Here is a 116576-nt window from a genome sequence, read left to right on the forward strand (position 1 = left end):
TAATTTTAAAGAAAGTTTTTGTCAGAATAAAATTAAAATATGTTGAAAGATCGACAACATGGGCCTCACACAGTGTTGATTATGAAAAAAATATACAGATTCAATTAATTTTCACAAAACTATAGTGGATCACAGGTTAGTTATGATAAAGGACTTTGATAAAGTGAGTAACTTAAGAAAGGTGTACTCCATTTTCATTTTATGAACAATTATTGTCATGTCACACCAGATGACGGTTTTAGGCACAAGTACAACAAACTGCTCAATAAAGTCTGATTCCAATAAAATATCTAAAAACAAAATGTGTTTCCATAAAGTTGAGAGTGAGTAGAACAAAAGTAAATAATTTTTATGCCTGCTATTTAAAGTTTTTTAAAAAACATGTTTTTTGGGGCGTCACGTCACTGACCCTTATATATGTGTGTGTGTGTGTGTGTGTGTGTGTAGAGCAGGTGTTTTCAAAGTGGGTGACGGGGCACCCTGGGGTGTCGCGATGGCAGTCCAGGGGTGCCACTTAAACAAATATTTGGTATCATTTTAAACTTGAAGTACAAGAGTTATTTTCAGTAAGTTTTAACCAAATGGTAATTATCTCATCCCATGAATATAAGGTACTGGGAGTGAAAATTATGAATGTCATGTAGGTAATATTATAATATAATGTAGGGGTGCCTCGGATGAAAGATATTTATAAGGTTTGGGAACCCCTGGTTTAGAGAGAGAGAGAGAGAGAGAGAGAGAGAGAGAGAGAGAGATGCATTTTCAAAGATCTTCACCAATAACCACAAGTTTGGCTCTGCACCTAATGCTTTTATTTATTAAAATACAAAATTAAAAAAAAGTTTCCATAGGAAAGCGATACAAATGTGCAATCCAATCCTCTTTCATATCCATTTTTAAGTGTATCGTTAATATACTTTCCCATTATTAATATCATAAACAGGCTTACCGCGTACTACAACAAGTTTCATAAGATATAAAATACAGAAAAGTAGAGAAGAGGAGAGGGACAGTTTGCTTGTTGAGTCCCTATCTTTCATGTTTTAAGGGGTTCTGCACAGAAGTGGAGGTCATGGAACAAGATATAAATATACATGTAGCAGCCATTCCTGAGGACATAAATCACCACTCTAACCATCTCATAGTGAGTTGTGAGATAGGGTTATGGAATCAGCTGTAACAGGGCGGTGGCGATGAAGTTCGTAACACATGTTCGATTAGTTAATGCTGCAAAGAGTATTGTGGCTGTCACTGTTGTACATACACACACACACACAAAAGACTAACACGTTCACTGGATTTCTGTTGAAGAAACACTGTAGTTGCTTTAACACTTTTGTGGACGTAAAAGTAATGTAAGGCTTAATGCTGCAAGGTATAGCAGCACGTGCTTCTTTCTTTCACGCCGTTTCGCAAAGGAGATTCAACATCGAACGGTGCTCCGGTGCCAAGAACTCCGAATCAGCAGAGAATTGGACAACGACGACATTAAATTAATAGCTGCCCTGTAAACAGTCTGGCTCTAGCCCACAGAGATGTTCAGAGAGTGATTCAGCCTCATTTCAGTGAGGGGAGGGTCAAGCTCCAGCTTCTATACAGAACATTGAGATTTGTGCGCTAACACGTCCCTCCCATTCTCTCGTCAAGTAACTGGCCTTTCAATGTTGCGTTTACATTAAAACAAAACACATACACACAAAAAAAACAATTATTATTGACAAAGAATGATGTATCTGGAAAGCGGTGCTAGTGTGTTTAGATTTAAACCACACGGGTCTGGCATGGCTTGGCAGGGATCTCCAAACCGCTCTCTCGGCCACAGCAGGCTGGCACTCCGGCCGGGAGAGAGTCTCCCACGGGCGTGGGCATGCCCTGTGCACTGATCTGCTGAACGCGTTGCCTGGAGAAAAGTAACACAGAAGGATTTAGATAGATATAGAAAGATGTGGTACAGAGCAAACATGCAAGCTCCACTAATATTATAATATGACATGCGTTATTCAAAATAACATAATGGATATCAATAAATCCCTTATTGTCTTTACCAAGAAGAAAAATAATACAGAGGAGTCAAACTGACGATGTGTTGTACTCACCAGGCAGGTCGGGACATGACATAGTGAATGTCAGGCTTCTGGAAGCCATTGAAGGTAGAGGAAGCGGCCACAGTGTAGGCACCCATGTTCTCGAACAGGAGCCAGTCACCCACCTGCATGTCAGGCAGGCTGCACTGCTCTGCAATGCGGTCCAGACCGTCACATGTTGGGCCCCAGATGCTGCAGGGGTACATAACCTCATCCGGCTTTGGCTTCTGTTGAAAATCATAAAAGGTTCAGTCAGCGTTAGCTTGTATTGTAGCGTGCTATGAGACACTCATAAGAATTAATCTGTTCACGTTGATCCGGTTCATTTGAACTTGCCTTGTGCAAGGTTGGCAGACAGTGGGCATGATCATAGAGGATACAGTTGAAGGAGCCGTACACTCCGTCGTTGACGTAGTACATCAGGGTCCTGTCACTGGTCCAATCGTCTTCCTCTGTGGAGAAGACATCAATAACCCCCGTTACAACCAGGAATGTCACCAATAACTTAATTGCAGTTTCAGAGGGAATGAGAGGAATCTTTCTTATAATAAAACACTCTTACCATCAGAGCCAGGTTCATTCATGATGACTTTCTTGGCAATGATGTTGACTGCCAGTGTGTAAGCAGAGGCCACATAGTAGCGACCTGGCTCAGCAATGACCCTCACGCCACTGTCAGCTGGGAAATACTTGTCCACAGCAGGGTTGATCACAGCTGTGATCTGGCAATGACAAAAGAGAAGGGAAAAAAAGGCTTAATAAAACACGACAAATCTTTAAACAAGTGAAACAATTTTAGCATATCTGATGCTCATGATGAAATGCATAGAAAATGTACCTCTTCAAACTTTAGCTTGGTGTCTTCTGAACCAGGGAATCCACCACCGATGTCCAGGAGGGTCATGTTGTATCCCAGCTCCGCCTAGAGGTGACAGAGGATTCATATAAGTTCACTAACTGCTCTATTCACAATAGCTCTATCACAGGACAGTTCCCACTTCCCATATGTATCGTGATCACCAATAGCACTCATCCCCTTACTCACCCCCATGTCGAAGACACAGCGGGCATCAGAGATGGCCTGGGTGTAGGTCTCTGGGTCAGTGCAGCCACTGCCAACGTGGAAGCTGACGCCGATCACATCCAGTCCCAGCTCCTTGGCTCGCTCCAGCAGACCCCGGCACGACTTGAGCTGGGCTCCAAACTTCACACTCAGACGGCACACAGCCTTGGAATCATCCGTGGCAATACGCAGCACCAGCCTGAACACCAAGACAAATGCAAATTAGAGCACAGAAGCCAAAAATCGTAAGTTTCATAATGTTAGTCAATAATGAATAATGTGCTTTAAAAGGAGCTCTTACTTGGCATTGTCGTGATAGCGGGCCACTTTCATGAGCTCCACTTCACTGTCAAAGGTCATCATCTGGACCCCGTGAGCAGAGGCATACTTGATCTGAGAGACCTGCTTGCAGGGGTTGGCATAGATGATCCTACTTGGATCCACTCCCAGAGACTGGACCAGATGTATCTCCGTCTGCGTGGTTACAAAGTCAACATCAATGACATGAGCATTTTAGATCCTTGCGTGTGCTGCCTCAGTGGTTCAAACAAGCACATTAAAGGAATATCTACAGTAAAACACAAAAGTGTCATCCACACACACCTTGCTGGCACAGTCAAAGCCGGCCCCCAGGGCGGCCAGCGTCATAACCACCGTCCGGCTGTCGTTGCACTTGACGGCGTAGAACGGGGTGATCCGAGGCATGGCCCTCGCCCAGCGCAGGTGCTTCTTCAGCACGTCCCCCAAGTCGCAGACGTAGAAGGCATCTCTGTCATCCTGGAGGAAAAAGCATATCGTTGTTGTCAGGTGAAAACTGTTTCTTTTTGTGTTTATCATTTTAAAAGATATTTAAAATTGTGAAAATAGCCGACCTACAAGGCGTTGTGTGCTTGTACATCTGCTATTTTTCATTAGTTCTGTGCAACAGTATTGTACGATGAAGCAGGGATTTACTTTACAAAAAAACATTTGAAACTTAAGAGATTTCTGCCCGAGAGTGACGATATATTGATTTAATGCTCATATTTCCGGACAACCAGGTATAACAATCGGAAAACCACAGCGGAGAAGTTTTTGAGCTTACCGACATGGATGACTCGTTGATCTTCTGCTCGACGATGTCCCGGGCAGAGAAGCCCTCCTCCAGGAATGCAAAGTCAGTGAGTGTGTTCATGGTCACAGTACAACCTTTTGATTGGTCTCTAAAAGGAAACTGCAACAGAGAAACAATATGCATGTTGAGATAACATTGACTTCTGAGAATTACTGTATTTTGCACTTTGTGAAGTACTCCCGATTCTTACTAGTAGCTATACCACAATGAAGAAATACTTTGTGACAAGTAAAAGTGCTTGCTATGTATCTGTCTTTCCATTTTCACTATATTTGAAATAGGACTTTTTCCACCTCCTTGTCAGAAATACACGGTCTATCTTTGAGATGTAGTGGAGTGAAAGTCTTTGATATCCAGTGATGCACACACTCAAATATAGTACTAAAACTATGTTTTACTTAATGTACTTTGTTACTGTCCAACACCGCATGCTACTCACTTTGATAGTAAAGAGATGAAATTCACTTCAGCTCTTATCAGGTGCAGAGCAGCCAAGGCGGTTCACCAGTAAAGTTGAATCCTTTCAGATAAGACTCGAGGCCAGGGCCTGAAGAGTAGCCAGTGTGTGCTTTCCTAAAGTGATTATTCTGAAAGCAAAAGCACAAGTGGTCATTGTTTAGACTCATAAGCTACATTACCACAAAAACGGGTTAGGGTTAAGGTTAAAGTGATTAAACAACACATCTGAGCACTTTCTTTACTTGAACATGTTCTGAGCTTGTGACTAAAATCTGAATATTGAGTGATGCACGCCTGTTCTGATACATTGATTCAGGTCAGACTTTGACAAGCCAACTAAGTCTGGTTAGAATTACTTCATAATCAGATAATAGGCCTATAGTATTTTTTATGTGTACCTATGTAACTACTATAACTCTACGAAATATACAATTAAAAACAAATAGCTTCTCTAAATCATTGACAGAATATACAGCTTTTCAAATGTATCTAATGGTTTGACTTTGCTACAATTTGCATTTATGCAGCATTTCTTTTGTCTTTTTGTACAGTTTAACGAAATATTGTAAATTAACAACAAAAAAAACTCTGCTGGCCAATGTTGTCTTTAAAATAAAATAAAAGGTAGGGCGGCAACTCAATAAAAACATCGATGACTCACACGTTCAGAATGTACCCATTGTGACTCTGACTCATTGATCAATGAATGAATGTGCTAAGAATATTGAGAAAAGCCCCGTAATGACGAAATCAGCAAGCACCGCCCCTGCTACGATTCAGTCCAATAGAAACCGGATCCGCCTCCAGTATGAGATGATTGACGCGAGAAGGAACCAATGACTGAGCGAGCACAGTGACGCAACCACGCAAGCGCGTTAATTTGCCGGTTCCGGTAAGAGTTCTCTCTCTCTCTCGGGGCGCCATGCGGCGTGAGTGAGAGCTTCTGGCTCTGGCTGAAATAGTTTGGGTGGAACAGTACAGCCAAGGATAAATGGCACATTAGTCATTGTGTATAACGGACATGTAACCGATTACAAAACCAGTAGACCAATTGCCAATTAATGCCAGAAAGAACTACGAAAGACTACATTTGATTTCCCCCTTTGATAACGGTAACCGCCCTCGGGGGCTGACGAGCCACGTCCCAAGACAGACCGTTATGTTACCTAACGTTACTTACAGCGTTATGACGTTTTTACAACATACACTACAAGAATCGAATGCAATACTTTGTTCCGAACAATGCATCATTCATAATGCACCATACCCATAAACTACAAAGTAAATCAACAAGCAGTCTTAACACAAAAGTAAAAGAAATGTACGAATGACGCGATTATAATATAAATGTCAGTCTTACCTTAAAAAGCATTTACAAAGAGTTTGTCCATTAGACTAGAATTCTGGGGTTAATAAAAAAAAGTGATCCAGTTCCTGTGGGCACCGCAGTGGAGTGAGCTGTGTCTTTCTGCTGTGTCTGTGGGCTCAGGACTGGAGTAGTGGAGGCTGATGAAAAGACACCGACTGCATTTATAGCCATTTGGTTTCCAAGGCGACGTAGCCAGCTGAAACCGGCCTCCCATTCTACGTATGAACCGGTTTAGGCTTGTCACCGAATCACATGGTGCTCTACTGCTTTACTTCAGAGAGAGAGAGAGAGAGAGAGAGAGAGAGAGAGAGAGAGAGAGAGAGAGAGAGATGGAGGGAGGGGGGAGGGAGGGGGGAGGGGAGGGGGGGCAGAGAGAGAGAGCGAGAGAGAGAGAGAGAGAGAGAGAGAGAGAGGGAACTGCTTCACGTTTAGTACTTTGCAAGAGAGGAAGCAAAAGCACTTCCCACCCCTGTGTTTCAGTTTTAGTGAGAAGACAGGGTTTTTTGCAGATAGTCTTTTGAGTGGTAAATTGCAGTGTGCAACTGTGCATTATTCATTCTGTAGTCAAGGCCAGTCATGATGTACTGCTGCTTTGCACACTGCAGCTGTATCCCATTTTGCAGCAATGCTATTCTATTTTGCTGCAAATATTTTTGCAGACATGGTATTGCGTTTACCGTACTTCTTCAGAAGCAAACAGAAGTAATAAAAGTGTAGTTTGAAATTTTACAAGTACAATTTGATGATTGAAAGCTAACAGCCAATAATATCAGCTATAGAGGACGGCCCCATATTAATAGGCATGATGAGTAGTACTAGGTGGGTCGTTACTTATGGTGTTGGGTGGTTGCTAGGGTTGCAGCAGCAGTAGTCACGCGTCAAAGTTGTCACTAGGTGGTTACTAGGGTGTTGCTTTGTGGTTGCTGCGGTGTTGAACGATGCAGGCGGTCTTTCACAGCCAGGGTACTGTCTCTCCCCAGTCTCAGGGAGAGGCTGTAGAGATGGAACACCCCTGCAAGCAGCCCTCGCCCTCCACACCCCTTAAAGCCATTGGTTCCCAAAGTGGGTTCTGGGTCCTTGAAGGGGTTCCAGGCTAAATTAATTAATTAATGTAGCATCAAAATCATTTAAACAATATTTAACAAAGTATACACATTGCCTATATTTGAAAAACTAGAGGTTCGGGCTGCTATGTGGGCCTCCCACCTATGTCACACAGCTGATCCGACTGGAGATCCATGCAGTATTATGGAGATCTCTGTATCTGGCAGTTCTTGTCCCCTTTATGCCTATAATGATCTCTGTATCTTTCAGTCCTTTACCACTTCATGCCCATATGTAGATCCCTGACGTCATGAGTATATGCCCATATATGGACATGCCCCCTTTTGTGACCACATATGGAGCTGACTGATTTGTTTGTCCCTGATGCCTTGAGGACACAATGAGGTTAGACAGACTCCATATTTAGGCATAGCTACAGTGTGTATTGGGAACTCCTTAAATGGTTATGGCTGAGTCCTGGTGACATGAGCGTTTTGTCAGAGGTCTCTGGGGGTCCTTGACATGAAATAGTTTGAGAATCACTAAGCACCCTGGGGTTGATCCATTAACTTGTTAACTCTTCAAGTGTTTGGATAGCTCCCATATCTCACCTGGCTGGTGGACGTGAAGTGTGCGCTGGAGGAGGGGAAGTCCTCATGCATGCATGCATGGGATTGTGTGGGGGGTCCTCATTCACAAGGTCGTCTCCGTTGGCAGTGGGGGGAGGCTATAGTGCCTCCTGCTTTGTCCTAGTAGCAGCAGGGGGTGTCAAGAGCGGAGGACAGCAGCTTTTTTATAGATTGGGGCATCGGCAAGGTTGTGGATTGGGAGTGTTGGTGGAAGTCTGCCCTGCTGAGTTCTCAGTGGTGGAGTATGTGCTAATTAAGTCATTATTCTAGACACCATTCATATTAATATTAAATGCCCAATTTATTGTCTTTGTGACTTTTTTCTCTTCCATTTAAACTTAAATGTTTCAGTAAAGTACAACACATTTAATAGTTCAACACAAGCACTATAAGTTTCTAGGTTAAAGTAGGAATGAGAAGATTCTCAGCAAAAAGTTTGGGAGGAATAACTGCTTACGTACATATATCAACTAAGAAAGGAGGTTAATCCCAGAGATGCTCATTCATACAGACATACTGCGGCCTTCTGCTCGCGCAGTGTGACAGCAGGGGTCCTCATAGTGACCCAGTCTGCACAGACAAGGTGTCAACCTGTTGCTTCTACAGACCTTGACTGACCCTTGCCTGCCCGGTGAGATTAGCAGAGGGCAGATGACACGTGCATACCTACTATCTGTGGAAAAGATTTAGTGTGTGGGTATGCAGTGTGCAAATATGTTTGCACTAAAATTATAACAACGCAGTGCTGTAAGCCAGGTGAAACAAATGAGGCTGTGTTGAAATGGATGGAACTGCAGACATCGCTCTCTTCTTTCCTTTCCTTCCTTCCTTCCTTTCCCTCGTAACACATTACAGTACATGCTCACTCGCAGACACACACTCACACACACACTTCTGACACTTAAAGCTTGGCCAATGTGGGTGACCCTTTTCTAGGGACAAAAGGACAAAGCTAAATGTAGGAGCGGTTGGCTTTGAGCACTTCTCAAAAATAGATAAATAAAGAAGCCACTATCAGCCTTAAAGCCTTACATTCAGATATATGTTTACCGACATATAATATAATGTAGAATTCTACCAAGAATTGTGAACTTAGTGTATGAAAGATTAAGTGTGGCTTCAAAATCCAGACCTTTCTTTAAAGAGAATTCCCCCATATTGCACAGTCAGCCCAAATCTCACTAAGATGAAGGAAGTGGAGAATTTGGTTCGTATGACCTAATAGCACATATGGAAATGTAACACAGGCTTCAGTTCAAAGGCAACTGACAGGCAGCATCGGGCCACATGAGGACCACATATCTGTGCGGTCTTAATATGTTTTCCACACATTGAGCCACAATCAAGTTGGCATTCTCCACCTCACACAACAGCGTTTCCATTCAAACTTTATGCAAAGCCAGTGAATGAGGTCATTTTCCCCCAAAAGCTCAATTAATAGACGGCATGACCCACGCGGCACTTTCTGGATGTGCCGATTTTGACGGGATACTTTGATTAGTCTTTTGAATACGTTGTTTAGTTTTAGTCATATTTTGTCATCTGAAAAGTATTAGTTTTAGTCTAGTTTTAATCGACTAAATATAAGATTTGTTTTGCATACTGAAAATAACCGATCGACAAGCCCACAACGCGTCGCGGCGTGTTGTGAGCTTGCTATTTCCAGAGTGCAACACCCAAGCGCAACCAAACATAAAATGACTTGTCTTTTAGTTCTACTGAATCTCTTCTCCACTAGTTCCTCCCTAACATTTTAGTCTAGTTTTTATTTGTTTGACAAAATTGTCCGTATTTTAGTCATAGTTTTAGTCATCATAGCTTAGTTTTTTATTTAGTTTTCATCAGTGAAAAAAGGTAAGTCGACATTTTTCGCCATAGCTTTAGTCGACGAAATCAACAGTGCATCAAGCTAAAGAGGCCACGATGGATAGTCTGATATCCGTAGCCTGGGATCAGACGAATCCGCCGATGAAAAAAAAGAATTGCCCTTAGTCTTGCCAGGCACGGCTATGATATCAGAGCACAATCTGCAACCCATTATCCCCCCGGTATTTCTTGTAGGCGAGTCGTGCATGTTGCGGGCGACCACCTCCAGCCCACTGCAGGCCCATGCTCGTTTGGCAGGAAGTGGTTAAGGCTCGGGGGCTAATTCATTTACCATGGCTGTTTATGTGCTTGTTCAAAATCACAAGGACATGGGACTCGTACTATGTGCTCAATGGTGACCCTGAGTTGGGTCTATCAACAAGTATCTCACTATTCCTATTTCTCCCTCTCTCGCTTTCTTTCCATCTCTCGTCTTCTCCCTTTCGCTCTATCTATTTCTTGCACCCACTCCACCCTCCTCCTACTGTCTTATCTTGGTATGTGTGGAGTTTCTGTTATTGCTTTCTGAGGACCATTGTGGCCTGACCCCACATTTGCAAGGCCTCACAAAAAAGACAAGGGTTATTATTGTTATTTGCTGCCCACAAGATGCATGGAGTACATTGTGTATCACATTATGCGGTCTTGTGTGTCTTGACTTTTTGTTTTCTGCTGGTGGCTATAGTAAGCCATGGTTAGTTTTGCCTGCAGTTTGTTTGAAAACACAAGCAAACTGCAGACTGCACTCTTATCACGTCAAAAGAAACATGGTTAATTAATTCCTCCAAAGTTTTCCAAATAAAATGGAACATTTCCTACCCAGTATTACATTGTTCCAGGACAGTGATGAATGTTTGAAACAAGAATAATTAATCAAGAAGGGTTTGTTTGTCACTCATACTCATAGTGTTATGTTTTGATGTGATTAATGTTTGTGAAAATTAAAATAAAAAGAATAACATCTCCCAACGCCAGAAACATTCTGGTAGTGATGCAGCGACAAACAGTATATGGGTATGGTTACCCTTCAAAGGAGGGGTGTAGTCTGTGTACTGTATGCTTGTAATGAGAACAGGGTTCTATGTAAACAAAGCCATTTCCAACAGCTGATAGCACAATGACGCATGCCTCATGGGGGTCTCATGACTCAATAGAATGAAATGACTCACCTGGTTTGAACACTGTCAATAATGTGGGCCACATTATATAATGTTAACACTACACCAGCTAAGAAAGTACAGTAAGTGAGTAAGTATTTACAAGTTGAGACATTTAGCACATGCTCTTCCAGAGCAAATTACAAAGTGTAAAGATGGGAGTAAAATGGCCCGCACAGCCCAGCCAGAGGGGGAAATAGCTTACAAAGTGGGCCAAGAATTGGACTGTCGATTCCTCTTTGGCGCTGCAGGGATTCTTGGACTGTACTGATTGGGAATAAGTGTTGGTTGACCCCGGTAATAACATTGATAAAGTGACTAAAGTTGTTTTTGATTGATTGATTGAATAATATTGTATTAACAGTTTGCAGAGACAGGTACCGGGAAGTACAGTACAATACAAGGTCTGCTAAAATGATTTTTCCAAGAAAGCCTGTGGACCTGTGTACTCAATTAATTGAAACATTTAATGACAGACAAATATACAATGCTATGCTAAAACATCATGTAAACATAAACGAGTAGAAAACTAAAAATAGAAATATGTACCGTAAACAGTTCCGGGGGAGTTTTTACAGGGGCCAGTTGGTAAGGTATTTTCTTTTTCTTTTCCGCATAGCAGGAGGGGAAAATCCTGTTTGGGCGGTTTAGCGATAAGGCGGTGTAGCGATAAGGCGAAGTGGACTAACAGGGGCAAATGTACGAACGAGCTCTCCTACCGTACTGATGAGCAATACAATGGTTATATGTCACAGTTATTTGTCCACGACATTGCAAGCGGCGCGAAGGCCAGCGGACCTTGGTAGCGCGAAGAGCCGAAGCGCGGGAAGAGCCACGAAGCCGTGGTGAATGCAATCGTTATATTTATGCCCAGGCCGTAAACGATAAACGCATGAATGGGATGATTGCTTGCTTTACAGTCTGTTGGAAAGGCTCCCCCTGTTAGTACAGTTCGCCTTATCGCTACTCCGCCTTAACGCTACACCGCCCAAACGGGAACACATTCTTGTTTGAGCCAAATCTGGGTTGAACATGATTTGTGGAGCTACCTCTGGTGTTGTGATTGTGGATGTCTTTGGCGTTTTTGAAGTAGACAGTAAGTATATAGGCCTTGTAGACCAGCCCCATTGCAAGTTGCTGTACTCTGTTAGCTCCTCTTTGTCCTATTGTGAGGAGCAACTCCAGACAAAACTGTCAAGGTTTACCTAATAGTAAGTCCGGCTAGAGTCACTAAGTCACTGAAGGAAAGCAAGGCAACCATACACAAGTAAAATGTGAAATCAGGAGTGCTAAACAGAGGGCAGTAAAACTCATGCCAAGCTGTGCCATGTTGAGTTTTTCTATTTCATCATCAACACCAAGCCCAGAGTTTAGTGGATAAACTTTCTACTACTCTAGTATGGCTGGTTGGATTCTCCACATCCTCTCCAACAGAACCGAGAGGGTGAGGGTGAATAAGTGCATGTCAGGGGAGCTCAGTTCATCTACGTGTTCACCCGAGGGGTTTGTTCCCTCAACACTGATTTATATTCTGTATACAAATTACCTTCAGAGCCAGTTTGAGAACTGACATTTCCTGAAATTTGCGGATGACCCCGTTTTATTTCGTCTTCTCCACCGTAGACATAGAAAGGTAGACGCCTCCTACGGTTCTGGGGCGCGTGCCTCGCAGACTCGGTGACCACGGAAGTTGGTAGGCCAATCAGAGGCAGGAGGGGGCGGGTCTTTTCATACGCAGCCTCTAAGAACAGCTGAGCCGGGGCGCCCGCTGGCCTACTGGTCCAGGCGCATACCACATGGGCATTGATGTCTGACGGCGTCGCCGGTTCCCGATCCGGACGACCTTTGCCGCATGTCACTCCCTGTCTCTCCCCACATTTCCTGTCAGTCTACTGTCCTATCCAATAAAGGCATAAAAGCCCAAAAACAAATCTTTAAAAAAAAAAGAAGAACAGCTGAGCCACACAACATCAATGATAAGTCCCGGAAAAGACGCGATATCATTGGCCAGTAGTCACGTGACTGGCAACATGGTCTCTGACAATCCCGGAACTCCGGACTACAGTTGTGGCACATCACTCCAATGAACAGCAGTGGTGAATGAGGCATCTAGCTTTTTATATCCGTGTTCTCCACGATCAACTCATGGCCATGTGGTTGATTTTTTTGTGTGGCTTTTATATACCTATTGATTAGCCTCGTAAACCGCCTCCTCCTGGAGCGACCTTCTATTTGCTCACTAGGAGAAATCGAACCAAAATTTCAGGAAGAGGCTGGTTTACGAGGCTATTTATTGATAGGGATAGACAGTAGGTTACCAGGAAATGGGGGAGAGAGTCGGGGAGTGAGCAGAGGCTGTCTGGATCGGGACTCGAACCCACAATAGGCTGTCAGGCTACACTGAGCCTAGGTTGTCTGGACCACCGCGTCAGCAGCCCAGGCTGTTTGAAAGATTAATCATTCCTCCAGCTCAGTGTGTCAAAGACCTAATACACATGCATTTGAGATGCCTTCCTCCTCCCACTCGGAGCACTTTGATCTGATGATCTCCCATTTGAATGTATTGTACCACTGAAATAGTGTGTAGTAATTACCTTTTTTTGCCTGAGGAAAGATAAAGAGGAAAGTTAAGATAAGACCTTAATTGATATCCTGTGAGGGACAGCACAGCAGTTTAAAATACAGATTACAGGGCAAGGAAAATAAAGTACTTAGATACATGTTGGAAAGACAGAAAGTTGGCAAAAAAAAGGTTTTGTGTTGACTCTCTTTTACAAATCCTATATAGAACCAATGTAATCATTCTCCCTAATCTGTTGGTATGGCAGTAAACATTATGTTCTGTCAGTCAGGTGGTGAAGAGGGCAAATTCCATCCTGTTGCGCTACCCCACCTTCTTCACCAGGACTTTCCCTCAGAAACTCGCTTTGGATTCCCCACAGTCAAGATAAAAGCAAGCTCATTAATCACAACAGTCATTACTTCCCTCCCTTCAACGGCAGATGAAATAGTGGAAGAAAAGTAGAAGGTTTCAGTCAAATCAGAAAGGGAAGGGAGGGGAAGGAATCAACTAAACTTTAGTTGATTTCTTCAGTTCCTTTAGTTACTAAATGGAGGGAAGAGAGGAAAGCACTGAAGATGAGAAGAGGAATTTAAAGACCTTAGGTTCAGTCGATTAGTGTCAGTTTGAGATTTGGTAGGTTAATGGGAGAGTGGAGACAGATGGTAAAAGTTACAAAGTGATGGTCAGAGACATGAGGAGGATCAGCAGAGAGTTGAGAGAAAGTGAAACATTCTTTTTAATTGTTAAACCAGCTGATCTGTAAGGTCAAGTGTTAGAACAAGTTAAATACAAAAAAACTAGCACAACTGTTATTGAACAGAAAGCAATACGTTTATGCCATTATGCTGTTTTGTTAACATTGATATCAAAAGTGGACTTAATGAACTGTTAAAGGTGATACACCATGAAATTTCACTTTTCCTATTTTAAAAACTTTTTATGGGGTCCCACTAGCACCTTCTATCCTCACAAAGTCCCATTTCTGACCGTTGTGTCTTTCTCTGGTTTTGAGAAGGCGAAGGTTAAAAGTATCCCACGGGTTCCCAAAACAGGCTATCCAGATTTGCTGCCGATTGTGACGTCATCTGCCGATTGTGACGTCATCATAAAAAAAAAGTAAAAAAAAAAGATTTGGGGGGGGGGGGGGGGGGGGGCGCAGTTCAGGCCAAAGGTGGTACTGCAGCTGAAATACTCAGAGCCATTCAAAAATGAGAGAGGCTCTCTATTCAGGAGTGGTAATTTAGCCTCAAACCTTTTGAAAAACGTTTTTGGGACATAAACAATATGACATAAATACTTTTTAAATGCATGGTGTATCACCTTTAAGAACTGTCAGGAGGCACTAATTGCAACTCTTTCACTCCATTTCTTAGCTTTAATGTAATGTTCTTCAAATGGTGGGCGATCATTTTTACATACTTTCGAAGGAAAAGACTATATCGGGTCAAGGGGCTTACTTAGATTCACAGGTCAGTCAGGGATAGGGGTAGCCTGAAGAGGCCAAAAGGGTTTCAGAACCACTGCTACATCATTGTCTCAGGTCACCCCTGTAAATAACCTTTTGATCCCCTGTAAATTGCACCTTATGTCACTGTCATATTAATGGTACGTAAATATGTAAATATTTCCCCCTAAGATACAGTATCGGGCAGTATGTCACAAGGACAACTTTAGAGAATATTTAGGTCAGACTGAAAAAGAGTATTCTGAGGTACCCCCTGGGCGTCAATTAAGGCAACCCTACTCTAGAGAACACCAGGTGCAATACATTATCAGCTCTATGAGTAGGAAGAGGAGATAAGGAGAGGTTCAATGAAGACAGAAATCAAGTAACAATGTTTGCGGGTAGAAAATCCACAAACGACCTGACCTTAATATGTCCAAACTACAGCTTCTTATGGGATCAGAAAAACATAACATGCATACTGACTGGCTTTAAAGTTTAGACCCACGAGACAGATGGTGGATTTGCCTTGTGCTCCTGACTTCTCGTCTTTTTGTCATGTCATGTCAGAGTCAGACAGCGGAACACTGAGTGGCTACGGTAGGCCGAGCCCCTGCACGGGCTTGTTGACACAGTGTGATAACTTAATCAACTTAGCACTCCCCAATGACGTCACAACTTCCACCTAGACAGCTGGGCAGACTTAAAGCCACAGCTCTATAGAAGCGCTGATCCTAGACCACAGCAAAATCCAGAGTGTTAATTCAACGGTGACCCAAATGGACCTGCACCATTAAATTCACATGTGATGGTCTTGCTTTGTTGTTTTTTACACAAAGCAAGAGCATCAATTTAGTCTCTATAAGTTATTTTGTATTCATACGTATATATGACACATCTGATGTACATGCTATTGTGCCCACAGGAGAAGTGCACATGTGGGCCACATGTGGATAAAGCGTATAGCCTTTCAGAGACTGTCTACAGTACAGCAGACTTCAGAAAACCAGAAGCCAGCAAGGAGCTAAATGACAAGAACAGGAGCTTGTGGAAACAACGCAGACACAAGGAAAAGTGAGTGGGTTTCTGGTGATTGTAGGTCATTCCCAGTGCTGTGGTGTCTGGTTCCCTACCACAAGAAAAAGGGAGGGAGTGAATTGAGGGTTTAGTCTTTTTGGGCCTGCGCTGACCTCACTCAGCCACAAAAGGAGACAGTTGAATGGCTTTTTAAAACAAAAGACCTTTGCAGCACATGGTTCCTTTTTTGTATACGACATTTACACAACTCTGTTATAAGTTGTAAGAAGAAAGGCCACATGAGTCAACACATTTACAAGAAGTTACATGATGCTTTCCCCCCCAATTTGAGGTAATCTAGAGTCTAGATTACGACTTTTAAATGTGATCCTTGTGCGTGGATGTCTATATTCTGCTTTTCACTTCGGTAGAATATTTACCACCGTCAGTGCATGTACGTCTGAAGTGCTTCAACCAAACCCAACCATTAAAATTGTCAGCTCTTCAGACGCATATTTAAAACCACATTCTCACTTTGATCTTAGTCCCACACTTTTGATCTGGTCAATAAATCACATTTCTAACACGATTGGTCACAGATAATATTTCATTGGATGTCACTCTTCATGAGATTTGCATTCGTGGAAGGAGAACATAACATATAGGACTATATAGGCTATTCTGGGCATGTCATAATTCGGCAAAAATAGGTGAACATTTTGCAAAAATGGCAGATAGCCTACAGATATTTTCACAGAAGAGATTTAGTATAGGGTGCTTATTGTCGGCATCGGCTGAGAATGAGGGTGTCTATCCTGTTTACAATGCACTAGAAGACCCCTGGGAGATGGACTGCTGAGGTAGGGCACAACACCTACCATCAGCTCCCAGTACTTAAAGGACATCTTTCGTTTTTTACAACAAGGGTTCATATTTTAGATTGTAATTAAAGAATATAAAAGATGAGTGTTAAAATTATTTCATTTACTTCTTTCTATTGTTTTAGAGATTCTTATTTCAGTGTTTGGGGGCATGCGTACAAGTGGCTAAATATGTCATTTTACACAGAATAAGCCCATTTCCAAGATACAACGCAACCTTTCATGATTGGATGTGACTTATGGAGGCTAGAAGTGTTACTGTAAATAGCAATAAAGAAACTGCTGGATTATCGTGTCTAAAAAGACATAGTTAGCCACTTGTACACATGCCCCCATGCGTACGCATGCCCCACATTTTAGCGCGGTAAACGCAATAAAATAATAGAACGAAGCAAATGAAAACATTTTAACATTCACTTTTTCTTTTCTCTAATTACAATCTAAAATATGAACCCTTGTTGTAAAAAAACAAAGTTGTCCTTTAACACACGACCCAGTTACCCAAGCCGTGCCACTCATACACTGAGTTCGTGGTGCCTGGGATCAAAGTACCCAGAATGTGGTCCAAATCCCAGCATCCCTATTCTGGGGAAAACCTTTGCATAAAATAGCTATTTTCAGCAAAGATATCTAATGTAGAGTGCAAACAGAAAAGTCACTACTACAGTAGTATAGAGCCCTGAGGGACTCCACACAACAGCGTATGAGGTTGGAGTGGTTAATAAATTGAAAGGCGGTCGGTTGCATATTTGTGGGCCAGGCTGTGCCAACTAATGAAAGAGAGAGACATAATGAAGTGTCAGTGTGAAGCGATCCCTGTAATCCACATAGTTTCTTGTGGGGTCATACCAGGACATGAGAATCGGTTTGCGCTCTACGTTGCCCAGAGGTAAGAACGGAGCTGCGAAATCACTATTCACAATATCCCATTACTCCACATTATCTACTATCACACTCTGAAGCCGTCCGTCTGGGGCGGCCAAAAAACAAAAGGCCACACTCCACAACAGCTCCAATGGAAAAGGCTGTCATTTGCATGTGTTTCAAGGGGCAACAGAAAGCTGTTGCTCAGCTAAACACAGGCTTAATTTATGAGACTCCTGATCAATCACATTGTCATCCAACACTGGCTGAGCATAATCACATACATCGGTGGTTCACAAATACACCATTTAGGACACATTATTATTGCAATATATACAAGGCAAGGCAACTTTATTTATAGATAACAATACAAAAGTTATGAATTATCTTTTCATTCACCACCATCAGTATGTTGTGCACACTGATCTCCCTAGAAAGAGGCAATATCTATGGCCAACTCAAGAGTTTCTAAAATAGTTCTGCAAGCTTACGTGTCATGATGCGATGCGTTGTGAGCTTGAAGATCGGCTATTGTTGTTATGAATACAAGGTGTGCCTAAAGTGCTGTGACCTTTTGGCTTGCCCTTTTGTAAGCCACAAACACAAACACAAACAGTTTGAAAACCACAGAAACAGCAACCACTTTGGAGCAGAGATTGTACAAACTGCATTTCCACAAACCCAAGGCCTGAGGGACATGAGCCGAGTGCACAATGACCTTTATGGACTTTCTTTTTTAGACTATATTTGGAAAAAGAATGTCACAAACCCAGGTCCAACTTTTGCATAAATCAAGTTGAAATGATGCAGCATGCATCTGCCCATGAAAACCAGACACCGCTGAGAATCCCATTTGGAGGTCAGCGTGCTCCTGACATCAGAGCGCTGGCCCTCGAGTGCATGAGAAGGGAGTTGTTTAATCCCGCTCTCTGCTGACTCATCATTTCGTCTTCTTTCAAGGTTGATTTGCCCAGAGTTAGTTAGCTCAACAGTGTGGCGAGCAAGACGACAAAAAAATGCGAGGCATTTTTCCAGTGGGACCATCTTTTGTGATTTTCTGTGGTGGCCTGATGCTTGGTGGGAAAAAACGGCCTGCATCAGCACATTTCACGCCTTTCATCCTTGTGCAGAAAAACCGAAGAGGAGGATCACAGATTATTTTCTCTGCCGCGTTGCAATCCAACGCTGGCAAAAGTGGGACAAGTGGAAGCACTGGACTGAAGGTTAATTTCACCTCGATGTGAACAGAAGTGTCTACAGTGTGCCTCATTGCAGGTCACGTTTGAACACGCAGAAACATCGGACATTTGCTCACTTGAAGAGCAAAGTGCAGAAAATATATGAACAGCTCGGTCCAACTGAACCTCCCAGACAAAACTACGACATAGGCTGAGCTTTTTTTCCAACAAGAAAGTTTGCAATTCCTAAAGCTGCCACCCGTACTGTAACTGTTATCTCCAACATATGGGATTCAAACTTGGGTCATTGGCCTTAGACCAAATTTATACCACACTCTCAAGAGGCAATGCCACTTGTCCAGGAGAAAAATTACACCTATGAGCTTCAAGCAGGACTGCTTATTGTCAACCAGTTGGTGTCCCAACACAGGGTCTATATCGGTTAATGTTTAATTCATTACAATAAGTTACAGATTTAGTCTTTCTGGCCAACTAACCACCTCTTTCCTAATGGGAGGAGTTTTTTTTACCCTTCTCCTTAACTTAGCTTTCTTAGTTTAATGTGTTGGCTCTGGATGTTACGGATGGGGAAATCATGGCCTCGGATATAGGATGCTGTGTGTACAACGGTCGCCAGTTGTTTCCTCTCATGTTATGGAGTGGTTTTGTTATCACGAAGGTGACCACACGATCTAAGACACGGCCCCGTTAGGGAGTGAGTCATGGCTTCCCAAGTGACCGAGCTCTGAGCGTTTCAGCTGCTGTTAAATTAAGAAGTGGAATATCTGATTGCATGACTTGAACAGACAATCTGCACGTTGCATCTGCAAATAAAAAAGTGAGACAGACAGAGCAACACTGTCAACTAGGCCCGGGCTGATATATTATGTTTGCCATTATTTGAAGTTTTTGAAGACATTGGTTTCGGCATACATGCAATCCGATGTGTCCCGTTTTTACAATTATTCAACAAAATCTGAATAGAGCTTAGGTTGTTAAATAATATAAAGTTCAGTTTGTTTATTATTTATCAATCAAAAAGTTGCTTATAAGATAGATTTAATTAAAGTTTGTATTCGATAACATTTATCTAAGTTTTTCTAGATATGACTATAGCATTGGAAATGTTGTAGTAATGGGACTCTCCAAAGATCTGGGTCAGGCTTGGAAAAAGGCCCAAGAAGAAACCCCTTACGGGAAAGAGGCAAAGAAGAAACCTTGAGAAGGAATAAGGGTCACAACAGAAGGGTCCCCCTTCCAGGGCAGAGAGCCTCAACTTATTTATCGTTCTTTCACTATGCCAAGCTGGGTCAAGACTCGGGACACTTGAGTGATGAAGAAAGGAGGCCCTTATTGGGGGAAAATATGTGTTATCCCTTTCCTAGAAATCCCCCCTTCTCCGTCTCTCCCTCTCCCCCCCCCCCCCCTCCCCTCCTCTCACAGCTCAAGACTGAGATTTTTCTCAACTCATCCTCGCGTCACCAGAGCACCCGCTGGCCTTTCCTGTGGCCGTTAGCGTAGCTACTCCATTCAACTGTGAGGCTAAATGGATTACTGTCTGTCATGACACTGTCTGACCCACTGCACTGATGCTGCACCATGAATACTAAGCAGTGTACTGTACGTAGTAGCTCCGTTTCCGACTCAAGTTACTCCCACAGCAGAAGCTGCAGGGGAATTGGTTGAGAAGCGGCCGTAGCATGCCTGCCTCTGACTGTGCGCGGCTGTTGGTGAAGGTTATGTCAGGAATGATGCGTTAAAACCTGATGGCTCTCCATTATATTTGGTGTCTGCCAGGGGTGTCACACCAAATTCTGGGCCCTGGGTACAAGGATTCACTGTGGGCCCCCCATGAATGTTAACTATTGAAAAATAGCAGATATACAAGCTCGTGCCGCGCTGCGAGCTTGTAGATCTGCTATTTTTGAAAAATCGTGAAAATGTGTGCAAGAAACCTGTTTCCATGTCAGTGGTGCTCAAACTTTTTCCCCAAGATGATATGTATTTGGCTACGGATCCCCATCTCTAAATATTTAGTTCCAGGGACCCTCCAGAAGCAAAAATAGCAGATATACAAGCTCACAGCGCGGCACCGAGTGCCGCGCTGCGAGCTTGTAGATTTTTTTTTTTAGATTTTTCAATAGTTAAAGTTACTAGGGCCCCTCCATCTTGGGCCCTAGTAACTCAGTCCCACTTCCCCCCCCCCTTGTGACGCCCCTGCCAACATCTATTACATCCCTAGAGGAGCACAAGCCATGTTCACTGCTGATGTTTGATACTTATTCTCTGAACCATTTTAAATATATTTTGGGGTCTTTTTCTGCCTTTATTTGATAGTGTACAGTAGACTGATATGGGGAGTAGAGAGACGGGAAGCAACACGCAGCAAAGGTTGTTAGCTATAGGTGCCTGGACATCTACGCATTTTAGCTTGGGAATGAGGCTATATAGTTTTACTTTGGGTTAATCTATATATTATCTATAACAAAATGGAACCACGTGTGTCTGACTGTGTGTACAGTACTTGCATACATGCACTTACGTTACTTTACACAACTGCAAGTGCGCCATCAATACAACATCTCCATATTTCATCTGATCGGTCACTTGGTAGCGGGGTAACTGTACATGGGCACTCTGACAATGGGTACAACAAGAACACACACACACACACACACACACACACACACACACACACACACACACACACACACACACACACACACACACACACACACACACACACACACACACACACACACACACACACACACACACACACACACACACACACACACACACACACACACACAGCGTGTCATCATTTCGACATAACTGCTTGACGTCCCATCTTTTCGACAAGGGTAAATGAAGGGTAAGTGAATGCTAACATGGTGAATGTTACCCACTATGCCTAAACCTATCCCAAACCTCAGTAAAACTATGCCTAAACCTAACCCTTAGTCGAAATGACGTCGAAATAGCGAGATCCCCCCCACCCCCCCCTACAGTATTAGACAAAGTAACAGCTGGATGAACCAAATTCTCCAACAAAATGAATGTTATGTCCCTTCCTGTTGCTGTGTACTGCATGCGTTACAGGCTTTGATTGCGCAAGAAGCGGGCAAACCAATTATGTGATTCTCCATAGCGATCAGGCCATGCTCCAGTCCGAACATCCGTGGTAAGTGAATGCAGGTCACAGGATCTAACCACATGAACCCTAGCGTCCCTATTCTGGGCATGTCATAACAGGCGAAGATTCACGGAAAATAGACAATCTACAAAAGGTCACAGCTTGTAAACTGGCGCCTGACAAGCTGAGGGACCCCAGTCAATGAAGTGCATCGGCTTTTAAGTGGTTAAAAGCATCACTTCTTACTTATATAATATATAATATAATAATAATAATAATAATTAGATTAGACCAATTTCATCCCGCCGGGAAAATTCAGTTTTCAGCTTCAATCAACTGTGTGCTGCCCACAGAGGAGAGTGTGGGACACAGCCCTGGCAATGTGTCACAGCCCTACCCTCCCCTGACCCCTCTTTGTATTTACCTACTGTATGATGTTTTTATTTTCCACTTTTTTTCCTGACTATATCTACTGCATAGTACTTTGTTCTATCCGTCTGTCATTCAATGTTATATGAGATACTTAAATGGTTTAATAAGCTTAGTCTTTTCTAGGATCTCCTTTTAGTAGACCTTGTACCAGTACTGTCATGAAACTGTACTTTTTCCTATGCAAACTTCTTCTAATAAAGTCTTCAATCAGCAAACTTCTTCTAATAAAGTCTTCAATCAATCTATCAATCAAAGAGTATCTTGCTCAGGGACACATTGCCAGGGCTCGGAATCGAACCGGGGACATTACGCTTCCCAGAAAGGATCTCTACCTATTCAGCTACTGTATGGTCCTTCACTACAGAAATTACATGCTTTTTAGGAGAAACTGCTATGGAAATAATCAAGGAAAGGAGTCCAGTAACCCCGCATTCAACACCAGCACACGTGGACACCAACATGGAAATTTACCCAAACTACCCTTTATTGTGGGAACCGGGAATTGGGCTTTACTTAGAGAATACAGGGCAGATACTTATTCTTATGTAATCTAGAACTAGCATCTTTCTTTAGCGTTCAATGTGGTCATCTGGCCTCCAAGGAATATTGAATAGCAATCACTTTCTTTCTGTATCATTCCCCTTTGTATCCTTGTTATTGTTTGTATGTTCGGAAGTCACCGATTCACCTGGCCTACTTCCTGGTCCTCCATGGCGAGTCACAGCACAACGAGGAAGTAAAAAGAGTTCAGTTTCAGTTTGGCTGCAGGCTAGCATGTCGTTTCAAAGACATCCACAGTATCAGACGTTTAGGCAAAAGAATGGTCACTTGTGTGACACAATGTGTCACACAAGGCTGAATCTACCCGACACCTTTAACCTTTATACCGACTCACCCAAAACCAAAACTCAAAATGCTGAATTTAAAGGGATAGTTCACCCCCAAAATGAAACAGCATGTCTTTTCCGGGACTTACCAAAACACATAACAGCATAACATCTGTTTAGCAGACCACGACAGCCACGGCCTAGATGTGCGTGACAACTAATAAAAGATTGATGAAATGCTACGAGGCCTGTTGGGGTCTGCTCGGGAAACTGGATGACCTTAAAAAACCTGCACTATTCACACAGATTAATTTCATTTGCTAAATAGTTACGGCATCAATTTTAAATCATTGAATCGTATAGCCATGAATGAACCAATATCGTCACTGTTAAAATGTATCGTACACTCCCAATACACAAACAACCAAACCCAAATTTGTTCTAGAGAATTATTGCATTCAAACGAGTAGCATGCCACACAGTGTCGAAGGCCCTCAAAAATGCCAGTGCCAGACACCCGCATTACGGAATTTGTACAATGTGGCACCTAAAAGACTTAAGTCATACAGAACAGCGTTGTATACGTATTTCCCCCACAAATTTAGTACAGAATTCTACAACCAACAATATCAATAATAGTGAAAATAGCCACTCTAGCACAGAGTGCAAATTCTAACCATTGAAATGCATACATTTCAGACAATGAGCCCCCAAACTACTCATCAGGAGCCTGTCTGGCCCTGTATTCTGACTGCTCTGGTAGTGTGTGTAAGAAAGAGTGCATGTGTGTCATAGAAAAACAAGTCCGAATTACACTGTGACCTAATGAGCAACATTGTGCTTATAACAAGGAAATAAAAACATCCTCACGCAGAAACCCAAATTATGGCATACAAAAATATGTATGCCTAAATGGGTTAATAGACAGATTTAAAGATACTGAATACATAACCACTTAAGCCCTATTTTATACTTTATCATATTATCGCGTGGCACGCAAGAGAATAGCTCATCTAACATGCGCACAGTGTGTCCCACTGATCTTGTAGAGCTGCTATCTTTGTATGTTTTAAAGCCTTTTTTGACATTCTTGGAATGTTTTTGAAAATGTAATTACAATTTATCTCATAATTGGGTTTATTTTATTTTATTTTTACGACGAGTCATCTTCAGTCAGGAAACGCTATTCTTAGCGGATTTGATAAAACAAACTGTCTGTGGTGAGAGAGCGCATGGCGGTTTGGAAAGAGAGGCTGACACCGGGGCCAGCATGCTGAGAGGGGTGAAATGGACCTCCCTCACTTTTGAAAAGGACCAATGCTGGTTAAGGAGAGGTTCACTGGAGGTGGAGGGAGGGTAGGGAAACCCACCCAGGAACTGCAGTTCCAAGAACTGAGAGAGAGAGAGAGAGAGAGAGAGAGAGAGAGAGAGATAGAGAGAGAGAGAGAGGGAAAAAAGCCCTCTCCCTCTGAAGAAAAGAGTAGTAGGCTGCAATTTAACCCCAGAGTGTACCAACGGAACCACACGCACCAAGCATCAGGGAGCCAATCTCAGGGTTAAATTGTCACTCAGGAGTTTACTGTGTAAAACGATGCAAGACCAGCACACCATGACCTGCCCGAGTATGTAAAGAATGCCATAAACATAATGAAAATAAAACCCTTCACTTTGATATCCTGTGTGATATCAAAGTGAAGAAGAAATAAAGCGTGACGCATTCAAGAGGCGTCGCATCTAGGCCAATTGGTAGATATGTACAAATGTGACGAATATGGAGCTTTTTATATAAGCTTTTTACATCATGCTTTTTACGTCACCATGTTATAAGAAAAAAAAAGTAGTGTTCATTCATATTGACATCACTTTCTTCTACATCTACAATATACTGTAGTTCAACGGTACCAGCATCTGCTATTTAATTGGGAAGCAACAGACTGCATTTCCCTTCTCAAGTAAACCGTGCCTTAAAGCAGTGGTTCTCAACCTGTGGGTCGGGAGCCCAAATTATTTTTTTTTGGGGGGGGGGGGGGGGGTCCCCAGATGATTAACTTAATGTGCAACATTGTTTTCTCACTCAACAGTGAACAAACCAACATAAAGTTTAAGGGTATCTGAACATTCATAAAGTTACAATTTGAGGACTTTTTATTACCTCTAATGACAAATTAAACATTGGCAAAATTGACAAATATTAGGCGCAGAAATTGTGAAAATAGCAGATCTACATGCTCACAACGCCTCGCAACGCGAGGCGGTGTGAACATGTAGATCTGCTATTTTCACTATAGAACCGTGGCGTGCTATACAAAATGTAATGCCTCAACTCTTAGAGCTCGTCGGGGTGGGGGGTCCCCAGTTAAAATATGATTACTTTGGGGTTCGTGGCCTGAAAAGGTTGAGAACCACTGCCTTAAAGCATATGCCAATAAAAACAAACAACAGAGTTGTACCAAATACAAATTTATAGTTATCCCGTTTAGACAGAACAATTTACAATACAAACAAAGACAAAAGTTGAAAAAATTAAAATAAAGAAGAGTTGTGTGGGTATTTTTCACTGTACATACGTGCAAATGTATTTGCATGTGAGTGTATGTATGTATGTATGTAGGCCTACCGCCCATATTTATTTATTTATGAGTCACTTTGAAGGGTCTCTTCAAACAAAATTCAACCTTTGCTTGTAATCTTCTTGCCTGGATCGAGCGAAAAGAAGGGATTCTTCTTTTTCCTCATTATAGAAAATCATCTTTATTGTGTGGCCAGTAGGGGTTCTTGATCTTGTTCAACCTTCTCTCAGGGAAGATGCCATGGAGATTAGGGCTGCAACTATGCATTATCTTCTTAGCGATTAGTCTATCGATTAATCAACTAATCGAAACGGCAGATCTACAAGCTCACACAAGCTATTGGCTATTTTAATTTAGTTTTTTACTTTTCACCGATAATGGCATGCCCCCCACACACACACACACATTTTAACAATTGATTAAATCGATTAATTCCAATAACTGTTGCAAACCTAATTGAGACCTTATGGACGTTTGGTGGAAGGGGATCGTGTCCTTAAATTTGTCCAGCTCCTCTCCTTTCATAATGAGCAATATGGGCCATGGATTCTTAAGCATAGGCCAATCTTAGGCCATCCATACACGTATACAAATACAGGCGTGTGTGTGTGTGTGTGTGTGTGTGTGTGTGTGTTTGTTTAACAGAAATACACTGCATGGTGTAGAAAGTTTAAGAAAATATACAGACTGATATGTTACTTCCTATATATGGGCAAAGTTTCAGCTCATTTCGACTGCCATCGACTTCCATTGTTATTATTAGTCAAATTAAAGTTAAATATTTCCCCCAAAATATGGAACATAATTTGTTTGCAGAAAACGAAATTTGGCACACAAATACATATCTCTTGACGGTTAGCTTCCTACAGAGCCAAGCCGTAAAAATATATTTTCTTTCACAAAACACGCATCATTGAGACACAAAACCTTTCTTCTTCACAGAACAGTCGGCGTTACGCAGCCAAGCCCACCCAGGACGCGGCCCGTCGTGGCCGTCTTGACCACTGCCGGTCCTTAGGCTCAACCATAAAGACGGGCTTTGCAGCCGAGGCTTTGACCTCACGTGGCTCACACTTAGTCATTACCCAGGTTTTGTACAGACAGACAGACAGACAGACAGACAGTGGGTGGGTGGGGGTCAGGGGAGGTTTAGTTCAGTGACCCTCAGGGTTCCATATTGACCCTTGCAGATGGGTAACTCTGGGAGTGTAACGAATGGAACCAAATGGACCCGTATGTTAAAAATCACAATAGTAGTTGTTCGCTCAAAATCAGCCAAATGTCACGCGAGATTCTCCTGTTCTTTGCGTTGGTTGTCGCACAGTTTGGACACGTCTTCCACTCTCCCCTGAAGAAGAACTGAATTCCGGTCAATCCACTGAAGTGAATCCATGTGGGCGTTGAGAATTTTGCAGATCTGCTGAAGTGGGTCACTATAGGTATCCGCTGGGCCCAGTGATCTCCTTCAGATCCTGTGACAATGTGACATCCTTTTGACCCGTAAGGGTCCACTTGGTTCCATTCGTTACACTCTCAAGAGTTATTGGCGGGGGAGGATCCTTGAAATTGATGAGTTCGACAACCACTGGTTTGGTACAGTTTTACGGTCGTCCGGTGCTCCTCAGTAGCGACCCCTCCCTCTGCCACCACCTCCTCCTCTACCACCTCCTCCTCTACCACCTCCTCCTCTCCCTCCTCCCCCTCTCCCTCCTCCTCCCCCTCTCCCTCCTCCTCCTCTCCCCCCCCAGCCTCCCCGACCTCTCCCGCGACCTCCCCGGCTGCTGTCGAGGTGTCCGGCCGAGCGCCGCAGTTTCCTCCTCTCCTCATGGTGCTCTCGCTCCGCCTGCTGCTGCCTCTGCTGCTGCTCCGACTGAGGGGGGAGTCGCAAAAAGTCACGTTACTACGCATATAGGCCTGTCACAACTAGGGATGGGTCGTTATTTTCGTTTTATAGTGATAAAAAACACTCGCAATAATCGTATCGTGGAGATTTAAATTCGTCCTCTGTCATGCACTGTTATCACTTCCCTTTAGTCAAGCTGCATATCTGGTACCACTTAAACCCCCCCCCCCTTTTCCCACTCTCTACCAAACCTCTTTGCCAAAAAAAATTGCCGGTCTATAAGCTCAAGATCTATAAGATCACAATGTGTCTCATCGCAACGCGTTGTGAGTTTGTAGCTATTTTCTTTGGCAAATGTTCTGCACCAGCATAATGGATGTTGGGGATATTTTGATTATCGCGATATCGTAAATCGCAAATTCTTTGGGCACAATTTTCCTATTGTCCCTAGTCACAACTATCGCTAGGGCTGAGGGCAACCTATCAGAGATATATATTGAAACCGATATTTAGAACCAATAACCGATCTTGCTCATGTAGGTTAATCGATTAATCGAGGATCCTTTTTTTGTTTGTTATATAAATATTTTTTATTCCTCGTATACAAAAAGGGTAGAGAGGTTTCCAAAGGCTTACTAGGGCTGAAGATGAGAGGCCAGCATGAAAGTGCATTAAAGACAAAAAGGCTCGCACTTGAACATTGGGGCTATTTGGATGCAAAGAATATAGTCTTTTACTTACAGGTGCAACAAGTGACATGGTGAAATAAAGTGACACAGAGAGTGGACGTTTCGATCCTCAGACCATCATCAACAAATCTCTGTGTGGACATTTATAGATACATATTGTGGTATGGACGTCATCGACTTGAGATTGAATGGGCTTTAAAATAATATCGGAGTAGTAGAGACAGCATTAACTTTGGCAATCAAAGAGTTGAACACTCAGTATTTTGTGGGTGTACCTGGCATCACAAAGTGGTTTCGCTTGGACGGTATTCAGTGGTGTATTGCGGAACGTAGGGGAACGAAGGAGGAGAGAAAGAGGCGCTGGAGCATGGAGGTGAGGTGGACATTTTCCAAAGAATTTGGATGTCGTGACGACAAAGTCCACAAGTAAAACACACGTGAGCCACTCACCTTTCTGAGGGTGAAGGTGAGCTGCTTGCTGCCGATAGCAGTGTCCGCCATGTTGCTGGTTCCAGAGTTCTGCTCCATCTGCAGACGCTCCTCCAGAGAAGCCCTGACAAACACAACATACTCACTTTACACCCAATACAGCACAGAGCCCTTGAAAGAGAGAATCGCGACACTCTTTGAACTCGCTGTGATGCAATCACATGGCTCATGTACAGTATATCACGCAGCAACGCCAATTATGAGGATTCAGTGACATCATTGTCAATGTAACTCAACGGGGAGATTATTTTGGACCATCTGTTCTTAATCTTTGGAGCAACTATTGAAGAAATGTTGCTATATCATGGCAAATGAACTACACAAACCTCGACCACAGTGGAATTAATGTAAATATCTTTGCAGAAAATAGCAGATCGACAAGCTCAAAATGCATCCCGGAATATGAATGCTGAGTGGTTAAAAATGTCTTCTAAATTCAAACAGCTCTCTGAAAAAAACTTGTCACATTTGTATAAATAAAAGGGGGTAAAGCATTCTATAAAATAAATCTATGACACAGATGCTGTCCCATATTGAAAGGTAAAAAAATCCATTGTTCGATTAACAGTCAACGCCGCAAATTGTCTCTCTTACTTCTGCAGCTTCTGCTTGCGGGCCACGTCGGCGAAGCTGCGGAACTCCTCGCCGGCCTTGATCTGGTAGAAGCGTGGCTCGCTGCCGGCCGCCGCCGCCGCCTTGCCCTGAGCCGCCGAGGCTCCGCCTCCAGAGGCGGAGCCCAGCAGGACGGTGTCGCGGTCTGCCTTCCTCTGCTGCTGCCGCCGCTCGTAGTCCTCCTGGTGCAGCTGGCGGCGCTGCTCGCGCACCTCCTCCACCCAGGCCTTGTCGTCGTCGTCAGAGCTCTCCTCCTCCGAGCTGGCGCGTCCCTCGGGCTCCTCTGCCTCTTCAGCGGCCTGGAGAAAAAACAAACAAACAATATTGTTAAGACAATAATTTAAGCCATTAAGACATGGAATTATTTTATACTTTAGCTACTGAAAAATAGCAGATATACAAGCTCACAGCGCGGCACCGAGTGCCCCGCTGCAAGATTGTAGATCTGCTATTTTTGAAAAATCGTGAAATCTTTTGCAAATCTTTGATGTATCTTCTTTTTAACACATTTGTAACTCATTGTAACTCAAATTTAGCTTCTGGGGGTCGCTGGAACTAAATAGTTTGAGATGGGGGTCCGTGGCCAAATACATATCATTTTGGGGGTCCTTGACATGAAAAGGTTTGAGCACCACTGACATAGAAACATGTGTTTTTCAAAAAACGTTAGAAGGATTTAGAGGACACTTCGAGATTTTTTTAAATAGCAGATCTACAAGCTCACACACAGCGTGCAGATCTTGTATATCTGCAATCTTTTAATAGTTAAAGCATAAAATAATAGTTAAAGTAATAATGCGTAATAACACGACTCCGGTCTTAAAGGAGTAGTTCAACCCCAAAATGACTTTTTTTCTATTGATTAGTCACGCCATGGAGACTAGAGTTCAATAATATTTTTAGTTTTTTGTCGCATTCCTAGGACAAAAATGCATTTACCCCCATTCGTTCCGGATGGGGACCCGTTTCGAAATGGGTCCCCATCCGGAATCAATGGGGGTAAATTAACTCGAATCAAATCTTTGTCTTAGGAATGTGACAAAAAACAAAAAATATTATTGAACTCTACTCTCCATGGCATGAGTAATCAATAGAAAAAAAGTCATTTTGGGGGTGAACTACTCCTTTAATGGGTTAAAATAAAATATATTTTAAAAGAAACTATGAGAAGGAAGTGTTTTGGTTCACCTTCTGTGCGTCGGCAGCCTGCTGGGCGAGCAGTCGCAGCTTCTTCCTCCTCTTGTCGCCCACCTTGGACACGATGGGGTTGAGCAGGCGGAACTCCTCGCTCTGCTCGTCCACCTGGTAGTCGGGGTTCTCGAACATCACCTGGAAACGGTCGTCGCCCAGGATGCTGGGGACCGCCTGCCAGAGGGTGAGAGGGAGGGTTTTCGGAAAGTTAAGTGCCCTACTTGATCATACCACAGCGTCACACAAAAGCATTAAAAGTTAGCAGATCTACAAGCTCGAAACGTGGCGCAAAGCAATGCGACATGATGTTGACCTTTTATAAGTATTTAAGTGTATAAAGTAGGGATGTGAAAAAAAATCGGAAATCGACGCGTCGATCGACTCACGCTCACCGCGACTCAAAAAGTACGAGTCGAAAAGTCGAAAAATATATATATTTTTTTATTTTTCAAAAGTTTTTCCCCCAAAAAAGGTTTTAATCGTTCAAAAACGTTATAAGCGTTAATGTTTTCCATATGTGAGAGGACCGTGTGTGTGTGTGTGTGTGTGTGTGTGTGTGTGTGTGTGTGTGTGTGTGTGTGTGTCTGTCTGTGTCGGAGACGAGTGCATGCCGCCTGCATGTGTTGTGCATTCGCATGCATGCGGCGCTAGTCAGGTCCGCGGACTACTGGTTGAGAAACACTGCTGGACCGTGCTGATGTGCGCGTCATAGCAGTGCGCGCTGACTTGCCTGACTGTATCTCTATGGACTGGATGCTTTTGTTTACCTCCTGCCTCTGCATGCACGCTTGACACGAAAGCTCGCTTGTTAATGGCAGCGTCGCCGTTGTGTGCGATGATCACAAACCACACTACTCGTCGTTAACGTTAATGCGACACACCGGGGATATATGAGAGCGAGCGGTCAGCGCTCCCGCACGTTCCATGGACTTATTGTCACTCCGCTTCTAGTCTCTAGAGAACAGACTCCATGCTAACAAGGAAGAGCAATTATGTATTATCATTATTATTAGGGCTTTGATGCAAGTTCTGATGGGTGCAGCATACGTTGTGTTGTTTAAAGTAATGCGCCGTTGTGCTGCTCTCCTCTCAGCTGCTGCTTAGCGAAAAAAAAAAGTGAAAAAAGTCGATCGACGCGTCGATTTTCGGCCGCGACGCGTCGATTCGGCAATAATGCGTCGATTAACATCCCTAGTATAAAGCAACCTTAAGTGGTTGAATAAGGGGTGCCCGGTGGCCTACTGGTCTAAGCGCATACCAAATAGGCAATGATGCCTGGCGGCGGCGCCGGTTCGATTCCCGATCCGGACGAACTTTGCCGCATGTCTCTCCCCATCTCTCCCCCCCGTTTCCTGTCAGTCTACTGTACTATCCAATAAAGGCATAAAAGCCCAAAAAACAAATCTTAAAAAAAAAAAAAAAAAACGCTCAGCTGTGAACTTCTGTGATGGGCTTTTTTTTTTATTCTTCCTTCCCAAAAAGGGTACAATTTGCGGGTCCCTTTCAATCTTCCAATCACCTCAGTTAATAATCTTTTTATGAGGGGTAGTCCCAACTCTCTCTAAATAGAAGCCTCTTTGAACACACTCATACGGCGCACATAATATATACTGTATGTCTCTAATACTATAACTGAATAAATCGATTAGTTCCATTCTAACTGTTGCACCTGTACACTGGTGGTTCTCAAAGTGACAAGAGCTTGTGAGATACATCTGCTATTTTATTTATTTTATCTTGAAAGGAAATTGGAAATTGTAATTTAAATGTAATCTTCTAGGGGTCCTTTGCACAAAATATTTTCAGATTGGGGGCCCGTGGCACTGATACTGGGGGTCCTTGACTCCTTGACACGTTTGATAACCATTGCTCTACAACGATTCCCAAACTTATTTAAATCGCAACCCAAAAGAGAAATTTGCTTCCTCAGGACCCAAACTAGTGAAAACAGAGTTTATACTTCTATTCTATTCTATTCTATTATTCATTCAATGAAAGTTGCTCAGTGGCGTTTGAAGCACCCGGAAGACTGTCGGAAGTACCTCTATTGGCACCGAAAAGGAGGCCAATTGTGGGGAAGTCTTGAGCACCGAGCAGGTGCACTAGGGTACGCAGTAGCATTCGCACGAGCAGTAGCGTTTTAACTGCTATCCCAGGTTTGTTTGACCACCAGGCAAAAGCTCTAGCGGGGTTCTGGGGGCTTGGTCCCGGCCCAGTGTTTGGGAACCAGAACCATACATGTTCATACCTTGCCCTTCCTCTTCCTTTGGGCCAACTCGGCTTCGTTGTCTCCTTCCTCCATCAGCTTGAGGGCCAGTTCCTTGTTCACCTTAGGCAGCGCCTGTGTCAGTCAGGAGAAAACAGTGAGTTTGGACAATGCAGGGTTAATTATGACAGCTCATTTTGATAAAAGTTTCAGTCAGTGTCTTTTGAATAAAGTTCCATTCAGTCCTATTTTGGTCATCTGAAATATTTCTACAGTTGATAAGTCGATAAGTCGATTTACTTGACTAAACTGTATTTTGGCAGGCCTTGGTGGTGTCATAATACTTGATTTATATTGGTTATGTGCCGAGATAGCCGATCTACAACGCGTTTGTAGATCAGCTATTTTCGAAGCATGACACACAAACACAGCCAAATGTAAAATGACTCGTCTTAGTTCTATTGGATCTCTTGTACAATACTCCCTGCCTAACATTTTAGTCTAGTTTTTATTTGTTGACAACATTTCTGTATATTTAGCCACATCATCAACATCATAAATTAGTTTTTATTTCGTTTTCGTCAGTGAAAAGGGTTTTCGATGAACATTTCTAGTCATAGTTTTAGTCAACCAAATGAACATTGGGACAATGACCATGTTGGAAAGTTAGTCTCTACCACCATCAACAAGGTTTGTCTTATTGAGAAGGGGGAAAAAATCACTAACCCAGCATGAAAGAGATCACACACATACAACAAAAATATGTAACTTTTCTCCCTCAAAAATTGCTGACCTACAAGCTTGTAGTTAGGCTATTTTTATAACACAATCAAAAGGCAAAGTATATAACACAATCAAAAGGCAAAGTATAAAGTAACTTGAGAACTAATGCATATTGATGATTGCATCACCATCCCTCTTGAAAAGTCATGGGACCCTAGAGATGGGAACAACGATTATCTCACTGAGCTCAAGCTAACATTATTTGACTAAATGCTAAACAAGGAATCGATGAACATTCTGATATTGTATTACTTGCTGACATACTTTTCTGATCCCCCAACTACATTGTCAGTCGAACAGTAGGTGAACATCTACATTGTCAGTGCAACAGTAGGTGAACAGAAGAAGGGTGGGTGTGCGGCAGGGGCAGCAATTACATTATGTCACAATCAAAAGAGCAAACAGTTACATAAGGTTTCATAGAAAGCAGATTTACAGATCTGGAGATAACGGTTTCAAAGAGCTTGGGTACATTTGTAGTGTACAATTTGAGGTTTTGGGGTATATCTAGGAGTGGATATAAAACTGGATTTTCAGTAAATGTTGATGGACGAGATAGATTCTAACAGCTAGGGCAGGGCAACATGACTCGAAGGCATTGCAGCCTAGGGTGCCTTGACCAACATGCCGGCGGCCGGGCCTATTTTTGTGTGCAATTATAATACAGGGTTACGTGGTTAATCAGAATAATCCATTTAGACCGGGGGTCTTCAACATTTTAGAGACAGATGAAGCAGGGACCCCCACAACCTCTTCATAGATTCCATATAGTTTCAATGTTTGAAAGCACAATTATCAGGGTTTTTTGGATTCATGTCAATTTGTGTTTTCAGATATTTAACCACTTGAACCGTCAATACTTAATAAACTTAAGCTTTCAGTCTGTACTTAGTCTGCTCTTTTTCCCCTCTACACCAAAGCTCTTTGCCAAAAATAGCCGATCTACAAGCTCACAACGCATCGTGCTGCGAGGCGTTGTGAGCTTGTAGATCTGCTATTGGATATATGCATATGGATATATTATAGAATATAAAAAAGGAGGGGAAAAACTCCATCACTCAAAGATTTGGAGGACCCCCTATAGTAACTCTGAGGACCCCCTAGGGGTCCCAGACCCCCTGTTGAAGACCCATGCTTTAGACGATTATAAAAAAAAATATTATAACTGTAGATTAGCCAGTATATGAAAAAATAATAATAAATAAAGAAAAAGAGTTGGTTCTTGGTTCTAAATATGGGTTTGGATATCATTTTCGGGTGAATTGCCCAGTACTAATAAGAGCACAAGACATTTTCATCTCTCACCTTAATCTGAACTCTGTGGGCTCTGGACTCTTCAATCTTCTGGCGGATCTTATCCTTGCGGTATTCCTCGTACGCAAAAGGATTCGCCATGGTTTTGACCTGCAGCCAAACAAAACGGCGCCGTCAGAGACAGATGTTCTTTTCACGTTCCAGCAGCAGTGCCTAGCTACCTACTACATCAACACTTAACTGGTTTTAATTGAGAAATGTATGATACAGTTAATAGTCTCAATACTATAATTCATTGAGAAATGTATGATCTAGTTTAATGCTAGATGAAAGGGAGTGGAGTGTGTCACACCTTGTGGTACAATCTCATGTCCATGAAGAAGCCATGCATGTAGGCTCTCAGCAGAGATGAACCCACCAGGTGAGTCAAACCTGATGACAAAATGATAAACCCAAAAGGAAGCATTCAAAAACACAGGATTAAAAGAAAAAAAATATATATATATACACTGTATTGCATGATATTTTAATACTTGAGCTCTTTTTATTTTATACTTTTATAGTGAAATGAAAACATCAATAGCTGATCTACAAGCTCTAAACAGATCTCTACGTGCCACGCTTATAGCTTGTAGATTCTGCTATTTCCACTATTCTTATATGACCCTTTTTCAACGTGGAAATGATAATGGCAGAAGAATGATCAAATAATTTAGCGATTAGGCGATTATGTAATACTTGTAACAGGCCTACTTGGCATGCAAGGTCGTGTGTACTATTTTGTGAGGACAACAAACAAAGAAAGGGCCCAGAGAAAAGTAGCGTGAGGTGAGATAAAGAGGTCATGAGAGCGCGCTCCTCCATAAAAGCATGTCAGAGAGTGTGTGTGTGTGTTCTAACTGGAAGGAGAGCCCTTGTGTTACCCGGGGAATCTCGACTCTTATCCACACCCGTGCGTTACATAACAGGGACCACAGCGCACACACACACACACACAGCTGCTGTAAGCCGACTCCCTCCTCCAGCCCCCCCCCCCCCCCACCTCCCCCCGTTCCCCTGCCGCGCACCTCCTCCCCTTTTATTCCCCCGCCAGCCAACCGCCTCTCTCCTCGTCACTTGATCTCTTTACTGCTGAGACTGCATTCCCATGTTCATTCAACCCTTGTACTGTTCACCCCCTCCTCCCCCCCCCCCTCCAATATCCCCACCCTTACCTAAAACCTCTCAAAACCTTCCCCGGGTCTCTACTTAGGCCGTCTAGCCGCCTGCGCTAACCCCAGAGGCGGCAAAAAAAAAAAAAAAAAAAAAGGTTAAGACCGACCCCTGTTCATTCATTCTTTCCGGGACAAAAAAGAAAAAAAAGCAGCGACTGCATGGCGTGGTCGGGCCTCCGGAGAAGTTAAAGCCAAAAATCAAGGCTCCCACCGCGCGAGCCAGGTTTCAAGTCTCTCTCTCTCTCTCTCTCTCTCTGTCTGTACTGTGATCCTCCCTCTATCCGTTACCGCTGTCTGCTTAAATAAAGGACGAGACGAGATGGATGGACCGCCAGGCGGGCGGGCGGGCGGGCACTGCCTGCCTCGGAAAGGACAAGACAGTCTGTTGGCGGGCGGGGACCGCGCGGTAGCTGTGGAAGGTTAATGGCTCACCCAGGTTTTCCAGGTCCCTGCGCGTGACAAACTTGTAGTCGTCGTAGACGGTGCTCTCTGGGCTCTCTTCCAGCTCCTCCGTCATTTGGTCCAGGAAGGAGCACCATCGAGGAGCAGGGCCAAGGGCCTAGAAACACACACACACACACACACAGTACAGTCACACACACACGTAAGACGCGACAATTCTTGGCCATCTGGCCAGTGATGTATGTCGGACCAGTTACCCATATATGGAGACCCCTGCATGATAGCCAACAATGTTATGTCGAAACATGCCCATATATGGGCATTACCAAATATGGGCATTCCCAGATATGTCCTTAATATTGATGACATTGGGACAGGATCTCCATATGCTGTATGGGCATAAAACGTATGTTAATTAGTAAAGCCAAGCAGGGCCTTGGCAAGTTAGGGCCTGGTTTTGATGCCTGGGGATCTCCATATATGGGCATAAGGGGGTACCCTAACAGGGCATCATCTGGGAATGCCCATACTATATGAGTAAAGCATACTATACTGAGTAAAGCAGGCTCTTGGGCCAGTTAGGGCCTTGGATTGATGACATCAGAAATCTTCATATATGGGCATAAAAGGGATACCTATATATGGACTTTTACATGGTTGATGTCACCTGTGATGTCACAGTGACGAGGTAACCAACCCATAGATTGACTGACTGACAAGCTGCAACATTTCTCATGGTCGCAATCAGAGGGGGCTTGAGCCCCTGCCCTTTTATCAGTCTGTAAAAATTGCCCTCTCCAGATCATGAATGCAGTTGTTATGTTTCCATGCTGTACCTGAAGGCAGCATTCAAGAGAATTGCCTTGTCTAAACTCTTGTGAACTTGAATGGAAAGAATTGCCCTCTGTGTGGAAATCCATGCCGTACACCACATCTCCAGTAATGACTTGATTATGTTTAGTCAGTGTGGTATCACGCACCAAAAATAGCCAACCTCCAAACTCACAACGCGTCACAGCGCGGCGCGTCGTGAGCTTGGATGTCTGCTATTTTAGATATTTCCACCAAAAGCCCCTTTTAGAAATTTCAGCCCTGCCTCTCTAACATTCTCTGCACGTCCCTGACACACACACACACACACACACACAAAACAAACAACTCAGTGTGAGTCCTGGCCTGCTCGGATTTCGAGCGTAATTATGTAATCCGTCTGCCCTCGTCATGTCACAGAAAATACTCTCTTCCCGCAGCCAACATGAAGGAAGTGAAACACTGTATTTCCAGACATCCATACAGACGGTAACAATGGGACAGATAATCTAATGTAACATAACCTAGATTGTGTTGATGTAAACTGTGTTAACTGCAACACGGATGAATTTCACTCCAGTGTCCTGATCCCGTCTTTCGGGGTTAAGGACTTGCCGCTCCTGTGAAAGCCAAGTTCCCACGGGCGTCGGGCGGCCTTTTACAAAGGCTTTTTCAGGGGAGGGAGCGCCCGATCCAGGATCAGGACGGTCGCCTCGTTTCTGATGATGTGGCAGGTACAAACTGGGTCAGAAGTCAGGCTCTTGAGTAGCTCCCCCACATAAACAGTGGGGGGCATTGTATCCAAAAAAAGACGGGGAATTCTTAGAATGTCTGGATTTTTTTTTTCTGTTTTCTCGAAAAGTCCCGAAAAGGCCCCGCCTCCGTACATTTATTGTCGACAGGCTCGGACACCGAGAGCTCTGTTGGCCGTTCCCGCCCATGGAAAACCCACAGGGATGGTCTCTGAACACAAGTTTACAGTAAGAATGAGGCACTGAATGCTAATGCGATGCTAGCACACAATCTTCATTTTAGTTTGAGAAAGAGAGGACTTCTGCTGGAAAACTAACAAGTCTAGTACTGATAACCCAATTTTTTTGGGGGGGGGATAGATTTCCTAGTTAATCATTGATGAGGCATATTACTCCACAGTGCACAAACATTAAGTGTACTGGTTTAGTTGGATTTCTTCCACCTTGCCCAGTGCAGCATGTGCTTCCAATAATGCATTACCCAACACCTTTTAAATCAACCGTTTTCCCCACCTGAACTTTTATTGTATTCTTTTCTTTCTTTTTCCTTTATGCAGGGAAGCCCATTGAGAGCAAGCTCTTTTTCAAGTACGCCCTGATTACAGCATATAAAACACAATACATAATATACGTAATGTTGACAAGCTATTTTTGACCTGTAAAGGCCCTTGCACAACGGGAGCACTTATTTGTCATGAATACATTATAGTGTCATGATTGAATACATCCACACAATACTATTATGTCACGCCAATATTACATGACATAATAGGCTCTATGCACAGCAGCCATATTGGAAAGTAATTGGGCCTCTTCCTTCGCAGGTCTCTGTTCCATATACAGTAGTAGAGCACTGGGGTCTTCAACGTTTTCAGGCCAAGGACCCTTTAGTTGAGAGAGAGATGAAGCAGGAACCCCAACAACCTTTTCATAGATTCCATATAGTTTAATCCTTTGACAGCACAATCATCAGAATATTTTGAATTCATGTCAATTTTTGTTTTCAGATATTCAACCACTTGAACCGTCAATACATAATAAACTTGACCTTTCACTCTGTACTTAGTGTGCTCTTTTTTCCCCCCTCTACAACAAACCTCTTTGCTGAAAATAGCCGATCTACAAGCTCACAACGCCTTGCGCTGCGAGGCGTTGTGAGCTTGTAGATCTGCTATGTTTGGCGAAAGTTCTCAGAATATGGACACTAGGGTTCAAGTGATTAATATAAAAAAGGAGAAAAAAGGTTTCTATCACACAAAGATTTGGAGGACCCCCTGTAGTAACTCTGAGGACCCCCTAGACTGGGGTCCGGACCCCCGTTGAAGACCCTTGGTGTAGCACAGTTCTCAAAAGCTTTAATTTCAAATGGACCCTAAAGGCACATGCATACTCCACTTTTAGGTGAGAACTATCTCACCGCAGCGGTTAGAAAGCTACGAGTCACTGAGCCGCCGTGAGAAGCGACTCACCGCGACACATCCACGCTGAGGAACAAATGCGACCCTTTTTTATTAACATTCCCGACCTGGCGGAGACCTGTGCTCAGAAGAGCACCTTTTCTAGTTCCTCTTGCTTTGCAAGATACAGTACCAAGTACTTCACATTGGAAGAGGTTTAAGCAAAGCAGCTGCTGCAAAAGCTACTTTGAAAAAGAAAAAATATAATACAGAAAAGTCACATGGCAGCACAAATGCCGCTGGTATTCAAGAGATTCCATGGTGATGTGGTGTCTGTGTGAGCGAGCACATGCACCACAAAGGTTAAGTGATTTAAGTGTGTTCTGTGGCTGCCTGACAAAGGCATTGCCTGGGCATGTCTTCTCAGTGAATGCACTGCCTGGGCATGTCTTCAAAGTAAATGCACTGCCTGAGCATGTCCTCACAGTAGGGTTGTTCGATATGGCCAAAAAATAAAATCTCGATTATTTTCTCTGAAATCCCGATTTTCGATTTCGATTTCGATTTTTTGTTAAAAGAATAATACATTGTTTCAACTATTTTGTTTTCATTTAAAAAATGCAAGGAAATGTTTTTTTTTTCATTATTGTTTCATTTTTTGATTTTTTTTATATAGCCAAATAGCAAAATGCAATAAAACAATAAGGGTATTAATAATAATAACTTTAGTTGTGCAACAATCACATACAACTTAGCGTCCTTAGTGTTTCATTATCAATAGTGAGTGACAAAACAGCCAAAACAAGCCAGCTCTTGGAGGCTGGTGAGGCATTTTGGTAGGCATTTCGCCTACCAAAATGTAATTCCTGGCTACGCCCCTGCCCTGCACCACTCATGCACGGAGATGTTGACTGATTGTAAACGGAGGCGAAGCGCTTCGCTTCCCGACGCAAAATTAACACAGTGACAGGGACAGTAGGACTAGGAGTAGACTACAGTCAGTAGGTGGGTAACACAGAATTAATAAGCTTCTTTCAAACTACAACAAGTAACTAAGTTTACCAGCTCAGCAGCGTTTTGTTCTGTTTGCTGCTTGAACCATCGCGAGTGAGCGCAGTGCGCTGGTGAACTCTGCTCAGTCAGACGTGCGCTAAACGCGCATCAAAGAAATTACACATCAGATAGAAAGTAGTATTAATTTGGTGTCGGACCTTGTCGTCCTGCTTTAGGAGGACGGGGCTGTGTACTTTTTGCGCGTGCAAGGCTCCAATGAGTAAGAATTTCCCTAATTAAAGTGAAAATCGATTTTACGATTTCCATTTTTTTAAATCTTCCAAAGGAAAAAAACCGGGTTACGATTAAAAATCGATTAATCGAACAACCCTACCTCACAGTAGGGTTCCTGCTCCTAATTAGATTATTTTCTTAGCAATTATTTTATGTTGTCCTGTTTTTTGATAGAATAAGCACAGTTTTTGCAAAATAAATCGAACTAACTTTATCAACGAATATTATTAAAGCTTTTTTTTAATACTTTCAGTATCGCACAAAAATAGCAAAAACAGCATATGCACTTGTAAGCTTGTAGCCATTTAAAAAAATATATATATATTTTATCGATCAGTTCAATTAACTGTTGCACCCCTACGTCACAGACAATACAATGCCTGAGCATGCCTTCACAGTGGTCAGGATGTGTAAAGAAAAAGCAATGGTTTTAAACACTTGAACCCCAGTGTCCTTATTCTGGGGCGGGAGAACATTCACCAAAAATAACAGATCTACAAGCTCACAACACGCCACATTGCAACGTGTTGTGAACTTGTAGATTGTTATTTTTGGCAAAGAGATTTGGTGTACACAGAAAAATGTGTTCCAAGTACAGTTGTAACTCAACTCAAGATGGTTTTGACTCATCGTGAAATCATTGGTCTGAACTATGCTTAAGGCTTCCAGGGTCACAAAAAATGCCGATATAACAAGCTGACATGTCTGTAGCATTGAGCTTGCATATCTGTTAATTTCGGTTCCAACAAAATATAAACCTGGATTGGATTGTAGTACCAGTCATCCCAATTCATGGTTCTCTTTCTCTCCCTCTCTCTAAGTCTGAGGGCAAAGTCTGACAGAACCCAATGGCCTTTAACATTGTTTGGCGTAATCACTGTTCAACAGATAGCGGACAAAATTCCCAAATAACCCAAGAGAGACGAGCAGCTGTGTTTCAGGAGTCAAAGCGTAAAGTGTAAGATACGCCTAGAGCTTTGATGTTGCGTGCTGGAAAGACACATTAAAGATAATAGGTAAGCCAAGAGACAAGTTTGAACCCAGACCCAGAGCCACCCAAAAGGGTATAGGTTTAGGAAAATTATATGGAAATTTGGATCTGAATGCAGGCGGGATGGTAGTTTTGCAATCAGCACCGCACTACCCAGTGAATGCCAGGATTATTGTTAACTCCTCAGAGAGGAAAGGGGAAAAAAAGTGTGACGACTCCCTAAGCCAGACGAGGACATCCTAAATCCAGCCTAAGCGTGCCTTTCATATCTGAAATGAAGGCATTTACCCCAAACAACGTCTAGTTGACTGTGTACACATGTCTGTCTCTAAGGAAGATGTACACAGTAGGAGAACATGTGATGTGAGACACCCACAAGGGCAGATCCCTGAAGACGACAGGGTCCCCAAACACTATTCATTTACAAGATGTGTGGCGCTATAATCCCACACATTGCTCGTGCCACGTGTGGACGGATGGTGTCACGTGAAAGAATCAAATAGGCCGGCGACCAGTGTTCATTTCTAAAACTATGACCAAAAATGATTGTCGACTACCTTTTTTCACTGGCGAAAACTAAGCTATGATGACTAGACAAAAATGTTAGTCAACTAAAACATTTCATGTGACCAAAATACAACAAACTAAATTGAAATTTGCTGTCAAAATCAACAGTTCCTGCGACAATCACACATTGTCTTAGCAATGATGCAGTCTATTGATTACTTTGTTGATTAATACGTTTTTAAAAATGATAATAACAACAATAATAATATTAATCGCTTAAAAATTAACCCTAGCCTGACACTCAGCCTGAATTGACATAAAATAAAAATGTAAAGGGGTGTGGCTAGCGATTCAGGGTCTGGAACTAGGCTAAATGAACACTACACAGGCCCCAAAAAAGACACAGCTACTAGGCCTACACATACCTTTTAACCTCTGTTTAATGGCTGCACGACACGTTTGGCATTGATGTTCGTTATGAAAGGTTACTAATTTCATTCAATTGTGGTGAAAGATATACAAGTTAAACACGACAGAACTTGAACCCAGGATATACACATAGAAGTGTAATAAAACTTTTTCTCGTAAACCATAGGAGCTACTTGTTTCCAATGAGGTCCTGGCTGCAACACTCAATACAAATGATTTTCTACTTTATGCAATGCATGATGCAACATGTCTTGAGTAGGGATGGGACGATACGCGATATTATCGTATATCGTGATAAAAAAACACTCACGATAATCGTATCGTGGAGATTTAATTTATCGTGATATCGTCCTCCGTCATGCACTGGGATCAATTCAGCTTTTATTTGCCAAGCTGCATATCCGCTACCATTTAAACCTTCTATTGGTAAAAGAGAATTATAATATACGTACTTGATAGACTTGATACTTTTCACTCTCTATCAAATGTCTTTGCCAAAAAATAGCCGATCTACAAGCTCACAATGCGCTGCAACGCGACGTGAGCTTGTAGATTGGCTTTTTTTGGGGCAAATGTTCCGCCCCAGGATAATGGATTTTGATTATCGCGATAATATCTTAAATCGCGATTTATTTTGTCACAATAATCATGATATGACATGACATGTTCATATCGTCCCATTCCTAGTCGTGAGCTTGTAGACTGTCTATTGTCTCTCTGCAGAATCAGAACTCACCGGGACGTAAAATGTGTTCATTTTGGGGTCTTCCATGGCAGTGAAAAGCATACCTGTGAAACGAGACGGGAAGCAAAACAAAGTCAGGAAGGATATTAATAAGTCTAGTCTAAAATGGAACCTAGTTCCGTTCCATCTGCTCCATTTCCAGTCGTATAAAGTTAGTAGGCGAAGCGGGAAATCTGACACGAGCCACCTGTTGAAACGTCGGCTGATGTTTTGTAGTGTCTGATATGACTGTCATCTCAGCCAGCCGCTTTCACAGGAAACAGGCCATTATGTGGATGTCCTATTTCGGTGTGTGTGTGTGTGTGTGTGTGTGTGTGTGTGTGTGTGTGTGTGTGTGTGTGTGTGTGTGTGTGTGTGTGTGTGTGTGTGTGTGTTGGCGTTACACTAAACAGCAGTAGTGCTTTGAGAGTTTGTGAACCCTTTAGAGTTTTCTATTATTTCTGCCAAAATAAACAAAAGCAGTGGTTCTCAAACTGTTTCCATTTCAAGGCCTGCCATAATTCAGAGAATGTACCACATGCATGTATGGAACCAAATGGACCAGCTGTAAGTGTCCAAACAAAATGAGGATCAAAATTGCAGCAGGTGAACCAACAAAAAGAGCAAGAACAAGAATTACCAGGACTCGCCATGATTCTGCATACCAAAATTATACAATTTGTTGTTTTGACCCTGTTCACCACCTCTGGTATGAATCATTAACACACACACAGGATAAGTAACAAAGGTGGGCAAAACAACAATGGGGTTCCAACCATAGACATAAATACATAGACACCTCATTAGCCACTGGGATGTCAGCGCCGCCCCCATATTATGCAGGGCAGCATGCCATACCACCACTGCATCCACTGCAAGAAATATGAGTTGTATAGAAGCACCCAAGACTAAAACATATTTTTTATTTGTTTCTATTTTATAGCCATCGCTGTTACGGTCGATTTAAGATACTAAACTATCTATAACATAACTACATGCCTGAAAAATAAATACATCTGGGAACCCATTCGGTAAAAAAACAAAAAAAGCCTTTTGCCTCCCTTTTTGGCTCGTTCCCTCCCCTTTCTTAGTTCACTTCCTCAAAGGTGCTTCTGTGTTTATTTCTACTAACAACAATACTACATGTTTACGGCAGCTGTCTTGAGAGATTAGGAAAAAACAAACTGGTTGAGAATGCAGCGAGTTATGAGGACTTTAATTGCTGCTTCTATAAATAATATCACTGTTGTCCTGCCCACCTTTTTGAGTTTTCCCTATGTTTCATACCATCAGCCCTAACGTGTGTGGTGTGTAGTAGAGTCACAAATTCACAACATAGTATGCAGAATGGTGATGTGTCCTAGGTAATCCCTGTTAATTCCTTATGTAGGTTCACCTGCTGCAGTGTGGTCATGATATTTGCCAGTTGTACACTGTCAACTGTTGCTCGACTCCACCTTCAAATTAACTTCTAATCCTAGAGCAGGGGTTTTCAAAGTGGGTGACGGGGCACCCTGGGGTGCCGCGACGGCAGTCCAGGGGTGCCGCGAGATCATTTGATAATATTTGGAATTTATTTGGACACTTAAAAAAAATGTAGTATAATTTTAAACTTGAATTACAAAGTTATTTTCAGTCAGTTCTAACCAAAATGGCTGTTATCTCAATGTTTTCCTCGCAACATAATCGCTAAAATATCGTCACTGTCAGGCAGAGACCTCTGTCGCACAAAACTAGTGAAAACAGCCGATCTACAAGCACACAACGCCTCGCATCGCGAGTCGTTCACTAGTTTAGTACATTTTATAGATGATAAATACAAAACGAGTTTTGGACATACAAGGTTTCCACCCGACAACGATGATATGCTATAAATATAAGGTGCTGGGAGTGAAAATTATAATGGGGTGCCTCGGATTTAAAAAAAATGATGGGGTGCCCTGAGACAAAAAAGTTTGGGAACCCCTGTCCTAGAGGGTCACATACTTTTGCCACTTACAGATTAGATCATTTCAACAACTAAATGACCATTTATAGGCTAATGTTCTCGTCCTGTTGAACAAAGGTAATTTACCTGCAACCTGAGTGGAAGTGATCTAGCAGCAACCTGAACTAAAGAGTAAGGGTCCTACCTTACCCCTTATGCCTAAAACTGTTGGCCATATTTTACTATTTTGAAAAACATTTTGAAATAGTTCAATTAGCTGATCTACATCGACATGATGTGAGCTTGTAGATCGGCTATTTGAACAATAAAAAAGGTTTAGGGATAAGAGGTAAGGTGGCGCGCAAGATAGGGCCCAAACTTTCCTACCCTGATTACATAGGACTCAAATAGGATACATTAACTGCTACGTAGGATTAACTCCATGTGCCACGTTCCATGTATTAACCCATTTAGAACGGGTACACATTTTGTGTATCATTATTTTATGCTTTAACTATTGAAAAATAGCAGATATACAAGCTCACAGCGCGGCACCGAGTGCCGCACTGCGAGCTTGTAGATCTGCTATTTTTGAAAAATCGTGAAAATTAGAATTTTGACACGATTCTATAAGTGTCTTTTGAATTCTTCTAAGGTTTTTTGAAAAACCTATGTTTCTATGTCAGCAATCTGGCCAGCCATCGTCAAAGAAAAGGTCCTTTTCACTCAACTGGAGCTCAGTTAGTCTGTTCTTGAGAGACTACTATGTCAGTGGTTCTCAAACCTTTTCACGTGAAGGACCCACAAAATGATATTTATTTGGCCACGGACCCCCATCTCAAAATATTTAGTTCCAGGGACCACCCAGAAGCAAAATTTGAGTTACAAACGTTCGCTTTGAAAATACATATATTCAAATCTTTGCACACATTTTCACGACTTTTTCAAAAATAGCAGATCTACAAGCTCGCAGCGCGGCACTCGGTGCCGCGCTGTGAGCTTGTATATCTGCTATGTTTCACTGGTTAAAGCATTCAATCATTTCTAGGCCTAATTTAGCAAGATAATTAAGAATACAACATAAGGACACTGAATCTATGTGTCAAAAAATGACATGAAGTAATTGTTGCAAAGAACCTTCACAGCATGTAAATAGACCAATGAACAATACAAAAATAAATCTGTTTTTTTATATTATTTGAAGAACATTTCATATGTCGATCTCTTAAATCTTTAGTTACACCCCATTTCATCACACAAAAAGGTGTCCATTATGGGCCAACAACATAATATTATGTCTAAAAACTCAACTAAATCAAATGGCTATAAAAGTTTAGGATTGCACACAAAACTAGATTAGCTGCATTACTTCAGACAGGTTCAGAAGCATGTGACGGTTTCCACTACACAGTAAACAGCCACTTCAGTATTTAAAACAAGCTACATAAACCAAGTGAACCAAACATAGCCAAAGGAACGGCACAAAGGCGTCAGTCTGTTATAAGTTGGCGCCACCCAGAGGTAGAAGTGAGTGTTTTAAAACTGCACCCTATCACAAACAAGCAGAAGGCTGGTGGTGTTTGAACTCACCTGACTTGGGGTATACGCACACGTCATTGATATTAGACTGAGGCTCAATGGAGGAGAATGCTTTCCCCTGAAATAATAGAAATAAAGTATTATTACCATGTAAATGCATGAAAGTCAGGAAGAGATATAATGGTAACAAGCTTTATCGTCACTCGTCGTGCTTGTACTTGTATAGATTAGTGACACATAATAAACAAAAACGTCTTGATTTGATTCTCTCTCGTTACTTATCATCATCATAATGCCACATGCCTTTCTACAAGTCATGATGAGTGTTGGATGTCCTCATTCCATGTGTGATTAATATGTGCTTAAGAGCCAATGGCTTGACAGCTATTGTTTCTGATTTGTTGATATGGATACATTTTTTATTAAATAAACCATTGTTTTACCTTTCAATCGCTTATTTCAATAAATGCAGCAATACTTTTTGTGTGTACATATGTACCCAGGTGACAATATCTATGCCGGTATGGTCCTGCACCACTGTCACCAACTTAAAGGAGTAGTTCACCCCCAAAATGACTTTTTTTCTATTGATTACTCACGCCATGGAGACTTGAGTTCAATAATATTTGTTGTTTTTTGTCGCATTCCTAAGACAAAAATTTGAAGAAAAAAAAAATAATAATAATAAAAATGGAACACCCATGGAACCCCCGAATCGTTCCGAATCGATTCGGGTCCCCATCTGTAATCAATGGGGGTACATTTAATCAAATCAATTTTTGGTCTTGAGAATGCGACAAAAAAACTAAAAATATTATTGATCTCAAGTCTCCAATCAATAGAAGAAAAGTCGTTTTGGGGGTGAACTACTCCTTTAAGGCAAAATCCTGTAGATCTATTCTTCATGATGAATAATGACATTGTTATGTTAACATTTGTGTTGCTGTGATGTCATCGTGTCTTACAGTGTCTTTGTGCCACATCTTGAGGATCTTGGCGTCAGCGGAGAGGACGAGGTCCATCTGCTCGTTGAAGTTGATGGACTTGATTGGCAGGTCGTAGTAGTGGTCCTTGACCAGTATAGGGCGATTTGAGCGCAGGTCGTAGAGGAGAATCTGCGAGCCGGTGCGACAGACAAACGTCAACTCCAGAGGAATTCACAGGTCAAATCAGGGCTATATTGGTTATGCCAGCTACGTTCAACGTTTTCAGGCCAAGGACCCCTCTACATGTTGTATAAAATTGTGTTGCTGATTTTCATCGATTTTGTAGATAGATTTGTAGACTTGTTTGACAGCACTCTCGTCAGCCTATGTTGGATTCATGTTAATAGGTTTTTTCAGACATTTAACCACTTAAATTGTCAATACTTTGTATCACTCAGTACTTGGTCTGCTCTTTTTTTTTTACCTCTACAACAACCATATTTGCTGAAAATAGCCGATCTACAAGCTCTCAACGCCTCGCGAGTTGAGAGCTTGTAGATCTGCTATTTTCGGCCAAAGTTCTCCTCAGAATAGAGATGCGAGGTCGTTCATTTAAAAGAATGATCCTATCACACAAAGATTTGTTGAAGACCTCTGGGTTATGCCGTTGGAGCTGATATAAAGCAGTTTTCTGCTGACAACAGAAGTGACCAATGTCAGAGCTTCTCACAGATAAAATAATAGTTTTGGAGGCAGACTGTGGCCCCTAGAAGTGTCATAGAGACTAGATTTCTTTAGGGAGCATTGTTGGCTGTCTGAATATAAAATAAATACAAATAAATGTGCCACCAAAAGATCTGCTTATGTCAGCATAAAACGACTTATATCGGCTTTAAGATTGAGCAAGCTCCTTGGCTGACCTGTCCCGTGCTGGTGCCCACTGCCATGCTGAGGGAGCCGTTAAACTTGAGAGCGGTGACTGAAGGCAGACCTTGCACCCTATGGGCGTAAACACAATCAGAAACAACCGAAATGGTAAATAAAATGGTAAATGGTGCATTTATATAGCGCTTTTATCCAAGGCGCTTTACATAGATTGTGCATTACATTCACCCATTCACACACACACATTCATACACCGATGGCGGAGGAAACCATGCAAGGCACCAACCTACTCATCGGGAGCAACTAGGGGTTCAGAGTCTTGCTCAAGGACTCTTCGACACTAACTCAGGGGGAGCCCGGATTCGAACTGGGAACCCTACTTGGAACCCTTTGTGCTCAACCAAACCATTAACCGTAACTCATAACACAAACCAAAACACAAACCAGGAAGTCTAGTAGGTTTTTGTGAAGCACTGTTTAACACTGTCTTTCTATTGTAAGTAGGGATGTCCGATATTGCAAAACGGAAGCTCCAGAAAGTGGGAGTGTTTGTGTATTATGAGGCAGGTCTGGTCTCCTTTTATGATGTGGTGACCAGAGATCATCTCTACTCTTTCACTGGCTGCACCTTCACTGAGAAAATCTATCCATTCTTCAGTCCTCATCCTAATAATGGTGGTAAAACTCTGTTCCTCTGATCATCTCCCCCGTTGAAAACTTTAGTTAGTGTGGTTGCTATAGGGCCTACTGTATGTCAAGCGTATTTCTTAGCAAAAGGCAGTGGCACCCAGATGTGTCCCGTTGAAGCCGGTCGATTTGACATAATATGGCCCAAGTGCGTGCCACCAAAACTGTGGGAGGAGTAGCGTGGCAAAAAAAAAGAATCTTTTGAAAGATGGAAAGAATAAAGTCGGACAAGTACTATTATAGCCTGGTAGGTTGCCCTGCAGGGGCAACCAGACTAACTATGAAGCGGTCAGACTGCCTCTGTGTATCCATAAACCAACGGTATCACATTACATCTCTGTGTGACTTGCACTTACTCTGTTCCTTCCGTCACGCTGTTCAGGGCACAGTCCAGCATGCCCACTCGATTCCGGACGCGAGGGTCCCAGCATTCTACCCTTCCCTGAACAGCAGATAGAAAAACACAGAGGGGAAAATTATCATTAGGCATGTGCACGACACACGCAGGCACACGGACACTGCAGACGGAAAAGTATTATCACTGTTAGGGTGACCATATTCTGAAAATCCAAAAAGAGGACACTCTACCCGGCATATATATATATATATATATATATATATATATATATATATATATATATATATAATTTTTCCCCGATTTTTTTTTTTCTATTACTAGTTTACCGCTCAATTATGCCCTATACCACTAATAGCCTATTATGTATTCAATTTTGAGGGGGTTCCAATTGGACCCTTTACAAATCTAGAGATCCACTGATAAAGTATGCCTTTTGTCTCCTGTATGAACGTTCAGCTGTGTAACTTAAATAAAAGAGAGGTAGCCCATTATTCAAACCGCCGTATCTTCTGCTTTACAAGGTTGTAGAAAAGATTCTGTCAATTTAGTTAGCAGAAGAGCTCTCACCTCGCACAGACTGTCTTGTAAGCTACTTTGCAGTGTTATGGGCTTGAAGCAGAACTTTTATAATTGTAAATGCCTAAATGGACACAGAAGACTACTAGCTTTGCTGACAGAACGCTCTGCTTCTCAATGTTGGTCACTCGCACTTTTTGTGCATTTCATCAGTGATTGAAAGCCGCGGTCGTCGCGAGCACCTTCGCCTCGCCGATACGCATCCGTAGAGCCGTCTCCCGTCATTTTTAGACCAGGATTGAGGGAATAGCAGGCAAGATTCCTTCACCAATGTAAACACAGTTGCTGAGGGAGTGAGCATTAATAGCGTTTGCAGTTCGTTTGGCTCTGCGCTGCGCGATCTGCTGCAGAGCTCTGCTCTGCTCTGCCTCTGATCTGAAAGCGATACAGGCTGAGGGAGGGAGGGATCGCAGGCAGAGAGTAGTATGAATAATACACGTTCCGGGGTTAGCGCCTCTCACAGTGTGTTTCCAAAAGAACCATTGAACGTGCATTGTAAATGTCCGTGCTTAAACTGTGATATGCGCGAAACCCCGGACATTTGAAGGAATTTATAAAACCCCCCCGGACCGGCCGGACAGCCCCCTAAAAGAGGACATGTCCGGGCAAAAGAGGACGTATGGTCACCCTAATCACTGTGTCTGTCGCGGGTGTTTTGCTCGTGCCTGATCATTTAACATAGTTTTATCTCTCACCTCTATGGTTCCTGTAGCAAACAGGTGATGCACAGGGTTGATGTCACAGCAGTTGTGCTCTCTGGCAGACAAGAGAAAGAAGGGAAACACGTTACCTTTAGTAGAGACACTTTTCAAACTAATTAAATCAGGTCATTATTTCCAGCTAAAGGAATACTAAAGATTTTATTCTGTGATTGTCTGGCTATGGAATCAACCAAACAGTTCTGTTTTATTCATTTATACCACTATTCATGCCAAATGAATGGAATTAATTATTTCACAGGGCTCCATATTTTGTCCACTCCTTTTTTCCCTCCAAGCTGAATGTCTTCACGACCAAATGTTTGGCCCCAGAATGTGGTTAAGAGGATGCGAGCGAGCACTACTCAAGTTTCTTCTAGTGATGTCTTGGCGGCTCCATCGTCTATAAATGTTCTCCATTTCACAGTCAGAGGGATTACCAGTACTCTCAGAAAGTACTTTTTCATCAAGCATAGCTGGCAAGCATAACCACCATATAATATATTACTGAAGGCGGCGTTGTGGAGATGAAGTTTTATCTACATTAAATGCCTTCCGTATTCTTTCTAGTTTGCATCTGAAGGGAGGTACATGGTACGCAAGAAGACATTCTTGCCCGTTTTAACCACATTGGAGAAACAAAAGTACTAATGTCTAGTTCCCCTAAAATAAAAAGTACCAACATCATGGCACTACCTTCGGTCTTCACCAGGGAGAAAACACATAACACATTACTTACGCAGCATCAGTCTGAAGGGAGTTAAGGAAGCGCCCTTGTTCCAGGTTCAGCCTGTAGATCTCAGAGCTGAGAATGACATGGGAGGCATTAATGTTATGAACGCAACAGGAAAATGCAGTGCTTCAAGCTCAACAGAACATTAATTTTAAATGCACATTAGAGGGCAAATGTTGTGAGCTGATATGCACCGAGTAAAGACAGTTTATACATTATTCATCATAAATTCATCATGAATACATTTTCTCTCAGACCACCGGTGCCTTGCACACGGGAACTAGCAGGAGTATGTCCCTGACATGCGTGGCTTTTGGCGTGAAGGGAAATCAAATTGATTGATTGATTGATTGAAACCTTTATTTATTCTCGAAAAGAGCATTGAGGTTCACCCTCATTTGCAAAGCTGACGAGATTACATACAAAAAGATCAACAATTAGCATACAAATATATAAAATAAAATAAAACATCATAGACATTTAGTAGGTTAAAAACAATTGCACACTGAGGTAGGGAGATCTAAGAGCATGTTATTAAATTGTCCATAGGATATTGGAGCATTAAGTTTTAATGTGAGTTGTAGAGTTCATCTGCGGGAAACCCACAATGATGATGGGGAGAACGTGATGCAAACTCCACATAGAAAGGCCCTAGGCGGGTTTGAATGCAGGACCTTCTTGCTGTGACATTACGTACACTGCCAAATCCTGCAACTCCTGGAATCAAATGGACCGGCCACGGAAAACTGTGGCAACCCTTACCAGTCCAATGACCACTTCAGTGTAAATGACCATGCTACTCTCGCCAAATCTAATGCATTAATCTAATCTCAAAGGATTACAGTAAACACATGCTCACCTGCTGCCCACAAAGTAGAGGTCACAGGATGCATAGTGATAGGAAAAGTCCCGCCCAGCCTTGGGAATACGGGTTTTGTAGTATTTTCCGTGCTGGGAGTGGAACTCGACATGCCGGTCACAGTGGAGGAACACCAGCTGCACACAAAAAACACCACCACACAAATACAATTTAGTGGCTTTGTTGTATGTACTGTATATACTGTATGTATGTACAGTATGTATATGAATTATATCTTTATAAAGGCTGAAATCAAGAAGGGCCATATTGACTAACCTTGGAGTAGTCATCAGACAGTATGTCAAAGGCCACAACTGCAAAGAAGCAAAAACAAACATCATGTAATAGTGTTCTTGATAAGCTGAAGGTGTTGTCAGTAGTTCTGTCACAATTATAACATAATCGTCTAATGGCAATTATTTGAGATAATGGCAATTATTGTCATAACAGTCATAATTGTTTCCATGTTGAAAAGATCACACATTTTTAAATAAAAAAATCTAAAGAAATGTATTAAATATGTCAGTAATTTCTTTGAATTTTGAACAATTTTTTTTTATTACAAAGACTAAAAGGCAATGCCATTTTTTTTAAATGATTAATTGCAATTATTTGTATGACAATTATGACATCCCCAAGTTGTCAAGCTGCTGGGTGTCTCTCTAAAACTTACCATCAGCATCCAGGCAGCGCTCAAACTTTTGAGATAACTGGTAGGTGTCATAGCAGCGAACCCTTGGTTTGTATGTGCCTGGTATTGATGAAAGTAAAAAGAAAGATGCAGATGAGCCAGTGAGGCAGACATACAGTCACACCTTTAAACGTTATAGTCTGCTTAACACCGTAAAAAAAAAGAAACACTGTAAAGTCCAGTATTCATATAATCAATTTCTAACAAAAATATTTGTACACACAGAGTCAAATTAAAGCTGCAATCTGAAACTTACTTAGTCCTCTCCCTTTTTTTTCTCGCCTTGTTGGAAATAACGGATCTATAAGCTCACAATGTGTCACGTGTTGTGAGCTTGTAGATCAGAAATTTTCACCTAATGTTGGTATCAGAATAGGGACGCTAAGGTTCAAGTGTTTAATGCAACATAATAACACAGTGGTTGTCACCCTACTACTTCCATGAGACATTTAGACTCTGGTCTGGTGTTGGTAGGACACCTACTGGTTGACAGGTAGTACTGCCTAAAGCCTAAAGTCTGTGGTTCACTCCTAGACTGTAAAAAAATATGGAGGATGTTAAGCCATTGGTTTCTATGCTGCGAAAATGAAGCTTTTTTGTCCCTTGTACGGGTGCCGCCATCATTGTAGAAATCAACGTTCATTGGTAGAAAATCTAGAAATGGTACCATCTCGAATGCTATTGGCTGCCAACGGTCACATGCAACCGCAGGGATACTTGGGAGAATGTGGTGTAAGCTTGCCAAATAAAGCACTAAGCTTGCCAAATAAAGCACACAGAGAAGAACCATCACAAGCCTATCATTGATCACAAGCCCCTCCTACAGCATACCCTGCTTTAACATCAATTATAACATAAATTCGACCATATTTTCACAAAACGCATATCAGTGATTGAAACAAGGCTTTAAACTAGCGACAGGAACCATAAAGTGCTTATGACAATGTTTATTAAGGTAAGAAAATCAAATGTAAAAGTTCAGGGGAATAGAATGGAATCGTCTGGAGAACATGTTGCTTCTGGTACCAGAACAGCGCAACTAGCGGCCAATCATAGGAACTTTCAGTTCCGTCTTGCTTCATTTTAAATCCTGACGCCTGCCCCCCTGGGTTCACTCAGCTTAACCCAGCTGAGCTGAGTTCTGCCCACATCGAAGCGCGGAGGGGGGAGCATTTAGGCGTCTTGCTCAGGGACACATCGACACATTGCTGAGAACCAGAATCATACCTGGGATCTCCGGAGTCCTAGGCGGGATCACTAACCATTCAGCTATGGCCGCCCCAAAAAATCCCTCATAGGACACAAAATTTACAGATTGCAGACGCTCAGGATTCTACAGTGAAGAGAACTTTTGATAGCTCACATCATCTGTGAAGTCACAGCACTCCTGCTATACCGTTAAAATGGTGGAACGCCCTACCGAAGGCCTTAAAGGAGTGTAAATCTCTACCTTCCTTTAAAACCGCTCTGAAAAGCCACTTACAGGCAGCTGCTACTCGTAACTGGTAACACTATGAAAAGCTCCACCGGCTGTGTGTCAGTCAGTCAGTCAATCACGTCACGTCACGTCACGTCACACTTTTGCCCCTACTCTTATCTCTGCCACCGTTGGCCCTATCAATGCCAAACTTTGCACACATACTCCTTGGATGGCAAATCACAACCTCCGCCCCTGATTTCTCACATGGTCCTCTTCTAGCGCCAACATCAGGCCGATTTGTGCAAAACACATTTTTGGACACTGCTCCCACAGATTTTGGCCTAAAATCACGCAAAGCGGTACAAAGTATCTCTAAAGTCATGTCATCAACAAGGATCTGTCCCATTTCCCATACTCCCTCCTCATTGGCTACGACTGCCTTCTAAAGTTTGTGTATGCGACGTGACGGTCGCTTATCTCCCGATTAGGGAATCTTATCCTTTTAGTTCACCTTGTACCACTGTACCAGTGAACTGTACTGTCACGAAACTAGCTTTTCCTATGCAAACTTCTAATAAATTCTTAAATCAATCAACCATAACAGAGTCGCACAGTCTCTCAACTTGCAGGAGGTCTTGTTGAAAAAGGTCTGGTATCTACCTGCACAGAGGATGTACTGTCCATCCCTGGACACTTTGATAGAAGTGCACACAGTGGGCATCTCAAAGTCCTGGATGAGCTCGATCCTGCGCTGGATGTCTGAAGAAAACAAAAATGAACTTCTTAAATGAATCGATCAAGTTCTACAAGCTCCCGTGATAGCAATTTAGCCTAAAGTCACTTACCGACATCACTCTTTTGCAACTGTCTCCTCTTCCGATCCGAGAGCCACTGTGGGATAAAAAAAAAAAAAGTTTTTATGCAAAGACATTTTTTGGTACTGCTTCAAAAGAATGTTTGTTTCCAGCACAGTGGTTCTTAAAGTGGGGTCCAGAGACCACCAGGGGTCCTTGAGGGAGTTCCAGGGGGTCCCCAACTAAATGATAGATGGTTAGGATTAACCAAGTGGACCCTTATTATGGGTCTGGAACCAAATGGACCCTAACAGATCCATTTGTACACTAAAATGAACAATGATTTTACAATATCAATTGGGGTCACCGTCCCAGAGATAGAAATGACATTAAATGGGGGTCCGTAGCCTAATGCATGTGTAAGTGTAACTAGGGGTCAGTGGAATTATAATGTTTGAGAATCAACTGAAAATATCTTCTCTTATGGGGGTCCTTGGCACATCTTTTTCATTGGGGGTCCGCGAGCTAATAAGTGTCAATTTCCTTGACGTGAAAAAGTTTGAGAACCACTGGGCTAGCAGGCTAACGTGAAGTTATACATCTGAGCCTCTTACCTCTGGGAGAGATTTTCCATAGCTTAAATTATAAATCTTCACGTCATTCACACTGGATATCTGCATTTTAAAAGATGTTCTGGAGTCTTGTCACACATAACATAACACACTAATAACCACCTCCACCGGCTAGCTTTAAACCCACGTTGTTAAACAGTACACACACTGGAGCAAAACAGGAAACTAGCTGAACGTTCCCAAATGGGTCCGTGTAGGAACATCCTCTGCACATTGGTTCCTGAAGCCACGCTGTTTCTCTATGCGCTGTTTAGAAAAGAAATCGCTAAACCAGTGGCGTCACTGAGTTCAGAAAAAGGTAAGGTATGGCAACATGACTGCTGTCTTGCAAGACACCAGTCATGTCACCATACCTTAGCAACAGGCATGATAGGCCTACATTAATTTTAAGAAGTACATTCTATTTCCCCCCCCCCCCCCAAAAAAATCTATGGTTTCTTGGGCTGGATATGGCAGTCTGGAACAGTTGTTTAAGTGCGGCTATAAACTTGGCATAATATAGTAAACGTGCCACAATTAACAATAATGAATTGCACCTGTGCAGCTGACCTGCGGAACCTGGGAATATACTATTCTGTCAAGATGGGGAGAATAAAAGTGTGGAGAATATAATTATAATAATAAAAATAAAATGTTGCATTTGTAGTTATTTTAATGTAATTTAACAACATAACCAGCACAGCTAGACAAAGAGACATTCATGGATTTATATTTTAAAGTAACTTGTATTCTCCCCCCTGGACCCAGGGTATGTATGGCAGCTGAGCTGCATACCCCTGCCCTACCCAATTGACGCCCCTGCGCTAAACAAAGCCGAAAGGGCATAAATTAAATGTAGTATATCATAATTGTTCAAAGAATGGCAATGATTCACCAGCTGGGTGGCTTGTTTCCATGCTTAAAATAATTTATATAAATATTGTTGTAAAAGTCTATGGGAAAAATGAATGGGAGATGTTAGTCAAGAGTAAACCACGCCACTGCTAGATTCAATAATTTAAAATTTACATTTAATAAAAGCCGCTTTAAGTAGGAAAAAAGGCACGTTTAGAATGCTGTTTTACATTTCTGTTTTGACAGTGGTGATAATTGGGAGATTTCTATTCTTTTTTTGTTAATTATTTTCTAAAATAAACGCATCCACTCTTCCTCTTCCCCCTTATTATTATTATTATTATTATTACCCTTATTAGAAAAGGCCAAAAATAAATCAAGCCATCACCAAGTGTGGAAAAGGGGTCACAGGTGCAGAATGGTAGACGCCTTCAGCTCTGGGGCGTCTGTAAAAAAAGGAAAGCCAATTTTTAAGGGAAGCTTCCGGAATTCCGCGTACATTACAGAAGGGGACATTAATAAGTACATTTGAATGGCCAGAAAGTTAATGCAGTCTATTTACCATCCACGGCGTGCGTCCACAGCTTATATATAGCTGTATACTCCACAGCGACAGTGGATGTTGCATAATTCACTTTTATTGCAGTTTTAGTGTTGTTACAAGTGTAATTTTACCTATCTGCCCAGGTTCATTTCAAAACATGACTGTACTAGCAGGCCATGAATGCATGATAGGAAGGAAGCCGTGGGCCCCATAAAATCTGCAATTGTGCCACAGTTGGACACCAGGCCAGACTTTGACACACACACACACACACACACACACACACACACACACACACACACACACACACACACACACACACACACACACACACACACACACACACACACACACACACACACACACACACACACACACACACACACACACACACACACACACACACACACACACACACACACACACACACACACACACACACACACACACACACACACACACACACACACACACACACACACACACACACACACACACACACACACACACACACACACACACACACACACACACACACACACACACACACACACACACACACACACACACACACACACACACACACACACACACACACACACACACACACACACACACACACACACACACACACACACACACACACACACACACAGCATGTAGCATCGCGCTTCATTCTGTGGCTCTAAAACTTGTGTCTTGTTTCCTCCACTTGAAAATACTTATAGTTTCTGGGCGTCCAATGATTGTGCTTCCTCTTTCCATCTCTCTGTAGCATGGTGTGACTTTCAGAAATTCACAGAAAGCTGCATGAGTAGACTACTGTTTGGAAAAGCCAAATACATACCAGTGGTTCTCAAACTTTTCTATGCTGTCAAGGACCCCAAATCATGAAGTTGTTTGTGCAAGGCCCCCTGTGAATTATTTGTGTTGTCCACAATTACATGCAGTATTGATGCATTGAATCTAAGCCATGCAAAAAGGACCATGGCAATTTGCTCTGCATGTGGCTCCTCTTTAGTCCCTTTTTCTGAGGTAAAATGGAACAGATAGTTGCTGCCAGGCAGCAACTACTCCTCAGTAAGAAGCAGAAAGACACCTGAGATCAATGATGCTGCTTCCAGCATAGCTGAAATGATTAGCTGGTCAGAAGATGTGCCAGAGCCACCTTTCACCTGTACAATAAACACCTCAGAGTTGAAGAACGTTATCAACAACCCCATGGAGGTACCCCACTGGCCATGCCACACCCAAAGTATTGAGAAGGTTGTCAAAATGGTCCAAATACTGTACTTCTCCCAGGAAAAGAGGGATGGAGGTATCAGGGCTCAGGAGACCAGCATGAGGCTGATGTCCAAGGCTGAGTCAAAGCAGGACTTGGTCAACTTAGCAACATTCAGGAAGTGATACTTGATATCCATAATTGTATTCACTGTTATGCACTTAAATGGTGATTTGTCTTTGTCATTATAAATCATTTCCCTTGTGTGTTATTGTAAGAGTGGCCAGACTCACATTAACAGCCAGAATAAACTGGTACTCTTTGTCAACACCTTACTTTCTTGGATTTGCAAATAAATAATTATAGTACACACCTTTTGATTCAAGTGTATTATTTCAGTATTATCATTAGCATTTCCATATATAATTATAAGACTTCCGACAACGCCACCTCTATAAAAGAGGAAAAGGAGATATATAATAATAACCCTTTTAAGACACACAGGTACGTTTTTCAGGTGTTCAGAGCAATATAAACCCAGGAGAGAAGGAGCCGGACACAGTATTTCCAAAGGTATAACAAGTTCTTTATTATCTAAAATACAGGGGCTTCTATACGCCATAAAACCATTCAAAACACAAATAAAACCCTAACACTCCTAAATAGCGCTTCTAACTAAAAAACCTAAAAACAACCAACAATAAGATCACAACCCGGGTAATTTCCTCCCTTTATCAATTCCCACCGCACAATTAAAGTGCGGGTGCAATATTCGCCACTTAGCAATTTAAGGCGTATATATAATAATATGAATATTGCAAATCATTAGCTCAAATAGGACGTGTGTTATATATATAATACTAATAGGCGCAGGCAGGTATAATAATAATAATAATTATGATAATAAGCAGGGTGAGTAGAAGACGTGTAGAGGGACACAGCAACTCTTCAGTAACATCTACGTCTCAGGCCTTCGTATCTGCGAACAAGGAAAATAGGCCAGTATCCTTGTATACTTTAACTTATTGGCATAACTCAGGTCAGTGGCTTGAAGAGACAAATGGTGCACAGATTCTCTACTCACACGGAGGCAGCCAATGGCTGCCTGTGCGGGTATTGCGCACGACACCACTGTCACCACTGCGACCCCTCTAGTCAGCTCGGATGGAGCGGCTCGTCTCGGCTCGCCTGGTCAGGATAGATGGTCCGCGGGAACTTCACCGGTTCTGCTGGGCCACCGTGTTGTCTGACTCACTGCGTTGCACTGTGGAGCTCACTCAAGTTCATCATCAATAGTTCTAGGTAGGGCTCACTGCTCATGCCCTCCTGTGTCTGTCCTCAGTCCCTCATAACACTGGTCACCTCTGCCTGTTCACCTGCCTCACACACACGTCCTCCTCCTTTCACGTTCAGTAACAGAGTGACAGAGTCCCACTTATAAAGGCCGCCCCCTGCCCGACACTAGCCTCTCATTGGCCGGGCATGACGTCAGTCTCTTCTCATTGGCCGAGTAGCGGCCGCTGGTTAACCTATCAGGCTCTTCACACACACATATATCAGAAGGGGAGTTTCATGTAGGGAGAAATAACGTTATTAAACACAAACAAATAAGTAAATGTACAATAAGGGAAACATATAAAATAGCATTCACTTAACAGAAATAATAATAAAACACAAGAGTTTCCAAAGAAATACATTTTAACGAAAAAAAAGAATAACGCTGTCTTCCACCCCCTCACACTATTATTGTGACCTAAGGTCGCAGTTTACTATTAGTCTAGTAAATCTAGGGAAAAAATACACTCAGGTTGGACAAAATTGTATTATTTAGTTTTTCAACTGATTCTGTTAGGAAATTAGGTCTACTAGCCAGGATAAAAAATCTACCATGATCTGCTCACTGCAAATACCCACAGTGGGCAGTGGCCAAATCAATCTGCTTTAAGTAGGATGTGAGTGGTCTAACTAGGGGTTTGTCATGATGCTGAATCCATTGCAAGCATTTGATTTGCACAAAAAACATTCCTTGGGCTAAAAATGGCCCCAGAAAATGATGGTTTAGTGATGAAAAGTGATGAGTCATCAAAAACATCATCTTTTGTTGGCGTTTTCTGGGGCCAATGAATGTTTTTTGTGCAAAACAAATGCTTGCAATGGATTCAGCATCATGACAAACCCCTAGTTAGACCCCTCACATCCTACTTAAAGCAGATTTTTTTCTGGGTATTTTCCCCTGTATATAAGGTCGATGGGAGCCCAACTTGATTTGGCCACTGTGGGTATTTGCAGTGAGCAGATTATGGTCGATTTTTTATCCTGGCTAGTAGACCTAATTTCCTAACAGAATCAGTTGAAAAACTAAATAATACAATTTTGTCCAACCTCTGCCTTAATTTTATCTGACTATATGAGGAATGCCACAGCTTGTCCGTGTCCGTCTGTCTGGACGTGTACACATTTTTACTGCCTATGGGTTTGCCGCTCTGACATCATGCTCTGATGTCAGGGGAACCACTCTACAAGAATAGGTTTGCTGCTCTGCCATCACACACTCCCTTTTATGCCCATACAGTATATGGAGTTCCCTGATCTCATCAATATTAATGATACCTTGTTAGAGAGATCCCTGTGATGCCAGGGGGAACAAATCCCTTTTATGCCAATAAATGGAGATATGGAGATCCCTCTGATGCCAGGGGAACAAATCCCTTTTATGCCCATCACATCCCTGATGTCCACATCACTGTGCCGCGACCTCACTCTATCACAGCATGTCCATGTCCGTCTGTCTGTCTGTCCGGACGTGTACACATTGAGTGCATTTCTCCACTCCGACATGTCTCTTTCCGACATGTCTCCATTCCGACACTAACCCTATCTCTAACCCTAACCCTAAACCTTAGGCCCATGGGAGTGTCGCCACTCCGACAATAAGAAGTCAATTTCGGAGTGGCGACATGTCGGAATGGAGAGAGCCTCCCGTACACATTTTACGGTCTATGGGTTTGCCGCTCTGACATCATGCTCTGATGTCACTGTGATGTCAGGGGAACCACTCAGAATGCGTTTGCCGCTATGACATCACGCTCTGGCTTCACTGTGATGTCACACTAACAGAATCCCTTTTATGCCCATATATGGAGTACCCTGATGTCATCTATCTATAAATGCGACAAATCTCTGTCTGTTTGTTTGTTTGTAATCCGCGTATCTCGAGAACCGTTCGTCCCACCGGCTTCAGATTCGGCACGCGATATCCCCGCCGCCGCGCGGAGTGCAGTGCCGGGCCTCGACCCGACCCGACTCGCGGTTTTCCGAAACCGGCGCGAAACGTTTGGAATCTCCTTACGCGGAGCTGATTGTTGACATCAGGCTGTTCCTGAGGAAATCGGCACAATCGCTGACTCATTGTGACATCACTTCATAAAAGGCTCTGACATCACGTACGCCAGGAGTCAACAAAAAATCTCTGTGAATGTGTATGTATGTATGTGAATCTCGAGAACCGTTCTTCCCACCGGCACGCGCGTTCTCCAGATATGGGCATAAAATGAATCCCCGAATGCGGAGCTGATGTCTGACATCAGAGTTTTCCGCAACCGGTACTGTGTGTGCAGAGATCTCCATATATGGGCATAAGGGGACAATGGCAAACAGATGGTCAAAACGGGTCCTATGACAACAGGTATATTGGGGTTTGCATTAAAGGGTGGGGACAAAGGCTAACAGAAGGCAAACAGATGGTCAAAACGGGTCCTATGACAACAGGTATATTGGGGTTTGCATTAAAGGGTGGGGACAAAGGCTAACAGATGGTCAAAACGGGTCCTATGACAACAGGTATATTGGGGTTTGCATTAAAGGGTGGGGCATTCATGGGGTCCGCTCCAAAAAAGAAAATAAAAGAGACAAAGACAAACATAAGACAAGCGACAAAGCGTGGGACTGGGAGGATGACTTGAATGATGCAGATTTAAGCAGGCTGTGTATTCTGCTTAAAGAAGAAACAAACAAAAAGCGACAGAGATCTCATATATGGGCATAAAATGGACGCAGATAAACAGATATCTCCATATACGGGCATAAAGGGACACAGACAGACAGATACAGAGATCTCCATATATGGGCATAAAATGGACGCAAATAGACAGATATCTCCATATATGGGCATATGGGCATAAAATGGACCCAGAACTATATCTGCAGTGATCTCCATATATGGACATAAAATGGACGCCGACAGACAGACAGATACAGATATCTCCATATATGGGCATAAATGGACACAGGCAGACAGATGGTCAAAACGGGTCCTATGACAACAGGTATTATGGGGTTTGCATTAAAGGGCGGGGCATTCATTCCCTATTTACATCGTTCCCGAGTTGGCCAGGTCGCCGACTAGACGCTGGCTTCTAGTCAATATTAATGATGCCCAAAATCAGAGAACAACCGGTTGCTCAGGGGAGATAAAAGTGTCTTAAAAAGTATGTGGTGCTGCCAGGATCAGTGGGAAAAACACTGTTAAAAAGGTTGAGGGATCCGAGCACAGAGGAGAGGAGCTTAAAACAAAGTTTATTCTATACGGTCTTCATCAGGGCAAGAAACGGAGCAACAAACATACAGAGCCATTAAATAGTGGCTATTCTTGTGATGTTACAGATGAATGACCATTGTTGTTATCAAAAGACACAAATTATGCAAGTGTGTGTGCATGCACACCAATTGTGGTGTCTGCACACAAACACACACACACCTGTAGTCGGGGATCCAGTCCCTCAAAAAGGGAGATGATGTTCTGCCGCACTTTTTATTTCTGTTTTATCTATTAGTTTGGTCATTAAGGTCCACAGAATGAGAGGCCTGCTGTGCCGGAAACATCGCGAAAAAAGGTTATGGCCATTTGTATATTTGTTACAGGGTTGGTTTTGCTCTCAGTCTGAAGAGCTGTTGATTGGGAAAATTGCCTGCACCTGGGCAATCGGGTGTGGCCCTTATAAAACAGGCTGCAGTGCAGAGCAAAGAATGGAGGCTGTGCATTTGAAACAGAGCAGAGGAGAGCAGACATGGGTGGGTGCCGGGGCCCTGTCACCCCAAAGCGGACCCATCTGTGGGGTGCCGAAGAAGGATGGCGATTGGAGACGAGGCCCGAGACAACATAGCGACGCAGAGCATGCAGCCGGGAGGACGAGGGAAACCCGGGCAGAAACCACGTTGAAACGCTGATGAAACGCCCCGAAATGGCCGGCAGTACAGCGGTGCAGCTCAAAGAATGGAGGCAGCAGCCGCGCTGGCCAGGCGGCAGCGGTGGTCCCGTTTCCCAGTGCCGACTAGAGGGAGAGAGGGGAGGCCTTGCATCCGCAGCAGAGGGGCTAAGTTACGACTTACCCCTCTCTCAAGTTAAGTCCCCTCTACAACTCGCCTATATCTGCATGTTCTGCCCTGCTTTTAGTCTTCGTTTTTAGTCCTTTTAATTGTCCTTTTATTTTGTTACTTCTCACTGTATAAAGGCTCCGTTTTTGGGACATTTTAGCTAATTTTGTTTACTAGTCCTCACTGTTTTTATTATAAACCACTGCATGCTTTTAGTCCTTTTTAAACTTTAATATTGTTTTATTGGAGTTATTATATCTTTAAGTGTGCAGTGTGTTTGTTTTGGAGTGAGACGGCCAATAGGCCATTTGGGGACGTAGTATTTAAACAAGATATTTTGTTTGACCCTTTCAAGGAGGCCTGTGAGAGGAGGAGGAGGACATTGACATTGGACAATTGGATAGAAGGACTCTGTGTGTGCTGTTCCAAAGGACTGCCGGGAACGTTTGTGTAGGCCTACTGTATAGGGAATCGGAAGAAGCCCGTTCACCTGTTCTGTAACCTTGTTCATTTTATTCTTTTTTGAATAACTTAGTGTTTTAGCAATAAAACTATTTATTGCACCACTTTTGCTTGATCATTTCTCTGCTCACACCTGATGAAAAGAACCTGTTTGCCTTATTTTATGAGAGTTTTGAATAGAGTTCCTGGGCTCTCCTCCAGGTGGCGTTGTTGGCAACATTCCATGTTTATACATTTTTAACCTCGCCACAGACCCAATTTTGGCGTCGGTCGGCAGGATCAGGTTCACTGAGCAGAGATTGATCAAGTTTTATATTTGTTATATGGATTTTAAAATGATGCTGGCTGTCTATTTTCTCAGAACTGACCTGTTATGTCTGCAACTGTGGCAGGGACTGCCAACCTTTGGCCATGGGGGGATGTTACAGGGTTGGTTTTGCTCTCAGTCTGAAGAGCTGTTGATTGGGAAAATTGCCTGCACCTGGGCAATCGGGTGTGGCCCTTATAAAACAGGCTGCAGTGCAGAGCAAAGAATGGAGGCTGTGCATTTGAAACAGAGCAGAGGAGAGCAGACATGGGTGGGTGCCGGGGCCCTGTCACCCCAAAGCGGACCCATCTGTGGGGTGCCGAAGAAGGATGGCGATTGGAGACGAGGCCCGAGACAACATAGCGACGCAGAGCATGCAGCCGGGAGGACGAGGGAAACCCGGGCAGAAACCACGTTGAAACGCTGATGAAACGCCCCGAAATGGCCGGCAGTACAGCGGTGCAGCTCAAAGAATGGAGGCAGCAGCCGCGCTGGCCAGGCGGCAGCGGTGGTCCCGTTTCCCAGTGCCGACTAGAGGGAGAGAGGGGAGGCCTTGCATCCGCAGCAGAGGGGCTAAGTTACGACTTACCCCTCTCTCAAGTTAAGTCCCCTCTACAACTCGCCTATATCTGCATGTTCTGCCCTGCTTTTAGTCTTCGTTTTTAGTCCTTTTAATTGTCCTTTTATTTTGTTACTTCTCACTGTATAAAGGCTCCGTTTTTGGGACATTTTCGCTAATTTTGTTTACTAGTCCTCACTGTTTTTATTATAAACCACTGCATGCTTTTAGTCCTTTTTAAACTTTAATATTGTTTTATTGGAGTTATTATATCTTTAAGTGTGCAGTGTGTTTGTTTTGGAGTGAGACGGCCAATAGGCCATTTGGGGACGTAGTATTTAAACAAGATATTTTGTTTGACCCTTTCAAGGAGGCCTGTGAGAGGAGGAGGAGGACATTGACATTGGACAATTGGATAGAAGGACTCTGTGTGTGCTGTTCCAAAGGACTGCCGGGAACGTTTGTGTAGGCCTACTGTATAGGGAATCGGAAGAAGCCCGTTCACCTGTTCTGTAACCTTGTTCATTTTATTCTTTTTTGAATAACTTAGTGTTTTAGCAATAAAACTATTTATTGCACCACTTTTGCTTGATCATTTCTCTGCTCACACCTGATGAAAAGAACCTGTTTGCCTTATTTTATGAGAGTTTTGAATAGAGTTCCTGGGCTCTCCTCCAGGTGGCGTTGTTGGCAACATTCCATGTTTATACATTTTTAACCTCGCCACATATTCACTGTCCCATTGACTCCACTACACAGGAAAGGAAATATATTATAAAAAAAGAAAAACATCTGCTTTAAGTAGCATGTGAGGGGTCAAACTGGAGGGTTTTCATGATTCTGAATCCATTGCAAGCATTTGTTTTGCACAAAAAACATTCCTTGGGCTAGAAAACGGACCAACAAAAGTGTGAAAAGTGATGAGTTATCACTTTTCAGTGATGAGTCATCAATTTTCACTGTTTTGTTGGTTCGTTTTCAAGGAAGGAATTCAACCCTATTCCTTGAGCTTTTGGGCATGTGGATCCCCGACTACTGCAGTAGTCTTCTACTGAACATACAGAAATTCTCTGAGACTGCACTATAAGCGCAGGAGACATATTCAAATATCTTATTTATATAATAACAAAACAAATAACAATATCCAATAAAGAAAATAAATGCAAAAAAACAGTACCTCAAACAGAAAAGAAAAAAGGACAATGTACGGTATAAAGAAAATAACAACCCATAAAAGAAACACAACTATTATATCCTCATTTAGACCAGGAGGGGTTAGGGAGCGTCTAGGGAATGTATCCGGAAAGTTTCACGGTGATTCCGTTTTTTGAGACGATCTCCACCTCTGGTGAGGGGTTTGACTTGTTCAATACCTGTGATGTGTAAAAGAGAATCATTACTGTTGTGGACAGTCTTAAAATGTCTAGCTCTCCTGGTGGACTTCTCTCCCGAAACATCTTAATCTAGATTTAATGCCTGGAATTCTGATTTACAAGGGGAGCTAACAATGGATGAGTTTAATACAGCCTGTGAGGAGGCTCAGGCACAGACTAGTAATACTCGTTTAAAATTGCTGCAATATAATTGGCTGATGAGGGTGTACATCACGCCAGAAAAAATAAACAAATGTAATTCTAATATCCCAGACACTTGTAACAAATGTAACGATGATAAAGGCACTCTGTTCCATTGTTTGTGGGCATGTCCAAGAATAAAGGAGTTTTGGGAGGAGGTTAGGAAGGAGTTACATGGGTACTACTACTTATTAACATTGAGCTTGATCCAAAACTCTTCTTGCTAGGCCTTTACCCAATCGGCCATAAGATAAAAAATCACACCCGTGTGAAGTGGAGCTGTGTGTGTGTGTGTGTGTGTGTGTGTGTGTGTGTGTGTGTGTGTGTAGATCATGTGTACCGTTTTTTGTGACATTTGAAGAAAATATGTAGGAAAAGGAGCAAAAAGTGTGTTTTGGAGAAAATTCAAGATGGCGGAAAATCTATCCTGGCGCAAATGGGCGTGGCCTATATGGGGAGATGCGTCTTGACCCAAGGAATCCAGGGAAAAAAGAATTTTAATTTTCCGATCCACGGTTCAAGAGTTACGGGGCAAAACGTAAAGTGGGCCGTTATAGCGCCACCATGAGGCCGAGTGATGTAATTATTTTTCGATTCATTCTTAAAATCATTATGAATCTCCTCTCTGAGGTTTGAAACTGTAGCTCCTATGGTTTACGAGAGAAAAATACTTGAAAGTGATTTCTTGCATTGTCCCATTATAAGTCAATGGGGACAATTAAGCGTCGTTTTTTGCCGATTACGTCGGCATGGTAAGGCGGATCGGAACGAAAGGTAATAGAACACCATTCCCGGCCGAGCCGCACATTTTGATGTATATATTGCGCGAGTGGCGTAAATGGTGCGGCACTAGTTACGCGCCGAAGTCAGGCTACATACACACAGACACACTCACAGACAGACAGACAGACACACACACACACACACACACAGACCCACACAGCCACGTATAGGGAGCCTGTGTTTCACACAGCTCCAAAAACTGCGAGATAAAATTTCTGGATCTTGGGTTCCTACAAGCCAAAAGGGTTATCGCCCTTTCATGGAAAAAGACAGGGAAACCTAGCATCGCTCAGTGGTTTAAGGAACTATCTTTATGCCTTCCTTTAGAAAGAATTATATACACTCTCAAAAACAAACAAGAGCTATTTGAGAAAATATGGGGGAATTTTATTCAGTATGTCAAGGGAAACGATCTTTCCTATCTGATGGAGGAACCAGGAGTAGGGTAGTTGTGTTTTCTTTTTTAATTTTCTTTTTCTCTCTACGGTCATTTGGCTGGCCTTGTGGCTTATGTATCGGGATGTTGATGTGATGTATGTGCTCTTTGTGTCATGATTGTTTTGTGTTCTTCGGGTGTTTTGTTTTTTGTGTTTTTTTGTTGTTTTTTTTAGTTTTGTCTGAACTTTGATTTTATTGTATTGTATATGCTTTTTTTTGTATGTTTAAAAAAAGAAAATAAACATATTGTTTAAAAAAAAAAGTCTAGCTATGGGGTAATCTAAGTTATTAGCGCGTATCGCATATTTATGTTCAGCCAATCTCTCTCTGAGCTGGCGTTTAGTTCTCCCAACATAGAAAGTGTCTGGGCAGGTGAGTCTATAAATGACAAATGTTGTGTTACAGTTTATAAAATTAATGATGCCCTGTTAGAGAGATCCCTGTGATGCCAGTGGGAACAATCCCTTTTATGCCCATATATGGAGATATGGAGATCCCTGTGGTGCCAGGGGAACAAAGCCCTTTCATGGAGATCCCTGATGTCCACATCACTGTGGCGGGAACTCGCCGTTTAGGGTGAGGTCGCTTATCGCCCTGAGGCGTCTTACTAGTCTATATATATTAGGGCATTAACGAAAAAGTCAACAAGTCGACTCAGTCGACTTCATTACACAAGTCGACTCCCACCAGAGAAAGTCGAAAAAAAGAAAAAATATACTTTCTATTGTGAAAATAGCAGATCTACATGCTCACAATGCCTCGCGTTGCGAGGTGTTGTGAGCATGTAGATCTGCTATTTTCACAATTTCTGCCTCTATATATTTGACAATTTGGACAATGTTTAATTTGTCATTTTAGAGGTATTAAAAAATCCTTAAATTGGCACTTTAGAAATGTGAAGATACCATCTATACACTTAAACTTTATGTTGGTTTGTTTACTGTTGAGTGAGAAAACAATTTTTCACATTAAGTTAATCTTCTGGGGACCCCACAAAATAATTGGGGGGTCGTGTGTGATGTGATGACGTCATCAAACGATAAAGTCGACTTCAACTCAACTTTTTATTTATGTCGAGTCGACTTGCAAAAATCACAAGTCGCCCTAATATATGCCCCCCCCTGCGTGTTCAGCTCCTGTGTCAGATCGTCGCTATGAATGAATTGTGTTTTGGCAACAAAACATTCTGTATCTTGTTTTGCCTTCCCCATTTTATGTGGAGTTTTGGAGTATAAACCACCTGAATTGAGATCCTTGCTTCGTACTGCATTTGGGTCCTCTGGACTTTGAACCCTGACATAGAGTTTAATGGGGCTCTAGGCTAGGCTCAATTCTCTCCCTCTGTAGACTGCAGGCAACACAACCCTGGTGGAATTGACATACCTCTCCCTCCATGCCTGGCCAATAGCAGAAGCTATAGGCCTCAACTTGCAAGTAGCCACTGGCCAGGAGTGTAAAGCAGGGGTTCCCAAACTTTTTGGAGCTGTGTGCAGCTCCCTATACGTGGCTGTGTGGGTCTGTCTGTGTGTCTGTCTGTGTGTATGTAGCCTGACTTCGGCGCGTAACTAGTGCCGCACCATTTACGCCACTCGCGCAATATATACATCAAAATGTGCGGCTCGGCCGGGAATGGTGTTCTATTACCTTTCGTTCCGATCCGCCTTACCATGCCGACGTAATCGGCAAAAAACGACGCTTAATTGTCCCCATTGACTTATAATGGGACAATGCAAGAAATCACTTTCAAGTATTTTTCTCTCGTAAACCATAGGAGCTACAGTTTCAAACCTCGGAGAGGAGATTCATAATGATTTTAAGAATGAATCGAAAAATAATTACATCACTCGGCCTCATGGTGGCGCTATAACGGCCCACTTTACGTTTTGCCCCGTAACTCTTGAACCGTAGATCGGAAAATTAAAATTCTTTTTTCCCTGGATTCCTTGGGTCAAGACACATCTCCCCATATAGGCCACGCCCATTTGCGCCAGGATAGATTTTCCGCCATCTTGAATTTTCTCCAAAACACACTTTTTGCTCCTTTTCCTACATATTTTCTTCAAATGTCACAAAAATCGGTACACATCTACACACACACACACACACACACACACACACACACACACACACACACACACACACACACACACACACACACACACACACACACACACACACACACACACACACATGAATATTTGTTTTCATCCGAGGCACCCCTACATTATATCGTCGTTGTCGCGTGGAAACCTTGTATGTCCAAAACCTTCTCTTTTTGTGTTATTTTAAAAACGATTTAAAATAATGAAAATAGACGATCTGCTATTTTCACTACTTGTGTGACACTTTTGTGTTACGACTGGTGTGTGTTTGACCCAAATGCACAGCAAGGAGGAGGCAGAGGAAGGTTAAAGCCCACCCGGGCGTGTTTATTAACCTAGGAACACAGAGTTAATATCACGAGGGGGGCAAAAAGGGGGTAGTGGGCGCTGCTGCAGCTCCAACTCGGTCCGGGGTCTTGAGGAACTGGAAGGAGAGGAGAAGCACGGTCAGCAATAGATCCACAAGAATTAATGGGCAATGCCACTAATTAGAAAGTCAGTCTAAAGATCTGCTTAACTGGGAAAGCTAGTCTGCAGGTTGTACTTTACCAAGTGGAAAGGTGAGGATCTGTGTGCTGGCCAGGATCTTGTAGACTCAGGACCTGATTGCAGACTCGGCCCAGGTGAGGAGATTGCCAATGGGAGACTGGTGTGCAGATGTCTGGAACTCAGAGGTCTGCTGTGACGTACTGTGCCACGAGAGGGTGCCACAGTGCCAAGGGAGGGCCAGGACGTAACACTTTTGTATGATGAAGTAGGGCTTTTATTTCACCAGAAAACATACACATTTGAAACTTGGAGATACAAGGTTTTATCCTGACAGTCATCATTTTCACTCCCAAATTCCAAATATTATCAAATTATCTTGCAGCACCCCTGAACTGCCGTCCCGGCACCCCAGGGTGCCCCGTCACCCACTTTAAAAACCCCTGGTGTAGAGAACCACTCTGCTCGGGTGAAGGGAAAAGCATCTATGGGTTACAGCATTTATTTTCCCCTTGTCTTACCACTGCCATGTTCTGGCAAAACCAACATTGCTGGTTTCTTGTATTGTCTTTCCCATTGTGGGCCATTCAAGTGTGTCACCTGTCTCCTCACTCCAGCCGTACGTATCCTAAGGATCCATCCTTGGGGTTTGACGAGGTCAGAGAGATAGCAGGGAGCTTGGTTGTTGAGGGCCTTGTAGGTGGTGATCAGTATTTTGAAATCAATGCTGTGTTCTACTGGGAGACAATGGAGGTCATGGAGAACTGGGGTGATGTCGTCTCCTGATCGGGTTTTGGTGAGGCCTGCAGAGTTTTGCACATATTGAAGTTTTTTGAGTACTTTAGAGGTGGCACCGTAAAAGGCTATTGCAGTAGTCGAGTCTGGATGTGATGATGGCATGGATGAGTGTCTCTGCAGCAGCTTGGGATAGTGTGGGACGGAGGTGGACAATGTTTCTGAGGTGGAAATGGGTGAAGATCTTTCGCACAGTATTCTTTTCATCATCGTCTACCACATTAATCTGTCATTTACCCTCCTCGGCGAGGACCCCTGCCACATTACTCAGCCTCTGTATCGGATTGGCGGTTGACCAAAGTTCGCCCTGGAGGAACGCCGGAGATGTCCATCAGGTATTCGCTTTGAGCGTGCTGTTTGGTTGTTTTTTCTTTTCTTTTTTTCCCTAGCTGCTGTTTGGTTTTGTTGTTTTGTTTCAATTTCTTTCTCCAGCTGCTGTTGCATGGCTGCCATTTCCCACCTGATGTCGTGTGGGAGTTCTGACTGCTCAAGACCATACTGAAGAACCGCTAGTTTGGATTGTGTCTTCAGTGAAGGACTCATGTCTAAGATGCATAGTTCAGTGGGGGTGGAATTTCCCCCAAAGAGGATGATACGATCTCCCACCGTGCAACAGATTGAAAATATCTGATGTGGGCCTTTCCCCTTGGGCTCAACCTTCTTCCAGGAGAAGGTCTCTGGATTGAATTTCCACAAAACATTTAAGTTCCTGTCCTGATTCAACCAATGAAATCTCCCACGAAATACATACAGCTCTCCATTGTAGACAAAGGCGGAACTACACCTATCTTTCTCTAAAGGAAGTTGTGCAGAGGGAGGCAGCCAGAAGTTGGTCTCTGTGTCAAACACTCTAATGTTGTTCTCATTGCCCATAGGCCTGTGGCTTTCAAATACAAACATCTTTGTCCCGATAATGGTGGCAAAGTTATACAATAAGTTACACAATGAAGCAGTTTCTGTACCACTGGTGTCAATGAAAATCCAGACCATTGTGGTGGTGTCCAATTTGTAGACGTTATTACGCTTGTTGATTCCTCCACAGATATACATGAACTTTTTCAAGACACAAGCTGAGGGATTGCTCCTCGGTTCTGGAGCTGTCCCAGAAACCTCTGGCTTGAACCATGTGAGGGTGTCGACATGGAATGCATAAAGGTCGTTGCAGATTCCATTACTGAAGCCATTGAACACTTGTGTAGTCTTCAATCCCCCAAATATGTAGATGGAATCTCCTATCAGCACAGCTGCGTGGCCACAGCGCCTGGTGGGCACCTGAAGGTGACATTGTCCTTCTCTAGTTGTAGCTGGGGGCAACCTCTTCCAGCTTAAAGACACAGTGTTGAAGACATCAATCATAACAGTATTATTGTTTTTGAGGTAGTAGTTAGGGTAGTAGTAGTAGCACCATCCAAAGGAGTACACCTTGTGCCCCACTGCAACAGCTGCATCTGCTGGCCTTCTTTCTTCTCCGTGCAGATGCACAAACCAGCAGGACATTCTCACACCATGAATACATACGATTACAGAAGATATGTCTTATTGTGCGCTTCGCCACTACTATGGGTTCAGTGGCACAAATGTCATGCTAAATCGTGCCAATCCGCGAAGACGATGGCCAAACAAGGTAGTCATTAGTGTGGTTGCTATAGGCACTACTGTTCTAGGTTTGGGAGCTTATCTGTCAAATAAAGTAAACCTGTTTTCATTTAGCCTTTTTTCTGTCACTTAAAGCAGTGGTTCTCAACCTGTGGGTGGGGACCCCGACCCCACATTATTAATGTAAACTTAAATGTAAACTTTAAAGTTCTTGAAGACAAACGAACAGGAACACTCAGCCAAACACAAACATTCACACACTCACACACAGGAAAACAGTAGAGGAGGGGGAAAACACGAGAGAGATGCTGAGATTGTGAATTACATTCACCCATTCACACACACAGTCATACACCGATGGCAGAGGAAACCATGCAACCAAGGCACCAACCCACTCACCGGGAGCAACTAGGGGTTCAGTATCTTTCTAATACACTTCCATCTGTGTGTGTGTGTGTGTGTGTGTGTGTGTGTGTGTGTGTGTGTGTGTGTGTGTGTGTGTGTGTGTGTGTGTGTACGTGTGAGTGTGTGTATGTGTGTGTACATGTGTACGTGTGCGTGCGGGTACGGGTACGTGCATTTGTGCGTGTGTGTGTGTGTGTGTGTCTACGTGCATGCTCTCGATGTCTTTTTGTTTCTGCATAGTGGAAATGTATTTTCAGTGTATTCACTAGAGAGCCGTGACAGATCAAAAGATTACCAAGAAACGGGGTGCCCGCTGGCCTACTGGTCTAGGCGCATACCACATAGGCATTGCCACATAGGCATTGATGCCTGATGGTGTCACCAAGAAACCTTATTTAAAGTAAGTGTAACAACTCTATATTCATCATTGCTATAGTTTGTTCAGAGACTCTTAACCATACAGAAAATACATTTTCGGGATACCAATTTTCAGTGAAACAATGTGAAATTGGAGCTGGAAAGCAAGTGCATACATTGTGACGTGCTCTCCCCTAATGAGACAATGCTCTCATATTACTAAAGCAGTGGTTCTCAACCTTTTCAGGTTGCGACCCCCAAATTAAAACCATATTTGAACTGGGGACCTCTCCCCTGACAAGCACTAAGCGTTGAGCCATTCAGCGTTATTTATATATATAAATTATATTATATATTTGACAATTTGGCCAATGTTTAATTTGTCATTTTAGAGGCATTAAGAAGGCCAAAATCATTTGGGGATGAGAACCACCGGTTGAGAAAGAGCTAGAGAGACAGGACAAGTCAGAAGTCCTACCAGTGAGGGAGTGGTGCAGTGAGGGAGTGGTGCAGGAGGGAGAAGTAGCCTGTGCTCTCCTCCAGGTTCTGCTCAGACACCTGGGCAGTGTGGCGGATAGCGGCAGCCAGAGAGGGGATGGTGGAGGACAGGAGGTCTGCCTGGACCGCTACCTGATTCTCTGCTGCACAGCAACGCCTGGACAGAGACAAAGAGAGGGTCCATTGTGCACCGATGTAGAATAGATATTATCTGGACATTTTCCGGGGACCCAAACTAGCGAAACAAAGCTGATCTGAGTGAATTTCGGAGTGCGTGAATAAAAAAATCAGCCTCACGTTATGTCAATCACGTTTGCACACTGCCGCCCGTTTCGTATTTATTTTCGGACCAGGGTTGATTTTTTCAGTTTTTCGCAGCTGTCGCACTCTTGCTCTCTCTCTCTTTCCTCTCTCTCTCCCTAGCCTACGGCTTTCGGATTTCCAAAATGCAATGAAAACACGCAGTGCAGTGTGCAACCACCTTTAGTCAACCCTGGGAAACGGTACAAGCATACAAATCCCTACTGTTCTAGCCGTGGTTCCCAACTTTTCAGGTCGAGACACGAAAAAGAAATTAGACGTTTGCTCAGGACCCAAACTAGTGAAAATAGCAGAACTACAAGCACAACGTGTTGCTTCACGCTGCGTGCTTGTAGATTCCTTTTTTCACCAGAATGGGTGACATATAAAATGTCTGTGATCCACAAATGAGTCCCCACCCACTGGAAAACTGTGTTCTAGTGTGACTGTATGGTTGGAGTATAGGTGGTGGTTTCTACTCATGTTGTTATTGTATCCTTCACAGCCTGCGTGGGCCTCTGCAGAGCTCTGGTGGCTGTACTTAGACCGTTCATCTGGGTCTTGTTGTTAATGGCCAGCAGGCTGAGCTGGCCTTGGAGACAATGGATTATCTGATCCATCTCCTGTTGGGAGGAAAGAGACAAACAGAAATAGAGACCGCAGAAGAGAGAGACACTGGAGCAGCTCAGACGGTTCTAACCTTTTATTCAGGTGCCAGTATACAGGAGTGACTAACGTTTCGATGCTAGTGCATCTTCATCAGAGTCATGACGAGTCAACGTTAGTCACTCCTGTATACTGGTGAATAGCGAATTAGCGTATAATTCGCTTTTTAAAAAAAAAACCTTATAAAGTCAATGGAAGCGTCCACACCAAACGCGAATTTCGAAAAAGCGAAAAGGCGCCTGTTTTTTATTCGCCCCTTGTGTCGAATTTAGCCAACATTCGCTGGTGAACTCCTCTCTCTCTCTGTATTACATCATGCTCACTCTATACTACTTAACTCATTTAGTGCCCATGAAATTAACGGATTATAAAGTCCACGATGCCAGTCTCAGGTTGGCATCACCCCCGTTATCTTATTTTGAAGGCCAGAAGTCCACAGCGCAAACACTTCCGGTCTGACGTCATCACGTCCTGCGCCGGAACCGATCGTTGTCCACGTGGAGTTGTGTAATGGCGGACCGGGAGCTTTTATACATGTGTAACATAAGCGAGCATCTGCCTCCATCCTAGCCCTGAATACAGGACTCTCATATACATGAGAGTCCTGGTGCCGCCTCAACATGAGGAGTAGTGGGCAATCGAGCCCTTAACGGTTTGAGCTAGGAACGTCAGATTTCAAAAATAAAGTGCTTACCTAAGCCAACTTTGATAACAATTTGACGCCGCACAACGTTCATTACACGCCGCTACCGGATTGTTGAATAAAAAGCATTTTTGTCCGAAATTATTTTGCATCTCCGGTTGATCATTGTAGTGAACGGAGATGATGCGATGACGCGACTGTCCACTAGAGGCGGACGTCCTATGTTAAGCAAAATAATTTCGGACAAAAATGCGTTTTATTCAACAACCGGGGAGCGGCGTGTAATGAACGTTGTGCGGCGTCAAATCGTTAGCAAAGTTGGCTTGGGTAAGCAGTTTATTTTTGAAATCTGACGTTCCTAGCTCAAACCGTTAAGGGCTCGATTGCCCACTACTCCTCATGTTGAGGCGGCACCAGGACTCTCATGTATATGAGAGTCCTGTATTCAGGGCTACCTCCATCCTAGCTTCTAAAGTGTAGTTTTGAGATAATGGACATTAAAGATGAGATCCCCCGTCCACCTCAATGTTATGGATGGGACTATTTTGTGCTCGTGGAGCCGTGATGATGCGAAATCAGCGACGGATTTCGTCTCCGGACCTCCGGCCATTGTTCTCGGTAATGTATCCGCCGTTACAGTAATATATTACTTTTCACGAGAATACTCGGGATTGGCACCATGTGATACTCGAGTATTTTTCACGAGTCTTCTCGGGAATGCCAATCCCGAGAAGACTCGTGAAAAATACTCGAGTATCACATGGTTATGGATGGACAAAATAGTCCCATCCATAACATTGAGGTGGACGGGGGATCTCATCTTTAATGTCCATTATCTCAAAACTACACTTTAGAAGCTAGGATGGAGGCAGATGCTCGCTTATGTTACGCATGTATAAAAGCTCCCGGTCCGCCATTACACAACTCCACGTGGACAACGATCGGTTCCGGCGCAGGACGCGATGACGTCAGACCGGAAGTGTTTGCGCTGTGGACTTCTGGCCTTCAAATTAGATAACGGGGGTGATGCCAACCTGAGACTGGCATCGTGGACTTTATAATCTGTTAATTTCATGGGCACTAAATGAGTTAAGTAGTTTAATTATGAATTATCCCCTAAGTTACCTTGCTAAACCATACCTTGGCTAAATTGGCTTAAATAAAGTGGGCCATGTAAGTTAAGTGACTTTATAGGTACGATAGGCCTAGGCATACAATTAGTAATAAATACACATGATAAATGTAATTCATATATGCTGATCAATGTTATGCAACTTGTGTCTTTCTTAGATTTTTATTTTATTTATTCATGAAGTTGCTTTGAAAAAAAAAAAGATTTTTATCATGAAAAACTTTGAAAATGTTTTGAAATAACAATTAAAAACAAAATGAAGAAAACCAAAAAATAAGGGACCCATAAAAATGTGTCCACGACCCACAAATGGGCCCCGACCCAGTGTTTTAAAGGAGATGCACTGGAAAGTACCTGCTGTGCTGCTTAAATCAATGATGTAATAATTGCGGAGGACAGACATGTGATATCCTCCTGGCAGGGGCGTCACAAGGGGTAGGAAAGTGGGACTGAGTTACCAGGGCCCAAGGTGGAGGGGCCCTATAGTAACTTTAGCTATTGAAAAATAGCAGATATACAAGCTCACAGCGTGGCACCGAGTGCCGCGCTGCGAGCTTGTAGATCTGCTATTTTTGAAAAGTCGTGAAAATGTGCGCAAATCTTTGAATATATGTATTTCTTAAGTGAACATTTATAACTCAAATGTTGCTTCTGGGGGGTCCCTGGAACTAAATATTTTGAGATGGGGGGTCCTTCACATGAAAAAGTTTGAGCATCACTGACATGGAAACATAGGTTTCTTGGCACACATTTTCACGATTTTTCAAAAATAGCAGATCTACAAGCTCGCAGCGCGGCACTCGGTGCCGCGCTGTGAGCTTGTATATCTGCTATTTTTCAATAGTTAACATTCATGGGGGGCCCGCAGTGAATCCTTGTACCCAGGGCCCAGAATTTGGTGTGACGCCCATGCTCCTGGTGCTCAGTCTGCTCTGCTCAGCTTCCACACACTCTGCTGACTGACACTGGCCGGTTCCTCTCTGGACATGATGGTCATGAAGATTAATTCGAGGTAGGAATTATTTTACCATTGATTACAGCCTTTTCATTTGTTTTTACTTGATTTCCTTTATTTATTTTCTTTTCCTTCTTCTTTTGTTTTTCTTTTCTCAACTTTTTGTGGTTCCTACTCCTAGACTTAAAAAGAAAAAAAAAAAAACATTTCCTGTTGGCTAACTATTAATACAGTGGAATGACAGGTTAAGCTAAATAAAATAAATAGTGTTTAAGCGGTTTGTAATTATGCTACATACGTTTTTCTTTGCTCTGGGTCAGGTCTGCCATTTTGTGAACTGAATTTCACAAGGTGCAATTCGTGCCAAAGCGGTTTATTTGGAGGAAATCGACTGGAGCTGTCATTGACAAAGACCCGCACCAGGATCATGACGGACTTCTGGCTGATATCTGTTCCACTGGACAAGACCAGCGCAGCCAGTCTAGAGAAGCTGCAGCGCACCATGGCCAAAACCAACCTGGCTTCAACCTGCAAGTTCGCTATCCCAGAGCTAAAGGTAGCTGCCTGGGTTAGGATATATAATATGGATCTCTGCTGTCTCCCCTTGGGTACACAATAACTGTCACTGTCAGTTTAACTTTGTCCAAATGTGACCATAGACCATTGGTTTCATTTGTAGCCTATACACTCAGAGTAACAAAAGGATAACACAAGTATAGCCCCCTCCTAATCATGTGATAGGAGTATACTGACATGACATAGTGTAAATTAAAATGACTAGAGGAAATTCTTAGTGAACTGTTATTGTGCCCTGGAAGGAGTATGTATGGTACAGTGTAGTTAGTGGAGGTTACAGGTGTTTGGTGTCCTTCTCCAGTGAAGGGCTATAGGCTCAGGTTGCCTCCCTACAGTTTGAGGTGAAATTTCCATCCGACCCATTTCTCTCAACAAGTTCAGTGTAAGGGTTAGGCCCTATACACTATGAGAAATGACATTCTCATGTCATGGCGGAAGTCAAATGAAGGCCATCACGTGTTCTGCTGAATTCAAATTGTGGGCATTTCTTTGTGATCTGATTCGAAATTGGTTTAAGAGACTAGAGACGGAATTCTATTGATTCTAATACCCTCTCAGCCCTTTAGAACAGAGAGAGTCTATTACCACTACAGTATACCAACACTGACTCATTACTATGCCCCCAGGTGGGAACGTTGGACAATCTGATCGTTGTGTCAGATGAAATCTCAAGGCTGGACACGTACACTGAAAGGTAAACGGTCATAATGTGTCCTCGTTGGTACAGGACTCAAAGTGTGCGCTCCTTTGTTTATGCCTGTTGGATTGGTGGCGTTTTGTGCATGAATTACATGCATGCAGAGTGCTTAATGCGTAGCTTTGTCCTCAATTAAGGCTAGTGGCTCTGGGAACCTGTGAAGTCTCTCCGCCATTATTAATTTATGCTCAGGCCCAGCTGACGGTTAGATTTCCGTCTGCTTTTAAATTCATTGGGCTTGTACCTGAGCTGAGAGGGCATAAATACAGAGTCATTGCCAACAATGCATCTTTTCTCCACCTGACTTCGGATTGAGCCCCAGCTTGACTGATTGATTGAATATTTTATTAGACAAAAATGGAGAACAGTACAAGTATAGTCAATACAATAAAGAATGTAGTACAGTACAAATACAGTTAAACACCCTGCTTAAAAGGAACATCCCAAACAAGTCGTTGTACAGTCTTGTTTATGTCGGAAGTCCTTGTATTCAATTCATGGCCATAACAAATAGCAAGCAAAGAAAACAATCAAATATCATAGCAATTATAAAAACACTATATGGGATAGGGGAAACAAGGGGGTGGGGCTAAGTTAAGGCCCCCCCCCCCCTTAACTTAGCCCCACCCCCTTGTTTCCTCTCTCTGGCCTCCTGAAAGGTGAGTTTTCAGGGCAGTTTTGAAGGAGGCCAGCAAGCTACATGTTTTAAGGGAGGTAGTCAAGGAATTCCACACCTGGGTGGCAGTGTTGTAGAAGTAGAATGTACCCATATTTGTCTTATGGAGGGCGCTAACATAGTCGAGGTCACTTGGATCGGTTTTTAATGTAATTTCAGGCCCCTATACAGAGGTTGCACAATTAAACACATAAACCCCAGCATCCATATTGTGGGAAAAGCTTTCACAGAAAATTGCTGGCTGTTTTCAGTGAAAGCTTTCGCCACAATAACAGCAAACAGAAAATACACCAGAGCCCTGAGGGACTCTGGTTAACCATAGGGTTTAAGTGGTTAAGCAAAACTCAAATTCAAATCCTGCCTGTTCACTGTACACAAGACGTCTATGTCTAGTGGCCTCGTCTTACAGTATAGCCAGATGTGGAGAAAGACATACTGAAAGACTCAGGGTCATATGAACCACTTAAACCCTATATAATTTATTATAGGCCTGTAATTATAATGATGACATGCCCAGAATATAGGGTTCGCTAGGGTTCATGTGATTAATTCACAGCTCTGCATGGATGATGAGGGGGGATGTTGGGTCAGTCAAATGAAATCTACGTCTTAGCCTTACGCAGTCCTTACATTGCGTTCAACATGAAGATTTAATCCTTAGATGTTTCAAGCAAAAACTTTATAATTTAATAATTTTGTCCCAAGATATTTCATTTTCATATGACAAAAGTGATCAGTGGTTCTCAAACTTTGACATTTGAAGTTTTCCCCTTAACTTGACAGTGTACAAATGGAACCAAATGGAACCGTTAGAGTCCATTTAGCTTTTTGTTTATTTTATTTTTTAAACCAAATAGACCAAATAGTCATTTAAACTTTCCTTTTTATAAAAGCCACTTTAAGTAGGAAAAAGGCATGTTTTGAATGCGGTTTTGCGGTATGGCGTTCAACATTATTTATTAACATTAATCCTTAGACGTTCCAGCAAAGCTTTTTTTTTTCTTCATGTAAAAAGGAGCCTGTGATTGGCCATCACATCCAGAAAGGAAGGTCATTTTGTCCCATGATAAACCATTTATTTTCATATCACAAAAGTGATGTTCCTTTATGGTAAGTGATTTTTTTATTGCTGTCCCCCATCCATCCAGTGTTATCAAGCGGACATGTCAGTGTATGGGGGAGGTGATGGAACACTCCAGTGACAAAGTGCTGGAAAACGCCCTAGCCAATGGAGGTGAGTGAGACACACACGCACGCACGCACACACACACATGTGCACACACACATGTGCGCACACGCATGCATGCACACACACACACACACATGCACGTATACGCACGCACACACACACTTAATTGTCTAGTAAAGGAACTCATTAGCTAAGAGTGCAGTGGCCTCAGGCAACACACACACACACACACACACACACACACACACACACACACACACACACACACACACACACACACACACACACACACACACACACACACACACACACACACACACACACACAGTCACAGTCACACACGTCATGACTCATAGGTAGTATTACATTTTCATTACTTTTGCAATACGGTGCCATTTGCAAATGAGACACATCTAAACTCCAAATGTACATGTACAACCCTACCACCCTCCCACTCCTTGCTCGCCACACACGCACACGCACACACACGCACGCACGCTCGCGCGCGCGCACACACACACACACACACACACACACACACACACACACACACACACACACACACACACACACACACACAGCTATATAAAGTTATAGGCTATGTTGTGCTATAATTACTGTTACAGTACATCAGGCTTGATTAACTCTGTATTAACGCAATATATACTGTATGTACATACATACATACATACTGTACATACACACCTTATTTTATATACATATGACTGTTGGCATAAGGTGATTAACTTATCTGCACCAGATGAAGTGGTCAATACATGACAATCAATACATGACCTCCTGCATGTTAAGTCCATCACTAATACATTATTTGGGCCGTTCTCCCCCTTCAGACCACCACAGGCATCATCAGAAAGTGCACCTGTCTCCCGCGAAAGCCTACCTCACAACCCTGAGGGGTATCTGAATAGAATGTGCTCTCTGAGCTGCAGTGCTGTGTGCATCACTCACCATTCACTGCTCTTGAAGGGCCCTTATCTAACTGTCCTGTTTGTCTCCTCTCTTCTACTCTCTCCTCTCCTCTTGTGTGGTACAGTGTGTTTTTACTCATCTCGTCTCCTCTCTCCCCTCCTCTCCTCTCCTCTTGTGTGTGGTAGATAGGGATGGGACGATACGCGATACCGTGATAAATCGTATCGCGGAGATTTAATTTATCGTGATATTGTCCTCCATCATGCACTGGGATCAATTCACCTTTTATTTGCCCAAAATGCACATCCGGTACCACTTAAACCCTTTGGTAAAAGGTACTTATAATACTTTTTTTTTTTCAAATGTTTTGTCAATGGATTTTGATTATCGCGATAATATCGTAAATCGTGATTTCTTTTGTCACAATAATCGTGATATGAAATGTTCATATCGTCCCATCCCTAGTGGTGTTGAGGCTTTGTGTGTGTGTGTGTGTGTGTGTGTGTGTGTGTGTGTGTGTGTGTATGTGCGTGTGTGCGTGCGTGCGTGCGTGCGTGCGTGCGTGCGTGCGTGCGTGCGTGCGTGCGTGCGTGCGTGCGTGGGTGCGTGCGTGGGTGCGTGCGTGCGTGCGTGCGTGGGTGCGTGCGTGCGTGCGTGCGTGCGTGCGTGCGTGCGTGCGTGCGTGCGTGTGTGCGTGCGTGCGTGTGTGTGTGTCCGGGTCTGATCTCGCAAACCACTGGATCAATATATTCCAAATTGATTGTGTTACTAATGCTATCAGTAACTTTCCAAAAAGAATTTCACATATTGTGAATATGTTAACCTTTTAGAACCTTTTTTTTTAATTACACACTGCAGTCCTGTGGAAACTTTATTTCCACTAGATAAACCTTTTTGTGAATCAGATGCCATTGGAAATTGAAGGAAAAACATTTGAGGAGTGGTGCACACTTGCAATTTCCAATTGCATCTTTCTAATTGCATCAAGCCTCCTTTGACCTCCAGTATATATACAGTATATGTATACTGGAGGTCATAGGAGGCTGGACCAGGAAACTTTGAAACGTTGCCCAAATATGGAGATCACTGACTTCACAGTACTGACATCATAGTAGGCCTCCTGACATCATAGATACATTAATTCGTATAGAGGGATGTCATAATATCTGAGATCCACATTAAGCCACATCGCAATTTAGACCCTGTCTTGTTTTAGTATTAGCTGTGGTCTTAAGTGATGCTTTGTGTGTGTGCGCGTGCGTGTGTGTGCGTGTGCGTGCATGTGTGTGTCTCAGGGGATCTGGTGAACTATGTGACAAAGTTCCAGTGGGACAGAGCCAAGTATCCCACTGTCATGTCTCTACGTAACCTGACAGACATCATCAGCAAGGTACTGAATGTTATCCAAACACATACTGTTATGCAAAGTGTGGTACTATGCTTGAATTAACATACTGAGAATGATTTAAGAAATAGGAACATGAACACGGCGGTGTGTCATTGTAAATAACCTCACGGACATGACCAAAGTAGATCATCAAAGCTGTGATCTACATAACGCAACCTCAAGTGTTCTATCCTGGAGGTTTTTGATGACCACCTTATACATGTCATTAATACTACCGGTATATGTAATACTATATACACTACAGTATGCATTGCTAGCTCTGGTTTGGTCGAGTCAAAAATAACTTCTTTTCATTATTACACTCAGCTCACTAATGTTTATTAACTACAAGAACCCACAAATAGCCCGTTCTACAAGCTTGGCAGCTCCTAGTCGTGATGTTATAGGAAATGACACGTCTCTTGGCAAATCATATTCCTTGATGAGAACCGACATATAACCACAAGCCTCTGGTTGAAAACCAGGAGGTTAAATTTGACGTTAAACTTGTCCGAATCGGGGAGAGGTCAAAGGGGTTAAATATAGCAGAGTAGGTCTGCCTGAACCTTGCCTGGCCAGGGTGCAGGACAGAGTTTTGGTTGAATGGTAGATGTTTGGTTCCGGAAATGGGACATTCTGCACAATGAGTACTTTTACTTGTGGTACTTTAAGTATATTTTGATGCCGACACTTTAGTACATTTGCTCAGGTACATAATGAATATGGGACTTCTTCAATAACAGTGATGATGGCCAGAGAGCCGAAACATGTCTGTCTGAGGGCTGCTGCTGCGTCATTATTAAAAAAGACTTTTCTTCATATGTATTACTGGATTTCAAACCCAAGATAGCCTGAAACTCTCCAGACTGTTCTGCAACGAGTTGAGCAAACCTTGTTGACTTCTACTTGTAACAGAGTATATCTACATTGATACTTTTACTTAAGTAAAACATGTGAGTACTTCTTACATCACTGTTTAGAATCCAGGTGTTGCATAACGATGCATGTTACATTGACCCTGGACCTACTGTAACCCTCACATGATGGTGCAAACAGATAGTGGACGGAAGCCATACCATAATGGAGGATAGTAGGCTACACACACACTCTGTATATATATTTAGCCTGCAGATACATATTTAGTATTCTGCTGCTTATTTGCCTTTTTAGTAAAACTAACAGATTTATGTGTTAATTTATGTTAAAAGGATCCCTGGCTAATACGACAAATATGCCTTAATACATTATAAAAACACCTTAAATATTTTATTTCTTCTAGAAATAGCTAATCTTTCACTCAACAGGGGAAATGCCTGTCGCAAGTTGATGATGTCATAAATGTCATGTGTGATCTATCCCTATGGAATTTATGGCATGCATGTGCAAAAAAAAAAAACATTTGAAATATGGATTTGATGCTCATATTAACCATAGGAAGTATTACGTTTGTTTTTATTTGCACATGCATGCCATAAATTCAATAGGGATAGATCACATACCGGTATGACATTTATGACATCATCAACTTCCGACAGGTATTTCTCCTATTGAGTGAAAGATTAGCTATTTCTAGAAGAAATAAAATATTTAAGGTGTTTTTAATTTTACATTGTAGTTATAGAGGACAATTATAATCTATTAAGGCATATTTGTTGTAAACGTTTTGCACAGTTTTAATGCCTGCTTATGCACATGTACTTGCATGTCCGACAGCAAGTGTCCCAGGTGGAGTCAGAAGTGAAATCTCGAGCACTGGCGTACAACAACATCAAAGCCAGCTTGCAGGGCCTTGAGCGCAAGACGGAGTGAGTAAACCCCTCGACCATGACATGAATTATTTACCAAAAAGGATAAAGAATTCAGGAGCTGTGTATCTATATAACCGCATAGATGCGATTTAAAAATGCACGAGTTGCGCATTTCATATTGAATGTGTGTATCTTTCCAGAGGGAGCTTGGTAACCTGCAGCCTGAGTGAAAAAGTGAGAAGAGAAGATTTGTTGGAATCTGAATATCTCACCACACTACTGGTAGTAATGCCCAGGTTCGTGAATACCTCACCACACTACTAGTAGTGGTGGCCAGGTTAGTATAGCCTACATGAAAAGGGGAAAAGTGGAAAAAGGAAAACAACATGCACATCCCCTACCCGAACTTGGGCAGGTGCTGAGTGACGAACAGTAATAAACGCTCGCATACTGAGGGCTCCAATGCGACAGGTGCTGTATTGCACCACCAAAAAAAAGATGTGACACCCTTTGTGAATACCTCATCACACTGGGTCAGTGAATATTTAAATAGATTTTTGGTGAAAGTGAACCATTTTTGAATAAAAAAAAACATTTGACCTAAGCAGTCGTCCTTTAAGACAACTTTTGCTTTTTACAACAAGAGTTCATCTTTTAGATTGTAATTAGAGAAAAGAAAAAATGTTTTCATTTACTGCTTTCTATCGTTTTAGCAATTTTTGTATTTTGATTTCAGTGTTTAGGGGGATGCGTACAAGTGGCTAAATATGTATTTTTAGACACAATAAGTTGACAATTTCTTTGTTACTATTTACACCAGCCCCCATAAGTCACATCTGCCCATGAAAGATTGCGGTGCATCTTGGGAATACATATTTAGCCACTTGCATGCAATGCATGCAAATCAAAATCGTTAAAAACACTAAAATGATAGAAAGAAGTAAATGACCTTTAAGCCCCATTTAACATTCTCCAAAATAGTCAATCTACAACAAGGGCTGCTATTTTCGAAAACCTTTTGAAAATGTCACCTTTAATGACGTGACCAAATCAGGGACAACAGGTTGAAAATGGTTAGAAATCAGAACACAGCAGTTGTCAAAAAAAAAACGTTATATATTTGCCAACTGATTTATCGGTCTCATATAGTGGTTAACTCACCACTCTTTTATGTTTGCACATTCAGGAAGATGCAAACATAAAATAAACTCCACTGAGATGTAAATAGCAGCACTCCAAAACTATTGGTTCAGATGCACATTTCTTTATTGCTACCCCAGGCTAACGCGTTTTAGCAGGGGCCTCCATCGGAGCATATAGTGAAGTACCGGTATGTGCATCGTCAAGGCTCCTGACAAAACGCGTTTGCCTGGGGTAGCAATAAAGATGTGCATCTGAGCCAACAGTCCTGCATCTCTATACTTTGTGGTTTTATTCGTTTATTTATTTCGTTTATTATTGACCATAGCTGAGCACCCACGGCTAATCAATCAGAGGAAATGCACCTGCTCCACTTCCAGACCTACAGTAATAACATAATAGAGGTGATTACATAAGCATTAAACCTGGCATCCCTATTTAGGGCATGTCATTAAATATCATATAAACTGTATAGGCCTACACTGTATAATATACTGCATATCATTTGTCTCAGACCCACATTACATGGAAGCCAAATTGCAATTAGACCCTGTCTTTTTTTATTTTATTATTAGCTGTGGTCTTAAGTGATGCTTTGTGTGTGTGTGTGTGTGTGTGTGTGTGTGTGTGTGTGTGTGTGTGTGTGTGTGTGCGCGTACGTGCGTGCGTGCGTGCGTGCGTGCATGCGTGCGCAATTCATCAAATGACAAATTATATAGGGCTTATAGGGCAGTTTTTGTATTTTGTTTTTATCCCTCTTCCTTCCTGTGCGTGTGTGTGTGCGTGAGTGTGTGAGTGTGTATGTGTGCGCACGCTTGTATTTGTCATATCGTCACTGTCGGGCAGAAACCTTGTATCTCCAAGTTTCAAATTTGTACATTTTTTCATCATACAAGGCCGTCGCACAAAAGTAGCGAAAACAGCAGATCTACAAGCACACAACGCCTCGCGGTGCGAGGCGTTGTGTGCTTGTAGATCGGCTGTTTTCACGAGTTTAAATCATTTTTAAAATGATAAATACAAAACAAACGGTTTTGGACGTACAAGGTTTCCACCCGACAACGACGATATGTGGATGTGGTCTGTTCTGTTTTCGCAGACGGAGCTACAGGCAGTGGGAGCAGTCTTATGAGTCCTTGTCCCAGTTTGTGGTGCCTCGCTCCAGCAGGTAAGGAGGCGTATACGTTCTTCTGGATTTCCTGGCGGTCCGTGGCAACAATGAGACAAGCTCATTCCATTCGATCCATGTCTAAGTGTGCTAGTGAAGCGTCCTGTTCTCAGTGAGCCACAAGGTCAGGCTAAACCACGCGTATTGTGTTACCGCAAGAAAGTAAGAGTCCATGCAGCGACACATCTCCAGGATGATCGCTGGCGGAAGAAGAAAATGTCTCTGTTTACAGTATTTCATTGAATATGGTTTCAATCAGCCGAACCAATTGACGTATATTATGCTCTTGTTCACCTGAGCAGACATTCAGACAGCTATGTGCAACCTGAGATAAAGTACTTGGGTTTTTATTTAATTATTCAAAATGTGGAATATTAAACTACAATGTGGCCTCGGGTCTACCGCCTCCTGTAATCTATGAATTCTGTGAGGATTTTAAAGGAATGTCACTGAATTTCAGCTTTCAAAAGGCCCTGCATTGTTTAGTCTGCAGTGAGTTGCAATGAAACAAGAGATAATGTTCCATTCCAACTGTAATATGCTGTATGTAGCTCCATCAATAACAATGTGTGAGAGTGGCAGATGAGAGAATTGACTGTGACAGCATCCATGCATCAATCTAGTCTTGCGTAGCCAGACAATCAGAGATCTCTGCCTATTAATACGTCTGGTGATACCTGAAGCCAATGAATGAATGGGCTAAAACTGGGTGGATACGATTTGTGTTTACACAAGTAAACACAAGTATTCACTGTAGTCTTTCTAGAAGAAGAATGACAGAATGTTCGTTATGGCTTAATATTAATTTCTCAAGTCAGAGCCTTTGTGAAATATCGTTGCCCGCTATAGTTTCTTGGGCACTTTCATATTGCTTGTCACGACGGTGTCGGTGTGCACTATTTTCATTTCCTTTGGCTCCTTCCCAACCGTAATTGTACATTGTTGCTCTGTGTGACCAACAGAAAGCTTTACGAGGACGGAGAGGAGGGGATTTTCACTGTTACACTTTTCAAAAGAGCCGTCCATGAATTCAAAACAAATGCCAAACAGAGCAAGTAAGCAGGTTTGATTGCCAGAGAATAGGATGTTTTCGGCTCAGAGCCACGTTGTCTGTGTCGATTACCATAGTGTAGCCTGTTGCCCACACAGGTTCACCGTGCGCGAGTACAATTTCGACGTGGATGAGCGACAAAGGCTTGAGATGAAGCAACTTGGCATGGACAAGAGGGAGCAGTATGTGAGTGAACACATAGTGTACTGTGCCACCACTGTTGTGTGGATGGCTTGTGTCACTGGGTATGTCTAGTAGTGCAGTAGTCCCCACTACTGGGGAAAGACTCCAATTTCTTTGTGCGCGTGTGTGTGTGTGTGTGTGTGTGTGTGTGTGTGTGTGTGTGTGGGGGGGGGGGGGGGGGGGGTCACCAGATGATTACCAGTAGCTCAATATGCAATATTGTTTTCTCACTGAACACTAAACAAACCAACATTCAGTATAATACAGTACATTATAAATACGTACTATACAGGGTATCTGCAGATTCTGCACATTTCTAAAGTAACAATTTAATTCAATTTACCTTTTTAAGACTTCATTGGCCAAGTTTTCAAATATTACTTAAGAAAGAGGCAGATATTGTGAAAATAGACGATTCTACACAAGCTCACAACACCTCGCAGTGTGAGGTGTTGTAAGCATTCTACAAATCAGGCATTCACAGCTCACTGCAAGCTTGAACATCTGCTATAAAAAAAAAACCCAACAAACTAAAGGAAGATCTTGAAAGAATTGGAAAAAAAAATATATATATATATAATTTTGGAAAGAAAATCTTCTCTTCTGAGGGGGCCTGGCACAGAATATTTTCAGATGGGGTCCGTGACCAAATACGGTACATTACATATTACTGTGGGTGTCCTTGACATGAAAAGGTTTGAGAACAACTGACTTGGAGTACTTTCTTTCATCGCTGTGTACCATACTGTACGCATCCGTACTCTACATGTGTGACCATAAATTCAGGAAGATGTACACAAGCCAGGGTCAGTAAGTTGAAAAGAAATGTGAAATGAGAAATGTTCTTTTTCCACCATTGCATTCATGTGTGTATATTTTATGCCTCCCCTGTAGGGAAACCTTGTGCGTTGGCTGAAGGTGAACTTCAGTGAGGTGTTTGTCGCCTGGATTCACTTGAAGGCCTTGAGGGTGTTCGTGGAATCGGTCCTCAGGTCAGAGTTGCTCACACGAGGGATTACTGTACTTACTGTACACCAGGGCTTCTCAAACTGGGGTCCGGGGACCCACTAGGGGTCCTTGAAGGGGTCCCCAGCTAGAAAATGAGTGAAACATCACAGCATCACAATCAGTTAAATCAAATCAAATATGTTATCATTTGAGACTATTATGTACAGATAGATATTCAGATTAGTGCTGCAACTATATCGATTATTTTCCTAGCAATTATTCTATTGATTACTTTTACGATTATTTGAATAATCGGGAAGCATGTTTTTATCATTTATTTTTTACTTTTTTTTTTTTCCAACAAAATTCACACCAAACTTGACTTTTATTTCTGACGTCTAACATTGAAATGATCTGCCAGGTATGGTTTACCGGTGAGCTATCATGCTTTTCTGCTGCAGCCGGACAGGAAGCGCACAAAGAAGCTGAGAGAAGAGCTTGCTTCTCTGTTCATGCACCTGGACCCCACCGCCACCACCAGCAAGACCAAGACAGACGTGAGAACCTCTCCACTCATGGCTTCATGTGTTTGTGTGCAGGGGTGTCGCGCCAAATTCTGGGCCCCGGGTACCCGAGGATTCACTGCGGGCCCCCCATGAATGTTCTTCATAGGGGGAGGGGGATTAAGCCCTTTAGACTGGGAACGCATCATTACGCGTTATTTTACGCTTTAACTATTGAAAAATAGCAGATATACAAGCTTGTAGATCTGCTATTTTTTTGATAAATCGTGAAAACGTTTAGATCTGCTATTTTTTTACACAAGTCTTTGAATAGGTTTTTTGAAAAAGCTATGTTTCCCATCTCAAAATATTTAGTTTTAGGGACCCCCCCAGAAGCAAAATTTTAGTTACAAATGTTCGCTTAAAAAATACATATATTCAAAGATTTGCACACATGTTTACGACTTTTCAAAAATAGCAGATCTACAAGCTCGTATAGAGCTTGTATATCTGCTATTTTCAATAGCTAAAGTATAAAATAATTACGGCCCCTCCACCTTGGGCCCTAATAACTTTTCCCCCCCTTGTGACGCCCAATCACTATTCATTTAGTCGACTAAAACTATGACAAAAAAATAAAATAATCATTGGCTAAATGTTTTCAGGGGAACTAGTGGAGAACTAAAACAAGTCATTTTATGGTTAGCAGGAAATGCTTGTGCTCAGAAAATAACTTGCATGTTTTTAAAGATCTTAAAACAATCATTTATCTTCTCAAATGCTGCTCTACTTGTTGTGGGGTCATTTGGCCCTCACAAGTATAGTAATTTTAAGTACGTATACACACACAACACACACACACACACACACACACACACACACACACACACACACACACACACACACACACACACACACACACACACACACACACACACACTGTGTGGGCTTTAATGCAATTCATCTCTGTGTAATCATGATGATGATGATGATTCAGTGATGTGATTCACTACTGTAGCTTCGTGCTGTTGTAACTGTTGGCAGATTAACGCTCAACATGGGCCACGCGAGCAAATATCATGCTTACTCGTGCAAGTCCAAGAAATGCTATTTGCAAATTAAGTCAAGATTGCCGTTGCTTTCATCATAAATTACATGCTTCGTTGCATTGCGGCTGTCCCTCCTACGGTACATCCCCTTGAAAAGCTGAGCAGAGCGGCTTTTTACACCGTGTTAATTTAACTCTGAGAGTAATACAAGTGTACATTACCCTCAGAGGGACAATGGTTAAATTAACACTCGGGTACCGCTGTTGAATAGCTTCTCTGTGCTTTTATAACCGCCTGGCTTAGTACCATGTAGCCAAATGGGGATCTGGTCTTCAGGCAGGGCTACTGTACGTGCATCCCTTTTGATCCCCCAGGGTCAGGTTTTCTTATACTGACTTATTTTGAAACGCCAAACCGGATCTCGAATCAGCAGCCAGGGAATTTCATTTTTTTTGTTTCTTTTTTTTTTATGTAACGAATTTATCGTACATTTGGGCATTTTTGGCATTGATTGATCCTACACTAAAGGCAGAGTGCAGTAACTAAGTTTTCGGACACACCAACTTATTTGTGTCACCCAAAGGTCAAATTAGCCTTCATGATATTGGGGGATGAACAGTTAGCTCAAGAACAGATATACAATCAGTTTAATATCACTTATATGCCTACGGTATATCTCATTTGGCTGACCAGTTGTAACACTTTTATCACTTTTTAGTGAAATTCTTGTACGTAGTTACTGCACTCTACCTTTGTAGGGCAGTGTACAGAGGATAAAATAATAGAACTAATGTGATAATTAGCGTACATCTGGCAACACTGGTTGTTGACATGCGCGTAGTAGACCACAGCTTATTTTTCTGCACTTTTTAGAACAACACTGTCTTCACACAAGTGACAGTGCTCTCTCTCTCTCTGTCCTACAGCCGAGCTATGACATCCCAGAAATGAGTCCCTGTCCGCACGAATACTTCTCCTACATCTGCTTCCCGATAAGCATCAACGTGTTGGAGACCAGCTAGTAGTCGGCAGTGTGAGGAGACTCCAGAACAACCCTATAGAACAATACATCCAGGGATGGAGGACGGAGCTGACGTTGATTCTGTGGTTCACTAAGCTCTCGCTCTAGGCCAGGCAGCGAGAGCCAGAGAAATAGAGAATGGCAAGATCCTCAACGATCTTTGGACGTACGTGGTAATGTTGAATTAAACTCTTCCACATGGTTGAGCCACGGTGACAGATGCAATAGGCTCTACGCATCTTCGGACATTATTGGAAAGAAATTGGACCTCTACCCCAAAATGACTTTTTTTCTCTATTGATTACTCATGTCATGGAGACTTGAGTTCAATGATTTTCTCTTTTTTGTATTTGTCTTATTCTTAAGACAAACAATTTATTATAGTAAATTTACCCCCATTGATTCCGGATGGGGACCCAAATGCAAGGCTCTGGATGGGACACATGCTCAGAGTCAGAATCAATGAGGGTAAGATTTACCTGACACTTGAACCTAAATTCACCCCCATTGATTCTGGGTCCCCATCCAGAATCAATGGGGGTACATTTACTATAATACATTAATTGTCTTAGGAATGCGACGAATACAACAAAATATTATTGAACTCAAGTCTCCATGGCATGAGTAATCAATAGAAAAAAATGCATTTTGGGGATGAACTACTCCTTTAAGGTTCTGTTCCATTCTGGTCCAACAGAGTCTCTGTTAGACCAATGGGTCTCACAGGGGCCTTTTCCACCGGCAAAGAAGCGGTTCCGGTTCTTTCTCCAGCATATGGGATGAACCAGAGAGGTGTGCTTTTCCACCGAGAACCGGAGTTGGTTCCGAACCGTAAAAGTTGGTTCCAAACCGGAACCACAAAATCCTTGGTTTTTCCAGTGAACCACCATCTGAACTGGGGGACGATGGCTCTGGTTCAATCTGGTGGAAACGCAAGCCGGTTCTCAAGAACGAACCAAATGTTCCAAGAAAGTTGAACCGGCACTGGTTCTGGAACCAAGGTTCTTTGGTGGAAAAGGCCCCACAGTGTGGTCCAGGCCAGGGACCCTTTTGAGGTTCCTTGAGGGGGTTCCAAATGGCCCCATATGGGGTGTGCAACTCGGTTCTATTTGTACACTCTCAAGAGTTATGGAGTTCCCTGGAATAAAAAAAAGTGTGAGAACCACATTGCTACACTAAACGGAACAGAGCCTTCATTAGTATCATTGGTAAGTAAGGAAGAGGCCCAGTTTCTTTCCAATGTGGCTGCTGTGCATAGAGCCACTTGTTGATTATCTTGCTTTTCAAAGTTTCCCGTGGACAGGAAGCACTGTCTAGCCCAGGGGTCTTCAATGTTTTCAGGCCAAAGACCCCCTAGTTTGGAGAGAGATGAAGCAGGGACCCCCACAACCTTTTCATAGATTCCATATTTAACCACTTGAACCGTCAATACTAATAAAACTTGACCTTTCATTATGTACTTAGTCTGCTCATTTTCCCCTCTACACCAAAGCTCTTTGCCGAAAATAGCCGATCTGAGCTTGTAGATCCGCTATTTTTGGCTAAAGTTCACAGAATATGGATACTAGGGTTCAAGTGGTTAATATAAAATAGGAGAAAAAAAGTGTCTATCACTCAAAGATTTGGAGGACCCCCTGTAGTAACTCTGAGGACCCCCTAGGGGTCCCGGACCCCCTGTTGAAGACCCGTGGTCTAGAGTCTAGAGAGAGCATGGCGTGAGCATGTGTTCAACGAGTGAATGGTATGCGTACATAGGGAATGTATAGGGTGACCATATTTTCAGCCACTCAAACCGGGACGCAAAACACTGTTGCCTAAAACTGGGACCCTAAAAGCAATGCGCACGTTACCGCGCACGCGCGTGCCCATTCTCTAACGTGCACGCGCGCACACACACTCCGCAGGTTTGCAAACAGGCAGTGAGTGATTGACAAACAGCCTCAGTGTTGAATTCAGACACACAAAAATGTGTTCCTTTTTTTCTGATTGGTTAGGTGAGCATGTTTTCATGAAAAGAACATGATAAATGTCTATGCAACCACTGAAAACAGCTACTATTATTTTAATTCTGGCGAAAACCGGGACAATTTTGTAGTGAATGTTGAAAACCGGGACATATTAGTGTTTTAGAGATATTTGTCGGGACACCGGGACACGCAGCTTGAAAACGGGACTGTCCCGGGTAAAACGGGACGTCTGGTCACCCTAGGAATGTAGCTCTAGAAGGGTACAAATACTCTCTTGGAATAACACATGGATGAATGAGGATTTTACTGTGGGACCGTTGGATGAATATTGGGTTGCATGTGGGTCTTCTCCACCACCTTGCACAATGGACTATATGGAAACATGTACATATAAAAGGGTATTTGTAGTTATCTATACTGTACATTGTCCGGCCTGTACATACGCATACACATGAGCTGGGACTGCAAGCGGAATCACAGAACCACTCAAAGACATTTACAACATTTAAAGGCATAGTATGTGTAACTTTGCCCTGCATATGTTTACATAACAAAACGATAAATACATGTTTTTACCTGTTTTGTTTTGTCCTGGCACTGTATTTTGGTGTTCTCACGGTTTGATTTGGTAGACAGCCAGGATGTGTTTGGGCAACCAAAACAAACAGTGAAAAAGTCAAAATACAGTGAGAGGGCAGTGTGCTTCCCGCAGGTAAACACGACCACTGCAGTGAGAGGGAAATGAAAAGTATTATATCGTTTTGTTATGTAAAGCTGTAGAAAATATGTGGATTGTTTTATTTTCTAATGAAAGAATGTATTCATATTTAGTTGTTGCTATGTACAGTTTTAAATGAGCATTTGAATGAATACACTTAAAGCTGCAATCAGTAACTTTTATGTACGACCCCGGCTTCGAATCCAGGTCTCCCCATGTAGGAGACTAAATAGCTGCTGCTCATTCAACAGGGGATTGAGACATGACTTGTCAACCAATAGGTATCCTAACTAACCGATACCAAGGTCAAAATTTTCGCAAAACAAAAGACGAAAGCTTGCACTTTTTTCCTAAACTGAAAATAAAGAACTTGATTTTGCACAGTTTTGAGTGTGCGGAGGCTCCCTTTAATTTTGCAAAACAAAAGAGTAAAAAAAAGTTCGGGATTGTAGCTTTAACCTGGAAATAAAATTTTGCAAATATACTTGCACAATGTGTGAAATATACAGCCCAGCACCAAAAAGGGGGTCACATTTATATATGTATCATATAGGCCTACACAGTATCACACTTATTGGCAAGATGGACCCATGGCCATGGGTACATTTTACAGTCAAAGTTGAATTAAATGTACAGCATATCGTCCCTGCCGTGTGGAAACCTCATATTTCCAAAACAGGTTCTATGTTCCCTTTAACTAACCCTATAACCCTAAGGTAAGTCGGGAACCTAGAACCTGGGGAACAGATAGGGATGACTTATGGACTAAATTATGTTGGATTTCCATTAGAAACTAAATGTAGTGCTATGTATGGCCACAAGAGAGCGTACTATCACTGTTTTGTACAGCCCAGTGATTGATATACACTTTGTACAGCATCAACCAGGTTGTCAGAATATTTGCTGTAGCCATTTTAAACAATGCTAAACATCCCTTGATTTCTTCTTTTTTCTTCTTCTTCTTTTATTCCTTCTTTCAAATATTGATTTAAAAATGGGATCTTCGGATGCTTAACTGTATGGACAATACATGTACTGACATGATTGATGCTATTACAAAAACATCTTGGCATAGTCTTCACTGCTCTTTCATAATATAAAAAAGCAAAACACCCTTGTAAATAAACTGTAACTGCTGTTTACATGTGGAGTTGCTGTTACAGTATACCTGGCCAATGGCCATGTCTTATTTTAATCTGAATTATTTAATGGCGTAAAATGGTTTATGCTAAATGACAAGCTGCAATCTGTTGTATTAAATAAACAATTTACTTAATATCATGGAGTAATTCATAGTTTTTTCCCCCCGCCATATATATGCTAAATTGCTCTTTTCAGACACAAGCAAATGGACACACAATTTGTGTGTGTGTGTGTGTGTGTGTGTGTGTGTGTGTGTGTGTGTGTGTGTGTGTGTGTGTGTGTGCGCGCGTGCGTGCGTGCGTGCGTGTGTGTGTGTGTGTGTGTGTGTGTGTGCATCTGTGCGTGCGTTCGTGTGTGTGCGCGCGCGCGCGGACAATTATAAAGTCCAAACGGTCTGTTATGCGTATGCAATGGATAGTCTACATAGCTTTCACATAGTTTATTCTGACTACACTGCTGCTGCTCTGCTGCACGATGAATACAGGATTGAAGATCCCACTGTCCCACATCATGCAGAAACCAGTGCGTTGCGCGCGCGCTGTGAGAGAGAGAGAGAGAGAGAGAGAGAGAGAGAGAGAGAGAGACCTTGCCTTGGGTGTGGGCGGGGGGTTTGTAGAGCTTGGCAGATATCCGCTCAAGCTGTGCCTTTCATTCCGTTTGGAGAGCGCGAGGCATGGGGTGACATTTACGCACCGCCACCACGGCCCGTTATGGACACTGAGCTTTGTTTAACACATTATAGAATTCAGACCGATGACATTCTCTTCAACTTCCCTTGTTGCTAGAACGGGGAAACGTTGAGTAAAATGTGGACAATACCCAAGCCCAGGTACAGACGTGGTTTGGGCACCGAGGCTGAGGATGGTGAGATCGCGGTGAACATTGGCGGGGTGAGAGTGGTGCTCTTCGGGGATGTGTTGAACCGCTACCCGGAGAGCAGGCTCGCGGAGCTGCTGAACTGCTCCACCCAAAACCAGGACGTTATCTCCTCACTTTGTGACGACTTTGATCCGGGCAGGCGAGAGTTTTACTTTGACCGAGACCCCGACGCTTTCAAATGCATCATCGACGCTTACTACTTTGACGAAATCCACATAAAGAACGGCATTTGTCCCATCTGTTTCACGAAGGAGATGGAGTTTTGGAAGATAGACCAAAGCGTTTTGGACGAATGCTGCAAAAGTTATTTAAGCGAAAAAGAAGAGGAGCTGCAGGAGATCGCCTGCAAGGTGAGGCAGATCCTGGACGGCTTGGAGGTGCCCCTGTGCGTCACGCGCTCGCAGCGATGTCAGAGATTTCTCTATCAGCTGATGGAGAAGCCCGAGTCCTCTCCGCTGGCGCGCGTCGTCGCCATCCTGTCATTCGCCTTCGTCCTCATCTCCTCGTTGGCGATGTGCATCGGCACGATCCCCGAGCTCCAGGTGCTGGACGCCGAGGGGGAGCTGGTGGAGCACCCCGCGATGGAGGCCATCGAGACCACCTGCATGCTGTGGTTCACCGTGGAGTACCTGCTGCGCCTCGCGTCCTCTCCCAACAAGCTGCGCTTCGCGCTGGGCTTCATGAACATGATAGACTTCCTGGCCATCATGCCGTACTACGTGATGCTGAGCCTCACCTACCTCGGCAGCTCCGCGATGATGGAGCTGACCAACGTGCAGCAGGCGGTGCAAGCCCTCCGCATCCTGCGCATCGCGCGCATCTTCAAGCTGGCGCGCCACTCCTCCGGCCTGCAGACTTTGACATACGCGCTCAAGAGGAGCTTGAACGAGCTGGGGCTGCTGCTCTGTTACATGGGCGTTGGGATCTTCGTGTTCTCGGCGCTCGGCTACACACTAGAGCAAGGCCACCCGGAGACCCTGTTCAAGAGCATCCCGCAGTCCTTCTGGTGGGCCATCATCACCATGACCACGGTGGGCTACGGGGACATATATCCCAAGACCACGCTCGGCAAGTGCAACGCCGCCGTCAGCTTCCTGTGCGGCGTGATCGCCATCGCCTTGCCCATTCACCCCATCATAAACAACTTCGTCATGTTCTACAACAAGCAGAAGGCGCTCGAGACGGCGGCGAAGCACGAGGTGGAGCTGATGGAGCTGCAGTCCAGCGGCGCGCCGAAGAAACGCTCCACCGAAGCGGACATTACCGTGGACACACCGGTGGATACGTCCACGTCCACGCGCCTACCCCGCAGTGATGCTTCTACACAGCTTCTTACGCAGGCCAACTGAACATGCAGATGTTAAAAATAACTACATGTGACTTGACTTGACACTTGACAGTGTCTGTTACGCACAGCCGTGACAACATATGGATTACTGATTTCACATCCGATCATCAATATGTGCTTAGTTGTCATTGTTTGGCAGCTGTCACCCAATTAAAACCTTTGCATGCGCACGGAGATGTCTGGCTCATGTCTATAGAGCGTATGTTTTTTCTTCTCAAAGGTTTGAGGTTTTATAATGACAAATTATGACAAAATTCAAAATAGTGATATAGGCCTATATAGGCTAAGGCCAAGGGTTTTAAAATCCAGATGCCTCATGTCAAATCGATAAAACAAGACAATAAACTGACTCTAATGAAATCATTTTCTAATTTGCGATTAAAGTGGAGAACTGTCTATAGTGAACTGCATCTCCATGTGATAAAACTTAAAGATGATGTGTCATGTGCATATTTAATGGCCTGTACTGTCTGACTTTCTCATTGATTCCGGCAATGATTATGTGTCAGGTAGAAGAACTGATGGCCGCGGGCTACTAGAAATATACATTATGAAAGATGCTGTGAGAAAAACATTTGCCATGGAAAACCTGTTATAATTGTGCTTTCTCAGAGAATAATATTTTCGTGTCAAATTCTCCACAACCACAAATTAGCCTAAGACCCTAAGGCTTATTAGCCAATAAAATGAGTTAAATTGATATTCAAAACACAGTACACATGTTCTTGGTGTGTGTGTGTGTGTGTGTGTGTGTGTGTGTGTGTGTGTGTGTGTGTGTGTGTGTGTGTGTGTGAGAGAGAGAGAGAGAGAGAGAGAGAGAGAGATCACTTCCATATCTTCAAGGCACAGCCTGCTTGCCCTCCCATCCATTTTTGTGTGAGTTCTAGGGGCCCCCATGGGTCCTTCAGGGGGTCAAAAGCTAAATGTGTTAATATATAGGCCTATAGCATACAAATCAGTTAAACCACTTTAAACACACTTCAGTTATTTGAAAATAGACAATCTACAAGCTCACAAAGAATTGCGACGCGACATGTTGTGAGCTTGTAGATCTTTTTTTATTATCTTCTCCCATGGGTTCCCTGACAGGCTGGGCTAGCATTTGGCCATATACAAAACATAAGTGGTGTTTCATATGAAGATGTTTGAAATCCACTGCCATAAAGCAGGCCTAATGCTTTAAATATTTCGATCTCTTCAAAGCAGCAATTCTGAAACAACCAAATTGATATGTATTTTCACTTTCAACATTTTTCAAAAAAGTAAAAAAAAATACATCGCAGTCGCAGCACTGCACGAAGTGACATGCTGCAGTGAGCTTGTTGATCTGCTATTTTTGAATAGCTAATGTATAAAATATGGATAAAGGGCCGGGGTTAAAATGACTGTGATGCTGTATTAACACATTTTACTGGGGACCCCCCATGGAACCCCTCAAGGACCCTGGGTCCTTGTAGGGGGTGTGTGGGGGGAGTTGTATGGGTGGAGCGTGACTACAGACTTTCTTAGCATGTCTTTGAATTTCCCCATTTTGCATTTCCCGCAATTCCCAGGGGAAAGGGGGTGGGGCAGTGGGCAGAAGGGTTGGCTGCATATATGACCAATCAATGATCCTTTTAAGAGCACTGTGCTGTGTTCAGCAAAACTCTGGTAACTTTCCCAGTGTCATTGGGGGGGGGGAAGAAAGACACTGAAACATAACTTTCCCCCAAGAGCAGTGGTGGACATCAGGGACGTGCTGGCCATTGGGAAAAGCGGGACAACTCCCGAACGGCCGGCTCATTCCTGGCCGGTCCAGGCCGGCCATTAGGAAAAAATAAAAATAAAATGTCGGCCTTCGTTCCATTTTGGGAGCTGGGCGGCCAACAAAGTAAATCGTCACTGTCGGGCAAAAACCAAGTTTCAAATTTGTAAAATTTTCCGCAAAGCAAAGCCCTGCTTCATCATACAAGGCCGTCGCACAAAAGTAGTGAAAACAGCAGATCTACAAGCACACAACGCCTCGCGTTGCGAGGCGTTGTGTGCTTGTAGATCTGCTGTTTTCACTAGTTTAAATCATTTTTAAAATGATAAATACAAAACAAACGGTTTTGGACATACACGGTTTCCACCCGACAACAACGAAATATAACTCATGTAATTGGCCCACTGGCTTGTCACTTGTCATGATCTGAAATGGCAAATCTTTGTGTAGCAGCAGCGCTATAGAGAGAGATCTCTCTCTATAGCGCGCAATGAGGGCCTCTCCAACTCTTTTTCCCGGGCTGAATCAGGGGCCCAGCATGTCCCTGGTGGACATGCAGTAACAAATGTACTCGAGTACTGTACTTAAGTCCATTTTTGGAGTATCTGTACTTGAGTATTTTGTAGTTTCACTCCACTACATGTTAAAGACAAATTAGGCTATTTTTTACTCCACTATATTTCTAGAAAGGGGGCGGGGGGAAAGTAACCACTTAATAAGCCCTATTTCAAATACTATTTCTTACTATTCATACTATTTCAAATTTCTAGAATTCGGGCCACTATATGCGGCTGTCCAGTGCCATGCATATTCTGTCACAAATATCAGCCCAAACTCCATATGGTAAATTATTGTTGAACTCCATATACAAGCTCACATTTTCAATATTATTGACATTTCAGTCAAGACAACTCATGAATGGATTCAAATATTTTTTAATTAATTTAAAACAAGCAATACATTTATTATGGCATGGCGATGATTGGATGTGCTATCAGGTTTTTGATCGATTGATTGATTGACTGAATACTTTATTAACAGTTGCAAAAAAGCTACAGTGGTACAAATTCATACAAAAGCAAAGGACAACCCTAACCCAAAAAAGCCCTAAGGGCTTATTTCCATTGTGGTGCTGTGTATTCAATTCAATGAGCCATTTTAAGAAAAACAATAATATATTAATATATGCAAACATCATATAAACTAGTGGTAAATAAGAAAAGGATAATATGTACAGTAAACAGTTGGGGGGATTTCTGATGATAAGACTTTTTACAGGGACCAGTTAATTGCAGATACCTGCAGGTGCTCTTCTATGGCGGTTTTGAAGGAGGGTAAGGACTAAGGACTAACACCTTTTTATGACAGTAGGTAAGGCATTCCACATTTTGGTGACATAGCAGTAGAATGAATCTAACCCCTTCTTTAAGCCGAACCTGGGTTGAATGAGATCAGTGGAGTGCCATCTGGTGTCGTGCTTACGTGCATCTTTGACATTATTGAAGGAGTTTGACAGGTTTCATGGGTGTCTCTGTAGTATTGAGCATCTTGGAGGCCCGTCTTCTACCCTGAGCCATCCCACCAGCAGGGTTTAGGTGAGGCCAAGCAGATACTTCTAAAAAAGCCTGTTCTTTGGTTGACTTTTGAGCGGTGCAAAGTGCTCCTACGTTTCACTGTGTATGTATTAGTACGGATCTCCATGTAGATCCGTGCTCAAACACATAAAATAACTTACATCATGGACAGAACGGCCCATACAAGGAGATATGCAAGCGTGTTGTGTTTTTATTACTTCAGTTGCCATTTTTGGCTTTGTGTGTATGTCCGACTGAATGTCCCACACAGCTTGGCATTGGCGAAGCTTCACTGGACGTTTTGAGCATGTATATAAAGCCACCACTCACTTCACACTGGGTGGGATTTTTTTAAAGATCAGGATACATTGATTGAGCCTAGGTGCTTGGAATGCTACGCATGACCATGGTGCAGTATTTGCCCGAGTCCACCTCATGTTTGACATCTCCTGCCACTGACACCTGCCCAAACAGAGTAGGCAGGTGTCAGAAGATGTTCTGAATCTGAAGCCAGATTGGATTCTTTTTTTATTTTCAGAAAGATACCTTTCGACCTGTTCATATACTATCTTTTCCAAAACTTTCAAGATAGAACGAATAGAAATAGGGCGGTAGATGCTGGGGTCTAATTTACTTTATACGTCGTACAGGTTTTGTAAGCTAGTTTCAAACCTTGTGGGATGTGCCCCTGGCTGATGGAGAGGTTTATTAGTTTATTATATGGGCAATGATTGGAGCAATAAAGGCGGCCTGGGGTCTCTGAGAAATTTGGTTTTAGAGGGGTTGGGGCCTCGTCGCGGCGAAAGCTACCATCAGTCCCTGTGAGTCCCCAGCCTCCGCGTGTTTCATCCTGCGGTCGTACTCGCTGTGGGATTCCATCTTTCCACCCTCATGCTTCTCCATCAGGTGGGCATTTTGTGGTTTGAAGTATAATTCCGTAAACCACAAAAGACTAAGGAGGAAATGTGGGATAATCCTTGTAGAAGGTCAGTGGGGGAGGACCAGGAGTGCCCTGAAATGTGACTATTCATGTTGATTGCTAGGCACATGATATTGCACTCTGAGGATGATCTGCACCAATAGGGACTCAGCGGGGAATGTTGAACAGGAAGAATAGGACCTAGGGGCTACGTTCTCCCTGTGGGGGCTCCTCACTGGCAGGCGAGCCAGCAGGGTACAACAGCATTGTTGGCAACACAGGAAAAAGGTAACCTGACTCCGCCAGATGGTTGGTGGCAGTAGTGCGTATTATTCAAATTCTTTAGCAGGTGATTGGATGGGGCCGTCTGTATCACAGTCTGGGAGTGCCAACTCCAACCACTCATATTGGCCTGTCTTCATGACGTTACACCCAGAATCCGCCTCCTGGGTTTCCACGTGGTCTGCAGTCAGACTCTATTGGCTCAGAGCCGCTCATAGCCCGCCCGGAGCTGCCGCTGATTCGTCCGGTCTGGGACTTTACGAGTGATATCAACTCTCCCCGAGCAGTCTCAGATGGTAAAGTACGGTGGCTGCCACCATCTGGCGGAGTCAGTTTAGGGAAAAGAGGTAATAATTAGCTAGTCTAAAAGAGGACGGTGAGTAGGAAGGGTTCAATCCTCACTCTGTAGTCCATATTTACGCTCCAACAAATCCACCGTGGAGGAGAAGGCACAGCCACGCCTGACGATGCGGTATTTGCCTAGCACCGATAGGTCGACCACCGTTGACCCCAGTCGGCTCTGGTCTCCTATTGGCCCGCCGTCTATCACCAGCGCCAGCCTAGGCCATAGGTCCCGAAACTCGTGCACAGCCACGGCGCTGGGGCTCTCGCTGACGTTGGCGCTGGTGAGCGCGAGCGGCTCGCCGCACGCCTGGCAGAGGCGCCTCAGGAAGGCGTGGTCCGGGATGCGTACGCCCACCAGCGGAGTGAAAGGGTTAAGTTGTGGGTTGAGCGCGTCTGAGCGCTCAAACAGCAGAGTGACCGGACCGGGCAGCAGTTCGCTCAGAAGCTCCTCCTCCACCTTCACCTTACAGTACTTGTAAACGTCCTGCGTTACTCCCACGCAGACGGCCAGCGGCTTGCGTCCGTCCCGTCCCTTGATGTCGTACATGTTCCTGACGGCCTCCGAGTTCTGGGCCAGACACGCCAGGCCGTAGACGGTGTCGGTGGGCAGCGCCACCACGCGGCCCGCCTTCAGAGCCTCGGCCGTGGCGGTGAGGACATCAGCGCCGCCGTCGTCTGGCTGGCCCTCATGCTGCCCACCAGGCGGTCCGTTGGCGGTCGCTGGTAAAAGAGGAAACACCTTTGTTTTCAGTTCTTCAAACATATTCACACCGTCGCTGGTCGTAGCTGAGCTTCTTTGGTGGGCGAGTAGCAAGTTTTAAAAGTAGCATCAGCAGCAGCAGGAGCAACAGCAGCAGATGAACAGAGCAGTAAGCACCAGCAAACAGCCAACAGCGATAGCGATATATACAGTAAGCATTATAAACTTCTACTCAAAGGGAACTGGTTGTCCGAGTCTAGGATCCAAATAACCAGACTCGTTCGGGAAGGTGCTGGAGCTTCTGGTGAGAGCTGGTCAAGGAACTTTGAATGTGAATACAGCCTTGAGAAGTTGGGTCTTGGATATTGGGTAAGAGTTGGGTACAGAACCTCTTGCATCTGATCTCTGGGTGTCACGGCCATCCTTTAGTACTTGTCTGGTAAGTCAGCTATATCCATATATGGAGTTTTACATGAGCACGATGTCAGCACTAGATGTCTCTTCCGGCTCATTATATGGAGCTCTAGATCAACCACGCCCAAATGTGGAGTTTGTGATGTCAGACTTTAAGTTAGTTAGATATGTCCAAAGCCTTCGTTACAAGCATGGAGCTGGGATCAACAAACGGTCAGCCAGCAACTGCGCTTCAGTTCTGAACTGAATAAATAAAATAATTATTTCAATACAGCAATGCAGTCATATCAAAAAAGAAAAAACATTCTTTGTAAGTATTTTTAAAGCATATACTTTGGAATACTCAGGTGTTTAAAGCACTCCAGTACTTTTAATTCAAGTACCGTAGACATTTGACAGAGTAACATTCACTTGTAGTTGAATAATATGACCTACCCAGGAGTAGGGTTTATTTATGCTTTGAAGTACTGGGGTTGAATATTTTGTTTGTCCTCCACTTCCCAAGAGCAAACTGACGCCAATGGTTGTCCTTGTGCCGGAAGGAGATGCAGAGTGCTCAACAACCAATCTACGGCACATCAAACAGACCGCCAAGAGCTGATGATGTCCAATTATCTTGAGAAATCATCTCTGCTGGGTGGAAACCCTGTATGTCCGAAACTGTTACTTTTGTTTTCAGTATAAAAGTTCTAAAACAGTAAAAGTAGCAGATCTACAAGCTCAAACACACGGCTTTGCTCTGCGTTTCGACTTTGTAGAACTTCTACTTTTGATTGGTGCATTAATTTACAATGAAACACTGTCAAAATATGAAGATAGCAGGTTTCTGCCCGACAGCAACGAAATGCTGTTAATACTGGTGCTAATCCTAAAGAGAGTGTAAATCCATTTCATAAAAGCCCAACTCATAGTCACCAAATAAACTATGCTGACACACGTTCACAGGATCCCCATGGACATAATAGCAAACAAGCATTTAACCATTGTCACGTGTGAGCAGGGGTCATCAATATGTCCGTACACGTACCAATGTGTCTGTTGCAAAGACCTGGCCTCATCCGTGGAAGATTTTCTGGCAGGGCCAGAGATTTTTTACCCCGGTGTGTCATAGTGTATGTGGCTAATCCTGCAAACTAATAGAGCCATCTTAGTGCATTTTTCATACACACTGGCTCACTCACAATGTCATCCCATGATGCAACAACGAAGGAGGGAGGTATGGTTCTCAACCTTTTCAGGCTGTGACCCTCCCAAAATAATAATATTTGAACTGGGGACCCCCCACCCTGATAAGCACTTAGGAGTTGAGGCATTACATTTAGATTGACTCGGTTCCACAGACAAATATTGTGAATATAGCAGATCTACAAGCGCACAGCGCCTCAGGCGTTGTGACTTGTGAGCTTGTAGATCATCTATTTTCTGCGTCTTTGTTTGACCATTGTTAAGGCATATAATTTGTTGATTACTTTTGATGCAGTAATGGCTTTTGAGGTATTAAAAAGGTCACTTCACTGTCGTCTGGGGACCCCCTACCCAAAATCATGTGGGGACCCCCCTGGGGTCCCGACCCACAGGTTGAGAACACTGTGATAGGGGACGTGCCTCCTGGCAGAGCTCCACTTAGCTGCGCCCTTTTCTAGTATCAAAAATGACAGGGGAGTTGCCGGTTCAGATCCCACGAGCTGCTGAAATAATGAAAATGGAAGGAGAGTGAAAGAGAAATGTGGTCTACTCCGTGAGCAATCATCACTAAGATGCCCTCGTACAAGGTACCGAAAAAACAAAAACAAATGAAAGATTTATTTTTTGCCCTTTTTTTGTCTATGTTTTATTTGTGCTTCTGTGTTTATCCATGCATGTGCATTGCGTGTCACACAGTCCCCCCAGGCAGTGGACTGTGACAAAAAGGCTGTTGTGTGTCTGTCGGTGTTGCCATGTCTGCTTATTAGAAGCAACTGTGGGCTTGTTTTTCTGCCAAGTCGCTTGTAAATATTGGTAGTTACTGGTTGCCGCTTGTTTCTAAAGTGTGGTTGCTTATTTGGGCTTCCCAATTCTTAATGTTGTTTAAAACATTGGTTCTCAAACATTTTCATGTCAAGCACCCCCAAATTAATATGTATTTGTCCAGCAGAACCCCATCTGTAAATATATTGTGCCAGGGACCCCCGTACCAGATTTGTGATTCAAAAATATTAAACATTTGTTACTTTTAAAAATATATATATTTGAAAATTGCTGATCTACAAGCTCACAACAGCTTGTATATCCGCTATTTTGAAATAAGGCCCATAAAAATAAGGTTCATAAGGCCCTCATGTGATGATGTGGCCTTCTTTTTGGACTTGTTTTCAAAGACCTGGATGGTGGCTTATTTCTCTCTTATTATCTGGCAACACTGCTGTCTGTCTGTACACACGCCCACACACTCCACACTCAAAATATCCTCCTGTTCTCTGTCTCGCCCCACCTCCACCCCCCTCTCCATCTGCACTGATGACCTGACATGGTTCACAGGGTTGACAGGATGCCGACTAGATGCAGTCACATGCAGCGCATCTTTTTTATGAACATTGTGTGAATTAGGGCATTCACCAAATATTCGAATATTCGAATATCAAAGTCACTATTCGACGTTGTTCACCGGAGTCGAATATTCGCTTTTTTATTTTTTTATTGTTTTATCTTTAAGAAATATATAGTTTATAAAACTTGGCAAGATAGGAATTCATAAGAATGAGTTGTCAATGCCCAGGGTGGATGAATTTGTTAATGCTCTATACCAGGGGTTCTCAAACCTTTTTAGGCCATGAACCCCAAAATAAACATATTTGAACTGGGGACCCCCACCCTGACAAGCACTTGGAATTGTAGGTACATTTAATGTGACTCGGTTCCACAGATAAATATTGTGAAAATAGCAGATCTACATGCTCACAACGCCTCGCAAGGCGAGGCGTTGTGAGCATGTAGATCGACTATTTTCACAATGATCGCCTCTTGCTTACTTAATATTTGACAGTTTGGCCAGTTTGGCCAGTCCTGTCGAATATTCGACTATTCGAATACTTTGAGGTTGAATAATTTGAATACTAAAAATCACTATTCGCGAATGCACTAGTGTGAATGCCTTTCTCTTACTTTCCCAGTTAACCAATTGAACCCTAAATCGTTGATGTTTCAAAAACACAGCCGTCTCACGTAATAGGAGGGAAGTGTGAGTCACCAGAACCAAGGACGGGTGTTTTCGGTGAAACTATCATGGTTAAAATGGAATGGAGTTTGAAGTTACAATGGGATTTGTATGGGAATGGGGCGTGTCTGATCAAATGAATATCAAATGTCTAGATATTGAATCAAGCTAGGCTACTTAAAAACTGTCCAAAATGCTCCCAAAAGCCAAAGTAAAATATAGTATAGTATATCATTTCAGGAGACGATCACTTGGGTTTAGGTATACTTTATTGACAAGAATGAAGGCAGAAGCAAGCATCACACAGCATGGCATATTGAGCACCCTACTATAGAGACAGCATAATATCTAAGGCCTATATAAGCGCATCATATTGGCAGCCTACCTTAAGCGCTACTATAAGACAGCATAGAATCTATATCCTAAGTGAAGCATTGTTTGGCATGGGTTCTGCCTCGGGCCATTACTCGCTGACCCACGATCCCCATGTTGCCATGAGTATCGAGGGCATAATCTTATTACAGCGAGCTCTGGCCCGAGACCCCCCACGGGGGATCTGAAGCAGAACCTGACGGTGGAGCTGGGGTGGTGGCGGGGCAGTGTTATGCAACAAGACTGAGACCCACCAGCTAGCTTCCCTAAGAACCCTGGGTAAGGGGGGGGGCAGGACCCTGTGTCCCGTCCCCCTCCGCGCGCGCGCCCCCTTGTGACCGTCCACCGAACTAGCTATGATTCTACGAATCGTCGCACTATTTCAGGAGACGATCACTTGGGTTTAGGTATACTTTATTGACAAGAATGAAGGCAGAAGCAAGCATCACACAGCATGGCATATTGAGCACCCTACTATAGAGACAGCATAATATCTAAGGCCTATATAAGCGCATCATATTGGCAGCCTACCTTAAGCGCTACTATAAGACAGCATAGAATCTATATCCTAAGTGAAGCATTGTTTGGCATGGGTTCTGCCTCGGGCCATTACTCGCTGACCCACGATCCCCATGTTGCCATGAGTATCGAGGGCATAATCTTATTACAGCGAGCTCTGGCCCGAGACCCCCCAAAACTACAAAACCCCCAAAACACGCCAAAAGCTCAGAATCCCATGCCAGCGCTAGCCAACTGCGAGGAAGGCAGCTCTGCTGTGACTCTAGCGATTAAGAATTATCATTACTGCGGGGGCAAACTATGAACTGCCTGTCCTATTGCTATAGATGGCTATTAATACTGCTAAAGCAAAATAAGTAAGAATGTAGCCGCCTGCATGGCTTGCTATAAATACTACTAAGCAAATAAGTAAGAGAATTAACGGCTTGCCAGAAACGCTATTAATCCTGCTAAAGCCAAATAATAAGTAAGAATATTAGCAGCTGGCAGACCGAACCAACGGTGAGGAAGGCGGTTCTGCTGACTATAGCGAAACTGAAATCTAACTGGAAGCCATACTAAACAGCCTAGTGACAAGCGGGAGCAGCAACACTGAAATATATATACAGACAGCAGAACCAGAAGCAGCGATGAGACCTTTAATTCATATAACTTCAGCACCAGACAGCTTGATATATCCTACCTAACTGACACCCCAGCAACCACCTAGCTTTGCGTGATTGAAATATTAAAGCGTAATATTTATCGTGGCCCGCAACCTATCAGGGGCGCGTGCCCCGAGTAACGCAACAGAAGCAGCAAATAAAACACGCAACCTATCAGGGGCGCGTGCCCCGAGTAACGCAGCAGAAGCAGCAAAATGAAACCCTATGGAACAACCCTGCTAATAGTGCCTGCAGCACTATTAGCATCAGCAGCAGAAGCGTTAACTGAAACGCGTCCAACTCCAGCTTGGAACCATTACGCTTCGGTCAGTCCTGTGTTGTGTGTGCTTGATAGCTTGGCGTGCAGGATCTTGAGTTAGCTGAGGGCACCAGAAGTGCTGGTGGTGTGGCTGCTCCGATCCGGAGAGAATGCAGAGTGAAGAGGGGCGGGCCGCAAATCTGGCAGCTCTCTCCGGGGGTCGTGAGACGAGGACGTCGGGCAGACAGCCCGGTGTTCAGCATGGACATGAAAGGACAGAAGGGAGAGTTAGTTCTGCGACTGACACTGGTGTACCTTCCCTGCTTAAACTGCGAGCTGCAATCTTCAGAGGCCATGTGCTAGTCGCATCTTAAGCCTGGCCTTGGTGACCGCATGAGCTTGCCGCAGAAATTACCATCTTAGCTTTAGCTGACCATAACAATGAAACCACGCCTAAGGTCGCTGACTTTTAGGATCACAGAGAATTTTCGCAGCCCACGGAGCGCTCTGCTTCAGAGTCTGCTGCTGCACATATGAGAATCTCCACGAGATACCCGTCTTGACCTTTAAAGGCAAGCTATGCAAGCCTAGAGAGCGGCTAAAGCCCAACATTCAGTACAAGTAAGTCGCTGCTATCTAACTATGGTTGCCTATTATTAGCAAGCTTAGAGAGCGGCTGAACGCTCACAGAATCGAACAAGCAAATGCGTTGCTATTTACCTGCTAGAGTGTGGCTCCTCAGGGCATCTGGGAAAGCTGCAGCTGGCGAGAGGAATGGAGTTCCCACCGCTGGTGCTGGAACTGCAGCTTCCCATGTTCCCTTGCGACCTGGCGGTGGCGACGACGGTCGCAGCCTGACAGCGCCTCCGGAAGATGGGACGGCACCACGGCTTCCAGCACGACGCAGCGCTGGATCATGCTCATGGTAGCAGCAGTAATAGCATTAACTGATGCTGTAGCGGGCGGGCGGGCAGCCGGACGGGAGGGCCGACAGGCAGGTGGGAAGGCAGGCGGGCGAGAAGGCAGGCGGCGGCGGCGGGCTGGCAGTAGGCCACTTCCGTCTGCTGAATATGGCGCGTGCAGGCGGGCAGGCGGGCCGGCATGCGGGCGGGAGGGCGGGCAGGCATGCGGGCGGGAGGGCGGGCGGGCAGGCTGGCAGGCTGGCAGCTCATGGTAGCGGCAGAAGTAGCGGAAGCTGTAGTAGCAATGCCCTCTCCAGTGCTAACCGACTCCTGACTGGTCTCATGGAATTATGCAGTAGTGGACGAAACTATAAAGATAAACATGTTAGCAGAAAACACTCAGCCGCTGCAGCGCGACGCTGCAATGATGGCATGCTGTAGCAGCCGCTATGCAGCGGCTCCGGCAAGAAGCTGAAAGGACAAACATGATGTTAGCAGCAACATGTAGCAGCCGTGGCCCGAAGCTATAAAGAAAAACGCGATTTAGTGGAACATGAAGCAGCTTTATCATGAAGCTGCAGTGCTAACCTGATGCCGTGGCAGGGGGCATGCCGCAGCTCCGGCCTGGAGCTGTAATGATAAATATGTTAGCAGAAAACCTCAGCAGCTGCAGCGCCATGCTGCTATGGCGACCTGCTGTAGTAGCTGCTATGCAGCAGCTCCAGCACGAGCTGAAAGGATAGAAATTGTGTTAGCAGTTAGACATGTAGCAGCCGCCGCAAGAAGCTATAAGGTAAAACACGATTAGTGGAACATGTGGGCCTGCAGCCACTCCGGCCTTGAGCTGAAATAATAAACAGATGTTAGCAACCAACAAGTATTAGCTTTAGCATGAGCTGAAAGAAAACATGATGCAGCATTTTTACAGCATCAGCCTTAGCTGTAATTATTAGCAGTTATGCTAGCACGCAGCCGCAGGTTGAGTGGAGCTAACGATAGCTGGAACTATAGGAGACATTAGTATCTGACTGTAGCAGCGGCAACAAGAGCCACTAGCACCATAATGTGACCATTTTTGCGTCCAAGATAGCAGCACAATGGATAAGGAGAAATCCTGGATATGAACATGATGTTACAACAGACATGTAGCAGCTTAAGCGTGAGCTGTAAACCAGCACTGAAGCCAAGTGCGGCGGCTAAGGAAACACTACTAGAAATACAGTGTGCTATGTAACCCAATACTATAACCTTAGTTTGAAACAAATATTTAAATTAAATCCCTTTTACTTCTGATACACTGGTAGCAGCTTTAACATACAGCAGTACCGATAACTTGATGATGAAGCAGCACACTGGCAATTTCCCAAATTGCACATTTCTAGTTTAGTATCAGACACGTGGGAGCTGAGCATGCACTGCCCAGATAAGCATGATGTCAGCGTCCTACAAGCGGTAGCATCAGTTTTAATTAATGAGCAGCAATTACCGCAGCATTAGCAGCTTGGGTAGAGCTAGCCTCAGAAGAAACCACGGAGACATGACAGTATCCAACTGCGGCAGCGGCAACAATTTGCCTATTTTACTTAGCATTTAATATAGCAGAACTACTGACAACTTAGAACTTATCAAACCCTAACTTAAGTTTGCGATGCGAGAAAAGCTGATGAGCTGCAGCTGATGGATGCTGAAACTGAAGAGAATATTTAGCTGGAGCTACCGAGCATTTAGAGAAGACTACGATTCCCTGCATGCACTAGCGAGTTCAACTGGTGACGTCGGGACAGACAGGCACGACTTGCGTTAGCGGAAGCAAAACATTGTTTGCACGTAAACTGTGGCACCTATGAGCCAGAGCCCTAGAATGGAGAGTTGCGTCACTCCCGTTCACTTCATGGGGCCAGGTCTTCTACGCACACATCTGTTGGCGTATAGTGACAAACGGCGAACCGGAAGTTTACAAAAGCATTGAAGTCTATGAGGTGTAAAGTGACAATGAACCACGTGACCAGCGCTGTTTCTGACCCCGCGGTGACACCACTCTCTGATTATACTGCTCTGCTATGAGCTTGCGGGTTTCCTCCTCTCAGGAGCCCACGCAGACAGACATCCTTTATAGGCTACTCAAAGAGAGGCGATTACTGTATTTAATAATTCATCCCGCGAGGGCTTCTACGCCACGGTAACTGGCAGCAGCCCTACTGTGGTCCAAGAAGCGACAGAAACCATTTAGCTGCTATGGTATAGCAACTAGCACCTCATAAGCAGCAGCTGTTAAGACGGCCAGACAGTGCAAAAAGAGGAAAACATACACATAACCCGAGGCGAGGCAGAAGCAATATAGGCCCCATACTAACTAGATTAAGCACGCTGCGAGCGAAGCTTGAATCGAAGCTTCCTCCTGGCCTGACGTGACTAGTAATTCATACGACTCTTGCTACCATAGAGTATATAAAAGCTTGCTACTAGCACGACGCCGAGGCTTGGCATGATAGAGAACTACATTTCCCACACGCAGCGCTTAGTATTCGCTGCCGAACGTCATGCCGTAAATCACCGCTTGACGTGACTCTGCTAGCTCAGAAGCTAGGTGAACGCTGCTGTTTACAGACACCTGCAACCTACAAACTGAATCCTCCTAGCGTGATTCATTACTTGCTACGGGGCCATGTTTTCACGCGGGCCGCCGCTCCATGCCTTGACATGGCTAGCACATTGATTTACCAGCTAACAGCATCCTTACCGAAATAGCCGGCTAGCAATAGCCAACAGCTAGCTCCTAGCTGACTGTACATTAAACCTGTTGTTCCGCGCTAGCCGATACGGCCCGCGCCGTTGCAAAGTACTGACATTGTTATCGACAACCCAACGACTGAGATTACTTTAACTCATGGTAGCCCAGTAAAGGCCCACCAGGGCACGAAATAAATTAGCATTTAGCCCGTAGCCACGGCCAACTTCTATGATACTGAGTTTACCTTTTAGCAACTTTAGCAAGCCTGTAGCACCTATGAAATAGCTTTAGCAACAAACAACTGAAAGTACAGAAATCAGCTAGGCACCAGCAACGATAGCAAGAAATCTGAACCTTGAAACAGCAGTTTAGAATTCAGCGATTACCAGAATAACAATCTCAAACTTCCCATACAACCTGGCCAAGAACACAGCTTCTTAGTTTGGCAGCTAAGAACATGAATTGAGCGATAGTAAAATAGCAGAAACAGACAGAAATACTCAGCCAAGTTAGGCACCCTCAGACCCTCTCCAAGCGGTGGGCAGCAGCACAGCTACCTGCAAGCAACAAGTGTGGCACTTGTGTGTGTACTGCAGCGTGGTAGCAGCAGCAGTGCTATGCAACAAGACTGAGACCCACCAGCTAGCTTCCCTAAGAACCCTGGGTAAGGGGGGGGGCAGGACCCTGTGTCCCGTCCCCCTCCGCGCGCGCGCCCCCTTGTGACCGTCCACCGAACTAGCTATGATTCTACGAATCGTCGCACTATATAGCATAGCATCATGTTGCAGTCTATATCATATTCAGCACATTATAGAACAACGTCTATCGTATATCAAATTATAGACATGTATAGGATAACATAGTAAAAAAAAAAAAATCTGGAGTGTTCCTTTACATCACATTCTCATGCTACATCTACACTTCCTCTATCGCGTATCATCAGATATCCAGCTCAGTGTCGTGTAGCCATTCCTTCGTCTCTGGTCCTCCATTGAAGAAGCTGCCTTCAATAGCTTCTGAAGGTGGTCTGCAGGGACGTGCTGGGCCCCTGATTCAGCCCGGGAAAAATAATTGGAGAGGCCCTCAATGCGCGCTATAGAGAGAGATATAGTAGCTGCTGCTGCTACTCAAAGATTTGCCATTTCAGATCATGACAAGTGACAAGCCAGTGGGCCAATTACATTAGTTATATTTCGTCGTTGTCGGGTGGAAACCTTGTATGTTGTCCAAAACCGTTTGTTTTGTATTTATCATTTAAAAAATCAAACCTCCGTTCGAAGTGAAGCGGTGAACTTTTATTCTATGTGTTCTAGAGTTATGAACTCTGTGATCTATACATCTATACAGTTATGGACTCTGTGATCTATTCATTCTTTATATATTCTGAATTCTACATTCTTTATATATTCTGAATGAATATATAAAGAATGGAGGGCCGAATTATCATGTGAAGCTTGACCAATCCTCAAAGTATCCATTCATCAGACCGGGAGGGACACTACACACATATTCTGGACGTACAGGACAGATAAAACCTGTTCATTGTCTCCACCAGCCGAAGGCATGGGGGAGAGTATGTTTTCCCCTTCGTCCGTCCGTGTGTCCGTCCGTGCGTGCGTGCGTCCGTGCGTCCGTCCGTCCGTCCGTCCGTCCGTGTGTCCTCGCAGTTTGTGTGCAGCTAAGCTCAGTCGCCGTTGGCCCGGTTGCTGCCAAAGTGAGCACACACATTCCCTGGATGCCAATCTAGAACCTCTGCCCTAAATTTTTCAATTGGGGCTTTTCTAGCGCCACCTAGTGGCCAATGTTCGCAAAACACATTTCTGTGCACTACTCCTACAGATTTTGTCCAAAAACCCTACAAATCGGTAGGCAGTATCTCGACAGTCATGTGATCGACACGGATCTGTCCGATTTTGCATATTCCATCCTGATTGGCTAAGATTGGCTTCCAAAGTTTGTATGATTGAGCCGTTTTGAACAAAATGCCTTTAGGTTTTTCAAAAAACCTTAGAAGGATTTGAAATATTCAATTCAAGAAATGTTCAAGATTTTTCAAAATTAGCAGCTCTACAAGCTCGCAGCTTGTAGAGCTGCTACCTATAACTCCACCGATCACTTTCAAACTTTGTAAGCGCACTCCCTAGAGGCCAAGGAAAACCCCTTTCCCTGCATTTTTCACATCAGCCTTTTATAGCGCTTATGTAAAACACATTTTTCCTATTATTCCTTGAGATTTTATCCAAAAATCATGCAAATTGGTACACAGTATCTCTATAGTCATGTGATCAAGTCCGATCCGTCTGATATTTCATATTCCATCCTAATTGGCTAATATTGGCTTCCAAAGTTTGCAGGATTGCTCCGTTTTTGAACAAAATGCCTCAAATCATCAACGCAGCTTGCGATTAGTGTGAAATTTGCCACACATATTCCCACTAGGTCAAGGAACAAATGTATTATACAGTAGCACCACCAGGACGCCTGGCATGGTGGAGACGTGTGCTCGGAAGAGCACTGCTTCTAGTTCTGAACTGAAATGGCCATATATGGACATGGGACACACATTTTGCTTTTTGAAAAAGCCTATTCATTCTGGACTGATATTCTGGACGTAGGGGACAGAAAAAACCTGTTCATTCTGGACTGGAGTGACCATATATGGACATGAGGTGACATACATTTTGTTTTTGAAAAAGCCTGTTCATTCTGGACTGAGATGACCATATATGGACATGAAACACACATTTTGTTTTTGAAAAAAACCTGTTCATTCTGGACTGAAATGACCATATATGGGCGTGGGACACACAAAGCCACTCATTGGAAGCGGTTTTCACCGCTTCAAAAATCAAACCTCGGTTCGAAGTGAAGCGGTGAACTTTTATTCTATGTGTTCTAGAGTTATGAACTCTGTGATCTATACATTCTTTATATTCTGAATGAATTAATGATTTTATCTGGAGGGCCGAATTGTCATGTGAAGCTTGACCAATCCTCAAAGTATCCAATCATCAGACCGGGACGGACTACGTACGGACGGACGGACGGACGGACGGACGGGACAGGACAGATAAAACCTATTCATTCATTGAATAGGTTTTATGCATAAATAGGTTTTATGCATAAAACCTATTCATAAAACCTATTCATTCTGAACTGAAATGGCCATATATGGACATGGGACACACATTTTGCTTTTTGAAAAGCCCTATTCATTCTGGACTGATATTCTCGACGTACGGGACAGAAAAAAAATGTTGATTCTGGACTGGAGTGACCATATATGGACATGAGGTGACATACATTTTGTTTTTGAAAAAGCCTGTTCATTCTGGACTGAAATGACCATATATGGGCGTGGGACACACATAGCCACTCATTGGAAGCGGTTTTCACCGCTTCAAAAATGATTTAAACTAGTGAAAACAGCAGATCTACAAGCACACAGTGCAAGGCGTTGTGTGCTTGTAGATCGGCTGTTTTCACTACTTTTGTGCAAACAGTTTAATTTTTACTTTTGTGCAAACAGTTTAATTTTTTCCTAATGGCCGGCCTGGACCGGCCGGGAACGAACGAGAGAGTGTTTTTTACTGGTGATTCAGTCAGAGTGTATGAAAGGGTGCG

General features: G+C 43.3%; 5 protein-coding genes across 5 annotated transcripts; 2 read left to right on the plus strand and 3 right to left on the minus strand.

Annotated features, from left to right (window-relative positions):
• Positions 1–801: 801 nt before the first annotated feature.
• On the minus strand, positions 802–6217 carry odc1 (ornithine decarboxylase 1). The gene is made up of 11 exons (XM_080751348.1): positions 6081–6217; positions 4701–4848; positions 4232–4360; positions 3751–3924; positions 3449–3621; positions 3130–3346; positions 2923–3006; positions 2647–2806; positions 2421–2536; positions 2097–2311; positions 802–1900 (listed from the first exon to the last, which is right to left on the minus strand). The coding sequence occupies exons 3-11, from the start codon at positions 4319–4321 to the stop codon at positions 1762–1764; spliced, it is 1368 nt and encodes a 455-aa protein (XP_080607474.1). The 5' UTR covers positions 4322–4360; positions 4701–4848; positions 6081–6217; the 3' UTR covers positions 802–1761.
• A 21101-nt stretch (positions 6218–27318) lies between these two features.
• nol10 (nucleolar protein 10) lies at positions 27319–56124 on the minus strand (the record flags this gene model as incomplete). Its single annotated transcript, XM_080750512.1, has 21 exons — positions 55985–56124; positions 55422–55467; positions 55237–55335; positions 53139–53216; positions 52742–52779; positions 52466–52602; positions 51613–51678; positions 50871–50931; positions 49598–49683; positions 48590–48668; positions 47709–47858; positions 46795–46861; positions 43290–43342; positions 36411–36537; positions 35117–35196; positions 34816–34914; positions 32770–32862; positions 30519–30695; positions 29313–29629; positions 28680–28782; positions 27319–27567 (listed from the first exon to the last, which is right to left on the minus strand). The coding sequence occupies exons 1-21, from the start codon at positions 56048–56050 to the stop codon at positions 27319–27321; spliced, it is 2271 nt and encodes a 756-aa protein (XP_080606638.1). The 5' UTR covers positions 56051–56124.
• Positions 56125–78460: 22336 nt separating this feature from the next.
• Positions 78461–92300, plus strand: atp6v1c2 (ATPase H+ transporting V1 subunit C2; the record flags this gene model as incomplete). The annotated part of the gene is made up of 11 exons (XM_080751050.1): positions 78461–78589; positions 79236–79303; positions 81131–81216; positions 83397–83491; positions 85202–85293; positions 87476–87544; positions 88507–88599; positions 88694–88781; positions 89673–89770; positions 90148–90283; positions 92205–92300. 11 exons carry the CDS (start codon positions 78461–78463, stop codon positions 92298–92300), a joined length of 1050 nt encoding a protein of 349 aa, XP_080607176.1.
• Positions 92301–96933: 4633 nt separating this feature from the next.
• kcnf1b (potassium voltage-gated channel, subfamily F, member 1b) lies at positions 96934–98355 on the plus strand (the record flags this gene model as incomplete). Its single annotated transcript, XM_080751051.1, has 1 exon — positions 96934–98355. The coding sequence occupies one exon, from the start codon at positions 96934–96936 to the stop codon at positions 98353–98355; it is 1422 nt and encodes a 473-aa protein (XP_080607177.1).
• Positions 98356–103264: 4909 nt separating this feature from the next.
• On the minus strand, positions 103265–103981 carry LOC308306152 (threonylcarbamoyl-AMP synthase-like; the record flags this gene model as incomplete). Its single annotated transcript, XM_080751052.1, has 1 exon — positions 103265–103981. The coding sequence occupies one exon, from the start codon at positions 103979–103981 to the stop codon at positions 103265–103267; it is 717 nt and encodes a 238-aa protein (XP_080607178.1).
• Positions 103982–116576: the final 12595 nt, after the last annotated feature.

This window comes from Nannobrachium achirus (genome assembly GCF_963921795.1).
Source record: "Nannobrachium achirus genome assembly, chromosome: 20".
Lineage (NCBI taxonomy): Eukaryota > Metazoa > Chordata > Actinopteri > Myctophiformes > Myctophidae > Nannobrachium > Nannobrachium achirus.

Bases quoted from the DNA above. Each gene is read 5' to 3' on its own strand.
- odc1 (XM_080751348.1), bottom strand. From the start codon at position 4,321: ATGAACACACTCACTGACTTTGCATTCCTGGAGGAGGGCTTCTCTGCC. The intron at 2,312-2,420 runs GCAAGTTCAAAT...GATTTTCAACAG, and splicing joins GTCTGCCAACCTTGCACAAG to AAGCCAAAGCCGGATGAGGT. The intron at 1,901-2,096 runs GTGAGTACAACA...ACTTTTCTCCAG, and splicing joins GTCATGTCCCGACCTGCCTG to GCAACGCGTTCAGCAGATCA.